Source organism: Grampus griseus, assembly GCF_964374135.1.
Source record: "Grampus griseus genome assembly, chromosome: 18".
NCBI classification, from domain to species: domain Eukaryota; kingdom Metazoa; phylum Chordata; class Mammalia; order Artiodactyla; family Delphinidae; genus Grampus; species Grampus griseus.
In genome coordinates, this window is record NC_139012.1 from 67,445,948 (window position 1) to 67,590,126 (window position 144,179).

Genomic DNA, 144,179 nt, shown 5'->3' on the forward strand with positions numbered 1-144,179 from the left:
TTAAGAAATTCCTAAGGACACAACTAGAACTACACTAGTTCAGCATGATTTGGGCCAGGCCCAGCTGCAGATAATAGTAAAAGGCAGTTGTACAACTATTCAAAGGACCCTTTCTCACAGTAAATCCCAAGATTATATTGGTTATCATCCTTATTTAAAATACATGGATGATATGTACCAAGATGCTGAAGTGTTTGGGGTTTAGATGTCAATTTGTTAATGTCTTTAATTCTTACTCTGATTTCCTTTGGCTCCAAATGCTGTGTTTCTCAACTCTCCTTGTTTCTGGCCAAGATAAAAACCCAAATAGTTCTCAACTAAAATGAAGTAAAGGAAGTAAAATATTTATTTATCTAGAAGAAAATTACTTCCCTGAACACTTGTTATAATATACCACTCTTCCCACCCCGAACTCCACTTCCTTTCTTCACCAGTGGGAGTTTTAATATATAATACTTTATAATGCATAATGTCAATATATGCCAAGCATATATTTTTTAAAAAGACAGAAATAGAGGTAGAGATAGGGATAGAAATGGAGATGCAGCTAGAGGTAGAGGTAGAAGTGATACAGTTAGACATGACAAAGATACAGAAGTAGATTTCAATCTACTCTTCTGAAGTCATGATCTGGTGACATTAAGGTGTGAACAGATTTTTACTGTTTCTAAATTTATGAATTGATGTTTAACTGTAAATTAAGGAGAGATATGTGAGAGCATTTCTTTCTGAACAAAGCTAGGACCTCCTATTGAATTATACTTAATATAAAAGCTCACCTTATCCGGGCTGATTGACAACAGCACTGACAGTAACCTGTTTAGAAGAATTTATCTTAGTGTCTTCAACTGTATAATACCATGACAAAAGTGTTTCTCAAAGCATAAAGAACACCTATGTCAGCATTTCCTCAGATGCTTATACATTTCTTACCGCCACTCTATGTCTACAGAATCAGAAGCTTGGAGTTGAGCCCTAGAATCTGCAATTTAGTGAATTCCTTGGATAATTTGTAGGCATGTTAAAGTATAAGAAACCTGCAATAGCCAATGACTAGCCAATAAATAGTGAAGGTAGAGATTATTAGTAAGGTTTAAGTTTTCTCTACCCTCTTAAAGACTCAGCAGCCAAGGTATCCATAGCAGGGCTCCAAAACATAAATGATATGGCACCAAAACACATGATATCAGTTTGAAAAATCTATTCTCTATCACTTGTGATCAAGATGTGCATGGTGTACTTGGGGCAGGGGGAGCAAGAAGAATCAGTAGTGTTTTGGAATTGATTTTTACAGGTTTGTGAGAAGCTGACTGCTAAATTTTACAAGTCAGATGTTAGATAGCCACTATTAAAAATTAAATTATACAAACTTGAAATTCACTACATTATGTTAAAAACTAAGTTAATAAAATTTAAAACTCGAGACAGCAGCAGAAGAACTACAATCCTGCAGCCCATGGAACAAAAAACACATTCACAGAAAGACAGACAAGAAGAAAAGGCAGAGCGCTACGTACCAGATGAAGGAACAAGATAAAACCCCAGAAAAACAACTAAATGAAGTGGAGATAGGCAACATTCCAGAAAAAGAATTCAGAATGATGAAGTGAAGATGATCCAGGACCTCGGAAAAAGAATGGAGGCAAAGATCAAGAAGATGCAAGAAATGTTTAACAAAGACCTAGAAGAATTAAAGAACAAACAAACAGAGATGACCAATACAATAACTGAAAAGAAAAATACACTAGAAGGAATCAATAGCAGAATAACTAAGGCAGAAGAATGGATAAGTGACCTGGAAGACAGAATGGTGGAATTCACTGCTGCTGAATAGAATAAGGAAAAAAGAGGGCTTCCCTGGTGGCTCAATGGTTGAGAGGCTGCCTGCTGAAGCAGGAGACACGGGTTCGCGTCCTAGTCTGGGAAGATCCCACATGCCGCGGAGCGGCTGGCCTGTGAGCCATGGCCTCTGAGCCTGCGCATCCAGAGCCTGTGCTCTGCAACGGGAGAGGCCACAACAGTGAGAGGCCTGCGTACCACAAAAAAAAAAAAGAAAAAAGAATGAAAAGAAATGAAGACAGCCTAAGAGACCTCTGGGACAACATTAAATGCAACAACATTTGCATTATAGGGGTCCCAGAAGGAGAAGAGAGAGAGAAAGGACCAGAGAAAATATACAAAGAGATTACAGTCGAAAATTTCCCTAACTTGGGAAAGGAAATAGCCACCCAAGTCCAGGAAGCACAGAGAGTTCCAGGCAGGATAAACCCAAGGAGAAACATGCTGAGACACACAGTAATCAAACTGACAAAAATCAAAGGCAAAGAAAAATTATTGAAAGCAGCAAGGGAAAAATGACAAATAACATACAAGGGAACTCCCATAAGGTCAACAGCTGATTTCTCAGCAGAAACTCTACAAGCCAGAAGGGAGTGGCATGATATACTTAAAGTGATGAAAGGGAAGAAACTACAACCAAGATTACTCTACCTGGCAAGGATCTCATTCAGATTCAATGGAGAAATCAAAAGCTTTACAGACAAGCAAAAGCTAAGAGAATCAGCACCACCAAAACCAGCTCTACAACAAATGCTAAAGGAACTTCTCCAAGTAGGAAACACAAGAGAAGAAAACGACCTACAAAAACAAACCCCAAACAATTAAGAAAATGGTCATAGGAATATACATATCGATAATTACCTTAAACATGAATGGATTAAATGCTCCAACCAAAAGACACAGGCTTGCAGAGTGGATACAAAAACAAGACCCATCTATATGCTGTCTACAAGAGACCCACTTCAAACCTAGGGAAACATACAGACTGAAAGTGAGGGGATGGAAAAAGATATTCCATGCCAATGGAAATCAAAAGAAAGCTGGAGTAGCAATACTAATATCAGATAAAATAGACTTTAAAATAAAGAATGTTACAAGACACAAGGAAGGACACTACATAATGATCAAGGGTTCAATCCAAGAAGATATAAGAATTATAAACATATATGCACCAACATAGGACCATCTCAATACATAAGGCAACTGCTAACAGCTATAAAACAGGAAATTGACAGTAAAACAGTAATAGCGGGGGACTTTAACACCTCAGTTACACCAATGGACAGATCATCCAAAATGAAAATAAATAAGGAAACAGAAGTTTTAAATGACACAAAAGACCAGATAGATTTAATTGATATTTATAGGACATTCCATCCAAAAACAGCAGATTACACTTTCTTCTCATGTGTGCACGGAACATTCTCCAGGATAGATCACATCTTGGGTCACAAATCAAGCCTTAGTAAATTTTAGAAAATTGAAATCATATCAAGCATCTTTGCTGACCACAACGCTATGAGATTAGAAATGAATTACAGGGAAAAAATGTAAAAAACACAAACACATGAAGGCTCAACAATACATTACTAAATAACCAAGAGATCACTGAAGAAATCAAAAAGGAAATCAAAAAATACCTAGAGACAAATGACAATGAAAACACGACGATCCAAAACCTATGGGATGCAGCAAAAGCAGTTCTAAGAGGGAAGTTTATAGCTATACAAGCTTACCTCAAGAAACAGAAAAATCTCAAATAAACAATCTAACCTTACACCTAAAGGAACTAGGGAAAGAAGAACAAACAAAACCCAAAGTTAGCAGAAGGAAATAAATCATAGAGATCAGAGCAGAAATAAATGAAATAGAAACAAAGAAAACAATACCAAAGATCAATAAAACTAAAAGCCAGTTATTTGAGAAGATAAACAAAGTTGATAAGCCTTTAGCCAGATTCATCAAGAAAAAGAGAGAGAGGACTGAAATCAATAAAATGAGAAATGAAAAAAGGAGAAGTTACAACAGAAACTGCAGAAATACAAAGCATCCTAAGAAACTACTACAAGCAACTCTATGCCAATAAAATGGACAACCTGGAAGAAATGGACAAATTCTTAGTAAGGTATAACCTTCCAAGACTGAACCAGGAAGAAACAGACAATATGAACAGACCAATCACAAGTAATGAAATTGAAACTGTGATTAAAAATCTTCCAACAAACAAAAGTCCAGGACCAGATGGCTTCACAGATGAATTCTATCAAACATTTAGAGAAGAGCTAACACCCAACCTTCTCAAACTCTTCCAAAAAATTGCAGAGGAAGGAACACTCTCAAACTCATTCTGTGAGGGCACCATCACCCTGATACCAAAACCAGACAAAGACACTACAAAAAAAGAAACTTACAGACCAGTATCACTGATGAATATAGATGCAAAAATACTCAACAAAAAACTAGCAAACAATCCAACAACACATTAAAAGGATCATACACCATGATCAATGGGATTTATCCCATGGATGCAAGGATTCTTCAATATATGCAAATTAATCAATGTGATACACCATATTAACAAATTGAAGAATAAAAACAATATGATCATCTCAATAGATGCAGAAAAAGCTTTTGGCAAAATTCAATACCTATTTTTGATAAAAACTCTCCAGAAAGTGGACATAGTAGGAACCTCTCTCAACATAATAAAGGCCATATACGACAAACCCACAGCAAACATCATTCTCAAAGGTGAAAACTGAAAGCATTTCCTTGAAGATCAGGAACAAGACAAGGATGTCCACTCTCACCACTATAATTCAACATAGTTTTGGAAGTCCTAGCCACGGCAATCAGAGGAGAAAAAGAAATAAAAGAATACAAATTGGAAAAGAAGAAGTAAAACTGTCACTGCAGATGACATGATACTATACATAGAGAATCCTAAAGATGCCACCAGAAAACTACTAGAGCTAATCAATGAATTTTGTAAAGTTGCAGGATACAAAATTAATGCACAGGAATCTCTTGCATTCCTATATACTAATGATGAAAAATCTGAAAGAGAAATTAAAGAAACACTCCCATTTACCATTGCATCAAAAAGAATAAAATACCTAGGAATAAACCTACCTAGGGAGACAAAAGACCTATATGCAGAAAACTATAAGACACTGATGAAAGAAATTAAAGATGATACCAACAGGGCTTCCGTGGTGGCGCAGTGGTTGAGAGTCCGCCTGCTGATGCAGGGGATGCGGGTCCGTGCCCCGGTCCGGGAGGATCCCACGTGCCGCGGAGCGGCTGGGCCCATGAGACATGGCCGCTGACCCTGCGCATCCGGAGCCTGTGCTCCGCAACGGGAGAAGCCACAGCAGTGAGAGGCCTGCGTACCGCCAAAAAAAAAAAAAAAAAAGATGATACCAACAGATGGAGAGATATACCATGTTCTTGGATTGGAAGAATCAATACTGTGAAAATGACTATACTACCCAAAGCAATGTACAGATTCAATGCAATCCCTATCAAATTACCAGTGGCATTTTTTACAGAACTAGAACAAAATGTCTTAAAAAATTTGTATGGAGACACAAAAGACCCCGAATAGCCAAAGCAGTCTTGAGGGAAAAAAGTGGAGCTGGAGGAATCAGACTCCCTGACTTCAGACTATACTACATAGCTACAGTAATCTAGACAATATGGTACTGGCACAAAAACAGAAATACAGATCAATGGAACAAGATAGAAAGCCCAGAGATAAACCCATGCACCTATGGTCAGCTAATCTATGACAAAGGAGGCAAGGATATACAATGGAGAAAAGACAGTCTCTTCAATAAGTGGTGCTGGGAAAACTGGACAGCTACATATAAAAGAATGAAATTAGAAAACTCCCTAACACCACACACAAAAATAAACTCAAAATGGATTAGAGACCTAAATGTAAGACCGGACACTATAAAACTCTTAGAGGAAACCATAGGAAGAACACTCTTTGACATAAATCACAGCTGGATATTTTTTGATCCGCCTCCTAGAGTAATGGAAATAAAAACAGAAATAAACAAATGGGACCTAATGAAACCTCAAAGCTTTTGCACAGCAAGGAGACCATAAACAAGAAGAAAAGACAACCCTCAGAATGGCAGAAAATATTTGCAAACGAATCAATGGACAAAGGATTAATCTCCAAAATATATAAACAGCTCATATCATATCTGATAAAGGAGTAGTATCCAGAATATATAAATTATTCTTACAACTCAACTATAAAAAGAAAAATAACCCAAGTAAAAGATGGGCAAAAGATCTGGATAAACATTTCTCCAAAGTAGATATATAAATGACTGATAAGCACACAACAAGATGCTCAACATCATCAGCCATTAAGGAAATGCAAACTAAAACCACAATGAGATATCACTGCTCATTTACTAGGATGGCTGTAATCAAAAAGACAGACGATAACAAATGTTGGCAAGGACTTGGAGAAATTGGAGCATCCTCATACACTGCTGGTTGGAATGTAAAATTGTATAGCCAGTTTGGAAAATAGTCTGGCACTTCCTTAAAAGGTTAAATACAGAGTTACCATATGACTTAATAATAATTCCATCCCTGGATAAATACCCAAGAGAAAAAATATATATACATGCACACTAAAACTTATACATGAGTATTTATAGCAACATTAATCAAAATAACCAAAAAGAAGCAAACCAAATGACCCTGAATTGATGAATAAATAAATAAAATGTGATATATCCATATTTTGGAATATTCAGCAATAAAAAGAAATGAGGTTGGGGCTGTGCAAAGATCCTGTAAGGGAAACTAAATAGAAGCAATGAATGAGATAAGAAGACCCAACCCTTGCAACCACCCTGGCAGCTCTAGGTCTCACTGGTCCTACTTTACATACAGGTAAACAGAAGCTCAAAGTGGTCATGTTACAAGACGCCATAGTAAAGCAGTGCCAGAATCTAAATCCTGGGTTCTCTGGGTTAGTCCATGTTTTTCCACCCCTATAGGATGATTCTAAAAATGTATATATTATTGTTATTATCATACTCATCTACTGTTTTGGCATGAGGTTTTTGGCCAGTAATTTACCATAACAGTTACATCACTGAGTTAAATTTCTCCCACTTGTGAAGAACACAAACAACACATAGCAGCAATCCCAATCAAAATTCTTAAATGATTAAATTGAAGAACTTCTTTGGACTCATAAGGCTACCCATAGCAAGGCATGTTTCTTACGAAGTTCTGGAGATAGCACTGGGAAAGGGGCCTGAGAACAGCCCCAGAGAGGAAGCAGTTTCAGGTTTCCACTGTAGTCACAGATATGTAAATTTACTTCCTCCTCTCCTTTGCTGCTCAGTGCTTTTTTTTTTTTTTTTTTTTTTTTCGGTATGCGGGCTTCCCACTGTTGTGGCTTCTCCCGTTGCGGAGCACAGGCTCCGGATGCGCAGGCTCAGCGGCTATGGCTCCCGGGCCCAGTCGCTCTGCGGCATGTGGGATCTTCCCGGACCGGGGCACGAACCCGTGTCCCCTGCATCGGCAGGCGGACTCTCAACAACTGCGCCACCAGGGAAGCCCAGCTCAGTGCTTTTTAACTCCATGTTTGGTTTCACCAGTATTCTTCCTTCTGTCCTATCTTCCTGTTTCTCCACTTTAACCAGAGTACTATATACAGTTAAAGCAGCATATAAAATGACTTTAACTTCTGGAGTACAGGAGTATTTAAATCTAGGAAACATAATTTTAGCATAGTGATAATGATTTAAAAATAGAGGATTTCCCTGGTGGCGCAGTGGTTGAGAATCTGCCTGCCAATGCAGGGGATACGGGTTCGAGCCCTGGTCTGGGAAGATCCCACATGCCACGGAGCAACTGGGCCCGTGAGCCACAACTACTGAGCCTGCGCGTCTGGAGCCTGTGCTCCGCAACAAGAGAGGCCGCGACAGTGAGAGGCCTGCGCACCGCAATGAAGAGTGGCCCCCGCTTGCCACAACTAGAGAAAGCCCTCGCACAGAAACGAAGACCCAACACAGCCAAAAATAAATAATAAATTTTAAAATAGAAAGATTATATTGCAAAAAAACATATTTAAACTTTTAAAGCAGCAAACATTTATATTTGAGTCAAAAAATTTTTATCCAGAAATTCCTAAAATTGACACATCATTAATATAGATTTTTTTCACTCTTTTACAAAACTTAAGCCTAGATCCTTCATGAAGTGCTTTTTTTTAAATTAAAAAAAAATTTTTTTATGTGAGCACTGCATTTTTTTTTAATGAAGTGCTTGTTTTTAAAATAAAGTCCTGACCTCTAGTGGCTACAATGAATTAATACCTAAATCTACTGAAGTCTTAACATCACAAAAAGGAGACAGCCAGACATGATAACCTCTCATCAATGTAACACAATAGGCAAAATACAAACTCATCTATGAAATATTTGTGAAAAAAAATCAAACTTGGATCTGTCTAGCCTCCAGGTCTAATCTAATAACCTGGTTAGAGGAAATAAAAAGGAGATAAACATGTTAAACAATATCAATCTAGAATGTCAGACATTCTACCCCACAAAATGTCCAATCTTTTTTTATTTTTTTAACAACAAAGGATGTGAAAAAATGGAGACAGAGCTTCATAGATTAAAAGTATCTTAGGGACTTCCCTGGTGGTCCAGTGGTTAAAACTCCCCACTTCCACTGCAAGGGGCATGAGTTCAATCCCTGGTCAGGGAACTAAAATCCCACATGCCGCAGGGCATGGCCAAAAAAGTAAATAAATAATTTTTTTTTTTTAAGTATCTTAAGAGACATATTAGGCAAATGCAATTGTCGATCCTGTTTGGATCCTGATTTGAACAATTTTTTTTAATTGTGAAAACTAAGAAAATGTAAACACAGTGTATCAGATGATATAATGGAATTATAGTTTACTTTTACAGTGTGATATTGATATTATGATTACTTTTTTTTTTTTTTTTTTTTTTTTTTTTGCGGTACGCGGGCCTCTCACTGTTGTGGCCTCTCCCGTTGCGGAGCACAGGCTCCAGACGCGCAGGCTCAGCGGCCATGGCTCACGGGCCCAGCCGCTCCGCGGCATGCGGGATCCTCCCGGACCGGGGCACGAACCCATGTCTCCTGCATTGGCAGGCGGACTCTCAACCACTGCGCCACCAGGGAAGCCCTATGATTACTTTTTATTTATTTTTAGTTTTTATTATTTTTTTGCGGTACGTGGGCCTCTCACTGTTGTGGCCTCTCCCGTTGCGGAGCACAGGCTCCGGACGCGCAGGCTCAGCAGCCATGGCTCACGGGCCTAGCCACTCCGCGGCATGTGGGATCTTCCCGGACTGGGGCACGAACCCGTGTCCCCTGCATCGGCAGGCGGACTCTCAACCACTGCGCCACCAGGGAAGCCCTATGATTACTTTTTAAATGATCTCTTGGAAATACATAGTATTTACAATTGGAATTTTTTAAGTTTAAAGAAGAGAACTACAAGTAGAAGAAACTATAAATGTGAAGGCCTGGAGGCAGAAATGTGTTAAGATGAGATCAAAAAGGTCATGGAGGTGTGAGAAATAAAGGGTTTTGTAGGCTTTTTAATGACTTTGGCTATGTGAAGTCATCAGAACACTTCTAGCAGAGGAGTGATATAATCACATTTAGATGTTTAAAAAAGGTCATTCTGTATGGAAAGCAGATGTCAACAGGCAACCAGTTAAGAAGCTATTACCATAATATAAAGAAAATGGTGGCTTGGACAGCATGGTAAGAAGTGGTCACATTCTGGTTATATTTCAAAAGCAGAACTGACAGGATTTACTGATGTCTAAATATGAGTGTGAGAAAATGAGAGAAGTTAAAGACAGTTTCCATAGTTTCCTAGCCTGCGCTATTGGAAAGATGGAGTTGCCATTTACTGAGATGGGAAAGGTGGCAGGAGAAGACTTGGTGAATTTGAAGTTCAATTTTTACCATGTTTTTCCCCCAGTTTTATTGAGATATAATTGACATATAATACTGTATTAGTTTCAGGTGTACAACATAATTTGATATATTTTGAAATGATCACAGTAAGTCTAATTAATATCCATCACTTCACACAGTTACATATATATATATACATTTATGGAGGGAAGGGGAGAGAGAAAGTGAAAGGGAGGGAGGGAGGGAGGGAGGGAGAGGGAGAGAGACACCCCCCACAACTTCTTTATCCATTCATCTGTGGATGGATGCTGAGATTGGTTCCATGTCTTGGCTATTGTAAATAATACTGCAGTAAACATGGGGGTGCAGATGTATCTTCAAAATAGTAGTTTTGTTTCCTTCAGATATATACCGAGAGTGGAACTGCTATATCATCCAGAACTATTTTTAATTTTTTCAGGAAACTTCATACTATTTTCCATAGTGGCTGCACCAATTTACATTCCCACCAACAGCACATGACGGTTCTCTTTTCTCCATATCCTCACCAACACTTGTTATCTGTTGTCTTTTTGATGATAGCCATTCGAACAAGTGTGAGGTGATCTCTCATTGTGGTTTTGATTTGCATTTCCCTGATGGTTAGTGATGATAAGCACTTTTGCATGTACCTGTTGGCCATTTGTATGTCTTCTTGGAAAAATGTCTATTCTATTCTTCTGCTGGTTTTTTAATAAGGTTGTTTTTTGCTACTGAGTTATATGAGTTATTTATATATTTTGGATATTAACTCTTTAACAGATATATGACTTTCAAATATTTTTTCCCATTCCATAGGTTGTCTTTTCATTTTGCTGATGGTTTTCTTTGCTATGCAGAAGCTTCATAATTTGATGGAGCCCTACTTGTTTGTTTTTGCTTTTGTTGCCTTTGGTTTTAGTGTCAAATCCAAAAATTCATTGTCAAGCCCACTATAAAGGAGCTCACCTCATGTTTTCTTCTAAGGCTTTTATGGTTTTAGGTCTTACATTCAAGTCTTTAATCCATTTTGAGTTAATTTTTGTGTATGGTGTAAGATAGTGGGCCAGTTTCATTCTTTCACGTGTGGCTGCCCAGTTTTCCCAACACAATTTATTGAAGAGCCTGTTCTTTGCCTATTGTATATTCTTGGCTCCTTTGTTGTAAATTAATTGACCACATATGCATAGGTTTATTTCTGGGATCTCTATTCTGTTCCATTGATCTATGTGTCCTTTTTTATGCCAATACCATACTGTTTTGATTACTGTAGCTTTGTAATATTGATTGAAGTCAGGAAGTGTGATAACTCCAGTTTTGTTCTTCTTTCTCTAGACTGCTTTGGCCATTTGGGGTCTTTTGTGGTTCCAAACATATTTTAGGAGTTTTTTTTATTTCTGTGAAAAATGCCATTGGAATTTTGATAGGGATTGTAATAAATCTGTAGATCACTTTGGGTAGTATAGATACTTTAACAATACTAATTCTTCCAATCCACGAGCACAGAATATCTTTCCATTTATTTATGTCTTCAGTTTACTTCATCAATGTCTTATAGTTTTCAGTGTACAGATTTTCACCTCCTTGGTTAGATTTATTCCTAGGTATTTCATTCTTTTTGATGCAATTCTAAAGGGAGTTATTTTCTCCATTTCTCTTCCTAATAGTCATTAGTGTATACAAATGCATTGATATTTGTATATTGGTTTTGTATCTTGCAAATTTACTGAATTTGATTATTAGTCCTAACAGTTTTTTGGTGACATCTTTAGGTCTTCTATATATGTCATCTGCAAATAGAGACAGTTTTACATCTTCCTTTCCAATTTGGATACCTTTTATTTATTTTCTTGTCTAGTTGCTCTATCTAGGAGGTCCAGTACTATATTGAACACAAGTGTCATGGGCATCTTTGTGTTGTTCCTGATCTTAGAGGAAAAGTTTTCAACTCTTCATCATTGATTATGATGTTAGCTGTGGGCTTGTCATATATGGCCCTTATTACATCAAGGTATGTTCCATCTACACCCAGTCTGTTGAGAGTTTTTATCATGAACGAATGTTGAATTTTGCAACATAATTTTTCTGCATTTATTGAGATGATGACATAGTTTTTATCCTTCATTTTGTCAATATGATTGATTGATTTGCAGATGTTGATCCATCCTGCATCCTAGGAATAAATCCTACTTGATCATGGTGTAAGATCCTTTTAATGTAATGTTGAATTGGTTTGCTAATATTGGGTTGAGGATTTTTGCATCTATGTTTACCAGTGAAAATTGACCTGTAATTTTCTTCTATCGTAGTGTCCTTGTCTGGCTTTGGTATTAGGATAGTGCTGACCTCATAAAATGAGTTTGAAAATGTCCTCTCCTCTTCTGTTTTTTGAAATAATTTGAGAATATTTGCTATTACTTCCTTAATTGGTTAGTGGAATTCTGGGAAGCCATCTAGTCCTGAACTTTCATTTGTTGGGAGAGTTTTGATTTCTAATTCAATAACCTTACTAGCAATTTGTCTGTTCAGATTTTCTGTTTCCTCATAATTTAGTCTTTGTAGGTTGTATGTTTCTAGGAATTTATCCATTTCTTTTAGGTTGTCTAATTTGTTGGTATATAATTGTTCATAGTAATTTCTTATGATCCTTTGTATTTCTATGGTAACAGTTGCAAAGTATCCTCTTTCATTTCTTATTTGAGTCTCTTTTTTTCTTGGTGAGTCTAGAAAGGGTTGTCAACTGTGTTTATCTTTAAAGAAAAAAAGCAGCTCAATCTTTTCTATTCTCTTTTTTTAGTCTCTATTTCTACTCTTTTAAATTTATTTCCTTCCTTCTACTAAATTTGGGCTTAGATTTTTTTCCTAGTCCTTTGAGGTGTACAGTTAGTTTTTTTAATCTGAGATCTTTCTTGCAACTTAATGTAGGTGTTTATTCCTATAAACTTACCTCTTACAACTGCTTGTGCTGTATCCCGTAAGTTTTGGTATGTTGTTTTTCCATTTGTCTCAAAATATTTTTTGATTGCCCTTTTGATTTCTTTGACCCATTGGTTATTCAGAAGCATGTTGTTTAATCTCCACATAAATTCTCCAGTTTTCTTCTTATAATTGATTTCTGATTTCATAAAAGATGCTTGATATGAGTTCAATCTCTTAAATGTATTAAGACTTATTTTGTGGCCAAACGTGATCTATCCTAGAGAATATTCCATGTGTGCCTGAGAAGAATGTGTATTCTGCTGCGTTGGGATGGAATGGTCTGTATATTTCTGTTAAGTTCATATTTCTGTATATGTTTGTTAAGTTCATCTGATATAACATGTAGTTTAGGACCAATGTTTCCATACTGATTTGCTATCTACAAGATCTATCCATTGTTGAAAGTGGGGTATTGAAATCCTCTACTATTACTATATGGCTATCTATTTCTCTCTTCACGTCTGTTAATATTTGCTATATATAATTAGGTGCTCCCATGTTGGGTGTATATTTACAAATGTTATATTGTCTTGGAATGACCCCTTTTTCATTATATAATGACCTTCTTTGCCTATTATTAGACTGTGGCTTAAACTCTATTTTGTCTGTTTGTCTGATATAAATATAACTAAGCCTGTTTTTTTTTTTTGGTGTCCATTTGCATGAAATATCTTTTTTTCATCCCTTCTCTTTCAGTCTGTACACATTCTTAAAGCTAAAGTGAAAGAGCATATACTTTTTAAAAATTCATTTAGCCATTCTATGTCTTTTGATTGAAGCAGTTTTTACCATGTTAAACTTGAAGCTTACTAGACAGATTTTCAAGAGGAGATGTGGATGAGTATGGAGTCCAGGGGAGTAATCTAGGCTGGAGACATAAGTATAGGAGTTGTGAAACTCTACCACTAACTCTCCTTTGCCTTTCTTAACTTCTCCAATTTCCTCACCTTTTAGGTAGGACCAAATGTAACTGCCATTTTTGTACGTTAAAAATGGTAAAATATAGCAATTTCATACGGTTCAACTAAATATAAATGGAAAGATTCCTACCCTATTTCTTAAGGCAGTTAAAATGTTCAATGAGATTAACGTGTGAAAATTTACACAGTAAATGTTTAAAGTATTGTTATGAGAGAGCTTGTCTAGTTACAATTTAGAAGAAGCATTTTCATAACTCAGAATTCATTCTCATGCAACACACATTTTAAGATGATTTCAGGTTTTCTCTATGTGGAATCTGTTTAGGGAGGTCCCATGACTGGAGTTAAAGCATTTAGCAAATGTTTGAATGCTCTGTGCCAGCACAAAGCTCATCACCTGTTTGAGAAACTGCTCTTAGACGATGCTGGAGAGATAAAGTCTGCCTAAACGTGCTTTTTATTTTTATATTTTTTATTTTATTTATTTTAAACCTGCTTTTTAAAATAATCCGGTCTAGACTTATCCAATCCTGGATCAATACCCCTAATTAGCATACCAAAAAGTGGTCCAGTCTTGACCCAGGACCTGCTAAAGTCAGTTTGAACTCCACTCAGTGCTGGATAACCTGGTTAGGCACTCTGTATCTAGCAGCAATACCTTAGTTTGGGTCATTTCTCTTATCTTTGTTAACTAACCATTTAGTCCCATGGTTTCCTTACAGTTCCGGGAATGTGTCAAGGATTTCCTCTCTCCCCTCTATTCATTTCCCCACCTTTCACTTGTGGGTTCACCCTCCTCACCTCCTTCAGATCTTTGCACACATGTTAATTACTCATGGAGTCTTTTGTTGACTATCCTTTTGTAAATCAAAACCACTCCACCTAGCTCCATCCAGAACTCCCTATCTCTTCTCCCTGATTTACTTTTTTTCTTCAGGGCACTTATCATCTGAGAAAGCAAAAATCCCTGAAATCTGGAAATTGGCCTGATATTCACAGCTAGGCCATGGTGTTCTCCTGTTGGCCATAAACAATCTCACAGAATGTCAACAACAGGCAAGGACACAATTATAAAATTGTCCCTGCTTTCTGACAACATGGAATCCAAAGAAAATCTCCACTTATTAGAACCTCCCCAAAGTTATCCAGCCAAGGCCTAAATCCTATAATAGGTTCTTTTTAATACCTTCTTACTGAGCTCCCCCACAGTTCCCTATGGTGATAGTTCTCCCTCACTGCAACAAGTAATAAACCCAAGTTGTTCAACTACAGGTGTGTTCCTGGTGATATTTGCCTGGAGGATACTGATACGTTTAACATATTATCTGTTCTTCTTACTTATTTTTTGGTTGTCTGTCTTTTCCCACTAGGATATATTTCTATGAGAACATGGATTTTTGGCTATTTGGTCAGTATTAACATTGCCAGCAGCTAGAACCATGCCTGGTATATTACAGGCTCTCAATAAATAGTTCTTGAATGAATGAATGAACAGTAAGCACTCACATTTCAGTAGGCATTACAGATGCAAGCACGAAACAGAGCAAGTCCTTGAGATCTTCAGTTTGACTAGTACTGGTTCAGTAAGTTTGCCTGAGGAAAGGAAGAAAGCGGCAGAGAGAGAAAGTCAAATTCTGCACTGGGGCCTGCTGTGTAACTCTGTTTTCCATTCCTGCTTTCTTTTCCTTTGCTTTCTTTCTTTATCAGGATCATCCTTGGAAGAAAGTCAGACACACTCTCCTGAAACCAGTGCTGGCTAAAAGAAACTATGGTTTGACCTGTGCCAATGAGAACTGAAAATGTTATGGAATCTTCATGCCAAATCTATAAAACTTAACTCTTTATGGCCTCACTGAGACAATGCTTCAAGAATTAGAGATTCGTTCACTGTAATTTAGAAACCCCTCTTATGGTTCTCAGATTTCATGGCATGTAAGAATCCACTGAGGAGTTAGAAAAAGAGACTATTTTAGTCAAAACAAAATTGACTAAGTTTATAATAAAATGAATACCTTGAGCTTAAAGGCTTAAAAGATCTAAATTTACACGTCTACAATTTTAATAAATTGAATATTCATTAAAACACTGGCAACTATAAATAGGTTTTTTAAGCACAAAATTTTCCCTCAAGACAATTAGCAATACAAGTGACATTTCTCAGGGTTCTTTGCAAAGCCTTTTGCCTCTACAGCCAACACACATACTTCTCCTTTTCCTTGGTTTCAACTATCATCTTTATACCAATTATTAATAAATTAATCATTATGATTTAGGGAATCTCTTATAAGTGTGGTGACTTTCCCAACCTGGTTGGGGCTATGGAATTGTCCCAGGTAGGCTCCACCCAGGGGACAAAAGCATCCTTTAGCAATAACATTAGCCTGTTACCCTTTGATTGCAACAATGCTTATTTTGGGTAAACTTTTAAAAAGATATATAGGATCTAGATTTTTTTAAAGAGAACAATTTGTTCGAGGAAAATACTAATACAGTACTAGCTATTCCATTTGGTGCCAAAAGATGTTACTTGTACACAGGAAAACTCTCCGTGCATAGTAGAAACAATTTAAATTGTTTTCAGCAAAAATTTTTGAGGCTCTAATTTGTAAGGACACCAGGAAATGCATTCTGGGTGATGATAGTATGAACACAACATGGTTCCCAACCTCAAGGGGCTTAAAATACCACAGAGAAACAGATGTGTGTTCAAATAAGTATATATAATGCATGGTACATACAATGAAAAGCCAGAATTACAAACTGTCAAAGCAAAAATTGCCCCCAACAGAGTTAAAAAGGTAAGGAAGACTTTACTCAAGTCTATCTAAATAGTTAAGAGAGATCAGAACACAGTCTAAACTCAACTCTGCTGAAACAAATAATGGGAGAGTTGTTTTGGTGGTTTTTAAATATTTTTATTATAGGAAAATATACATAAAATTTACTATTGTAACCTATTTTAAATATACAATTCAGTGGCATTAAGTACATTCACAAATGTGCATCAGAATTACCTGTTTCCAGAACTTTTTAATTCCTCCAAAATGGAAACTCAATACACATTAACCAATAATTTCCCATTCTTCCCATCCCACAGTCCCTGATAAACTGTTCTACTTTCTGTCTCTATGAATTTAACTATTCTAGGTATCTCATTAGGTACAATCATACAATTAATTGTCCTTCTGTGTTTAGCTTATTTCATTTAGCATAATGTTTTCAAGGTTCATCCATCTTGTAACGTGTCAGAATTTCATTCCCTTTTAAGGCTGAAAAATACTCTGTTGAATGTATACACCACAGTTTATGAATTTATCTGTTGATGGACATTGGGTTGTTTCCACCTTTTGACTATTGTAAATAATGTTACTATAAACACTGGGGTACAAATATCTGTTCAAGTCTCTGCTTTCAGTTCTTTGGGGAATATATCTAGAAGCGGAATTGCTGGATCACATGGTAATTCTATGTTGAACTTTCTGAGGAACGACCATACTGTTTTCCATAGCATTTGCACCATTTTACATGCTCGTCTGCAGTGTCCAAGGTTTCTGATTTCTCCACATCCTTGCCAATGCTTGTTATTTTGTGGGTTTTTTGGTATAGCCATCCCAAAGGATGTGAGGTAGTATCTTACTGTGGTTTTTATTTGCATTTCCCTAATGACTGGTGATGTTGAGCATCTTTTCATATGCTTATTGTACATCTTTGGATAAATGTCTATTCAAGTCCTTTGCCCATGTATATTTCTGATCCTCTGAGGTACAGGCTAGTAAAACTACTCCCTCTTGGGAGGAAAGTACTTGTCCATATTAGGTAAATTATCCATCTCTCCAAGGGAGCCAAATAATAATGATTTTCAAAGGCCAAGTAATAATTCAGTGATGAGTAAAATTTTTCCACAGCAAGTAAGAGTTTAGAGTATTTATACATTCCCCCAAGCCTTTCAATTAGAAATATAGCAGATGGCCCAATAATTTGTTATTTCTAAACCTAAATGCATTTACCCAACATGTAGCTGATTATTAGCATTCATAACAATATTTATGACATGTGTGTTGGCTCTGTAGATGTACAACACATAGTCTTGATGACATTATTTAAAACTTTAAAATGTAGTATATTAGGATATGAACTTCTCAGTATTATACACACACACACACACACACACACACACACACACACACACACACAGAGTAACAGTTGAATAATTACACATCACACACATCTATTCCCTGTTAAGGATACAGCTAAAAATCAGTCAGAAATGTTGCCACTTTTCATAAAATATTTTCCTTTGTTTTCTATCATGGAACTAGCCACAGTGGATGCTAAGGTAGGTGATAAGAGAAGTATATTTGTTTTCAGTGGTTTCTCCAGCTTCTTCTTAGGAGAACTTATCATTGAATGAATCTCGTTTGCAGGCCTTCCAAACAAATTTACAGATCTCTATAGGGTTGATGGACAATTATGTCCATGGGCAGTGGGTACTTCAAATGGTGGCAAGCAGTGTGTTTTCTCTGCCAAGATATATTTAGTTCCAGTGCAGTCAATAAAAAAGAAAACATGGCTGAGTCTTCAGTAAAACCTAAGAGGCTTCCTTCAATATTACACTGATTGAACTATGAAGATTCAAAGCCAAAACAGCTAAATATATAGGAGAGAAAATAGTCCATGTTCTCAAGTAATGAAAAACATATCAATCTATCACATACTATATTCTTCGTTTGACTTCCAATTTTTATAAAAGCAGAAATAAAGTGCAGATATCTTTCAAGGCAACTTGAGAAACTATTACAAACTCAACTTAGGCACTGGTCCTCCCATCACCTTCATCTTATTCTCTCATTCTCTCCAAACAGCCTTCCCTTGTGTTTCAAAAAAAACCCTTATGTAGCTTATTAGCTCTCATAATTCAAAAAGTCCTTGAAATAATCTCTTTCTTGATAAAATGACACAAATGATGATCCAGAAGAATAAGCTTATAGGAACCACCGAAAAATCGTTTACCAGTTTATTAATAAAGGATATTGTAAAGGATACAGATGAACAACCAGATGAAGAGGTACACAGGATGAAGTACGTAAGAGTCCCAGGAGCAGGAGCTTCTGTCCCCAAGGAACTGGGGTGGCCCCACCCTCCTGGCATGTGGATGCTTTCACCAAACCAGAAGCTCCTCTGCCCATTTTTCAATCGAGTTGGTTTTTTTTGTTGTTGTCAGGTCATAGGAGTTCTTAATATCTTCTAGATATTAACACCTTATCAGATATATGATTTGCAAATATTTTCTCCCAGTCCATGAGTTGCCTTTTCACTCTGTTGATTGTGTCCTTTGAAGCAAAGAATTTTATAGTAGGAGAGGTTTTAAGAGCTGGGGTGAGGACATTGTAGACCACCTGGGTTAACTGGCCTTACCCAAAGGAAAAGTAAACTTGTCTTATCTTCATGACAGGGGGTACTTTTACAACCTGGAGCTAGGCACCCACGGTGGTTAGGCTCCTACTCTCCCAGTAGACAATGAGTGATGGGAGCATATCTTCCTTTATTATTACATTTCAAAGGGGAGAGAGGAGGTTAAAGCCTCTTTTTTTTTTAATTTACATCTCTGGAGGTTCCTTAAAAAACTAAAAATAGAGTTACCATATGATCCAGCAAGCCCACTTCTGAGCATATATTTGGAAAAGATGAAAACTCTAATTTGAAAGATACATGTACCCCAATGTTCATAGCAGCACCATTTATAATAGCCAAGACATGGAAGCAACCTAAATGTCCGTTGACAGATGAATGAATAAAGAAGATATGGTAAATATATACAGTGGAGTATTACTCAGCCATAAAAATAATGAAATAATGCTATTTGTAGCAACATGGATGAACCTAGAGATTATCATACTAAGTGAAGTAAATCAGAGACAGACAAATATCATATGATATCAATTATATGTGGAATAAAAATTGATACACAAATGAACTTATTTACAAAGCAGAAACAGACACACAGACATAGAAAACAAACTTATGGTTACTAAAAGGGAAGGGGAGGGAGGGATAAATTAGGAGTTTGGGATTAATAGATACACACTACTATATATAAAATAGATAAAAAGGACCTACTGTATAACACAGGGAACTATATTCAATATCTTGTAATAACCTATAATGGAATAGAATCTGAAAAAGAATAGATACCTATGTGTGTACCTTATATACATATGTGTGTGTGTGTATATATATATATATCTGAATCACTTTTCTGTACATCTGAAACTAACACAACATTGTAAATCAACTATACTTCAATTTTTTTAAAGCCATTAAAAAAATCAATTCTAAAAAAAAAAATTACATATCAAAGGGGCAGAGAAAGAATTTACAAGTTGTCAGAAGTAAATGCTCTAAGAAAAGGGAAGTCATGAGCCTAGAGGGAAGAAGCCTGTCTAAAGTTTAGTTAAGCTGAGTGAACTGTAAGGCCATGTTGATGAAAATAAAGCATTTGGGGACATCAGAGATCAGAAAAACTAATTCCAACTGAGGAATCCCAGAAAGTGTCAGAAGTGATAACATTATGTAGCCTAGAAAGCAATATAAGATTCAGCAGAAAAGTTATTGAGGAGGAAAATACAAAGTAAAATAACATCCCTAGAGAGAAACAGAGAGAAAGAAATATTTCATGACGAGATAGCTAATAAGACACCAGTGTGTCAAAGGAGTTATTGTGAAAGACTCAGTCTGGAAACATGGGTGGAATCAGACTGCTGAGGGTTACTATCATATTAAGGATGCATAATTTATTTTGTGGACCCTGGGGGCTCAATGAAAAAATTTAACAGCGGAGATATGACATGATCTGTGTTTTGAAAGTATGTAAAGTAGCTAAGCAAGGAGGAGACAGGCAGTAGAGAAAACCCTGCCTGTTGGGCCTTCCTGTTGTCACTGTGTGGCCTGCACAGCTGGTAGGTATTTCCAAAAAATGTACGAAAGTACAAAAAAAGAGTATAATGGCCTCCCATTCATCAGCTTCAACAATGACTAATCCATGGCTAATGTTGATTTACGTAAACCCACACCCATTTCCCCCACTCCTGTCCCCATGAATTATTTGGAAGCAAATCTGAAACATATCATTTCATCTATAGACATTTCAGTATTTATCCTTGCAGGATATATCTTTAAAGAATAAAGATTCTTTTAAAAAAACAAGCCACAGTACCATTATCACACCTAAAAAAATAGCAATAATTCCTCAATATTTTTGGATATGTAATCAGTGTTCAAATTTCTATATTATCTCAAATTTTTATAGTTTGCTTTCAACAATTTCTTCGTTGGGTCTCCCACTCCTCTCTCTTTTCCTTTTGATATATTTGTGAGGAAACACTGTTATGTGTTCTGCAGAGTTTCCTATATTCTGGATCTGGCTGACTGTATCCCTGTAATGTCATTTAACATGTTCCTCTGTCTTCTTTATTTTTTGTAAATAACTATTTAGCTACAAAGAGGTGTGACTGGATTTTTTGCTTTTTTGCAAGAGTCCTTTCTAGCTAGTTTCTCTTTCTGTGATGTTAGCAACCAATCAATGACTAGGTAAATTATTTCATTTGGAGTTTCAAAATGGTGAAAATCTGATCCTATTAATTCTGAATTTATTAGCCTTTATTTTTCTTTAAAAAGAAATTTCCACTCATGAATTAACTGAATCCCTTGAGGTACAGTGATTTATAAAAACAGGATAAATGTTTAATTCTATCTGTTTATTTACCAGTTTCCATTAGTATTAGTAACAGGAGATATAAGTATTTATCTATATCTATTATATTGTATACCATGTTAAAATAGCAGAATAAAGCAAAAACCTAAAATATAATGGTTACCAATTGAGGAAGGGAGAAACAGGATGAAGGAACTGGAATAGAAACTAAAATTTCTGAGTTTAATCTTATTTTATAGATTTTACTTGTAACTATACAATTATTTTAAATACTTATAAAAATAAATTATAAAATAATTCCTAAGAACTAAAAAAAGTTTCAATTCCTAAAAACAGAAGCAAAAACAAATATTTCCCTGTATCAAGTTGTTGACATAGCCAACCAGAAAGAAATTATTTTAAACGACTTAAAAAAACTCATAATTTGTATATGCATTTCCAGTAGTATATAGTCTAAGGACAAAAAAACCCTTCAATAAAAACCTTTAAATGTTCCAGTGATTATACTGTCTATGGTAGCATTAGTGTTGTTATTCTGAGATGGTTGCAAATGTTATGTGGGACAAAACAATCATCATTTTGATGCAGTTGGGGACCAACATTTTCAGTGTGGGAGAAAGGCTATCAGATGTAGGATCAAGAGGTTAAATAAAAATCTTATAGTACTGAATTTTTTTTTGTATGACAAATCTTGTTTTCTTACCTCCCAACCTTATTAAAGTTTTTATTTAATTAAGCCTAAAAGACTAATAAAAAAATTAAGGCACCGTTCTAGATAACCGTTTATCCACTAAAGCTTAAACTTTGAAATACATTTTTTGTACATATTAAACATTTATTACAGGTTTGAAGTTGCCTCCTTTTTTTCAAGGAATATAATATATACAGGTAATTGAGTTTGTGTATAAAATTATACTTGGCATATTAATTTAAATAGGATTTAAAATCCTAACAGAATTTTGTTTCTTATATTTTTTCTTTTTCTTTTATTTACTTATTTACTTGTAAATGCTATATTTTGTATCTCTAATACACAAAGTCCATTTTTCTTATTCTCATAACTAAAAAAATCACTATTCCATCTAGTGTTATTGTATTAGTTTGCCAGGGCTGTCATAACAACATACCGCAGACTAGGGGATTTAAACAACAGAAATTAATTTTCTCTGAGTCTGGAGGCTGAAATCCAAGATCAAAGTGAGAGCAGGGTTGGTTTTCTCTGAGGCCTCTCTCCTTGGCTTGCAAATAGCCCCTTCTCGCTGTACCCTCACAAGGTCTTTTCTCTGTGTGCTGGCATCCCTAGTGTCTCTCTCTCAATCTGTGTCCTAATCTCTTCTTTTAAGGTTACTAGTCGTATTGAATTGGGGCCCACCCTAACAGCCTCATTTAACTTAATCACCTCTTTAAAGGTCCTATCTTCAAATACAATCACATTTTGAGGTACTAGACATTACCGCTTCTACATATTAATTTGGGGCGGCGGGGGGTGGTGGCAGCACAATTCAGCCTGTAACAGTTAATAGTAATTCCTTAATATCACATAGCCAATTCACATTCAGTTTTCTTACGGTTTACTACACTATGTATTGGGCAGATTGTATTATCATGCTGTCACTTTAACAAGTTACTCTGTGCCTCTTTATTCAAGTAAACCGGTAGTTAGACCTAGGGGCTTGATTCAATTCAGATTCAATTTCTGTTTTTATGAACATAATTCATAAATAGTAATAATATGAAATACACTACATCAGGAGGCATAGTTTTAAATTGCCAGTCTGATAATTCCAACATCCATGCCATGTCTGGCTGTGATGCTTGTTCTATCTCTTTAAACTGTATTTTTGGCCTTTTAGTATGCCTTGTAATTTTTTCTTGATAGCTAGACATTATGTACTGGATAAAAGGAACTGCTGTAAATAGACCTTTAGTTATGTGGTGGTAAGGTTTGGGAAAGGGAAGCAGTCTACAGTCCTTGAATTAGGTCTCAGTCTTTTAGTGAGCCTGTGTCCCCAAACTGTGAACTTCACAAGTGTTTCTCAGATTCCCCCACCCACAGGTGAGACACATGGCTACAGTGGGCTGGAATTGGGTATCTCCTTTCCCCCAGGTCAGCTAGGCTCTAATAAAACCAGCAGATTAGGCTCTGGTTTACTAGTTTCCCCTGAGGGCAGGCGTTGTTAAAACTACAAAGTGCTCTGGTGTTTTCATCCTACCAGCCTGCCCTGTGGATCACACCTGCCAGCCTCTACAACTGCATGAGCCAATTCCTTAAAATGAAGGAATGACTCTAGCCAGAGCAATTAGGCAAGGAAAGGAAATAAAAGGCATCCCAACTGTAAGGAATAAGTAAAACTTCCTCAATTTACAGATGACACGATCCTATATAAAGAAACCTTAGGGCTTCCCTGGTGGTGCAGTGGTTGAGAGTCCGCCTGTCAATGCAGAGGACACGGGGTCTGTGCCCCGGTCCGGGAAGATCCCACATGCTGCGGAGCGGCTGGGCCCGTGATCCACGGCCGCTGAGCCTGCGCGTCCGGAGCCTGTGCTCCGCAACAGGAGAGGCCACAACAATGACAGGCCCGCGTGCCACAAAAAAAAAAAAAAAAAAAAAAAAAAAAGAAACCTTAAAGAACACACGCATGCATACCACACACAAGTATTAGCACTAATAAACAAATTTGACAAGTTTTCAGAGTGCAACATCAACACTCAAAAATCAGTTTTTTTAATACATCAACAATGAATAATCCGAAAAGGAAATTAAGTAAAAATTCCATTTATAATTGCATTTACTATGGACTAAATTGTGTTCCCCCAAAATTCATGTTAAAGCCCTATGCCCCAATGTGATTGTTTTTTGGAAAGAGGGCCTAGTATCCTTATAATAAGAGACACCAGAGCTGCCTTTCTCTCCCTCACCACCACATGAGGACACCCGGAGAAGGCAGTTCTCTACAAGCCAGGAAGACAACTCTCACCAGAAACCAAATCTGTCAGCACTGTGATCTTGGACTTCCCAGACTCCAGAACCGTGAGAAAGAAATTTCTGTTGTTTAAGGCACCCAGTCTTCTGTGGGATTTTGTTATAGCATCCCCAAACAGACTAAGATAGCATTCAAAAAAAAAAAAAAGAAGAGAAATAGATAGAAATAAATTAACTAAGGAGAGGAAAGACTTGTACACTGGAAACTACAAATATTGTGAAAAAACATTAAAGAAGACTTAAATAAATGGAAAGACATCATGTTCACGGATTGGAGGACTTAATATTTTAAGATAACAATACTTGTCAAAGAGATCTATTAATTCAATGGAATCCCTATCAAAATCCCAGCTGTCTTTTTTGCAAAAATGAAAAAGCTGATCCTCAAACTCATATAAAATTGCAAGGGATCTGAAGAGCCAAAACAATATTGGAAAAGAACAAAACTGGAGGACTTACACTTCCCAATTTCAAAACTTAGTACAAAGCTACAGTGTGGTGCTGGCATAGGACAGACATAAGATGGACAAAGTAGAAGTAATACTCCAGAAACAAACCCATACATCTATGGCAAATTGATTTCTGACAAGGTTGTCAAGTCCATTCATTGCGGATAAGAATATTCACTTCAACAAATGATTCTGGGACAACATGCAAAAGAATGAAATGGAATGCCTACCACAGAATGTATATAAAAATAAACTCAAAATGGACTAATGACTTAATATAAGAGCTAAAACCATAAAACTCTTAGAAGAATATAGGGGTGAATTCTGTAGAACCAAAACTAAAATGGAGTCACTTATATTGGGGACAAAATGGAGTTGGACAACACAGGTGCATTAAAGAAACACAAAACTTTACCTTACCTAATGTAAGTTGCAGGAATTTACAGCCCTCCTCAGAAATCAGCAGAGGATGCCAGCCAATCCCCAAAGACCAAGTCTGCTCATGCTGTCTTTGGACTTCCTTGGTCCCCTGACACAACTACACTGATCCAAATAAGGATCAGCTGAAAAAGCCAAATTACTTCTACATTTACCCTATACACACTCTTTAGTCTGTGAGCAACTCGGAACTCGTCGCTCCCATAGCCTCAAGTTTCTTGGCTTGCAGGTTGAAATCCTTGTGATAAATTCAATTTCTGCTTTGTGTAAAACGAAGTGCAGAGATGGTTTTCAACAATCCTTATGACCTTGGATTTGGCAATGGATTCTTAAATATGACACCAAAATCACAATCCACAACAGAAAAAAATAAATAAATTAGACTTCATCAAAAATTTAAGTTTGAAAATCAAAAAACATTAGCAAGAAAGTGAAGACAACCTACAGAATGTGAGAAAATATTTGTAAATCATATATCTGATAAGGGTCTAGTATCCAGAATATATAAAGAACTCATAACTTAAACAACAAAAAAACAAACAACCCAATTTAAAAATGGGCAAAGGACTTGAATAGACATTCTCCAAAGAATATATACAAATGGCCAATAAGAACATGAAAAGATTCTCAATTAATATCATTAGCCATCAGGGAACTGCAAATCAAAACCACAATGAGATACCATTTTATACCCGCTAGAATGGCTATGATCAAAAACAAAACAAGACGAAAGTTTTGGTGAGGATGTGGAGAAACTGGAACTGTCATACATTGCTATCAGTATATAAAATGTCTCTGCCACTGTGGAAAACAGTTTATTGACTGCACAAATATTTAAGCACAGAATTACCATATGACCCAGCAGTTCCATTCCTGGGTACTGACAAAGACTCTCTCCTTGACTAAACTTTAGTCAGGCTCCTCTAAGCCCTCTTAGCCTCTACTTTAGTATCGGTCTTGTGGGGTCTGCATCAACCAGTTGTAGTAAGAATCCAGCTAGGTCAGTTTAGAAAGAACCCCTACCCGGGTATCTGATCACCCTCAATATCTGATCGGATTCTTCATGCCCCCACCGTTAATAGCTGATCATCCTGGTCTGCCTTCAGTTAAGAATCCTTTCAAGTCGGTTTGGCCAGAATTTAGCCCTTACACCTGATATTTCCTTTTAGGAAATTTCCATCCACTGTTTCCTCACCCCACCTTGGCTATAAATCCTTACTTGTCTATGCTGTTTTTGTAACTGAACCCAGTTCTATACTAAGGTCTCTTCTCCCTACTGCAATAGTTCCTGAATAAAATCTGTTTTTCTTACCGCTTGAATTACTGTCAGATTCCAGGTTTCTTTAACAGTATATGCCAGAAAGAGTTGAGAACAGGGACTCAAAACAATACTTCGACACAAATATTCATAGCAGCACTATTCACAGTAGCTCAAAGGTGTAAACAACCCAAATGTCCATCGCTGGATGTATGAATTAATTGGGGTATATACACACAAATAAGATGCAATATTAGCCATAAAAAAGAATGAAGTCCTGATACTTGCTATAAGGTGGATGAACCTGGAAAACATTATGTTATGTGAATGCAGACAGATGCAAAGGTCACATATTCCATTTACGTGAAATACCCAGATTAGGTAAATCCTTAAAGTCTAAAAGCAGTTGGGGTCTGCTAGGGTCTGGGAGAGGGAAGAATAATGTGTAATTGCTTAACAGGGGTGAGGAAATTGTTTTGGAACCAGTATGGTTGGTAGTTGCACGGAACTGTGAATGTACTGAAGCCTACTGAATTGTGTACTTAAAAGTGTTTCATTTCACATTCTGTGAGCTTCACTTCAATAATCATTTTTTAAAAGTTTATAACCCAACAACCAAAGTTATTTAAAGGTACAGAATTACAATCAGACATTGCAATGTGCTCTGGTTATTCCGTTCCTGAATCTTTACAACTCTTCAGTGAGGTGTTTTGTTTTACGGCATTAAATTCATTGGCACTTGATTGATAGACTATCATAGGCTGCAAGGCCTGCACTAGTAAATACAGGAATGGTGTCTTTCCCTTTCATGAGGATGGGAGGAGCAAGGAAAGCTTGTTCCAAGTTTCTTTCACTGTATAAATTAAACAGGGCTCCCTACCTCACAAAGAGCCACACGCTACCTCTCGTTTTACGGACCTGGATGCCGGACCAGCGAAAGCGCTCGTGAGCCTCGCCCCAACACCGGGCCTTAGTCACAAAAGGCCTCGCGAGGACCAGTCCCAGGCGAGAGCATCCTGGCGTCGAGCCTCCTGGCCGCGGCCCCGCCTTCCCACCTCTACCGCTTCCGCCCGCGGTCGCCCGCCCAGCGCGCCAATCGGAAGCGCGGGCGCCGTAACAGGCGGTCGGCTGAGCTGTGGCGCCGCGCGGGCAAGGGGGCGTGCGGAGCGAGCGGAGCGAGCGGCGGGCGGGCGCGTAGCCGGCAGCGCGGCGCCGAATTCGGCGCGTCGCGTTCTGGTCGAGCCAACAGCGATATCCTGAGGCTGCGGCCCGCACAGGTGGGCTGCGACGGGTGGCCGTGGCGCGCCTGCGGAGGACAGGGTAGGCGCGCGAGATTCGGGGTGGGGTCAGAGGTGAGCGAGCGGCTTCCCGAGTGGCTTTTCGCCGCTTCCGGGGCCCGGAGCCCGAGGCAGGAAAGCTGTGTCCCCAGAGACGCGGTGGGCCTGGTCGAGCCAGCCGCCCTCCCGGCGGTCCCTCCGTTGCCTCTCGCCGTGCTGCCAAGCCACGCTTTTCATCTTAGGTTTGACCCGTGGGTTCCAGTTACAGGTATTTCCGGAAACTTGCAAGAATTGCGCGTAGCGCTTCTTTGGGGGCGGGGTTCTCGGTGTCCATATTGAATAAAGGTTGTTCGCTGCGCTGTGGAGTTGGGCCGTTTTTCAGGTAAAGTCTGAGTTGTAAACAAATGCTTGAGCAGTTGGAGGAGACTCACGTCGATCGAGGAAATCAGTGGGATTGATGGCGACGTTCAGAATTGATTACTGGTCCTCGCCGTGGTTCTCGGGAGTTCAGAAATAAACTTGGCGAATAGCTGCCGCTGGAAGCCATCTCCGATAACCACCACCAGGGAGGGGCTGCGTACAATGAAGTAGGACTCCCAATAGAAAGTGATTAGCACGATTTTCGGAGTCAGATTGAGTACCGTGTACGATGGGTGATAACCATAATGGTAAAAATAGGTCAAAATTAAGAAAAAAAATTTTATTAGTCTGAGCAGAATCGAGGCCTTTAAATGTTTTGCTTTCAAAAATCTAAAAATGGGGCCTCCCTGGTGGCGCAGTTGTTGAGAGTCCGCCTGCCGATGCAGGGGACACGGGTTCGTGCCCCAGTCCGGGAAGATCCCACATGCCGCGGAGCAGCTGGGCCCGTGAGCCATGGCTGCTGAGCCTGCGCGTCCGGAGGCTGTGCTCCGCAACGGGAGAGGCCACAACAGTGAGAGGCCCGCGTACCGCGGGGAAAAAAAAAAAATCTAAAATTGGGTGTTGGATTGAGTGGTCTGGAAGGTTGTAAGATTTAGGAGAAAGAATCTTAATATTAAAAAGAGAGGTCTGAATTCCGGTCTAGTTGTGTGATCATGGGAAAGTCACTAGTTCTGAGAGCCTTATTCTGTAAAATGAAGACGATGATAATTACAATGGTTTTCTACCAGGGTTCTAGTAAGTTCTGTATACAGTCAGAATGTTTGGTTTGTAAGTGGTTATTGTGTTTTTTAGTACTTAGTTTAAATTCACTAAGCCTTCCTCTCCACCATCCCCCACAATTTAGTGACAAGAGATAGTCATCATCACATTTCGCCTCTACCTAGTGTATCTTCATCTTTAGATTCAACGATCAGAAAATTTTCACCGTAAATTCAGCGTAAATCTTTCATGAGCTCTTCTAGAGTAGGATTACTGTCTTATTCGTTTTTTAAATGATTATTCCTGGAACCTGTATGGTGCTTGTAGTTTTTGGTCGTTTGTGGGGTTTTTCCTGTTTTTTCCACCCCCTCCCCTCCTTTTTTTTTTCAAACCTGAACTGGCAAAACTTAAGCTTTGGGTTCACCCGAAGCGAGCCAAAACAATTTAACACGGAAAATAGTGTTTTCTGTCGCTTAAAGATGTGCTCAGCTGTGTATAGACACAGGGGTGGTTACAAGGAGTTAGGTAAAGAATTAGATTAAAAATAAGCTTTATTTAGCATCACTCTCAGAGCAAACATACTATTTCTGTGGGAAGCAGAGAGGATATAGCAGTCGAGTTAAACTGGCAGCACCTTTGAATCACTTAGGGAGTTCCAAAAATGGTGATCCCTGCACCCTACTCCAGACCAATTAATGAGAATCTCTGGAGGGTGGAGCATGGGTATCCCACGTTTTAAAGGTTCCCAAGGTTACTTTCTTGTGCAGCCACGATGAGAGTTTGTGTTAGAGGAATGAGGTTCTTCAGGAGTGTATCTTGTTTGCTTGAAGAGGGGAAAGGCTGGAAGAATTGGAGCTGCATTGGAAAATGTAGCCTGGGGCATTTGGGGGAATAGCATTAGAGGACTTTTATCAGCAGGTATGATGAAATGTATGATTTGTAAAGTGAACGGTGCAGTGACCACGGCCAGAGGGCAGGCTGTTAAAATAATCCAGAGTAACAATGAAAGCAGCAACTGTGATGATAGAAGAAATTAAAAAACATTCTCTCCTGGGTGTTAAACATTTTTAAGAAACTGAGTGATGATTTTAGCTTGCAAACTGTATTTTGCCCTACCTAGTTACAGCTTTTCAACAATGAGTGTATAGATTGTCATATAATGAATTTTCTTGTTACTAATTATTTTTAAAGGGTCTTAGAAATATATATGCCTCAAATAATTTTCCTTGTTAATTACTAAGTAATCTCATATCTCTTGAGAGCTTTATGTTAATATAAGGGTTGTGTTATTTTTGCTTTTTCAGTACTCTGAGACTGGTTTCTAAAGGTACGGTTTTCACCCCACTTCATCAACGCACATAAGTTTTCTCCTTTTTGGACCTCTATTTTATACCACAATGGTAAGCTACACCTTAGTATGTTAATATTCTTAGAATGTTCTCTTCCTTCATCTCGATAAAGGTATCTGTACGAAACAGAAATATTCTTGTAAGCTGCCCAAGTTACCCTAACAGGGAAATTACTTAGCAATCACATACAAAATTTTCTCTACAAAATAGGGGACTCATCTCTCAGTGTTAAAATCATATCCAGATTACACAGATAATCTATCTGTTCTTATTTTTGTGAAGTATTAAAAAATAATTACTTCTGTCTGCTTTACTATAGTCGAAATCATTGGCAAGAAGGATGGGTATAAATACAAATAGTTTTGGGGGCATAGGTTTCTCATAGTTTAAAGTTCCTCTTAATTTAGATTTTAAAAAAATTTTTAACAACAAATGTAACCTGCTTACTGCAAATAACATTTAAACAGCATTAGTTTTAAACTTCTAATGGCAGATTTCTACTTACCATTTAGAGTCAGTAAACATACTTAGGGCTGGGCATTTAACTCTTGCCTTTAAAGAATTAAAGACAAAGAAAAAAAATCACTTTCTGTTTTAAAAAAACAGCAGCATTTGACAGAGGATAAATGAACATTAACCACCATGTTGGATAAACCTCAGAAAACATATATCTTCTCTTCTTGGGATCTTGCGTGTATACCCTTGCAGTGTTAGAGAAAAGCTATCGCAGTGGGGTTCTGACCTTGCCTTATATTTTGCATTCGTATTAGCCAGTCACTTCCCTCTTAAGTATTTGAACGCAATAGTGAATATAAAGATACTAGTGTTTACATATGCAAGTATATCTCACTGGAGCTTTTAAAGTTTTGATATCAGAAGATTAAATATTTACTTGAGAAGACTGGCTGTTTGAAATTGTCCTAGAGTATACATTTGATTGTGTTTATTATAATTTTTTGATCTAAACTTACTTGAAGGTTTTATGGCCAAAATAATTAAAAGAACCTTGTGTTTTTGTCAAGAGTACATATTCAGAGTTATGTTTTTATGTTGGAAAATAGTTTATTCTCAAGAATCCCATCTTGAATCCTGGGAAACAGTTTCATTGAAATCTGCCCATAAGATATTTTAATAAATTAAATTGGTATAAATTTATTTTAACAAACTTTTGAAATACTGGCATATTTTAGACTTTTTTACTTAACTCCATTTAGATGCTTGATATGTAGGGGTTCTATTGCTGTTTAAAAAGCCCAGCTAGAGACTTCCCTGGTGGTCCAGAGGTTAAGACTTCGCCTTCCAGTGCAGGGGATGCAGGTTCGATCCCTGGTCGGGGAGCTAGGAATCCCACATGCCTCGGGACCAAAAAATCAAAACATAAAACAGAAGCAGTACTGTAACAAATTCAATAAAGACTTTAAAAGTGGTCCACATCAAAAAAAAAAAAAAAAAAAAGAGGTACCACAGTGTTCATTGAAGCACAATTTACAATAGCCAGGACATGGAAACAACCTAATTGTCCATCAACAGATGAATGGATAAAGAACTTGTGGCACATATATAAAATGGAATATTACTCAGCCATAAAAAGAAACGAAATTGAGTCATTTGTAGTGAGGTGGTTGGACCTAGAGTCTGTCATACAGAGTGAAGTAAGTCAGAAAGAAAAAAACAAATACCATATGCTAACACATATCTATGGAATCTAAAAAAAAATGGTACTGATGAGCCTAGTGGCAGGGCAGGAGTAAAGATGCAGATGTAGAGAATGGACATGAGGACACGGGGTGGCGGGGGCGGGGGGGGGAGAGGGAAGCTGGGGCGAAGTGAGAGTAGCATCGACTTATATACACACTGAATGTAAAATAGCTAGTGGGAAGCAGCAGCATAGCACAGGGAGATCAGCTCAGTGCTTTGCGATGACCTAAAGACATGGGATAGGGAGGGTGGAAGGGAGGCTCAAGAGGGAGGGGAAATGGGGACATATGTATGCATATGACTGATTCACTGTGCTGTACAACAGAAACTAACACAGTATTGTGAAGCAATTATACTCCCATAAAGATCTATTAAATAAAAAGAAAAAAGGCCAACTATTTTTATAATCATATGTATTCTCCATCCTTAGGACTAGGAGGACAGGGTCTCTTCAACTTTTTCTTGATTTCCAAAGTCTGGCAATATTTATTCTCCCTACCCTCTTGGGATTTTGGTGGGTGCTAGGAGCTTTTATTCCATGCAACTTAGTAGACTGAAGTATTGGAGTCTGCAAAATAAAACAAAAATATAGGTTCTTGTAAATAAAAATTGAAAGTTCTTTGCCTCTCAGTGAAATTAAAAATGACTGTCATTGTGAATGAAAAATGCTGTAACTCTATGTGATACCCAAACCACAAAACCAGAAAGAAATCAGTGGTGGTGTATTTGCTTAATTTTTTTTTAAATCTAGTACTTTTTTTTCTTGGGTATCATTACAGAAGAATGCTATACAAATGAGGAAGACAGTTAACCACCTTATTTCTCCCTCTTGCCTTATAATAAGGGTCTCTAAGAAATCAATGAAGGATGGGGATCTACTAGTAGATCTCAAATTGTACATGTAATAATAATACTATATTTTCATCATTTCTAAGATGCATTTGCTTTTACGTTTTAATTACTGAAGTGATAATGTGTCTACAGTCAGTGACATCTTACAGTTATAATTGGCAGCACGTTTTTCTTAATGTTAAATAATAATTCAGGCATATAACTGATGGTATCTTAAATTCATTACAACGTGCTAAGGATAGCCTTCATTCTATTTTTGCTAGGCACTGACCTAGAAACATTGTATAATAGTTTCTCTGAATAATATTAGGAATTTCTAAGTTGATATTAGATACCAACATAACAGCCCCCTCGGTTTTCAGGATTCCTAGCAGCTTAAGGGATTTTAATCTTTGCTTCACTTTAATTGCATACCTGATGGCCAGTATATTTTCCTGAATGGTGCTCTTAAAATGTTGATGTTTATAAAATGGTAGTAGTTACCATATCCAACCCTCAGCCCTGTATCAGCTGCACAAACATGGCCAGAGAAAATCATGGTAGCATTTCTTAACTAATTTGTGGTCATAATCAGGTGCCTGAGACTGCATATATTTTCTTTGTGCTATATTTTGAACGTACAATGGAGTGGGTGGAGGAGAGAAATAAAGAAAAATGTTAGACCTGTTTTAGAAAATAAAACACATTTAAACACTTAATTAGAAAATGTTATATGTATATTAAATTATGTTTGTGTGAAAATAACTAATATTACCAAATACACTATTTACTTTTTACAGCAACAAGCTTTAGAACTAGCTTTGGATCGTGCGGAGGTGAGGCGTGACTAAGTTACATATTGAAATAGTGTTGTCTTTAATTGACAGAACTCAGTTTTAAGAGATTTTCTTATGTGACTGTCAAAGGAGTTCGTTAATATTAGGACGAGTATGCAAATTTTTCTATAAATACATAAAAACTACCAGATGATGTTTGGATCGTCTGTTACTTAGAATGCTCAGATAATAATGCTGTGGAATAGAAATTGAATAACACAGTGGAATAAACATTTGAACACGGTCATAGAGTTTCTAAAATTATGTTTCCTGTTTTAACAGATATTCTAACTGCTCAATTAAAGGGGAAAATAGCTCAAATACATAGAGTCCTTGTAATTGGGTATGCTATGCATATTCTAAACAACCATAAAACATTGAAAATATTGCTAACCTGTGAAATCACAGTGGTGAAACTCTTATGATTTTGCTTATAATATAGTAAGTAAATATTGTGCTAAATTTTAGTGCAGTTTAAATTTCACTTGTTTGTAACATATATTTAGAAATTAAGTAGGTTGCCCTAAAAGGTATGATTTAATATGCATCAGAGACTTGAGTGACTGAACAGCCTTTTTAGCCTTACACGATTTATTAATACAGTTCTTCATGCAGTATGCAAAAGACAAGCTGTTTTCTTAAACTTCTCTTTTTTAGTATGTCATTGAAAGTGCCCGACAGAGACCTCCTAAAAGGAAATATCTATCTAGTGGAAGGTATGAATGCTTAATTAATTGATATCTTAGACTCACAGAAATATGATGATAGCCATCATTTATTTCATTCTTCCTAGACACTGAGCTAGAAATGTTCTGGGTACTTTGCATATACAGTTGACCCTTGAACAATGTGGGTTTGAACTGTGCAGGTCCACTTATTTGCAGATGCTTGTCAGTAGTAAACACTACTGTACTTCATGGTCAGTGGTTAGTTGAACCTGTCGATGCAGAGGAACCACGGATACAGAGGGCCGACTCTAAGTGATACGAGGATTAACCCCCGTGTTGTGCAAGGGTCAACTGTATTAGAAATTTCTAGGTTGGTGTTAGCTACCATATCCAACCCCACTTCACCCCTAGTTTTTGGGAAATTGGAGGAAAAATTACAGGAAAATTCAAAATGTTTATTTTATGATTATTATATTAACATTACTTTGTATACTGCCTTTGTTTATTAAATTTTAGAAAATCAATATTTCAAAAACTTTATGATTTATATATTGAAGAATGCGAAAAAGAGCCTGAGGTTAAGGTAAGTATAAATTTTTTATGTTATTACAACTTTTTAAATGTAGTGGAAGAGGGAAATTTGAAGGAATTAGATTTGAATGATTTATATTTTTGTTAGTGAACAAATATCTTTTCTAACCAGACTAGCCAGTTCTGCAGCTAAACCAGAGCTCTGGCTAATCTGGCACATGGCAGAGATCACCTACTTAGGTAGCAGAGGGGAACCATGTTTGCTGAGTAACAGACTATCTCATTGGGAAGTTAGAAGAAGCAAAGCCACCATATATATTATCTTTTGCATCTTTTTCTTCCTGAGAAGTTATTTGTAGACTGAAGACAGGAGAAAATTAACCTATTTCTTCATGGTGAGTTGCACTGGGAAGTTAAAACTATTACAGGATATGTAGGAAATTTAGATGTGATAATAAAATGTGAATTTGGTCAGAAAAATTAGTTTATGCCCAGGTTAACTTAATTCATTTTTATTTAGCATGAAAGTATGGGCAGTAGAAATGTAATAGAAATTGATTTCTTGATATCTTTTGGACCCTCAGGTCGTAAGGGCCTTAAAGGGCTCTACTGAGCTTCTGTTGTCTGTCTTTAAAAATGAATACCTCTTAGGCAAAAAATTAGTGGAATTCCAGTAGTATCTAACCTTTAAAATCTTTAGGAGAAGAATAATTGTGAAACCATGAGTAAATCTTATGGTATGGTTTCCATAAATTCTATTGAGATATAGTTGACATACAACAAGTTGAGTATGTTTGAAGTATACATTTTATAAGTTTTGACGTGTATTAAAAAAAACAAAATTTGAATAAACTTGAAGATCTAATTGGTTTTATTAAACGATTCATGAATTGGGCAGCATCTCATCTGGCAGAGATACTCTGAGGAGTTGAACAACATGGAAGGCTTTTATTGTAAGGAGGGCAGGACAAGGAAAGAAAATCATCAGCAAGGAAAAAATGAGAGTTCATTGGAGGAAAGTAAAAGTGCCAGAAATGATGGCTTTTTGTTGGCTGAGCTACAGGTGTTTTCCATTGGCTGGGCTGCAGTCCTTTCCCATTCACTGAGCTTGTTGCTGGGAGGAAGAAAGTCTCCCTTCCCCTAGTTGGGGAAGTAAAGGAGTTGCATTTCCTGTTTAGGAGTTGAAGTTAGTTCTCTTCCTGGTGGGATCAGTAATGTCTTCCTGTTTGGGGTAATTGATGATGAATGGTGGGGCAGAAGAGCTCCCTCTGCAGTCCTTCCCCACTCCAGTTTTAGTTGAGGTTTCCTTTTATTAATTTTCACAGTATACACCCATGAACTGTCACCACAGTCAGTATAATGAGCATATCCGTTGCCTCAGAGACAGAACTAAGATAGGAGAGATACATAAATGAAGATGCTAAATTGGGGTTGACAGCCATTGTCCACCAGCCAGATCTGGCCCACAACATGTTTCTGTAAATGACCTTTTATTGGAATACAGCAGCACCCCTTGATTTATATCTTGTATGTGGCTGATTTTGAGGTAAATAGAGTTGAGTAGTTGTGATACAAACCATATGACCCACAAGACTAAAGTACTGTCTGGTCCTTTAAGAAAGACATTTTCTGACTTCCCATCAATGTGGTTAAAAGTTGCTTTGCTTTGCTTTTTAAAAATTTATTTTCAAAATGCAGTTTTTTTGATTCTATGGTGACTATAGATCAAGAATTTATAATTTCTTTCTGCATATGACTGTGTGTATATATATATATGCATGTTAAATATGATACTCAAAATGGATTTGTTTTTCAAATCCATTTTCAAATCCATATTCTATTGACATCTTTCACAAATAAGATTTGATGAAAGGATTTATTATAAGTGGGTTTCATTTTAAATCATTTACATTTCTAAAATAATAGATTTTGATGTATGTGTGTTAGGTTCCCTGATAGTTTTTTGTTCTTCTTAGCAAAGTGGTTTCTAAGGAGCTGTTAAATTGAATTTACAGAAAATTACTTACGTCCTTTTAACCAGTTAGATATTTTTGGGTTTAACATTTCAGCTGATTAGAGCTGTTGAACTTGTTCGGATCTAATTTAGGCCATAAAATATTTAAGAAATATACTCTGTAACAGTACAACCAAAGAAAATGCCCCAAATTATTTATGTAGATTTATACTTAATAGAAACTAATTATACATTATAGCATCTTTCTAAAAAATATTTACATTTAATGGTTTTCCTTTTTAAATATTTTTAATATTTGCTACTTGTGTACTCAGGTACATATTTAAGTGTGTTTATTGTTTTATATATAGATCAGTAGTTTTTCTTTGTGATATTAATTCATTTGCCTAAAACATAGTAATAGATCAAAATTAAGTTTACACAGATGTGGAAAGAGTATCAAAGATTAAGTCAGGGGCTTCCCTGGTGGCGCAGTGGTTGAGAGTCCGCCTGCCGATGCAGGGAACACGGGTTCGTGCCCCGGTCCGGGTAGATCCCACATGCCGCGGAGCGGCTGGGCCCGTGAGCCATGGCCACTGAGCCTGCGCGTCCAGAGCCTATGCACTGCAGCGGGAGAGGCCACAACAGTGAGAGGCCCGCGTACCACAAAAAAAAAAAAAAGATTAACTAAGGTCTGATTTTTGTTAAATGATTGCATTCCTTGTTATGCTGGATTATTTTCATGAGCTCTGCCTCTTTTTAAAGCAGAAATTAAGAAGAAATGTGAACTTGTTAGAGAAGCTTGTTATGCAGGAGACATTGTCATGTTTAGTGGTCAACCTATACCCAGGAAATGAGGGATATTCTCTGATGCTCAGGGGAAAAAATGGATCAGGTAAGAACTTCCGGAGGGCAGCAGCCACGAAAATCCCTCTGCTCGGTCGGATGTGCTGTCTTTTAGAAGTAGTTTCTTAACCTGCTAAATGATCTGTCCTTCAGATCAGTGATGACTTGATAAAAGAAGACTTTGATTCCAAATGGTTCTCTTTATGATGTTTTGTTAGAATATTAGAAATTACCTCTAGTGTGATTAGCCTTCTGGAATTTGAGAAGTATTCTGACTGAGGTCTTTGAAGTTAAATTATAAAAGACATAATTTTAAAATACTTGTTGAAGTTTCCTTTCGTTCTGTTGCTATTTATTTATTTAAGATAGCATCAGGTGTTTTAAGGTATGTTTTTCTTCTGTGCTTTGAATATACTTTGAGTCTGAAGCTTTCAAAGTTAAGCAGATTCACTGCCTTTTGAAATGTTTTCAACATTTTATTCCTATTAATGTGAATATGAAAATAGAGTTTTAAAATATAAATACTCTTAGATTTCACTAAAGAGGCATTTAAATTTTGATACAGTGATGAAACTGTGAGTTCTACAAGGAACTTACCTAGTTAAGAATGTTTTCTTGTGTTGGTTGTTAATTGTATAACACCAAGAGAATTTTGGTCTATAAGTAGTCATTTTTCAGAAGTGATACCAGATTACCCCTCTGACTTCCAGATTAGATTAAGCACTCTTCAAGGAACTTTTTAGTTAACAGATGTTGGAATTTTATCATATTCTGATTACTATACTGCTGGCTGTGATTTGTACTGTGATTGTTGTGCCAGACGTTTTTCCATAGTATGTTAGGTGTTTCCTCCTTTCTGCTCTAAAACTGTATACAGTTTATCAAGTTTTTTAGCAATATGTAAGGTGATTTATTTTTAAGACTTAAATAAAGAAGGACTTTAGGAGAGCTTTTGGCCTTATTCTCTTTATTTTTTATCAGAAGTTACTTAAATTATTACCTAGGCTTTTCGGTGAGGCTGATCACTTTCTGAAATTTTATGTTTTAAAATTAAGATTCTGAGACCATTCGACTGCCTTATGAAGAAGGGGAATTACTTGAATACTTGGATGCAGAAGAATTACCTCCTATTTTGGTTGATCTCCTAGAAAAATCTCAGGTACAAAATTTTTCTCTTTAAAATGTCCTTAGATTTGCTAGATATATGTTGTTTTGTGATGAAGGGTATTTAGTTGTATTCTCACTAGTGCATGGAACATGAAATGAGACATTGTACATAGCTATATGAAAATTGGTTTATTGTGGGATATTTATCCTTTAGGCTCTACTGAAATGTTTAGATTTAGTTGATTCTTCTAAAATTGTTATAACAATTAACTCATCCACTGGAAATCTCCCTATAGCTACAATCAAGAAATTATGAAAGAAACTGCTTACTTTCTTGGCTTTCCAGCCATACTATGGTAGTTTACTGAGGAAAAAGAAGCCATCAGATGGGAACTTCCATTTCCTCCCAGCATCCCTACATCTCTGTCCACACTTTCTGCCTGCCTTCCTGTTAAAATGGATGAAATAAGCTGTTCCTAAGGCATCTTCTCCACTTTATGTTCTGGATCCTTCTCCTGGTCTTGCAACTTTAACCCTCCTCTCTTCTATTATCTATTTTCCTCTCTCTAGTAGATAAAGAATATAAGCATACTGTACCATTTCTCAGCTTCTAAGAAAATCCTTTCCTGTTCTCATCTTAATTGGTGTCTTAGCAAAGTTCAGTGTAAATAACTACTTCCTCCTTGAAACACCCTTCTTTTGGCTTCTGAGACATCACCTTCCTGGTTTTTCTCTTCCCTCTAGTCTCAGTCTTTTTTGCTGTCATCTCTGTTCCCCCATAAATATGTTCAGGGTTCAGTCCTAGGGATTCTGTTCTTTAGTAACACCCTCTCCCTGGATGATCTCAAACAGCTTAATGAGTTTAAAAAAATGACAGTTAATCCCTTGCTTATCTCTATCACAATGACTATCCCACCAAGCTCCAAATATACATATTTACTGGGATATAGATTAGGTTCTTCAGACTTACCATGACAAAACAGAGCTTTTTATTTTTACCTCCCAAACCAGTTCTGTTACCAGTCTTTCCAATCTGACAGATAACTATACTCTCAGCTTTCACATTCAGTCCACCAGCAAGTGTCAGCTGTACCTTCAAAATATATGGTCATGACCTTCTATAGTTACCTTCCTGAACTTCCTGTTTTCATTCTAGAACCCTAGAAATCAGTTTTCCACAGACAACCAAATTAAGCTTACAAAACAAAAACAGAAAACAACAACAACACAGTTCCCTGTCTGAAGTTCTCCAGTGTCCCCTCAGTGTACAAAACCCCTGCCTTTCTGTTTGTCTTCACCTCCTGGTTCTCATCCCCACTCACTACACTCCAGCCGTCCGGGACTTCTTTCCATATTAAAACACACCGAGCTTATACCTGTCTTATTCATCTGCTCTTCCCTCTGCTCTTCTCATCTGTCCCAGATGTCTGGCCCTTTATTGTGATTCAGGTCTCAGCAGAAAATTACTCCCTCAGAGAGTTCTGTCTGAGCACACAGTCTAAATTAAGCCCCTCCCTATTTTATTTCCTCTGTAGCTTTCACTGTCTCAAGTTACCTTGTTTATTTGTTTACATGTTTATTGCCTGTCTTACCACACTGAGCAAGTATCTCACCACTTTATCTATGAAGCTTCTTGATAAAAATGACACACAGTTCACATTGTAGTGGCTCAGTAAATGTTGGTTAAAAAGCATGAGCATAATAATGACTGACAACATGGAGGTCACAGTACCCACTAAAAGTTCTGAATGGTGAAAACACACAATACCATAAGCGACTGTGGCAAGTGATAATTAGCAAGACTTGAGTGACAGATTCTTACCTTTGGACTTAGAAAAAGGATTAAAAAACAGTATCTTTAACAGAGATTATTATTTGAATTAATGTTAGCTTTCTTCCTCTTATTAGTAAAGCCTATCTTCTGGAAATTTTAGCAGAGCAAATATAGCAGTTGTATCTATAAGCTGAAACTCTGGCATGGTTATTGACAATTTATAATAATGACAGGGTTAGCAAGAGTACAACAGTGAGCCAGTGAGTGTCAAGAAGAAAAGCAGGGACTTCCCGTCCTGGCGGTCCAGTGGTTGAGACTCCATACTCCCAATGCAGGGGACGCAGGTTCGATCTTTGGTCAGGGAACGAAGATCCCGCAAGCCTCATGGCACGGCCAAAAAAAAAAGAACAGCGATACCAGTTATCTGTAACATTAACAGTATACAAATGCCAGATGTCATTCTATTACTAGCAAACAGTTAAACAGTGTTAAACTGCTTCTTGAGTCATGATGAACATAAACAGTTGCTTTTAAAGGGTTTATATGGTGGTAAATCCACCAAGGAATTCCATTTAAGAGTGTGTGAGTGGTCAGAAACATTACATAAGAATGTAAAGAACCTGAAACATTCAATATAAACCCACTTATTTAGGCTTCTGAAAAATGACATCTACTTATATATTTTCACTCAAAACAGGTTAATATTTTTCACTGTGGATGTGTCATAGCAGAAATACGTGACTACAGGCAGTCCAGTAACATGAAATCTCCTGGTTACCAAAGTAGGCACATTCTCTTACGTCCAACAATGCAGGTAAGGAATGTTTAATTAAGAAGTATTATTTCATTATAAAGCAGAAACTAACACACCATTGTAAAGCAATTATACCCCAATAAAGATGTTAAAATAAATAAATAAAAAAAAAAAAAGAAGTATTTCAGATTTTATTTGGAGTTTTACTTATTAAATGTCTTCATATGTTTGTATGCCTATACATTAATCTGTTTTTTTAACTTTTATTTCTTCTAGACTTTAATCTGTGATGTACATTCAATAACAAGTGATAACCATAAATGGACCCAGGTTAGTTCTGTTTTTTAATCCCAAACAGTAATATATAGGATGAAACAATATTTACTAAGTTAAGCAAAAGATATTTTCTGCTCATAATTCTATTTATGAGTAAAGTTTGGGATTGATTTATGAGCTTTAGAAGTTAAGGGTCTCTACAAAGATGCAGTAATCCTTCAAGGAACTAACAGTTCAGTCCCAGTTGCTTTTAGGGCATAGTATAATAGGGTGAGGCTGACCTCACCCAATTGAAACATAGTTTTGTATCCCCTCTCAAACAGAATGTTTTGTTGTGGATACAAATAGATGCTGATATTCTGTCATCTAGGATTCTAAAGCAGACCTAGCTCGTCTTGTCTTTTTGCCATCCATACTGGTTGTAGCCCTAGGGGACGTCTCTTACCTGGAGACGTCTCTTATCCGGAGAATAGCCAGTTAGTCCTCCAGTGCTGGCTCAGTATATGTGAGGTGCCCACTCACAAGAGTGTTCACTTATTTCTCTGTTACTATAAAGAGGTATAGTTAAAGTAAAGAAAATATCAATAATGAGAATTATTCTAGCTGTGAAATATGATAATAAGATTCAGTTCATCAGTAACTATCAAGTGTTGTATTGTAGTTTGGGCTGTAATCTTTTTGTTTACAAGAAGGTTAAAAGCTATTAAAAGAATATTCAAAAACAAACTCACTGGTCATCATTGGAGGTTCTTAGGGCATTGATTTCTTACTCTGAAGATTGGTAAATAATGGGAGAGACCAAAGCCTTTATTCTGCCTTTTTAAGGAAAATTCCTTAGAAAAATTTCAGCTAACAAGTGTAAAAGAAATGATAAACTTTTTAAAATGTCATCAACTTGGAAGTCTTAATGAATCTAGATGGCTGTATTTCTTAGATATGAAAAACCTATAGTCTGTCTAAACTGTCTGGTGTAAAAGTGGGATAGTCAATCCTTGTGTTCCTCCTTGCGTGGCGGACGAGAAAGTATACGGTAGTACTGTTGAAGAGCTCTTGTTTAAAAAATAGAACCTTAATTTAAATCAAGCCTCTACATTTAACCAACAGTTTAAAAGTAATTTATGGAGTAAGGGAAACCATTAAATGACATGGATGAGGAAGCAACCAGCCAGACCCAGTTAAATGATACGCTGAGGAAGCAGTTGCTCAAATCCCAACAAATCAGTTTCATGAGAAAAGAAAAAAAGATGGGGGAAGAGGTGATCGTTACAGAATTTTTTTTTTTAAATGTTTGAGAGATGAAAACCGAATACAATGTGTAGGCCTTGTTTGAGTTCAAATTCAAACAAACCAACTAAGAATACACTTTTGAGATAATGGGAATTTATCTAGACTGGATATTAGAGGTCCTTAGCAGTTAGCAGTGCGTCCTGAAGGATTTTTCAGATGAAATAATACAACATCGAAAATGTATTTAAAATTACTCCAGGAAAACAAATTAAAAAAAAAAAAAAAAAGAGGGGCGGTTGTTAAATAAAATAGGGTGTTGGTACGTGGGTGTCATTATATTTCTGTTTTGTGTATTTTTGAAAATTTCCATAATAAGTTGAATAGACCTAGTGAAAGAAGCAATGTTTCTTTTTTCTTTTTTTTTTTTTTCTTTTTTCTTTTTTGCGGTACGCGGCCCTCTCCCTGTTGTGGCCTCTCCCATTGTGGAGCACAGGCTCTGGATGCACAGGCTCACGGGCCCAGCCGCTCCGCGGCATGTGGGATCTTCCCGGACCGGGGCACGAACCCGTGTCCCCTGCATCAGCAGGCGGACTCTCAACCACTGCACCAGGAGGGAAGCCCGCAATGTTTCTTTTTTGAAAAAATTTTTATTCAGCAGTAATTAATTGATTCATTTGACTTTTAAAAAATTGAGTTAATAGCCATTAAAATATTTCAGAGTTTAAGCAAAAAAAAAAAGAAAAATAGGATTCAGTAAAGTAAGTTAAATGATACTGGTAAAAAGCCTGTATAAACTTTGGAATTGGTGTATATAGTTTATACAGTATTAGTGGAGTCATTTTTATTCTTGTAATGAAGTTAAGCTGAGTATAGAATGGGACTGTTATCTCAATTAGTGAAAGTGCTGTCATCTATCTTGGTCCTGTAAGCTTTGTGGGGACAGAGGATTTTATCTGTTTTCTTCATGGTTTATCCACCCCCCCCCCCGCCCCCGGTCTAGAACAGTGTCTTACACATTGTAGGTGCTTAGTAAATATTTGTTGGGCTAATGGATAGGCAGTCTTATAATTTGACCACTTTGTACCAATTACTGAATTTCCATTAGTAGTTTCATTATGCTGTCAAGTTTCTAAAGTTTACACATTTAGTTTGGAACTTGAAATACTGTATTTTACTGTACTCCTTAGCAGAAATATTCCAAGGAATATCTCTAGATTAAGTGATATGTATGATTTGAAAATCTTAAATCTGGTATTGATGTATGCTCTTACATATTTCAGGAAGACAAACTTCTGCTTGAGAGCCAACTGATTCTAGCTACAGCTGAACCACTGTGTCTTGATCCTTCTATAGCTGTAACCTGCACTGCAAACAGGCTGCTCTATAACAAGCAAAAGATGAACACGCGCCCAATGAAACGGTAATTACCTTTGTGGAAGGATAAACCAAAAGAGAACTAGAGCGGTAGCTCTAAATTTTGCCATTTATAGTATCTTTTCCCTTTAAAGAATAAATGTGCTCTGATTTTTTTTTTTTTATATTTATTTGTTTATTTATTTGGTTGTGCTGGGTCTTAGTTGCGGCTCACCGGCTCCTTGGTTGCGGCTCACCAGCTGCTTAGTTGCAACACGTGGGCTCCTTAGTTGTGGCATGTGAACTCTTGGTTGCAGGATGCATGTGGGATCTAGTTTCCTGACCAGGGATCATACCTGGGCCCCCTGCATTGGGAGTGTGGAGTCTTAATCACTGTGCCACCAGGGAAGTCCCTGATTTTTTAAAATTGGATTTTTAATTGTCTTTTAATACTTTTATTGTGTAAGAGTTAGGATTTTTTTAATATGTACTCTGCTTTATATTGAAGTGATGCATTTTCTGCATTCTTTTGAAGAACAAACTACCTATAAATTCAGAGTTTGTTCACCAAAAAGATAGAAATTCTGAGAAGAGACAGGTATGAGCAGAAAGAATAATTTATCACTTTCTAATACCAGTTTAATTTTTGTTAATATTACCTTTAAAGACACAATTTATAATTTCTTTTAGAGATCTGGGAAAATGATCACAGTTTGAGAAGTCAGTTTCTAACTAAATGCCTTTTTATAACATGTTAATTTGTCTTAGAATGTTTTAGCTATCTCTTCTAGTTAATGAAGTAAAAGAATGCATATTAATTCAGACTGCAGTTAAGAATGCATATTAATTTGGTCTGCAGTTATAGTAGGCTCATCATTAAGTTATCTTTGCATAATTGTTTGAGTTGCCCACTTTGGATCTTCTTCAAGTTTGAAGGGGCTGAAATAACCTACCCATTTTCTAAATTCCCTGCTTTACTACGGAAATAATATATTCTGGGGAAAAGGTGCAGCTTTGGAAATAGTGAAATAAGTCCATATAGTATCCATTAGCAGTCCTATAAAGTCTCCTAGTATCTCTGTCCACATCTCTCCACGCCCACTGCCAGTGCCTTAAGCCAGGCCACCATCATCTTCATCTTGACTTCTGCAATAATATCCTTCCTAACTGGTCTTCCTACTTCACCTTCGCTTGCTTCTGGTCTGTTCGCCATATAAGCACACCACAGTAATGTTTTGAGAACCTCAAAGCCGACCATGCCACCACTTGCTTAAATTCCTCGAAAACCATCCCATTGTACTTCACATTCAGTCTAAACGCATTATCATTCATCTGCAAGGCCCCTGCCTTGCTCTTTGACCTCATCTCCCATTGTGTGGACCCTGATGCTCTAGTCCTCCCTTCATTTTTCTGTTTTAAAAATAAGCCAACTTTGTTCCTGCCTCAGCACCTTTTAAAATTCTCTCTCTCTGCTTCAACTGTTCCTTCCCTGATCTTTCCACAGCTTGTTCCTTCTTGTCATGTCTCAGCTCACGCATCATTTCTTCAGAGTCCTTCCCTTCCCTAATGTTGCCCTCTCTATCACGTATTCACCACAGTACCCTGGTTTTTCTCCTACTGCTTATTGTTATCTGGAATGATCTGACCTGTTTACTTGTATATGTGTGTCTTCACTTCTGGACTTTCAGCTACGTGGTAGCAGGAATTTTGTTAGTCTTGTCCATTTTTATTTCACCAGTGCCTAGAACATTCCTTGGCAAGTGACAGTGTTCTACAGATATTTGTGATTTAATTACACATTTAACACCTACTAATTTAAACCATGTTTTTTTCTGAGTTTCTTGTATTAGCTTTGTGTATTTCTAATTTCTTAATATTTCAGGTGTTTCAAGAGATATTCCAGGTCCTCTCTGAATCGGCAGCAGGATCTGTCTCATTGTCCACCTCCTCCTCAGCTAAAATTACTTGATTTCTTACAAAAAAGAAAGGAAAGAAAAGCAGGTCAGCATTATGACCTCAAAATTTCTAAAGCAGGAAACGTAAGTATATATTTTTAAATGAAGCTTATTATCATACCAAATGCCTTGCCTTATTTTCAGTGTTCAGTGTATTTATTTATACTCTTTAATTTTTTAGTGTGTGGATATGTGGAAACGGAGTCCCTGTAATTTGGCCATACCTTCTGAAGTGGATGTAAGTCAGTGCATGAATTACACGTCCTTTCATGTAAGGTTCCTAAGTTTGACTAATAGTAGTTTAAACTTTGGGAAAACAAAGACTCTTACTACTTCTTTTTTTATTTTATTGAATGAAAGATTCTTTAAATTCTGTAGTGCTTTACAGTTTTCAGAAGTTTCACACATGTGATTTTATATAATCCCATAATAACCCTTTTTTTCCCCATTACCCCTATATTGCCCCTCCCCCCTTCCTTTTCCCCACTGGTAACCACTAGTTCATCCTCTCTGTTTGTGCTAAGACTCTTCTTAAGTCAGCTGCTCATTTTCAGAAGCTATTCTATTTTCACATTAACTTGTCTAAAAATGTAACTCCTTAATATAGGTCTATGTTTAGAGCAGGAATAATAACCAAAGTATTTCAAAATGTGTAAAAAGATGTACGTATTACATAATATGCATAAAATGACTGATTTTTTTCATAATATTTCATCATAATTTCCTGATAATGCTTTTCTCGCTGGCTAAATTTAAAAATTAATAATATTGGAGCAGTAGCCAAGATTAGGAACCTTGGGTGGTATTCTTTGCTGGCCCATGAAACACATGAACTATAAATGAGCAAAGACAGGAAAGATAATTTTGATGGGAGGTTCCATATTTCTTTTGTTTCCCCATTTCTCCTATTTTTATTATTCACTCAATTCTTTAGAATTGGTCAGTTATTTTAGCAGATGTTTGCTCTGTGCATCCTTCCCAGGCTAGCACATGTATAATTCTTATTACCTTTGATTTTTAAAAAATTGTCAGAAGCATCAGAAGTACACTGTATATACAGCTCAAGAGAGTAAGCCACATTATCTTTCAGTAACTTATGCGCCCCTCAAGGAACATGGCCTGAGAAGAGATATTTAGTGTAAATACCAAAGTGTGGGATTTAGCTTCGGAGGGCAGTCTGGATATCTAAAGCAGGGCTTCCGAAACCTTAACGTACGTAAGAATCACATGGGTTGCTTGTTAAAATGCAGGTTCCAGTTCAACAAGTCTGGGCTAGGACCTGAGATCCTGCAATACTGAAAAGCTCCTAGGTTGGTGGCACTGGAGTCCACAGACCACGCCTTGAGTAGCAAAGCCCTAATAAAAAGTGTCTTAGCCTAACTCGATCAGTTGAAGCATCTAGGATACCAGTTAAACATACACACTTAAACTCTCATTTCAGACCTGCTTACTGAATCAGGTCTCCAGGGGAGGGATATGGGAATCTGAATTTTTACCAGATGCCCAAGTGAATCTGTTACTCTTAGAATCATGGTTACCAGGAAGATGAGAACTTTTGGTTCACACAGACTGGTAGGAGATACATGGAATATATGGTTCAAGTCTGACTAGAAAATGGGAAAGATTTACAAAAATTTTTACCAATTCTAATGTAACTTCCCTAGTCTCTTCCTAGTTTTGTCCACACTGTTACATGACAATTCCTGTTCCATTAGAGACCCAACCAAAGGAAATGATCCAGATCCTGGTCCTAATCACCTCGCTGACATCCCAGTTTTCCTAAAAGTCAAATGTAATATCACCTTACGGAGCATAAAGAAGAGGCACTGTCCAAAACAGCAGCTGTGTTTATTACATTTATTTAATGGCAAAAGAGATTCTAATTTCGTTTTATTTATAAAACCAGTTGGTCTAATTGAATATATATCAGGAGAATTTTAAACTACTTAAGCATAAGTAGTTGGTGTTATTAGCGATTCAAGAATTTTTGTGCTAAAAAGTATAGTAACTGAAAGTGGGGTCTGGCTGCTCACCACTTAAAAGACAGTAAAGAGGCCAGTTTGGTGGAAAGTTAAGTTTGCTTTATTTTAGATGCCAGCAGCTGTGGGGGAGAGCAGACGCCTCTCCAAAGGCCGACTACCGCTCCTGACAATCAGGGAGCAAGAGCTTCTATACACGGAGGGAGGGGGCTACATGCAGAAACAGTACAGTCAGCTCTGACAGTCGTCTTGAAATTGGTCATCAGTGGTCTGACCAGCATCTCGATTGTTTTAGGGACAGTTAATCTTCACTTCTAGGGTCAGTTTGTTCCCATTTCTTTGAGGCTAGTTCTCGGAATCGTGGCAGCTTATGGCATGGCTACAGCCTGGTCATCATGTAGTGGACTCCTTCCACCTGGTGGGGTTACAGTATCTACAAGACAGCTCACAGGATAGGGCTCAGAGTATTATCTATAGCCCTTGAGGAGGAACTAAAGGGCCTTGACTTTGCTCCATTACTAAACTATTATTATTTGGTCTTCTTAACTGTTTTCCTTTGTTTCTGCATTTTCTCACTTCTCTGATTAAACTTATTCTTTGGCTAAAGTTTTTCCACAGACAAAAGCAGGGGGACGGGGCGGGGGTTGGGTTGGGGAAGGGTCCTGCCCCGTTTCAGTGTATTGTATTAAGTTATTTAGGTTTTTCTCTTTGGTCATAATACTGATTTCATTATATCTGATGTCTCTTGATTTGATTGCTTAGGTGGAAAAATATGCCAAAGTGGAAAAATCTATCAAATCTGATGACTCACAACCAACAATCTGGCCAGCCCATGTAAGTAACCATTGCAGTCTCCATTTCTAATGATGCTGTTTCTAATCTGGGATCTGAATTTATTAGACATACAAAGTACAGTAGCCTTTATTTTGGTATCTTCTTTTGTTTGTTTTTTTAAGAACTTTCTGGGAGTTCAGTGAATTAAAAAAAGGAACAACAATTTAGTTTTTTCATAAAATGCGGTTTCCATTCTAAGGACAATTTTAATGCATAACTGCATTTTTACTTTTGTTTTGGTCCCCTGTTGGTAGTTGTGATTTGTTTTCTGTTTCAAATTAATAATTAATAAGTTATTCTAAGGATATTTTTAAAGAGAAATGTTTTGTGTATGTTTCTCTAATTGCAGTGACTTCTTAAAGGCATATTTAATTATGTGGCATAATTAATAGGCATAATTAATTATGAATCTAGGAGTGAAATGAGAGTTGTTTTTTTTTTTAATTTCTTTATGGCTGTGTCGGGTCTTAGTTGGCAACACGCGGGATCTTTGTTGTGGCGTGAAGGATCTCTCGTTGCAGCACACGGGCTCCTCTCTAGTTGCGGCATGCGGGTTTTCTCGCTCTAGTTATGGTGCGTGGGTTCTGTAGTTAGAGCGCGTGGGCTCTGTAGTTTGCAGCATGCAGGCTCAGTAGTTGTGGCGTGCAGGCTTAGTTGCCCCGTGACATGTAGGATCTTAGTTCCCCAACCAGGGATCAAACCCGCATTCCCTGCATTGGAAGGCAGATTCTTTACCACAGGACCACCAGGGAAGTCCCATGAGAGATACTTGGTATGTGCAATAGCAAAAAGACTAATGACAAATGGAAACAGGTTTGCTTTTGAAAGTTTTATCCTTTTAGTATTTAATATTTGCATTCATATGTTCAGTATATGAAATTCTGACATTTCACTAGGGCTTTGTTAACTAAATATCCCGTTGAAACTCTTGTTCCCAGAGTACCATGTTGAAAAAAGAATCCTGAGCTTCTTTCCCTTAGGCTTTTTTCTCTTAAATAGGTCTAAGGACTATGTCCCATGTGTCTTTTTATTGCAAGATGTAAGTTAGTGTGTCATTTACTTCTGATTTGTGTTAATTCTGACTATGTATTTACTGGAGAAGGTATTTATTTGGGATGCTCGGTCTTTTTCAGGATGTAAAAGATGACTATATATTTGAATGTGAAGCTGGTAATCCATATCAGAAAACAAAGCTGACCATTTTGCAGTCACTTGGTGATCCACTTTACTATGGTAAAATACAGCCATGTAAAGAAGACGAAGAGAGTGACAGTCAGATGTCTCCATCCCAGTGAGTTCTGTTAAATACAGGCAGTTGACAAAATAAGCCATCAGAATGTATGTAGCAACTACTGATGAACTATTAATGAATAAAAGTTTCCCTGTTTTGTTAGTTAAATACTCCAGTTAGATTTGGCAGCAGACCTAAGTAAACTTAAATTGTAGTTACCTTGCTGTCCAAGAGTTCTTTAAAATAATAATTTCTTTAAAAAACAAAACCAAAAAAACCTGTGCTGTAAATTCTTCTTATATTTGCTTTGAAAGATATGCCCGTCATATCCCTCTTGGTATATTTATGTGTTGCCACTTATGACTTTTACCTCTCTGTGAGCATGAAGTGCTTCCGGGCAATAATTTGTTTAAATGGGAAGCAAGTTCACTGTAAATTAAATGTAAAAGCTGTTAAAAATGCTTGATATTTCAGCACTGCCTGTAAGGACACAGACTCAGTGCTTAATGTAGTTACTGGCTCTAGAAATACACATATAGTTGTCCCTTGGTATCCACAGGGGATTGGTTCCAGGACCCCCTTGGATACCAAAATCTGCAGATGCCCAAGTCTCATATCAAAATGGTGTAGTATTTTCAACCTCTGTACATCCCTCCCTTGTACTTTTATCTGGGTTACTTACAATACCTAATATAGTGTAAATGCTATGTAAATAAGTAATAAATACAATTTAAATGTTACGTAAATAGTTTAGTTGCCAGCCCGTGGCAAATTCAAGTTTTGCTTTTTGGGACTTTTCTGGAATATTTTCCCCCCAAGTATTTTCATTCCATGGTGATTGAATCTGGGGATGCAGAATCTGCAAATATAGAGGGCCAACTGAAGTTGATATTCCTAAACTTACGGGTTACATGTATTTACTACAAGGTACCAGTATTTAGTTTTGTTTTCCTTGTTAGTTTTATTATTAGTTATGCTTTTTAATCAAGTCGATGCTGTTTTGAAAAGAAGGAAAAATAAAGAGAATCTCAGCAGAAAAAAGTAGGGGCCAGCTCTATGTTAAATCCTTACAAAATACTAATTGAAACTATGGCAGAAAAATGGATTTTAAAGAGTAACTTTACCAATACCTAAGTAAAAGTCAATGGGAGGAAACAGCAGTCAGGGAATCAATCCTCAGCTTATTTTTTCACATTAGCAGTTTTTATTTTTGTATGCTAAGTAGAAAAATCAGATATTTCGATTAGCTGTATTTTGCAGTCTTCCCTTTAAAGATACACGTTGGTCATTTTAAATAGTTACTAACTTTTCTCAAACACAAGGGCATATGTTCTCTCATTAAAAAAAAAAATTGTTCAAAAGACCAACTGATTAGATTTGTTTGACAAGAAGAGAATTGAATTTTTTGCCTTTTACATCAGGACGTTGCTGCAGAAATGCTGCATGGTTTATTACCTTCTAGTCCTTCTCCCATATTCATAAATTACTTGATTTAATAGCTATGAAGTCAAAGTTTGAGCTGCATTAACCAAGTTTTTTCTTTTTTTTTATACTTTATATTTCAGCTTCTCCACAGATGATCATTCAAATTGGTAATTAAAAAATAAACAAACTCACTATTTTAATACGTTAAGAAATCATATAAATGTCAAACTCTTTTAAGACTTGATAAAGGCTTTTTATTTAAATTGGCGATAAACCATCTTCCTTGTCTAAAATATATTCTAAGGGCCTGCTATATAGACATTAATAATGTCTTCCAAAATCAAAGTTTAAAGTGAGAGGAAGGCCAAAGGCCTTGTACATGGTAGTTCAGTGAATATTGCTGTAGGACAGACACTTGTGAGGGTGTATAGCACTTGGTAACTTTCAGCCCAGATTTTGTTTTGAAACATAGGTTTTCTGCCAAAGTAAATCTCCTTTAAATTAAGTCAGCCAACTTATTCACAGAATTATTTTGTAATGCATGCAGAACTTGGTCATTGCTTCCTATTTTTTAATGTATTTTAAAATTTGTGAAAAAAAAAATTTGTGTTTTCATGATATCTTGGTAGATTTTAATTCAGTTTATAAAATTACTGTCACTAAAATATGGAAGTCTTCAAAAGTAATCTCAGGGCTCCTTAAAACAAGTCTATCTAATACTTTTCTTTTTTAAAAAACAATTTAGGTTCATTATTGGATCAAAGACTGATGCTGAGAGGTAAAAATATTTGCATCTTTATTTGTGATCTGGATGGATTCTTGTAGGGTAGAGACTACTCCATTCGAAGTCAAAGCTTTGATTTTAATTATGCCTAGGTATTACTAGGATTTTTAAATAGAATTAGGAAAATAACAACTAAAAGGATAATGTTTAAAATGTAGCTTTATTTTAAATAAGAGAACTTAGATATATCTACAGTAGCTAAGGAAAATGATTTCTAGGTAACAGTTTAATCAGAATATAAGTAAGAGTCAATGGGTAGTTCTTTTGGCTACTTATTGGTGAAATAATCCCTGTATTTCTGTATTGGAGACAAGATACCGCAAGTATCTTTAGATTGTTAATTAGCAAAATGTTTTCAGCATTAGCTTGTCATTGAAAATATTAGAAGAATGTGCTTTTATCGAAGATAAATTGTCTAATTTTAATTTTTGTGTTATTTTTGATAGAACTTGTTTCATTAACAGTTACTATTCATTTCCTATGTAGTAAATTTATGTTTAAAATAGTTAGCTAATCATTACCTGTTTTCTCCCTAATATTTCAGAGTAGTCAGTCAGTACCAGGAACTGGTCCAGAACGAAGCCAGGTGTCCAGTGAAGATGTCGCATAGCTCCAGTGGCTCAGCGAGCTTGAGTCAGCCTTCTCCAGGGAAGGAAACAGAAGTGTGTTTGCTTAGCTTTTTTTGTGCTGTTACTTTTTTCTGCCTAATTGTTCTCAAGGAATCTGAGAAATGTTAAGGACTGTTTTATGAGGGATAGGGGTATTGTTTAGTTTTGTTTTTACTTTTGATTTTCTTTTTATTACTTAACTTTTTATGATGGAAACTTTCAAATGTACACAGAGGTAGAGCAAAAAGTGTGATGAACATCTGTGTATACTGATCACCCACCTGGCGTCAACAGTTACTATTTTTCTGGAGACGATTTAAGGGTGAAGCTTTGCTGTCATCTTACTCTGCTCTTCTCCCTCAAACTTTCTCCCTACCTTATTACTCAGAAATCTTTCCTTCATCCTGTGTATACTGTAAGTTATCTCATGGATCTCCTTATGTGGAATTACATTTTTTTGAAACACCTCTAATACCCAATCTATAAACATTAAACGTACATTGCAGTTTTTTAAACCGTGTTTTCATCCAGGAGTTATAATAGTGTTACTAATTTGTGAATTTCTGATTTGACCTTAATTTTAATGAGTATGCTTAATGTCACTGTCTTAGCAGCCGGAGACCCTGTCAGTTCAGTCTTCAGTATTGGGGAAGGGAGTAAAACATCGACCTCCACCCATCAAACTTCCCTCAAGCTCAGGAAATAGTTCCTCAGGTATTACATTCCTTAGTTTTTTGTAATCTAGAGTAAGAAACAACAGATGATCGTAATCCATTTACTCATATTTTGATTTACTCAGAATTTTAAATTGTAAATCTAGGAAACAGCGTGTATATTTTTCTTCTAGGTAACTATTTTACACCACAGCAGGTCAGCAGCTTTCTTAAATCTCCAACTCCTCCTCCTGCTTCTAAGCCACCAAGTCTTTCTCGGAAGTCATCCATGGATCTCAATCAAGTTAGCATGCTTTCTCCAGCTGCCCTGTCACCTGCCAGTTCATCACAAAGTGAGTCATAACTTAAATTCTTCATTAACTCTTCGTAAGCTTTTGCATTAGTGTTTCTTAAGATGGCTCTTTTTGACCAGTGAAATAGTGAAATCTGAATGTACTGTCTACCCAAAATGTAATTTTTTGAGAAGCTTCATGCCAATCTCTTGTTGACTGTATGTATTACATGTTTATTGTAATTGTATTTGTTTTTCTGTATTTATGTATGCACCTCGTATATACCTTTCTTATAGACTTGTAACCTACACATCTCCTGAAAAAAATAATGTGGTAGTTAAATGTGGCAATGAGTCCAAATTATTTTTTATTCCAGTGTACCCTTGGGCATTTTACATTTTATGTAAACTATGCAGCTGATATGGAAAAAAAGTCATAAGAGTTGTTGCTGCAGTCTTATCTTTGTAAATGTAAGAAGCCAACTAGTTCCAAGGTGGTGATACAGTAAACTGAAAGCCGATTTTTCAATAACACTCTTACACTCTTACAAATTGTTATCAGTTAGTAAAATGTGGGATGATCATAAAGCATCTGAAGATATTAAAATGTAATTTTTACTACTGAATACTTTTTTTTTTTTTAACATCAAGAAGAGTTATTCAAGAATTCTAGCGTTAGTTTGGGAGAATTTCTTCAAATTAGTAAATATCTGAGATATTTAGGTACCAATTTGCAAAAAAGCATTCCAGTTTTTTAGATTTTTTAATAAATAACTAATGTGTGCTGAAAGTTTTAGTACACTGCACAGTGACAGGGTGGTCTTTGCATTAGATGTAAACATCTTCATCTTGATAGCTCAAAAGGTGTAATTTTTCTGCCTTCTTGTTTTGCACAAAGAAAAATTTATAAATTTCCTGAAAGTCTTATTCACACTTCTTATGTTGTGGGTATGGATTATGTTAATCTACTGCACACAGTTGTTACTTTAAGTAAGGGTTGAGTGACAGCTTCTGGACATTCACATTTCTTTCCTTTCTTTCTGCAGGACATGAAAGCTAAAAAAGAAAACACCTCAAGAGCTTTTGGTTTTATTTTTTTGGTTTTTGTTTTTTGTTTTTGTTTTTTTAAAAAAAGTTGATAAACTGTGCATACTTCATTCACAACAGATTTTCTATACATTCTACATTTAAACAGAAGTACACAGTTACTGTTAAAGATGCAGTATTATCTCTCAAATATTTGCTTCATTACTGTGTTTTGTAAAATTTGTGAGGATAAACTTGATGTGTTAGGAATTAAATATGTGTATCTAGGTGCCAAATATGATTGTAAATCATATGTAATTTATTAAATATGTTCAGAGTTTATCTCAGACTGTTAACAGAAAATAAGCAATATTTCTAAGTGAAGTCCTAAATTAGTGAAATCGTAAATAACAAAAATTAATTTGAAGTCCTTTTAAACTTTACAGGCCAAAGGTAGCATGTAGGAAACTAACTTTTAAATGGGTATTGTGGTAGAATACAAACGTATATTTTTACTGTTACTGTAATAGCATCTCTGATGGGATTTGTAGGTGATATACTGCATCCTTAATTGTAATTGAGTGTAGCAACACTCATGTATCATGTGTAGAAATTAACACTTGCAGTTAACTGCTTTAAAAAAAACTGGAACAAATTGTCAGTGCTAAATAAGATTCCATTAACCTTATTTTAAAAAGGACTGGCCATTTATAACAAACTAGCAATTTTTATTTTTCTCAATGAGCAGGATCTGGAACTCCTAAGCCATCTACTCCTACACCAACCCCTTCATCGACCCCACACCCTCCTGATGCTCAGAGCTCAACTCCTATTACCCCTTCAGCTACCCCTACTCCCCAAGATTCAGGCTTCACCCCTCAGCCCACTTTGTTAACTCAGTTTGCTCAGCAGCAAAGGTCTCTGAGCCAGGCAATGCCTGTAACGACCATTCCTCTTTCCACCATGGTAACATCTATAACTACAGGAACCACGGCCACCCAAGTCATGGCAAACTCTGCTGGACTTAACTTCATCAATGTAGTGGGCTCTGTTTGGTAAGTTTGCATTGATGCCCTGATTTTTTTTTTAAGATACTGTAAGCAATCTAAAGAAATTCTTATTTGTGAAATTAAGAACAAATTGCATATTATTGAAATTGAAAGAAAATAGTTTCTATGCGGATAGAAGCTATCTCAACAAGTATGCTTTAATTTTAGGTGATCAATCTATTACATGCACTAATGATACTACTACACATTGACAGTGGCTTAGATTTTCCTGTTTATCCTCCGTTTTACCATCTTTTAATCCATTGATTAGGACATTACTCTTCCAAATTATATTTTAAATATATAGTACTTGATAAATATTCAGTAAATATACAGTACTTGATAAATATATAGTACTTAATTGGTAAATATACAGTACTTAATTTTTGCCAACCTTGCTGTCACTTTCTAGCAAAAAAATGAAACTAAGCCTCCAAATTGACATTTAAGGCAAATATCTGTGTGTGTTTAGTGGTTTGTTTTTTAATCCAAGGAATTATGTGGCTGATTTTCCCTTTTATAGTGCTAGTTTAATGCTCTGTCTTATTCTCCTGCAGTGGAGCTCAAGCTTTGATGAGTGGTTCAAACCCTATGCTGGGCTGTAACACTGGTGCCATAACTCCTGCAGGAATAAACTTGAGTGGCCTTCTACCCTCAGGAGGTCTGCTACCAAATGCATTGCCCAGTGCAATGCAGGCAGCTTCTCAAGCAGGTCAGAATATTAGAAATAATAACCTCTAATAAAATTGAAGTCCATGCTTATGTAAAAATGCCATTTTAATGATATTATTTAACATCCTTATTTTATGAAGTATTATGTCGGAAATATTTCCTTTCAAAAGCTTTAAGAGTTCTGGTATTTGAATTAAAAACCCATCTAGCTATGAACTTCTCTGTGAGGAAACTTGGTAAGCCTGTAAGTCTCTGCAAATTTTATCTTTACCTTCCAAAGATGATTATAAAAGTAACTTTTATAATTGTCAGTGTAGTCCTGTCCCAGGTAAAAGAAATGTATTTTGAAAACATATATGAGCAAGAAAAGCAACACAGCATGGCATTTAAAAGCCTCAGTTCTGGAGCCAGACTGCCTGATGTGAATCCTGCTTGTGCAGCTTACTCTAACTGTGTAATCATGACAGAGTTACCTTTGTGCCTCACTTTCTTCATAAATGTGGATAATAATAATACTTTACCTCAGAGTTGCGAGGATTGAATGAATAAATACAGATGAGATGCTTAAACTATGCTTGAGATGTGATAAACATTCAAAAATATTTGCTGTCATCATCATTAGTAGTAGTTTTCTTGCAGTAGTAGTAATAATTATAATTACATATACTGAAAAAGAGTTTTAACAACTTGTGCTTTTTTTTTTTTAATTTACTAATTATTTGGTTGCATCAGGTCTTAGTTGCAGCAGGCGGGCCCCTTAGTTCTGGCATGCAAACTCTTAGTTGAAGCATGCATGTGGGATCTAGTTCCCGGACCAGGGATTGAACCCAGGCGCGGAGTCTTAACCACTGCGCCACCTGGGAAGTCCTGACTTGCACCATTTTTTAATGCTCTTTAAGAGAATGTATTATATCTCAGAACAGTTCGATTTCTTACTACTGAGAAAAAAATTAACAGGAAAAGTAAACTCAGCATAGTAAGAAAAACTTATCTGAAACTTTCTATGAGTTAAGAGAAAGAGAACCCAAAGAATATAATTTAAACATGTTAATATATTGCTGTGATTTTCTAATTCTAGCTCATATTCTTATTTTAATATGTCTAAATATGCTCTAGTGACAGAAGCCCTGGAAATGGAATCAGTGTTGAATTTAGGATTTTATATTTACATATAATTCTACCAGTTACTTGTGGCTCCAAATGCTAACTGTGGGGTCTGAAAGCAGTCACTTAATTTTTCCACCTTAGCCTGAGTTTCATCTGTTCTAAAATGGGAGTGAAAATTTCTAAATTCATTTGGTACTTATGAGAAATAAATGAAGTGATATGAAAGTGCCTTTAGAAAGCTATAAAGCATTATACAGATGTCATCCACCTTTAAAGGGAGTTATGTCTTCTTTTTTTTTTTTATGAGAATCCTGGAGGGAATATCAGTATTGTCACATTTTTATCTGATTATGCATTTTCCATTTCTTATACAAGACTTTCATACTGTCATCTGTGCATTATTTGCTCTGTATCTTTTTTGGTACAATTATCTGCTTAGAGGACTATATACATTTTTAACTAGTGTTCGAATTGGTATATTTAGTGAGGAAAATATATACAGTACATACTTTGAGACTGGGATCAGCAAACTATAACCCACATCTAAGCTAAGAATAGTTTTACATTTTTTAAAGTTTGTTTTTTTAAAAAAAGACAAGAGAAAGAGTATATGAGAGTCTCTGTGTGGCCCATAACGCCTACTGGAAGAGTTTGCCAACCCCTGTTTTATGATGTGCTCCATGTTGTGTCACAGATTTTGGGGAATAAGTTCAGAATTAACAGAGCATCGTTTCCTGACTTTCAGCTTGATCCTTACACACAAAATTCAACAGCGTTCTTTAGCATTATTAATATTAGCATTTGTACTTTAAAAAATGGCACAGGGCACACTGCTTCTCAGAGATAGGGTTATTATCATATGCTGTTTAGCACTGAGGAATATAAATAGATGCCAGTCCCTGAAATGTATTTGCACAACAGTGATAGTTTTATTATATTTATGGTGTTTGCATACTGCTAGATTACTTTTCCAACCAACAGTCAAAGTAGTTATAAAGAAGTCTCAGTTTCTGAAATACAGATTATAGTGTACATCTGGTGCTCACATCTTTGGTATTGATGAAAATAGGGGGTTTTTTGCTTACAAGAAATTTTTAAAATATAGAAAATAAGCACATCTGTGCAGGAAGTACTTAAAGTATTATATTTTTATATACTAAAGTATAAAATACTTTCAAGTATAATAAAGTTGTAATTCCCTGTTTTAACCATGAGTTTTATTTAATAGGTGTTCCATTTGGTTTAAAAAATACTTCAAGTCTCAGGCCCTTAAACCTACTCCAGGTAAACCTGAAACACTGCTTTTTATTAAAGTTTTTATAGTTTTTGTTTGTTTGTTTGTTTTTAACCATGTAAGTTTGTACATATCAGCATTTGAAGTTTTGAGGTTGTCCAGAATCTTCTAAGGGTGTGGTTACCTTTGCATGTTCAAGTAGATAAGGGGAAAGAATTGGTATCCTATGTACTGCACTTTCATCGGCTCTGGCACCACTGCCAAGTCAAGAACTAGTTCCAGAGGGGAGAGTTGACAACTGCCCAGGAAAATAACTTGCCTACAATAGTAGCAGCAGGTATACTTAGAAATAATTTCTGTCTTAACAGACTTTTTATGTATGCATGTAGGTATTGCTGTTTGCTTATAGTAGATTTTCTGTGTGAATAGAAATTTTTAAAATTAGGTATGTGTGTTCTTTTCCTGAGGAGAATGTGACTTCGTGGCACAGTGCCAGGCACCTAGTAGTCAGTCAATAAATGTTTGTTAGATTACAGTTTGTGTCTAGTAGTGAGGCTTTTCTTAACACATTTTATCAATGTTAACATATAAAGAGAGATTGTAGGTAAAGAATTTAGTACATGTTGTGAACTTACAATATTCTGAGTGTTATGCTAGGTCCTTTAAGGATGGAGTTCAGTATTAAACTAGTAGGTTGGAAAATGGATGGGATTATCTACAGAGAATTTTTAGAAAAGGTAGACATAAATATAAAGACTTGGAGACAAAGAATGGCAGAGCTATGGATTATTGGGAAATAAACAGATCAACCCAACCTGATATTCAGAAGTAATAAATCAGGAAATACATTTAGAACTAAATCTTAAAACTTATTTCCTGTCACAATACGCAAACAGTGTCAGTATTTACAGACTAATTGCAGAATGATCTAATTGTGTTATGGACACATTGGTTTATTTAGCCGACTTTCCTGCATTTTGCTGTAGGAATTTCTACAAGGATCAGTCTCAGTGTTAAGAGGAGTGGGATTCCTTAATAGCACTGATAATAAGGATTAAGGGCAAAGCCACCTTATAAATTATATTTTGCAACATTTATTACTGTCTACCTAATTGAGGAAGGAACATTTGACCTGTGCTTTGTCCAGGTTTACCTAACAGTGAGCTATGCTGGGTATAGAGCTTTTGACCCGAGACACCTTTTCTGACTATAAAGACCTAAGAGTTCTGTATTTGATATTTGCTTGGACTTTCCCACAAAACTTCAAAGTGCTTTTAACTTAGACTCCTGTAGAATAAAATGGAAAAACCATTTGTTTCCTGATGCATTTGGAATGCATAGTTTTAGTTTTTAGTGTGGAGTTTTCTGGATGATGCTTTTTTAAAAGTTTTTTTTTTAATTTATTCAGAATGACAGAGCAAGTAATGTCTCCAAACTAAATATGGACATCTAATGCATTTTCTTTCCAGCTTTGGAATTCCTAGCTATGTTATATAAAAATCCATGCATTTCTGGTTTAGGGCAAAGCTAGACCAAATTTAGGGAGACAAGTTTTCTTAATATATATCTGATTATCACTAGCTTCTTGTTTATACTTCCAAATGCATTTAATGCTGTTTTGTGTTGATGTATAAAAGGAGTTAAATAAAAGCAGTGTGTGTATTTGGATAGCTAACTATTAACTTGAAGCAGAAAGACTTACATTGGAGATTACTAACATATTTGAGAGCCAAAGTAACAGCATTTAAAAATTGTGTTTAAAGCGATTGTTCCTTTTTTTTAAGGGCAGGAATCTTGTTTTGTTTCCATTTTTGTTCACCTGTTTCCTCAGTCCCTGGAAGAATGCCTGACACATAGTGAATGCTCCAGAAATGTTTGTAGAATAAAGAAATTTAATCTGAAATCGGCTAATTAATTCTTGCTTACTTAATAGCTTCCAGGTGGCTCGCTCATTTTTAACACACTGCAGCAGCAGCAGCAGCTTTCTCAGTTTACACCACAGCAACCTCAGCAACCCACAACTTCTGTTCCTCAACAGCCAGGGGAGCAGGTATGTCCTTTCTACCTTCCATATGCTTTGTATCATAGAATTATAACCTTTTTTGGTATATGCCAAGCATATTTCAAGTGTTTTTATTTAGATTGTTTGAACCAACTTTTCATGTGCGGTTTTTCTTCATTAACAGTAGCAGCTATCAGTTATTGGGTGCCTATTTCTAATTCTCACAACCGCCATACTTGAATAGATGATGTCACTTCCATCTTGCATAGTCTGAAATAGATTCAGGTGACTAACTTGCTCACAACCATACATCGAGTGGCAGAGCAGGGATTCAAGTCCAAGTCTTTCTGCCTCTATAGGCCATGTATTTTCTACCCCATCATCATCCTTCTTTTGATAATATTTTGTCTCTATTAGAATACAGATGTTCTTTTTATCTTGAAGCATAAAACAGAGCGAAGATAGACAAAAACAAATACTTTGTACATTGCCAAACAAAATGAAATTGAACAAGAACTACAGTAAATTAAAGTAATAGAAGGAACTTCAGATTTTTCTGAACCTTTGCTGCACTTCGGAATCATCTGGGAAACTAAAAATTACTGATTGCTGAGTCCCACCCTCATCGTTTCTCTTAGTTCATAATTAAATATATGTAATGTTCACTATCAGTCCTTCCACCAAAGATTCCCCAGTCAAATCTTGATTGGATAATGCTCATCCTCTATTAGATTTCTCAGGAAAGGCACATTTAAAACTATTTTTCTTTATTACCACATAAAGGATTACTTGGCTGGATATAAAATTCTTGATTTGCACTTTCTTTACAAAATTGTAAAATACTGTAACATAAAATTTACCATCTTAACCATTTCTAAATATGCAGTTTAGTAGCATTAAGTATATTCATATTGTTGTGCAGCCAATCTCCAGAACTTTTTCATCTTGCGAAAGTGAAACTCTATACCCATGAAACAACTCCTTATTTCCCCCCTCTTCTAGCCAACTTTCTGTTTCTGTGAGTTTGACTACTCCAGGCACCTCATATAAGTGAAATTATACAGTATTTGTCTATTTGTGACTGACCTGTTTAATTTAGCATAATACCCAAAAGGTTCATCCATGTTGTAGCATGTGTCAGAAATTCCTTTTTAAGGCTGAACAGTATTTCATTGTATTTATGTATCACATTTTGTTTATCCATTTATCCATCAATGGACATTTGGATTGCTTCCATCTTTTGATGGAAGTCTGAGTTATCTTTTTTTTTTTTTTTTAATGAATTGTGCTTTAGGTATTAAGTCTGAGAACTCCTCACCTAGCCCTAGGCCCCAAAGTTTTTTTTTCATAGTTTCCATTTAATTCTATGATCCATTTTCAGTTGATTTTTATAAAAGGTATGAGACTTTGGTCCACGTTCATTTTATGGGGGGATATGGATGTCCATTTGCTCCAGCACCATTTGTTAGAAAAGCCATCCTCCTCAACTGAATTACTTTTGCACCTTTGTCAAAGATCAGTTGGCTGTGTTTGTGTGGCTCTATTTCTGTATTCTCTACTCTGTTTCACCCATCTATGTATTAATATCTGTCACTCTGTTAGTACCATACTGTTGTGATCGCTGTAGACTATGTATATATATACACACACACACATATATATACACACATACACATACATATAGTAAGTCTTAAAATCAGACACAGTGATTCTTCCCATGTTATCCTTTTTCAAAATTCTTTAGCTGTTCTAGATCCTTTGCCTTTCCTTATGAATTTTAGAATCATCTTATCTATATCTACAGAAGACTTTGCTGGGATTTTTAAAGGAATTGAGTTAAACCTAAAGGTCATTTTGGGAAAGGCTTAGCATGTTTACTATGTGAGTTTTCTAGTCCATGAACACAGTGTGTCTCTAGGCTAAAATCAGCTAGTTTTCAGCATACAAAACCTATATGTTTCATAGATTTACACCTAAGTTTCTTTCCTTCTTTCTTTCTCTTTCTTTCCCTTCCTTCCTCCCTTTCTCCCTCCCTCCCTCCCTTCCTTCCTTTTTTTTCCCATTCTTGGGAAATTGTTAATGGTATTGTTTTTAATTTCGTTTTCTGCATGTTCATTGCTAGTATACAGAATTGGTTTTTGTATGTTGATCTTGTGTTCTGCAATCTTACTGACCTCACTTATTTGTTCTAGAAGTTTTTTTGTAGATTCATTAGGGTGTTTTTTCCTAAATAATCAATGCCATTTGCAAATAAGGGCAGGTATTTTTTCTTTTTAATCTGTATGCCTTTTTGTTTCCTTTTCTTGAATGTGCTCACTAGAAGTTCTAGTACTATGTTGCAAACAGTGTTTTAAGCTTTAAAAACTTGTTCTGATGAAGCTTTATAGAAGCAATATTGAAAAAAACAAACAGCCCTATCAAAAAATGGGCAGGCCTAAATAGATGAAAAGGGAATCCTCTTGCACTGCTGGTGGAAATGTAAATTGGCACAGCCACTATGGAGAACAGTATGGAGGTTCCTTTAAAAACTAAAACCCAAGCTGCCATATGATCCAGCACTCCCATTCCTGGGTATATATCCAGAAAAGATGAAAACTCTTATTTGAAAAGATACATGCCACCCCCATGTTCATAGCAGCACTGTTTATAATAGCCAAGACGGGAACAACCCAAGTGCCATCAACAGATGATTGGCTTAAGAAGATGTGGTGTATATATACAGTGGAATATTAGCCATAGAAAGAATGAAATATTGCCATTTACAGCAATGTGGATGGACCTAGAGAATATCAAACTAAGCGAACTAAGAGCAAGACTAATGTTATATGATATCACTTATATGTTGAATCTAAAAAATAATACAAACCAATCTATATACCAAACAGAAACAGACCCACAGACACAGACATAGAAAACAGACGTATGGTTACCATGTTGCAGGGGCGCTTAAATTAGGAGTATGGGATTACCAGATACAGACTACTATACAGAAAATCGATAAGCAACAAGGATTTAACATGTAGCACAGGGAACTACCTTCAATATCTTGTAATAACCTATAAGGGAAAATAATTTAAAAATATGTGTGTGTGTATATATATACAACTGAATTACTTTGCTCTATACCTGAAACTAACAATACTGCAAATCAACTATACTTCAATTTAAAAAAAGTTCTGATGAAGTTTTATAGAAGCCTTAGTAATTATTTTTAATACAGAATCAGTTCTGAAAATTAGGTTTTATTTTCTTGCTTTCAAAATACCATAAGCTTATTCTTGCTAATTCTAAATACCTTTGACGTCTTTTCCTTAGGCCATTCTTTTTGCAAGACCTAGACTAATGTTGATTTTTTTTTCATATAGGAGTAAAATACTAATTCCACCAATCCAAAATTGTTTTTATTTTTGTACAAGTCACGTGTTATTTTTTTATTCAGGCTTCTGAACAAAGTTGTACCAGTCAAGAACAGGCCTTATCTGCTCAGCACACGGCAGTTATTAACCTTGCTGGAGTAGGAAGTTATATGCAGTCACAGGCAGCTGGTTGGTATCTTCATAACTAAATATGTTGAATTTATTTAAAGTGTCTAATCTATTTGGGATCTCACCATTTTAACTATTTCTTTTCCTTGTGCAGTTACAAGGAAAAAGTTTAGTTGTATTTAATGTGTGAACTATTAAATGGATTAATTGATGGCACTCAGATTTTTTTCATTATTTTGATAATTGATTAAAGTGCTTTGACCTACATATATTAACAGCAGTTAATGTTTTCCTCATGTTAAATTTTGTTGGGAAAAGTTTACAGTTACCCAGCTTACTAGGAAGCTTCTAAAGCTGTTAGCTCTTCAGTTTTCCTGGGTTATTGAGACTGCATTTTTCCAGATTGCACAATCTTTTGTCTCGTTCCAGTGGCTTGTAGTTGTATGAATTAGGACTTAATAGTCAAGTAGCTTAGCTTCTGTAAGACACTTGTAAAAAAATGATTGTACTAAGTGATTGCTCACCACTTCTAGTAATAAATGGTGCACCAAAGATATGTGTTTAATGAAGATCATTTCATCAATTGAAGATAGCAATTATAACTACATTTAATTAAAATCAAGACGCCACATGTATAAGAAAACTGAGATACTGTTTGAGGATTAATGAGTGAACATGTTAACATTTTGAATTATCATTGGGCTTACTATGATGCCTTTAGAATCTGGTATAATTCTGTGTCCGAATTTGGAATAATTTATGTAAAGTTCTAATTTAGAGGCAGTGAATTTCCAAATGGAAATTTATTAGTATAAACTTTTACCCCACAAGCTATTTTTTCCTAAAATAGCTGTAGTATAATTTAGTGGAAAGAACTCTAGGCTGAAAAATGAGAATGTTCCTAGCTCGACTTGCCGCTAATTACCTTTGAGTCACTCAAACGATCCAGGTCTGAAATGTCCTCAACTAAGCAGTGAAAGAGTTGAACTTGTCCCTGATCTCACTCAGCTCTAAAAGGTTCACCACCTTTGTTGCTAATAGTGTAGTCTAACATTCATCTTTTAGCACTTGTCTACCAGTTTTGTCCTTATGGTAGTTTGGATTTCTCCCACTCCATTTCCTACCTGATTGGTTATATTTTAAAATAACATACTGTATTCAATGTTTTGCTAGAAAGCCTTCTCAACAAAATAGCACTAGTATCAAATTTCATTGAGATGTAAGAAAAGAGAGGGATACAGTGCTTTGGCCCACATGCTTTCCCTTCTCTTCCATGTCCAGGAAGTTCTATCATCAATGGTACCCTCAACTAACAGGAGACTGTACTAAATTTATTCTGAAATGTCTGTGATTTGATACTTAAGATTAATCATACTGATACTTTTCTATTATTTCATTTTCTATGTTGTCCTTTTCTAACCCTGGTAGCCTTCAAACTTTCTGACTGGCCTGCTTTCCCCTTCTCCTCTCTGTAGTGTTGTCTCAGCTTGGCTCTGCCGAGAACAGACCTGAGCAAAGCCTTCCTCAGCAGAGATTCCAGCTCTCCTCTGCCTTTCAACAGCAGCAGCAACAGATCCAAGTAATCCAGCAACTTCACTCTGGTTACATTTTTAAAGATACTCTGCTCCAAAAGTACTTCAAAATACCTTACTTTAGTTTTATGTTACTGTCTTTTAAGACTATACAGTAATTGGTAAATAATTTAGCAAATTTTATTTAAAAGTCTGACAATTTTAGCCAGTGAACTTGGAGCACTGAATATTTTGTACATTTAAGTCATACTCCTTTCCTAATTCAAAATCTTTCCTGAAGTGCTGGTGGCACATTAACATACATTTTTATAGGTTTCAGTACATTTTGAAATAGTTGTAAGTGCCAATGGTTAACTTTTTAATACTGTACTGCAGAAAAAGGCAAGTGTACCAGTGTTCCTATTTGTAAATGTCATACCTGTTTTTGAAGAATGTTGTTCCATTATTCTAGAAGTCAGCATATTATAGTTGACTTTCTTTAATTTGTAGGGTGGTTTTATATTGCTATAAACTATCATACAACAAAATGGTAACTGAAGTTGCTGAGTTACTGCAATATAGACTGGCCAGGCAGAGTAACAGAAATACTTTTGAAGTTTACCAAGAGCCATTTTTAAAGCCCGCAGCAGGCTTCTGTGCCACTGGTGCTGTTTGACTGTGCATTGTCCTGATGTGGTATAGTCCTTTTTTGTTACCTTGGTGCTTTCTCCCTTTCAGTTTTGTTGTTTTCATCACTCTCAGGAAAAGCATCTTCCATACCTGCCTACCTTTAACCTAACTTGATTTTTTTCCCCTCTGCTTTGCAGCAGTTGCGGTTCTTGCAGCATCAAATGGCTATGGCGGCAGCAGCAGCAGCACAGACAGCTCAGCTACATCGTCATCGGCATACAGGCAGCCAGTCAAAAAGTAAAATGAAGAGAGGCACGCCAACCACTCCAAAATTCTGAGGCTTGCATTATTTTTTTTTTAAAAAACGTAAGAGCATTGAATCAAAAGGATTCTGAGTTTCTACTTCGTTTTTGTTTTTTAACGTGTCAGTATTTTACATTGCTAGATATACAAACTTTATACAGAAGCACAACCCTATGATTTTTAAATAAAAACAGGGAAATGGTTTAACGAACCATTAGGGTGAGTTTGCCTAAGTCATTGCTTTTTAAAAATGGTTTCACTGTACATAATACAGAAGTGACCTAAGAAATACTAGAAACATCTTTCAGAAGAATGTAGTTTGATATTTATTTAGTATAAAAGGTTTGTGCACAGTGTAACAAATACAGTTTTTACAAATCTGTTTTGAAAATGTGGTGGTTGTTTATTTGGGTTTCATACTCTTAAATACTTCATCCATCAGTTTTTTTACTTCTTTGTGTCTTGTAACGGCTCGGCTCATACAATCTTGAAGTTTAGCTCCAGTCAGTCCACTTCCACCTGAAAAAGTATTGTGCCAACACTTATTTTTACATGATCTACATCATGTCAAGTTATTGACATAAAACCAAAAAAGTGAATAATATAAACCAGTGGTGTGGTCTCAAGATTTGCAGGTTTATGTTTTAACAAGACCTCCTGAAGTTTAACCACCACTGACATACAATATAAAAATGCAAGGCATCTGAAGTAACAAAGAAACCACATAGTAAATTTACATTACATAAACCAGTAAAACATCCCACATTCCATTTGGCCCTCCCTAACATAAAGAAGCTCATGCTGAGTTTTCATCTACGTGTTTAGTACTGCAATGGAAGGAAAGTGCGTGCCTGGTTTGTGAAGACAACATAGCTTGCCTTCCTCGTCCATTACTACTGTTAAGGTTCCAGTTGCCAGGTTTTCCTCCTCTTCAGTAGGGTCAACTATAAGCAGAGTGCTATTTTAAAAATGAAAAGGTATAAATTATCAACCCATGGGACAAATTTTATTTTAGAAAACCGTACAAATTAAACTCACTACCTGCATTTTAGCTTAAGCAAGGAGCTAGAACTGGTAGAAACCAGAAAAGTTAACAGCAACCTGAAATTCTACTTGTAAGAATCTTTGTCCTCCCTTCAATTAAATATACAACCTTTTAATACATTTGATTAACTTACTCATCAAACACAGCAAAGGAAGTTGCAACTGGATGAGTTCTAATATTCAAATAACTTTTCTTCTTTAAATTAACTTCTGCTAAAGCAGTTTCTTCATTTATAGTAACTTCAGGCAACTGTACTAGAAAAAGGCGAATATGTAAAGTCAGTCTCTCACTCTAGTGAAAGAAACAAAAAGGCATTCTATGCTTCATTAATTCACTTTTCCCTCTATTAAACTTGTCCAGAAGTAGTATTTTTAAAAAAATATATCTTAGAACAATTAAGGCAAATACAGTAGATACAAACACGTTTTTCTTTAATTTAGAAACACATGAATGATAGGTAAGTCTTAACAAAAACCTTTAAAAATTTATTGAGAAATTTTACCAAAACGGAACATTCTGACACATAAGTAGGAGTATTCCCTAAGGTTGCTTACCATTTTTTAAAGCTGCTAACAAAGCAAAGGTGCAAGCATCCAAAATGTTTCCATCATGGTTGAGGCAAATGAGATCACAGTATAGAACCCAAGCAAGCTAAAACAGTTTAAACAAAGTGGAAATTAAAGCCTTCTGATTGCTATAATGTGGTATTTGTTTCTACTTACAAACCACACCCTTGGCTAGACAATCAAGATAACCTTCAAGGCTCAGAAACTTTAAAAAAAAAAAGAAATTAAATTTCCCCCACAAAACATTTCAGAATTAATAAAAGCTCATAGCTTCTTTATTCCTCTTACCTTTCCTGGAGAGATACACAAGTCCTCTTTCTGAATTACCTGTGAACTTGATTTGAAGACATAGAACACAGTAAATGAAAGTTCAAAAACTCTCTAAAATGAATGATAGTCACATTTTATCATAATGATCTTACTTTTCAATGACATCTGCAATGAACTGGCTGGCCACCTGGGCCTCTTCTCCAGGAGGTCCAGACCGAAATCTCCAGGAACACAGAGGTGATAGATCCACATTAGGAACTGAAAGAAACTGCAGCTATGAACCAAACGTCACCTGTCGTTTAGTTTTAAAGATAATATCAATCCATGGCAAAGACAACTGTAGGCATGGATAGGCTTTCCAAGTGGAAAGCACTGTAACACATCAGTTACATTCTTTTTCATCTCTGTGAGAATCTTATGCTTAGATAAAATTTATTTTTTCCCACACAACCGCCCCGCCAAAAAAAAAGCGTGTGTTTAAGAAACAGCCTTAATCCTAAATTATTCACAAAAGTTTCTGGGTTTCTTTCAAAATACCCCAATCTGTAACAGTAAATAGCCCCTCTATTCATACCAACTGTTCTGCATTTTTAAAAGGTTGGTTCCTACCATAAAGAAAAGATGGTCCAAGTTAAGGAAAAAAATCACATACTGGTATAAAGGAAAATTCTTTATGGAGACAGAAAAGTTTGCAATTACAGCCCTTTGCCTAAGAGAATCTATTTTCTTGGTTGATGACATCTGTATAAACCAAAAGTGATCAAACAAGTTTGATAAAAGGTATTTACAAAATTCTGTATCTTGCTATTATGCTATCTTCTAACATAAACATACATAAAACTTTTCAGGGACGTCTGAAGCTTATGAATAATTTTTTCAACTCACCTACTAAGATTTAACTATAATAATAGTGTTAACTGTCTTAAAGTATTTGTATTAAATTTATACAGGCATTTAACTTACCAACATATCCTTTATCAGGGGCATCTGTTGGTGGTGCTCCAAATTCCTACAGAAGCAGACAAATGTTTCCTATGAAAGAAGCTACTAAAAAATTGTGAAGAAGTCAGTCATGGAAGCCTCTACCAAAGACCATCTTAGCTAGTTAACTACATCATGAGCATCTACTGGGAAGATGAGCTTAGGAACGTATGTCAGGGGCTCTAGGAACATTGGACCGCGCCTCACCAGCTCTGCAAGGCAAGAAGGCAGTGTAGTAGCACAGCTGATGGTAGTGCTACTCATCAAAATTACTTGGGGCTCTTTAGATTTCTGTCCCACTCTCTCTTCCTAAGAGAAAGAAAATAGATTCTCTTATTCAGTAGCCAAGAATCTGAATTTTTAAACTCCAGGTGATACTGACAGTCAGATTTAGGAATTGATGGTATAATGGTCAAGAGCAAAAGCCCTAGAATTACCTAATTCAAAAGTGAGACCCACACCTTTTGGCTGAGAGACTTTGGGCCAGTTATTGAATGAACTTAGGTTAAGTAACTCAGAGTTCAGTGTAGTCGAAAAAGCAGAGGCTTTGGAGTCAGTCATGTCTAAGTTCTATTCACGAGCCTTATGTTCCTGGACAAGTTACTGAATGTCATGTAAAATAGGAAATGAAGAAAGAAATACTTCAAATGATTATCCTGAGGATTAAACTGGATAATTCTGTAAAACACCTAACACAAGGTGCCTGGAACATAGCAAATACTCAGTAAATAGTAGCTATTATTCCCTCAAGCTTTTCTTTTGAGCAATTTCTACACATTTGCACAGATTAAATGGCATCACTAGATAAAAATGTCATCAAAAATCTCTCAATTTCTCAAATTACAACCAAATTCTTTAAAAAGTAAAGGTGGTGAGGATTGTTTTAAGTTGTTCCATTTCAGCACATTTGAGAATGTTCATAAATTGTAATTAAGAGCCATTAAACTTGGGTTGTATTATCTAAAACTCAAAGGTGAAAACTTGGGAAATGAAAACAAATACTAAAAAAGACACCTTATTGCCTAATCAACAGCAGAACTACAGGTGTGTATTACAATCTAATAAGTATATAAAGCTAATTTAGTAACTCAAATCTTAGTAATATATACAGTAAACCTACCGCTTTAATTCCACAAATTACTGTAGTGTTTCCCAGCTTCACTAAAGAAGAACCATCTGCAGTACCAATTGAACCTGAAAAGGTAAGTATTTAAACAAAATGAAAAAGTGTTTTCGTCTTCTACGTATGATTCTATCTTGCTACATATCTAAGTTGTTTATGAAAATTTATTCCTTTCTTGAGTCTTTCTAAAATTACAGTTGACTCCTGAGCAACATGGGTTTGAAATGCACCTTTCCACCTATATACAAGGATTATTTCCAATAAATATTACCACAGTACTATACGATCCACCGTTGGTTGAGTCTGAGGATGCACAGCCTCGGTTACGAAGCACCGATCCATAACTGTAAAATTACGCTTGGATTTCTGACTGTGCGAGGGCCGGCACCCCAACACCCTCGTCGTTCAAGGGTCAGCTGCACTGGTCTAAGGATTGTTCATTGTCCCTGAAGTGAGTTAATCCTTTGTTGTTCAATCACAGGGCTGTTACAAAGATTTAAATCTCTTGACACAAAATCCCTTAGACACGGTAGAATTTGTCTGAAATACTGTTTAAATGGCTCAGAGGCTAAAACTTGGGAATGTCATATAGGTAAAATTGGGAAATTCCATGTTTGCAACAGAAGGTTTAATAAATGTAAGATATGTAAGAAAACCATGTCTTAGAAGTTTTGAACAGGGGAAAGCAGGAAAACACTTTACAGTTATTTTAAAATTTAAAATGAGCATAACAACTGAGAGGACAGTGAGTTTAAAAAAACTTTGCAAAGAAAAATTTACTTTAAATAAAAACTATTTTCAGAACTGAAGCAACCTCAACATTCTATTTTAGAACTCAAAATACCCTCACCTATGTTGACAGTTGTGGTCCTGAATTCACCAAGTTCTCTTCCATCAGGACGGCAATTCTCTTTCTAAATAAATATATGAAAGTAGATTACATCTATGTGTATATTTTACACACACCAGTGAAAATACACTAAACCTCGTTAATTCAAATTAATTTGAATTACTTGAAAATTGTCTTTTAAAAACTGAGGTATAATTGTCGTATGACAGTTTAGGTGTGCAATGTAATGATTGATATTTGTATTTATGAAAAAAGCACGATATCATTAACAAAAAGCAAAAAATGTACATAACCACCTTTACTTACCAAAAATCTTCTGTAATACTCCAGAGGTTCCACAGTTCTGAAACACATGTTAAAAATGAGATAAATTAGTAAATCAATATAAATCCAGAAACTGGCAAAAATCTTAATAGTGTGGTGATGGAGCAGAAATCTCCAAAATTTGTAACTAAGTTTCTTTCATGAATTCTAACGTTTATGTTGCCACGTGTTGCTAATTATAAAAATTAGATACCTTTGCAATAATCATACTCAAAGGCTGTCCTTAATTTTGCTTTAAACAAGTATAGGGTTGGAGCCCAAAACCCTCGGGCATCTTTAGAAGAGGATTAATACAGGTGTGAAAATAACATCACTCTCACTCTGAAGCAGGGATTCTTGGTGGGCAGGAAAAAAAAGTTACATATTTTTCGCTATCCCGTGACTGAAATTTAGCATACTCTTCAATTACGACCGTTGGCAATAAACCATTAATGTTAGCCGTACCTGCGACTTTAACAACCACAGAGAGTAAATGTTTTCGTTTTTACTTTAGAGTTGTCAAAGGTACCTGTAAGACTCATCGTTACTTCGAAATTCCAGGAGTTAGTTACTAACCTCCCCAGGAGATCTTAATTAAGAAAGTTAATTCTAAAACAGATGTATATCTCATTATACCATAAACTTGGAATTTATACAAACAGGTAACTGTTTCAGTACAATTGGTTTCCTTTGCAATCTTATTTCTTTTATTTAAAACTGGACTCAGAACGAAAATCTACAAGCTTCTCCAGAGCGGCAGCAAAAACGCTTAAGTAAAACCTTCCGAACGAGGAACAACGCTTTTAGAAATAAATTTCAAGGGAGAGGGAGAGCAGCGTGGCAGGTGCTTCTAACAGAACACTTTTCACGAGGTTACAACTGCTCCCCGGGGTCTGCAGGTCTACTACACACCAAGCCACAGCGCTCGCAGCGGGTAGCGAGCTCAACACAGCCCCTTCCAGCGCTCGCCTCCCCGACGGGAAGAGGCCCCCTTTCCTTTCACTACGACCACCTCCAGTCCTCCCGCTCGCCGCCCGCTTCCGTGGTGGAAAGAAGTGGGAACCAGGTGTGTGTGTGGGGGGGGGGTCTCCTGGGGAGAAAATTACGGGTAACGGTAGCCGCCAACCGGCACGGTACGAACTCGCGCCCGCCAGCCTCCCACACTCACTTGAATCCGGCAGCCATCTTCCGCCCGCGCGTCTGCGTCTGCGCGTCTGCGTCTGCGCGTCTGCGTCTGCGCGTCTGAGCGCCTGCGCCTGCGCGCGCGCCGCCTTCGCCTGGGTAGCACTGCCCCTTCCGCCGGCTTTGAGGCTCCGCTTCGCATTTTCAATACTGATGCCTGCGCCCTTCTCCCGCTGCCGGGTATCTAGAAGGCAGGGTGGAGTGGGTGGAGCGGGCGGCGTGGGGAAGGTTTCCAGCCTGCATTTGCTTAGACTTCCCCTAGTCAGACGCCCCTCGAGGTTTCCTAGACTTTGACACGTTTTGACGAATCGGCTATTACAGAAGTGATGAGTGCCTGTTTAGAGACTGGTGGTTGAAGAGTTTCAGAGAAAACCGACCTTATATAAAGCAAAGAATCAGGTGTTGAGTGTGGAGCATAATTCCAGTGTTTCAGGGTCCTTTTCCCTTCTCCTTCTTATTCTGGGCCCTGGGCTTGCCTTCTCCCAGGTAAAAGCCTCCCTGCTCCAGCACCGAAGAATTACGTAAATTTTCTGTGCGCTCGTTTTCCGCACCAGGTGACATTTACAGGTGCCGGGAGCGGGCTCCAAAGGAGCAGCTTTTGTTGTATCCTGTGTCGTGGCTCAAGACCTCCATCTCCTTCGTATAAAATACAGGGCATCCAATTCAGTTTGAATGTCAGATAAACAAAGAGTACACCCAAAGTAGTTCGTGTTATTGTTACCAGAAGCTGGGGGAGAACTGGGAAAGTTTTAGAAATAGATGGTGGTGATGGTTGCAGGAAATTGTGAATGCAGTTAATGCCACTGTAGTGTACACATAAAGTGGTTAAAATGGGAAATTTTATGTTTTATCACAGTTTTAAAAAATTAATGTAATATACCAAAAACAAATGGGTGGGTTATATGGTCTGTGAGTTTTATTTTAATAATGCTGTTAAAAAACGATTCGTTTCCTATGTGAAATTCAACTTATGTGGACATCCTGAATTTGTACTTGCCAATTCCGGCAACCTTACTACGGTGGAACAGAGAGTCGGCCCCCCGCCCTCCCCAAAACGGACTGAGCGCCTCCTATACAATTACATATTCTTCGCCTTGCCGCGCGGGGGCGCTGTGGGCGGCGCGGGCTCCAGGGTCGTGGCTGGGTCTGGCCGCGGCGACGCTGTGGGCGGCGGGCGCCCGGCTGGCGCTGTCTCTCTGCGGGTGGGAGGCGGGGCTGCGCGGCCGCACTTCCGCATGTGTGTAGGCGCGGGATAGGGCGGGCGGCTTCGCCGGCATGGAGGATGGCTCCGCTCCTGCTGCAACTGGCGGTGATCGGCGCGGCGCTGGCGGCTGTAGCCCTGATTCTGGTGAGGAGAGGGGTTGGAGACCGACGCGGGCCTGGGCTCACTGCTCTCCGGGAGACTCGGGCCCCAGGCATCCTCTCCTCCGCGCTGCCGGCTCTTGGGCGTGTCCCTTGCACCATACTTCCTCTGAGCCTTGACCCCAGAATTTCCTCTGCTAGAATTTCACACCCCCTTTCTTCCGTTCTTTATGTTTACTTTAGAGCTTTATATCCCTGCGTGCCCAGAGCCTAGTACTTGTGTTTACTGGGACATGCCCACCCTGTCTTATGTCACCCCTGGTCCCCGGACTCTGCCCACCCGCCTTCTGAGCCCCGACCTCTCCAAGATTTCCTCCCGGGTCTGCAATCGCTGTAGTTCTGGCCCCATCGGGAAGGTCTTGAGCCCCCAGAAAGTGTGTGCTTTCTAGACACTCCCTTTCCTGGTGTAGTTAAGCAAATAGAAAGTGTTGACAGCACTGACAAGAGCCGCCTGTTACAGATTGGATAAATCAGCGGATCAGGAAGACCCACTAGGGACATAGGAAGACCAAGATAGACAAGGCCTGGTGTTATCATACGCCTGGGGGTCGTTATATCCTAGAATTCAACACCCTAAGCTTGCTGCCTCTAGAAGAGACAGTACAGGGGAATTCAAACTACGATTTTCTTTGCCATTACTGTGGAAACACGGAAACATTGTAACACCTGCTGATCCATAGGTAATAGGAAATTTGTTAAGTGAGCTTTCTCCCATATAATTGGAATGGGCCTGCCTCTAGTTTGTAAATGGAGCGTTTTCCGCTTCCTTGACGTTAAGGTTAGCAGCCTAGATAGCATTGCCAGGAAGGCCACTTTGCCATCTGGCCAGAATGTATGGCTTAAAAGTAGTGTAGATAGAGAAAAAGTGGTGTATCCTGACTTCTTTAGGGTTTATGTCTGGGTGAGAGAGGAGTCCTCTCTTTCCCTTAGTGTATATGGAGATTTGCGGGGGAGGGAGGTTTCAGGTTTTGGGTTGGGCAGAGCTTGACAGAATCCTAGACTGAATCTGCCTTGTGTTGACTGTGTTGCACAGATTTAAATGTGTACGTTATGAGATTGTACTGGAAGTATTTGATCCTATTAGCCAGAACTGGTTATAAAAGCTGTTATTTATTGAGTACTTACAGTATGTTGGGTATTGTATTCAGCATTCAACAGGGATTATCTCGTTTGATCTTTAAAACAGTGCTGACAGAAATGTTATCATTAGCTTCCTTTGACTGGTGAGGAAGCTGATGAGCTGGTATGCAAATGTCACCCAACTAGTGGAACTTTGTTTTTTTTTTCAATGAATATATATGTATATGTGTGTATATATACACACACACACACACACACACACACATACATACATGTATCTCCCCACTGTCTCCTCACCCCACTTCCTTTCTGAATTACTTTTGAAGCAAATTCAAGGCATAACATTTTATCCGTAAATCTTAAGCATTTATCTCCGAAGATAGGACCCCCTTTTTAAAATAAAACCACAATAAGGTTATTGCAGATTTTTTTTAACATTGTTCAGTGATTTCAAATACTGCATCAGTTCAAATGCCTCATGTATGTGTTAGTAAATTGGTTTGTTCCATTCAGTATTCACACACACTTAGCACTCGATTGGTATGTCTCAAGTCTCTTAAATTATAACAATTTCTCCTCCCTTTTTTTCCTTTTCTTTAATAAGCGGTCATTTGTCCTGTAGAATTTCTCACAGTCTGGATTTTACTAATTTTATCCCTTAAGTGACTTTTAACGTCTTACTCTGTCCCCTGAATTTCCTGTAAACTGCTAGTTACATCTAGAGATTTGATGAAATGCATGTTTGTTTTAATCAAAAGAAGTGTGTGAGTGATGCTGATTACTTCCTTTTGTGTCGTGTCAGGAGGTGTGTTAATCTCTGATTTTCTTTGGTATTAAGAGGGATTCTTGGGTTCAGGAGTTGTTAGCTTGACCCACCGATTATGAAGTGTGTCATTAACCTAGTGGTTTAGCAGTCATTGATGATCACTGCCTAAATCCAGTATTTCACTGTGGGTTGCAAAGTGGAATATTCTGACTGTATCATTCCTTCTTCATGTATTACCTGGAATTTTATAATGAAAAAAATTTCATCCTCAGCTATTTGATAACGCTGAAATATCTTTCATATATAAAAGGTAAGATAAAAGGCACGTTTTCAAAATAATGAGATGGTTCCCTGGCATCTTACAAAGGTGACTAATTTTTTATATTTAGTATCATGAATCCGTGATATAAAACTTTTCATGTGTTTTAATACATTGCATTAATTATTCTTTTTGATGCTTAAAATTTCCCCCTCACAGGCCAATGGGAGCCTGTCAAGTTGGCTACTTTGTCATGATTGTTGGTAGCCTCCTTGCTTTCCCATCTCTGACCACCATTGTACATTTCCTGGCCTGGACCTGAATCAGCCATTCCTCTTAGGAACATTGGTTACTTTTAATAGGAAATTGAATTTAGAAACCACAATCTGGACACTAGGGGTGCAGAGCAGGAACTCTTTAGCCACTAGTCTGGGTACTGCCTTCATATTCATACTAATCAGAAGCATATTCAGTTTCAGTATGTACCCAATAGAATATTATAAATGGTCACTGAAGTACAAATGAGTAGCATTCCAAAAGTTGGTAGGTTGATTGTTTTGAAAGCAGAAAGTATACCAATGGAAACAATGTTACAAAGAATGGTTATTTCCAGGGCTAGGTCCCCACTGAATATGGAAGGGGGTTATATAATGTTAGCAGTGGGATGGTGCCTACAGCCTACAAGTTTGATACCTGACTCCAAAAAATAGTGTATTCTGAATTCAAATCTGGGATAAGTATCAAGAATATATTCTTAAGCACTACTGATCCCTACTCTGGGGGTTGGGGGACTCTTCCCTTCCTACGCTGGGTCAACCTGGTCTCAGATGGGAGGTCTGCCCTCACCCAGAAGCTCTACCTGCAGTGTGTCCTCGATCACATAGGCTCCAAGTGGAATGGGGCCTCGCTGTGTGTGTACCAGGGGTCAGGAGTTGAGGGCATCTCAGAGTAGATGGCACTTCTGTAATGACTGTTCCCTTTTATATCTGGGGTGACAGAGGCTGGAGAATGACAAGTGAGAGGAGACAAAGAGCCTCCTAGAGCATTAGGGAAAATGCTTAGTTAGGGAAAAAAAAGGACAATAATAATCAGTTCAAAAATAGGGAACTGACTGGTTTGAATTTTGAAGTCACCTCCAGACCATTGTTAATGGACTAAAACAATAAATATTTCACCTCAGGGTGAAAAAATCATGTAAATGATGTATTCTAATGTAGCAAATGTTTAAAAAGGTCAACATAACACAATTTCTTATTAACATATCTGCCTTTAGATTTCCTTTGTTGCATTTATAACTGCTACAGAGATGCCACACCTGCATCGACATGAAGACGAGAAGTTCTTCTTAAATGCCAGAGTCCAGAGGGAAGCCTTACCCAGCATACGGGACTCGCCTACCAAGCAGCTTTCTGTGGTCGTGCCTTCATACAATGAAGAAAAACGGTGTAAGCCCTACTCGATTTTTTTGGTAAGGGGTAATTTGGGAAGAAAAGGACATTTAAAGTATGGACTTGGCCAGAACGTTGATACCTGTGGGCTATGGAGAGTGCACAGTTGGTAGTTGTAGTTCAGAAGAGAAAGAATGAGTGTTAGCAGCCGCATCAGGTCTAGGGCTGAAGTGTTCTAGAGGAGTGATGAGCAAGAGGTGAACAGAAGACAGACATTCCAGGTGGAAATGGCCACTGGGGGGCAGTCCAGGAGGGACTTGTTGGGTTATTCAGGCATTTTCCATATGCAAACTGTTCTGGGACTGGGAAAGTTATTTTCAAAAGCAATTTTTAATATATATTTTTTTCTTTAAGTGCCTGTAATGATGGATGAAGCTCTGGGCTATCTAGAGGAGAGACAGGTATTGTGTTTTCTCGTCCAGTATGGGGTCTAATTAAAAGTAGAGCAGGTCATCAAGCTGTGGACCCCGGGGCTAGATCCACTGTGAGAGGCAGTGCCATCCGTTCTCGGGCCATCGTGGTCCTGGCCTCTGTGCTCAGCATGTTGCCAGCCGTCAGCCATTTGCAGGCAAGCCCGACAGCACACTCCCTCCAGAGCAAACAGGAAAGCTGATGTTCCTCTTACGGACTCTCCCTCCCCCCTTTGATCCTCTCTTGCCTGATGATATACTTAAAATTGAGTGATAGTGTGTCTGCAGACTTTGTATGACAGCACAATGCTGTTTTTGCTTTTGTGACTTTTTAAGTAAGACGTTTATTTGAAAAAGACCTATAACTAGAGTGAAATCATTTTGTATGTCTTTATTATTCTGAAGAGTCCCCCCTCATTTATTTTCCTCTGCTTTCTCTGCATAAAGAGAAGAAAAGTAGCATGTGCCCCTCTTTTGTATCTGCTGCCATTGGAATCTCTTGGGAGAGTTTAAGAAAATAAGTAAGATTTATGGATGTTTCTTTTTTTTAGAAAACTCCTTGTTTTGATTTACTTTGTTTTAGGTTTTTTTGTGTAAAGGGAAAAGAGAAGATTCATCGAAAGAGGGAAAAAAAGAGGAAGAGGACTGAGCCCTTATTATATTTGAGCTTCTGCCTCTTCTATTATGTGTAATCTGCACACCAGCCACGTGGACTAGGTTGTGTTATTTTTTTTTGCGAGAAAATAGGCCCAAAATGCTAACTTGCCCGAGGTCATAAAGCTAAGAAGTGGCACAGCCACGTGGAACCTGCACCCCTGACTTCAGACCTCATGGCTTTGCCTTGTATACCTCGTAGCCTCTGAGTGGTGCTCAGGAGGGCAGCCAGGGGAGCACAGGAGGCCCATGGAGACTTGGTCCGTGTTCACCTTCAACTCCCTCCCAGTCTCTGGTCTCCTTTCTGTCCTTGGCCTTTTTCCTTTATGTGCTTTGTGCACTTATATTTATGTTCATATTTATACATATCAACACTAAAACAATTGTTTCTTTTTTTAAATTTTTTTTATTGAAGTAGAGTTGATTTACAATGCTGTGCCAATCTCCGCTGTACGGCAAAGTGACTCAGTTATACACATGTATACATTCTTTTTTTAATATTCTTTTTTATTATGGCTTATCACAGGATATTGAATATAGTTCCCTGTGCTGTACATTGGGACCTTGTTGTTTATCCATTCTAAATGTAATAGTTTGCATCTACCAACCCCAAACTCCCAGTCCATCCCACCCCCCCCACCACCACCTTTGGCAACCACAAGTCTGTCCTCTATGTCTATGAGTCTGTTTCCGTTCTGTAGATAGGTTCATCTGTGCCATATTTTAGATTCCACATATAAGTGATATCATATGGTATTTGTCTTTCTCTTTCTGACTTACTTCACTTAGTATAATAATCTCTAGTTGCATTCATGTTGCTGCAAATGGCATTATTTCATTCTTTTTTATGACTAATATTCCATTGTATATATATATACCACATTTTCTTTATCCATTCATCTGTTGATGGACATTTAGGTTGTTTCCATGTTTTGGCTATTGTGAACAGTGATGCTGTGAACATAGGGGTGCATATATCTTTTTGAATTATAGTTTTGTCTGGGTGTATTCCCAGGAGTGGGATTGCTGGATCATATGGTAATTCTGCTTTTAGTTTTCTGAGGAACCTTCATACTGTTTTTCATAGTGGCTGTATCAACTGACATTCCCACCAACAGTGTAGGAAGGTTCCCTCTTCTCCACACCCTCTCCAGCATTTATTTGTAGACTTTATAATGATGGCCATTCTGACTGGTATGAGGTGGTACCTCATTGCAGTTTTGATTTGCATTTCTCTAATAATTAGTGATGTTGAGCATCTTTTCATGTGCCTACTGGCCATCTGTATGTCTGCTTTGGAGAAAGTCTGTTAAGGTCTTCTGCACATTTTTCAATTGGGTTATTTGTAAAACAGTTGTTTCTTAACTTCCTTACAACTTTATTAGAAATCTTGATGGCAGTCATGCCAAATTGTGGTATTTTATCTTTGCTTCTTGCAGAAACAAGATCCTACATTCACTTATGAAGTAATAGTAGTTGATGATGGCAGCAAAGACGAGACTTCAAAGGTAAGTAAACTTGCTTTTAGAATTGCCAACAGATGGAATAATCTGCAAATGTAAAATCATATTTCCGCTCGTCAGAGAACCCTAAAGGTGTGCCAGATGCTCTCCATTTAACATAAGTGGGTAGTAGAAAAAGCAGAGAGATGTCATATATGGGAAGCTGGAAAATATACCCGCCTTTCCACTGCTCCTTGAGACCAGGGAAGCTTGGAAGGTCACCAGATAGGGAGAGAGTACACATAACAACAGTTCACCTTGGCCTCTGGGGAACCCTCTTTGCCCACCAATTTATGGTTCCTTTTATTCTAAGCATAATTCTTTTCTCTATGCTCCACCTTAAATTATGGTTTCTAAAGTAGTCATGCAAATAGGAAGACACCTTCATATCTGCCCCTGGGGATTGGGTATGTCCTTTGGCCTACCCCACAGTCCCTTCTAGATTGACCCATGGAGTGACAGTATCTTAGGGTTTATCCTCTCTCCTTCCTGCATTCCTAGACCTGTAACTACTGGGCCCTGGTGCATTAATCCTGCAGTAGTACATGTATTAAATCTTGTCAGTGATCCTGATAAATTACTCTCCAAACATCTAAGTATTTTTGTTATTATGACTGCTTCACATTTTGGTTTTTGACACTCATGTTTCTATAATAAAAAATTCACTTACGGTGCTATTAATATTCCTGTTAAATGGCAACATAATAGATCTTAAATATACAAGGGAATATCTGTTCACCTGATTATTCATCAGTTATGATTTTGGTCAACTCCAGCTGTGCAGGAAGTGCTGGACACTGGCTGGACCCCACAGGTACACGCGCCTGCCCCCTGGTATAAGGAGCCCCCAGGATAGTCAGGCAGCACGGCTCCAATTTCTGTAATGCAGGTAAAAATGGAGCCAAAGAGAAAGATGCTGAAAAGAATTTGAGAGAAAGAGAACTAAACCTCTAAGGGTGATAATGACTAGGAACATGGAGGATAGTATATTCAAATTGAAAAAAATATATAATGTAAACAAAGGCATAGAGGCCTGAAAGTATTGGTGGATCTGTGTTAGGAAGAGTAGGTGCTGCACTTGGAATAGTATGACTTGAAAGATGAACACAAACTGTCCCACAGTTTATTAGTATATGAAGGGAGTGGTGTAGAAAGTCAGCATCGGGCATCTACTGCTGAGATGACCGAGCAGCCTCAGCCCTGCTGAGAAGAAGCAGCTTTTCCTGAAGAGTATTTCCTTCAAGGCCTTTTGCCATGTGAGTCTCAGGCTGCTCTCTGGAAGGATCCAAGAGGGAGAGGTTCACACTTGTTCCCAAGGTTGGGAGAAACAGAAAACTTGAAATCATAGTTTGTAAAATTTTTTTTTTAAAAAAAGAAAAAAGAACTCTTTTCCCCTAAGTTGAGTATTTATTATCTTCCCGTAACACGTTTCACTCTCTGAGGGGTCTGGGAAAAAATTTAGATATAGTTCTTGTTCTTAAGGAATTTTAAACTAAGGGGTAAAATTTATGCCAAAGTACAGAATAAGAGAGTATTGCATTTGTACAGAGATATTTATTATACCCTCAAATAACATAAGATGCCAGAAAGGTAAGCATTCCATGTGAGCTGAATTCACAAATGGTGAGCAAGTGTCAGCTGCTGCCGTGTTCTGCAGGGCATACTGTGAAGTGTCAGTGTCTGTATAAGCCAAGCAGGTGGGCCTCAGTGGTGTTTGTTTCCTTCAAAGCCAGATCACGTCCCCTTTAGAAAGAGCCCTCATCCTCGCCTGGTCAAGTGCCTTTCAGTGCACTCAGCTGCATGCCCAGTGACTCCATCTTCCTGGTTTGGGTCTTATGATGACTATCATGCTTTCTGCCACCCCAGAATAAACATCAGCAACTCAAATAAATGTTCTCTGAATAGACATTTCTTGAGCCATTAACATGAGTCAAGGAGTAGGACTGGTGCTAAAATACAAAGATGGAGCCCTGCCTCTACCTTCAAGGACTTCACATCCAATACTGGAGACACGCTCCAGAGAAATAGAGCACAATGTGTTCGATATTTTCATCAGTTAGAAAGTGTCTCATGAGGGGAGCTTATGTAACAGAAAGTGTTTGATTATCTCATACGCCAGAAGGTCTGGACATTGTTGTTTCAGCATTTGGACAGTGTCAAGTGGCTGGATCCCTGTCTTTTCAGTTACCACACTCTCCCTCATCATCAAACGGGCACAGCTCCAAATATCACTGATCCTGAGGCAGTTGAGACAGTCAGGACATTAAGAATTCTCTTGTGTGCCTCTCTCCTTTTATAACCAGGAATAAAAATCTTCACAAGAAGCTCCCACCCTCCAGCAGACCTCCCCTAGAGTCCATGAGGCAGAACTTTGGTGATATGGCCACCTTTGCCTGCAAGCGGGGCTGGGAAAGTATAAATACATGGTAAAGAGGATTTGGACCAATAATGATTCATCTCCTAGGACTGCACACACTGTCACTATGCAGACTGGGGCCAAAGGAGCAAGGAAGGAGGTGTTGTTTGTTGGGTAAGCAGCTAACAGTGCCACCACAGTCCTATAATAAGAGTATGTACAAAGGACGGTGGCTACCCTTGTTCACTGATATTAATCAATTCCAGGCTGTGTGTCAGGCACTAAAATATTAATCCTTGGGACTTCCCTGGTGGCACAGTGGTTAAGAATCCACCTGTCAATGCAGGGGACACAGGGATCGCCCTGGTCCAGGAAGATCCCACATGCCGCAGAGCAACTAAGCCCGTGAGCCGCAACTATTGAGCCCACGCGCTCTAGGGCCCGCATGCCACAACTACTGAGCCCACACGCCTAGAGCCTGTGCTCTGCAACAAGAGAAGCCACTGCAGTGAGAAGTCTGCACACCGCAACAAGAGTAGCAACAAGCCTGCGCACAGCAGCCAAGATCCAAAGCAGCCAAAAAAAAAAAATATATACATATATATATATATATATATATACACACACACACATATATACATATATACACATATATATACATGTATATATTAATCATTGGCTTTAAGTAGCTCATAGCCAAGTGGGGAGGGGTACAGTTCATTACTAAATGAGTGGTGCAGAGTGATCTATAGCAAATATAGATCACTGTTCCATGACTTTGATTATTAATAATAATGAAGTCAGGAAAGTTTCAGGCATCCCGGAGTCTTGAGCCTGTTCCTAGTGGGAAGGCTCTACAGATCTACAGATGAGAGATCTATCTGATCTACAGATGAGAGAAGTAACAGTTGAATGGGAAAATGCATTAGGAATACTTATTAGAATTATACTTTTTCCCTGGGGAAGGTGACGATGGGCGTGGAAGCTAGGAAGAAGAAATGGTGTTTGAGCTGAGTCTGAAGACAGGAGTGCAAACATCAGATAAGAATAGCTTCACAGGGGTTTCCCTGGTGACGCAGTGATTAAGAATCCACCTGCCAATGCATGGGACACAGGTTCGAGCCCTGGTCCAGGAAGATCCCACATGCCACGGAACAGCTAAGCCTGTGCGCCACCACTACTGAGCCTGTGCTCTAGAGCCCGCGAGCCACAAGTACTGAGCCCACATGCCACAGCTACTGAAGCCCGCATGCCTAGAACCTGTGCTCCGCAACAAGAGAGGCCACTGCAATGAGAAGCCCGTGCACCGCAACAAAGAGTAGCCCCAGCTCACCACAGCTAGAGAAAGGCCACACGCAGCAATGGAGACCCAATGCAGCCAAAAATAAATAAATAAAAATTAAAAAAAAATAACTTCACAACTGCCTATGGAAATGAGCCTCAGAGGCAAGGGGTGATGAAGAGGTTCTGCAGAGGGTGATGTGGAAAAGCAAAGGGCATGAGCCACACCCCAATGGCTTGAAGTCTAAATGAGGGACAAAGAGATGTTGATAGCAAATACAGATCACCATTTCATGACTTTGATACTAGATCAAAGAGTAATGGCAGTCGCTTAAGATAATAGTGAAGTCAAAGGAAAATGTTTAAGATGCTGGAGTTTTGAGCATATTAGAGGCTGAGGACCCAGAAAAGAGGAAGAGATTGAAGATTCAGAAGAGGACAGATCGTGGATGATTATCTGCTGAGAGCCAGGAATTCGAGTGAGAAGATTTGGGGAAAATGGTCTAGGATACAAACAGCTTCTCTGCGGAATGAGGTCAGTTGCTGACAAGTAAACAGGTCATTAGGCAGTATTGGGAGCCCAATCATAAATGTGTACCAGGGCTTCCCTGGTGGCGCAGTGGTTGAGAGTCCGCCTGCCGATGCAGGGGACACGGGTTCGTGCAGTCCGGGAAGATCCCACATGCCGCGGAGCAGCTAGGCCCGTGAGCCATGGCCGCTGAGCCTGCGTGTCCGGAGCCTGTGCTCTGCAACGGGAGAGGCCGCGACAGTAAGAGGCCCGCGTAACACACACACACAAAAAAAAATGTGTACCAGTCAATTAGAGCATGGGTTTTATTTTTACTTTTTCTAGCAGCTTGGTAGCCTAGGCAAAAAAGTCAAGAGAATAAGAGATGGCCACTGCCTGTTCTGGTGTTTCCTCTGCAGGAAAGTGAATTGTGACTTCGACCTAGTAGGTCAGTGTCGGATCTTGGCACCAGGAATTCAACAACTCCTCTCGGCCACCAAAATGTGCGGTGGGTATAATCTAGTCACAAGGAGAGGGCAATTAGAATAGCAGTGTTTAAGCCAAAATCAGAGACCCAGTTTATATTGCTGTCTTGGAATTCAAATTTATTTTATTCTGACTTTTATATAATTTGACAGGTAGCTTTTAAATATTGCCAGAAATATGGAAGTGACAAAGTTCGAGTGATAACGCTGGTGAAGAATCGTGGGAAAGGCGGAGCTATTAGGATGGTAATACCTAATTTCAGCATTTTTATTTGAAATATAAAGGTATTTTGAATAACCTCTTTTGCAGATTACAGTACATGTATGTCCTACAGCCAGCTAGTTAAATACTAGTCTTTCAAATTAGTGGTAAATTGCTTTTAATAATAACTTCATGCATATATGTACATATAATATCCAATTAAAAAATATCATGCCATATCTATAACATACTGGGTGACTCAGGAAAATGTTTATCTTGTTCAAAGTTGAAAACATTGCCCTCTGTCTCTTATGTGTCTTTGACATAGTTACCAGATAATACGATTACATGATTTTTTGCAGTTTACAAAATGCGTTCATGTATTGAGTTTTACCTATATGAAGGTGCTATGCAAAACATGGTAGTGTGAATTAAGATAAATCTGGGACTTCCCTGGTGGTCCAGTGGTCAGGACTCCATGCTTCCACTGCAGGGGTCTGGGAACTAGGATCCCCAAAAACTGCACAGTGTGACTGAAAAGAAAAAGATAAATCTGATATGGTCATTCCTGATGTAATTTGCAGTCTAATACAAAAAGTGATTGTACTTATGAGAGAGGCACAGATGAGGTACAGTAGAAGTTCCAGCAAAGAAGAGGTTACTTTCAGCAGAGGCATATCAGGTAGGAATCAAGATACACTGAAAAAGATCTAAAAGCAAGATATGTGAAAGAAAATCCAAACAACAGTGCCTTAAATGATGTAGAGGTTAATTTATTTATTTTGTGCCTCCCAAAGAAGTCTAGATGTAGGCAGTGCAGGGCTCATTCAACAACTCCGTGTCCTCAGGAACCCAGCTTCCTGCCTTTTCGCTCCCTCTTCCTCCTGCCCACCTGCATACAAAGTGACTGCGGGAGCATCAGCCATTACCTCCTCATTCCAGACAGGAAGGGTAGAGGGCAAAAGACGCACGCCAGTTAGTTTGTCCCTTCTAAGGAACCTTCCCAGAAGCTCCACCCAGTGACTGGCCAGAACAGGGTCACGGAGCCACCCCTATTTCCAAGGAAGGCTGAGAGATGTTTTTTCTGACATTTTCATTCTCGGCCAAATCAGGGTTTCATTTGTAAGGAAGAAGAAAAGAATAGGTATTAGGTAACTAGCAACCTTGGGCACATGAGTAAAATAGCAAACTTCACAAAAGATATGTCCCTGAAGCCAGGCCTCCAACGATGGTGAACACTGGCTTCCACTTGCTGACTGATTATTTTGAGCTGAACAGCAAAAATTTACCACGTCAACATGATTATCACATTTAAACCTCCTCACATCATCTCAGTGAGTTAGGTCCTATTATTTTGATTATATAGATGAGGAAATTGAGACATAGATAGGTAAAGTGACTTACTCAACGCCACATAGATATTAAGGCAAGATTTGGATTGGGTTGATTTAACCATGAAATCGTGCTCTTCACCTCCCTGATCCCATATGGAGAAAGATTTGAGAGAAGAGCATGCCAGTCAGCAGAGCAAGAAAAGACAGAAGTAGGAACTCTTGGGGTATGTACTAGAAGCAGTGAGTTTTCTCTGACAGGGTCACAGGATATGCAGAAAGGAGAAAAAGAAAATAAGATTGATGCAATATCATCGTGGGCTTTAAATGCACCCATTCATTTATTTATTCAGCCCACATTTGAGTGCTCACTAAGTGCCACGTACTTCATTAGAGATGCCAAGATGAAAGATACCTGTCCTGTCCGTAGGGTATCATAGTTCACTAGTGTTATAAATGCTCCAGTATAAATGCTCTGGGAGGAGCAGCAAAGACTTCCCACAGGAGATAAATTCTGGATGGACTCTTGAAGGAGGATTAGGAATTCTCTAGGCAAAATTCGAGGCAGGGAGCTTGCAGAGGAGAACATGAACAAAGACACAACAAAGGAACTTCTAGTGGTACATGAGGCTTGACTTTAGAGATACGCTGGAGGGTTATGTGGGTGTAGATCACAGACTTCAGGCTAGAGGCTGCTAGACTTTCACCATTGACAGAGTGACAGCAGCCAGCGCAGTGGTGTAGGCAAGGTACCATGAATATTTGGATTATGATGGTGACACAACAGAGGAAGAGGAAGAGACGAATATGAGAGGTATGCAAAGTGAGGTAGAATTGTGTCAGGTGATCGGAGAGAGCAATGAGTTACCAGTAAGTAGCCTTGGGTACCTGAGAGGGGGAGGATGTCGTTAGAGAAGAGGTGAAACACTGGAAGAGGAGCTGGTTTAAGAGACAATATGTTTAGTTGAGTTTGAGCCATACTGAGTTTGAGATGCCAAGTAGTGGTATCCAGAATAGCCTGGTGGAGAGGGTGTGAGAGCCATCCACATGTGTCAGCTGAGAGTTGAAGCCATTCAGTTGGCAAGGAAGAGGGTATAGAAGGAAAAGAGGGCCAAGAACCAAGCCTTGGGGCAAAGAGGCACATGAGGAAGAAGAAAAATCAGAAAGAACAGAGGGGAGAGGGTGTGACTGAATGGACAACTGTGGGAGCAGCTAACTTAGACTCTTTCCAAGAAGTCTGGCAGTGAAGTGGAGGCCATCCAGATAGGATGTGAGAGTAGCAGGCATTCAAAAGCCCCCTTTAAAGAAAACGATGAGGTGGCTGAAACAAGTTTGAGGGCGAAGGCAATTTTCCATTAATATTGTGTAACAACCTACAGTTCAGCCTTATCAGGTATCATTGAAATAGTCCTTTATCGTTTTTTTTATTTCAAACGTGTAGCTACAGATTTTGTGCCTTGTAATGTTTACTCTTTTCCAAAACTTAATAACGTTTATAGATTAAATATAACATTTTTATTTCTGCTTTTTTACCCATATTCTAACAGATATGATAAAGAAAATTACAGATACTAATTAGCCTTATACTATACAATAATTGATCAAATTTGTCTAGATTTGTATACATACATCTTATCTATAGCCACACTGCTGAGTGACATCAAAGCTGTATTCTGTATCAAACCATAAATATATTTACACTTAAGACACACTGTATTCACTCACATGCACCATGAAATTAAGAGTTGATGCGTAAATCACTTTTTGGCCTTTTGGCTAAGATCAAGTGAAGAGTTGATGCATAGTTTATTTCTGAGTGAAATATACACTCGTAGAGCCATATTCTGCCCAAAAGACCAATCAATTCAAAATTGAATGGCGTAATTTTGCTAAGTGTCAGATGCCTCAGATAGCAAAATAACATTTGAATATATCCATACTTTCTAAATTTTAGTGACATTCCACATTTCTTTATTCAACAATTAATTTAAAAACTTTAGATTCCATAATAAAAGATAGTGAAGATCTATCATGTTATGATGCATGTCATAGCAAAGCTATCTATGTTTTGTTCTTCCTATGCTGCTGTAAGGACCCCTGATCCCTTTTATGCAGCATAATACATATACAATACAGATATAATATTTATGATAGATATTTTACATTTTTATTCTTACTGATGCAGCATATCTTTAACTTATCCAAATCTATTTTCTTATCTTGATATTTTCCAAGGTATTAATAGTATGACTTCACAAAGTTTTAAAAATCATGAAATAGACATTAGCTACTTTTGGAAAGATCTTATCAATGTAATTTACGTTCAGTGAACTTCGGCCTTTTTCTGCCATTTCATACCTAATATTTAATTCTTGGATATTTTAAGTACAAACTGATATGTCACCGAATTTAACAAACTGATATGTCACCGAATTTAACCTTGATTTTAAGCAACTTTGTTTTCTTTGAAATTTTTAAATCCAGGGTGTATTCAGTTCTCGAGGAGAAAAGATCCTCATGGCAGATGCTGATGGAGCCACAAAGTTTCCAGATATTGAGAAATTAGAAAAAGGACTGAATGATCTACAGCCTTGGCCTGTGAGTATAAGAATATAGTTTAAACAATATTCATTAAAGAATAGAGGGGGTCTAAAGTAAAGTTAAAATGATATTTACCTGTAAGTTAAACAATTGGGAGATTTTTTTTTTGGTGTGAAATTCCTGTATACAGTCCCACAGAAGAGCTAATATTTTATTATAAACATTTGCTGATTTTCTGAGATTCACTTGACAATTACTTATTTAATATTCTGTCCGTCTCAATTTTAAATTGCTTTACTTCTACCAGAGTTTTAATATTTATCATGCATATTTAGCTAAGTCTTTTATTTAAAAGCATAGACTGAGACTTCTGGGTAAAGATGTGAAATGAAACTGGATCACCAGACTCTTGTTTTTGATGAAACAAACAAAAACAAAACACAAGCAGCAGTCTCTCAAAAAAAGATTATGTGTAAGTTCGTGCCATAACTTCAGAAAGTGGAGGTTGACTTTCACTCAGTATAATACATTCGACTTTCATCCAAATTGCTATGTATATCAGCAATTTGTTCCTTTTAATCACTAAGTAATATTTCATTGTATGGGTGTACCACAGTTTCTTTATCCGTCCAACTGTTGAAGGACATTTGGACTGTTTTCCAGCATTTGGCAATTATGAATAAAGCCAGTATCAACATTTGTTTTAAAAAATAGAGGTTGAGGAAAGAAAGAAAATCTTGGTGCCATTCCCACCTCTTAAAAGCCATTTAGAGAAAGAAGATGAATTTATCAAATTCTGAGCGTTTTTAAAAATATTCCCAATCTAGAAAGAATCAGACTTCAAGAATGAGTTAGCACCCATAGACAACCATATCCCAGGATTCTAGCAGAAGCGGAAATTGCTAGGGCTCACCATTGTCCTGGCCTCAGACTGGGTTTGGGTTGATCACAGATCCACGTGATTGGATCCATTCCTCAGAGGAGTGTACCCTTGTCCTTGTACAGGGTACGACAAAATCTCACAACAGCAAGGAACCCAGATAACCCAGGAAAGCTACATAGAGCTTTAGGGTGCTGCCCGCCACCACCAAGTATAATCCTCAGGCCTTGAGACTCTAGTTCAGAAGGGAAAAATAGGTATCACGAAAGGTAGAAGTTTATCAAGGAGAATTCACCTATACTGTACAAGAGCTACCCATGTTAATCATGACAAAATGAAAAGAAATAAATGGCAGCTACACCAACATATTACTACAGAAAAAGAATTAAAGAAAGTTTCATACAAAAGGAAGATAAACCCCATCTGAAAGCCAGTGTAATCCAAGGAAAAGGCTAAAATTACACAAGAGTATTTTTGCTAAAGAAATAATACTTAATGAAAGTAAGAATTCAGCAACACAGGCAATTTGAAGGTGAGATGACAGTTGCAGAAAGAAATTTTTGCTAAAGAAATAATACTTAATGAAAGTAAGAATTCAGCAACACGGGCAATTTGAAGGTGAGATGACAATTGCAGATTTAAGAAAACAAATTGAGGGCCAAAATAAGATCAATAAATGGAACTATCCATGAATGAAATAGACCAAATTTAAACTTAATTATTATATTTGTTAAAATATTATTATATATTTGTTAAAATAATTCCTGATCATTCAAAAAGTAAACAATTTAAAACACCACACATAGAAAACCTATTAAAGCAAAACATCCAAAACCCAGAAAATTTAATAATAATTATAAAAATCCATCTCATATTTCTTTTCCTAGGAATAAATATCTATTTAATTTCATAGTTTGTGAAATATTGTTTCTTCCTCCACCATCACCCACTCCCATTTGTTTTTTCAAGATACTAAATAAATTAACTAATATCATTCTTAAAAGAATTAGTTTTGCAAATATCCCTTTTACCTGTGCTGTTCAAAGCAGTAGCTACATGTGGCTATTTAAGTCAATTAAAATTAAATAAAATTTTACTTCTTCAGTCTCACCACATTGCAAATACATGTGGTTAGTAGCTACCTTATTGGCTGACACAGATGTAGAGCATGTCCAAAATCAAAGTGATTTTGGACAGTGAAATTATTAAATTATTATTGGATATGTTACATATTCACTCTTACTAAAAAAAGTATGTCTTTTTTCATCTCTTAGTAAATCATGATAAGCTAAAAGAAAAGTCCAACTGGTGAAATTCTTGGGTTTGATATCCTAGTTCTCTCCAGAGAATCTACGGAGACTTGATATATTTCTCCCGCATTATTTCTCTACCTTGGGGACCCAAGAGTGGGAGGGAGAGTGGAAGGTGTCAGATTGTTAGCTGCCTATATGTCATTCTGTGGTGGGGCAAAGAAAAGTTAAATGATTCAGCCAAAGTCAGGGGGTGAACCAAACCATACACTGGAAAAAAAATCTGAACCTTCCTCTTATAAATCCAGGTCCTCTGAAAAGGAAAGGAGTTCTGATGTCATCTTTTTTTCTAATCCTAACCCAATTTACTGCATTGTTACTATAAATGTTGAGTTTTTGTTTTGTTTTGTTTTTTGTTTTTTTGCGGTATGTGGGCCTCTCACTGCTGTGGCCTCTCCCGTTGTGGAGCACAGGCTCCGGACGTGCAGGCTCAGCGGCCGTGGCTCACGGGCCCAGCCGCTTCGCGGCATGTGGGATCTTCCCAGACCGGGGCACGAACCCGTGTCCCCTGCATCGGCAGGTGGACTCTCAACCACTGCGCCACCAGGGAAGCCCTATGATGTATTTTTAAATCCTCTGGAGCTAGTCCTTCATCACTCTTAGAATTTTCTCGGCTCTTCTTCGTTCTTTAACTTCCAAATCAGCTTGTCTAAATCAATGAAAAGTTATTTTTATGTTTTCATTGGTATGGCATTAAATTTAAAGATTAGCTTAATGAGCATTGCCTTTTCAGTGCTGTCAGTGCATCCTCTCATCCATGGTCATGGCATGCCCTCTGTGGCTGGATTTTTTTGTTTCCTTTGGTTGCGTTTATATCTTTCCTTTATTTAGATCTTGCCACATTTCTTGTAAAGTTTATAGATTTTTCTTATTGATGTTATAAATACTGTCTTTTCTTCCATTATATCTTCTGATCACTGTTTGTACATATGAAGGCTAAAATATTATATATATATATTCATTTTGTGCCCACTCATCTTTTTACATTCTCTTATTGTTTGTAGTAGGTTTTCAGTTGATATTCTTGGGTTTCCATAATGTAATGATTATATATAAAATACCATCTACAGATAACCCTTTTCTTTCTAATACTACTACTTTTTCTTATAATTATATTGATACAGTATTTTCAATTAGAAAAATCACTTAAATGTATGACTTTTGAAATAATGCATGCCCCTTATATTTAGCCCTGAATAGTGTCATCTTGGTAAATACAATTAGAGTTGTTTAAGTTGTACATATTCTGAATTCCTCAGTAAACCTTTAAAGATATTTAATGTTACTTTTTTAAAAAATAGTTTCTAAAAAATGAGGTATTCACATTGAAAATAAATATTTTTATTAATGATACTTATTTCACTGCTTTTTTCCTCAGGATCAAATGGCTATTGCATGTGGATCTCGAGCTCATTTGGAAAAACAATCAATTGCTCAGGTGAGGCTTTCATCATGGATCAGTTTTCTCCTTTTTTACATATACATTAGCATGAGATAAGCTTTCATACTTAATCTCATAAAGATGAGGTTCCTTTCAGAAGAAAGGATTAGCATATTCAGGAATTGATTTTTTTTTTTTTTCATGAGTATACAGGGAGGATGTAGACTTCACTTCGATTTTGGATACAAGCAGCTCTTTTTTTAAGACACAAAGAGAGTCCCCATTCAGTTATTATATAAGGCAAATTTCTCCAAATGATCCATTTTTGAACCTATCAACTTGCCTTTAGTTTTTCTCATGTCAGCACACTTAAGTACTATATTTTAAGTTTTATTCAAAGTTTAAATTTGTTTTTAACTGTTCCTCTTAGAAAAGCATTATACCTTCAGATTTGTAAAGTTGTACTGCCCTTTTTAGTATATTCAAAAAAATCACTGAAGACATTAACTTCTTCAGGTTGTAATTTACAGATCAGGCTAAGAAGCTGGAGTAACTTTGAGGAAAAAAATATAATAAGGAACTACTCTATGTAGTATTTTCTATTTTAATTATTTTTTCACTTGAAAACGTAGACCTAATGTATCAAGCTCCGTAACTGTCCATTATATTCTTAACAGTTCATCTACTAGATTGGTCAAGTAGATCAAGAATAAAGCCATATTTTCAGTGCAAGCTCAAAATTATCTGGGGTGTTTTGTTTGTTTGTTTGTTTTTCCTTTAATGCATGTTCTTAGGCCAATCCCAGACACTAAGTCAGACTCTAGCCACGGGACCAGGAATGTGCCTTTTTAACAGTTTCCCAGGTCACCCTATGCATACCAGAGTTTGAGAACCAGCAGAATAAAAGATTGAACCTTTCCCTTAGTGATTCTGAAGTAGGACATGAAAATATTCTCATTTTTTCCCCAAGATATACTGATGGCAGAGTCATAAAATCCCTTAAGGATTTTGCTTCAATGTGGAAACCTGAACTTTCCTTTTTTTGTTTTTGTTTTTTTTCGCGGTACGCGGGCCTCTCACTGTTGTGGCCTCTCCCGTTGCAGAGCACAGGCTCCGGACGCGCAGGCTCCGTGGCATGTGGGATCTTCCCAGACCAGGGCACGAACCCATGTCCCTTGCATCAGCAGGCGGACTCCCAACCACTGCACCACCAGGGAAGCCCCTCCTTTTTTTAAGAAATAAATAATTTTAACATCTTCAGCATCTAGTCCAAATGTAACTTTATAACCCTATGGACTGTTATGGGTGTTTCAAAAAGGTTAATCTGTTAACCATAGAGAATCAAACTCCTAGAAATTTAACACTGAAAGAGTTTAGAGATTAGCTAGTCCAACTTCATCACTTTACTGATACACAAGAGATAAGGAAAGAAAAAGTGCATGTGCGAAATGTTCAGCACATTATTTATCATTGTGAAATACTAGAAACTATAAAATACTAAATCCCAACACTAGAAAGTGTACATATTTCCCCTGGACGAAATTTCGTGCAGTGATAAAATAGATGATAATGGAGACTGTATAATCATGTTGGGAAATACTAAAATATTAGGTTGTATGGAGAAAAAACAGTATGATATTGTAAATACAGTATAATTGTGTAAAAAACACTTAATGAAAATAGACTGATGTTAATTTAAGGGTTTTGTGAGTAAATTTGGTCCTTTTTTAAAATATATATATAGATAGGGGAAAAGAGGATTATCTACTTGGAAAGGAAAAAGGGTTGGAGAAATAGGAGGCAGTAATTAGGAAGCAGTTGAAGTAATCTAGGCAAGAAATAGTTGGGACCTGTATTGTTGGTGGCAGTAGAAAAGAACTGTGGTTTTTGATTTTGTTTTTAACGGTGCAAATTCTCTCACTTAGAACTTCCATTGGTTGAAAACTCTCTTAATTTTTTTCCAGAAGAGTAAGATGAGGCTGTGCTATGGTCTGAACCTTCTTTTACCTAGTGATGCTTTTAACCAGTCACCAAGGGATCTATTCCAGGATCTATGCGTTTATAATTTATCTTTATAATTTATCCATCCATTCCTCCATCTGTAAAACTTAGTTACTGACATAGTGCTTTTGGACCCTACAGAATTGGCTGCTACTCTAGAAAGAAAGGGTAAACTGGTCCACTGACTAGAGATCAGCAGTTGTCCTCTGCAGATGCTACGTATAACTCCTGCTGAGTAGGCTTGTAGTTCAAGTCCAGGTGATTCTCACAGAACTATACCTGTCTTATAGAAGGTCATCTCCAAGGGGCAACACAACCATCTGCCACGTGTCCAAGAAAGTGCGGTGTGGCCTTCCACTTCTCAGCCATTAGGGTGTTCTCTTAATGTGCCATAGGTAATATAGATCCTGCATGGTGATCGATCTGTGGACAGTGAGAAAATTATAAAAGTATTAATTAACCAAGATAGTAAACAACTTCAGTAGCTTAACTGTGTAGTTTTCAGTCTTATCTGTCCTAAATACCTTACACATATTCTCAGTTAATCTTACCGTCTGTTCTGTTGCTCTCTTGGAAGACAAACATGCATGATACAGCACCATGGGAGTCTTTCAGGCATCCTTAAAAGTGTTCATATGCCCATGTGTTCTGTATAACAGTTAAAACAGTCATGTTTATATTGTCTGGGTATTCTCAAACTTATCATTTTTAAATGATTCAAAATAGAATCCATTACTGTTTGTTTGATCTCTTTAGATTTTTTTTTTGAAGAGTCTGCTTAAGTCTTAGGACTTCTTTAACTTCTCTTTTTAAGATAATAAAATTACCAGTCAGCTTTAAATTTCACCTGAATTCTTTGTTTACATTTCATAAACATTAGAGATGATTGTTAATATTAAAGCAGTGAATGTTTTTAAATGTCTACTTCAGAAGTTCATATAATGCTATTCTATGACTTTGTTACCTTCATTTAACTAAATAAGTCTATCCTGTAGTATGTTTTTAGATGTCTTCTAAATTCTAAGATATTTTGCCAAGTTTTAAAAATTAAAGAAAGTTCCAGTTGTTTGTAGATTATATTGTTATGCTTTTCAATATGTTAGAAATCAAATAAGTTAAAGTCCTCATGTGAACTCAACATGTTTCTGTTTTTTAAAAAAATAGCCATTATCCTAAAACAAACAAAAATCTTCTATTAGCATCCAAGCAAAAGCAGTCATGAATATTTTCATTTGGTTACTAGTAAGCTCATCTAAATCATGTTAAAAATCATTCAAGGAGAATAGTTTATAGGTATTATTTTTCTACCTTTTTTTTTTTTTTTTTTGCGGTACGCGGGCCTCTCACTGTTGTGGCCCCTCCCACCGCGGAGCACAGGCTACGGACGCGCAGGCCCAGCGGCCATGGCTCACGGGCCCAGCCGCTCTGCGGCACGTGGAATCCTCCCAGACTGGGGCACGAACTCACGTCCCCTGCATCAGCAGGCGGACTTTCAACCACTGCGCCACCAGGGAAGGCCAATTTTTATTTTTCTGTCTTTCGATTTCTGTTTGTTCCTTTCCTAAGCATAAATGCTCTTTTGGAGGTTTAATCACTCAACCAGTATTTATTGGAAATATTTTAAATGAAAGGCACTGAGCAAGCTGTTGTGAGATTCCCAAAGTATTTTAAGATGAGGTTTCTGCCCTATCTGCTTAGAGAGGTAAGACATACTTACATCAAAACATAACTAACGATTCTAGGTGATCAGTGAGAAGTGCTAGAGCTTTTCAAAGAGTTTGTTTTACGTACCCTATAGATAAGTATTTTATTCTTCCTTCCCTTCTTGCCCTATTTAATACACAAGTGAAACTGTGGTCAGGAGGTTAAAGTGAGCTTTCAAGCCTTCTTCCCTTATTAAAAGCTTTTATTAAGTTTCTGTTACTTCCTGTACCAAACACTTGGTTAAAGGCTTTAATATTATCTCATTTAAACTTTACAGTACCTTTGTGAGGCAGGCATTTCATTCTAGATGAGAAAAGTGGGATTTAGAGAGTGGAAGTAACTTGTTCAAGGTCAGCCTGCTAATCATTTTTTTTAAATAAATTTATTTATTTTTTTTTTTCTGCATTGGGTCTCCGTTGCTGCATACGGGCTTCCTCTAGTTGCGGCAAGCGGGGGCTACTTTTCGTTGTGGTGCATGGGCTTCTCATTGCGGTGGCTTCTCCTGTTGCGGAGCATGGGCTCTAGGCACGTGGGCTTCAGTAGTTGTGTCACGCAGGCTCAGTAGTTGTGGCTCACAGGCTCTAGAGCACAGGCTTAGTAGTTGTGGCACACGGGCTTAGTTGCTCTGCAGTATGTGGGATCTTCCCGGACCAGGGCTCGAACCCATATCCCCTGCATTGGCAGGCAGATTCTCAGCCACTGCACCACCAGGGAAGCCCACAGCCTGCTAATTATTAATGGAGCCAGGATTCAAATATAGGCCTGCTCAGCTCCGTGGCTTTTCTCCCATCATTTTTTCACTGTTGAGTCATGATTTTGTTCCATGGTGATAGAAAAAGACATGTGAATGAAGAACAATACTAAAGATTACAATAATGAAAAAGAAAATCCAAAAGGAGGAAAGGACTTTTATTTAGTAGGATGAGATATTAAATATTCTGCATAGACTCTTACTGGTTTGCTTATGTGCATATGTAAATATCATTCCATGGGTCTATTACCATAATTATAGAAAACTTTAAGAGATCTTATCTTTTTTTAATCCTAAATATGAAAGTCTTGAATTCAGTGATAGTTAATGATTTTTTTTAAAGTTTGCATTGTTTAATGAATAATGGAATATGTGTCATGTTACTACTAATAATAAAATTAATGACTAATAACAATAATGAATTCTCAGATAGGATTAGACTACTTAAGTTTAATATCCAAAGTATTAAAGAACTTTCCTGTTAAAATATATTTAATCAGAAATATCTGTCATAGTTAGAGACACTGGGTTTTTGTTTCAAACTCCTTTCTAGTCTGTGACACTCTGCTGTACCTCTTCTATCGCATTCTCGTTAGCTAGGTATCATACTTCAGGTTGAAATCTTAGTGTTTCATTTTTCCAAGATATTCTGGTAACTCACCTTTTTTTGAAACTGAAATGTGTTTGGGGCACAAAATATAAGGTGAATGAGATGTTCTCCTGGCTCAGAGCAGCCCTCCAACTGCTGTGGTACATTTCTGGCACATTGAAGCCCTGACTCTCACAGGCATTGTGATTCTTCTTGTCTGACTCCACCTCCAGGAAGTGAGTAACTACTTTTCTAGCCTCTGTCCAGCTCCAAGCATTAGGCGTCCTCACAGTTTCTAGAATAGACTTTGCCTGTGCAGCTAATGGAACAATGGCATTCATGTGTGATATCTACCCAGTCAATTAAGTATTAAGTTGCAGTTGTCTACAGCCAGGTGTTTTCAGTGTCTCCTTTATAGATAAATAGAAAAGTCATTTATATTTTGTCTTTGTTTCAGCGTTCTTACTTCCGTACTCTTCTCATGTATGGGTTCCACTTTCTGGTGTGGTTCCTTTGTGTCAAAGGAATCAGGGATACACAGTGTGGGTTCAAATTATTAACTCGAGAAGCAGCGTCACGGACGTTTTCATCTCTCCACATTGAACGATGGTAGGTTCCTAACCGGAATGTGTCTGGTGTATCTCATACAGCAGTTTCTCCAGGTAATGGGCAGCAGCCCTGTAGTCCCATAATGAACATCCAGGTTTAAACAAAATTGACACTTATATATGTAAACTTAATCTGTACCCTTACTAGTTTGGTTCTTATTTACCTCAAACCAAACATAGGGTATAAAGTTATATATTTACTTTAATTGTAGACAGCATAAATTAAGAGGCCTGAAAACATCCTGTTTCCTTAAGCTTCTTTTTTTTCCTTCAAAGAAAAAAGAAAAAGCTCAGACATATCAAAGCAGAAGAGGGTACCCACTTTCTCTCCTTTCCTTTCTTTTGCAGGAGTAAGTTCCCTCTCCTGCCTAAGACCAATCCTTGGACCTCTGCATCCCCTTCCACCTTCTAACAACCCGATCCTGTTCACTTATTTTCTCTCCTGTGTATTTAGCCTTTTCTCTCAACCACATCTTTCCCATCAGTTTTTTCAAGTTTAAATTTCTCTTGCCATTAGAAAAACACCCTCTCCATTGACCCCTGCCCCCAGCACCCCTTCAACTCTAGCCCTCTTTCCTTTCACAGCGAACCTTTTCTTGGAAAAGTGGTCCATATTCAGTGTCCCCATCTTTTCGCTTCCCACTCACTCCTCACCCATCCTCCCATCTAAACATCTAGTTACCCTCCTATGATTAAATCCAGTGGTCATGTTTAAGATGACGACTTACCGTCTCAGTGAACCTGTCAGCAGCATTCGGCCTCTCTTTCTCCCAGACCTCGCCTCAGCTCCCAGCCTGTTTAGGGAATAACAGTCACATAGAAGCCTGAAACCTTGGCGTCATTACAACCTTCCCCACAGCCCCTCCATATATCCAGCCCATGACCGAGGCCTGTTGTTTTGAGCTTTTATGTCCCTTCATTTCTCTTCATCTTCACCACAATCCAAGGCATCAGTTCCTATGCTGCAGTCCAAGGGGACCCTTCAGAAATTAGAAGTGATCAATCAGATGCTCCTTTCGGTGCCTTCCAAGGCCTTGAGAGGGATACCAATAGGCAGTATCAGTATTGATATTACGGTCTGGCCCACCTGAGTCTCCATGTGCAGATTCTTCCTTCTCACCACCCACTGCCCCTCCGTCAAGTTCTCCTTATCCTTCAGATCTTCGTTAGAACAACCTGCCCTCACTCTCTGTACCAGATCAGATGCCCTGATTGTATGCTGCTGCAGTGCCATAAGCCATTCTCGTAGCACCTGTCACATCTGTAGTGTTTTATTTGTGTAATGTTTCTTTTTCTCTATTAAAACCTAAGCTCCACAAGAGCAAGAATCCCATCTGATTTTGCTTATTGTATAGCAAAGAGAGTGCCTGGCACATCATAGGTACTCAGTAAATACTGTTGAAAGAATACTTACTGTTAGTACTGGGTTCTGTGTGAATTCTGTTCATGGTGGGAGTCTGCGTAATTATTCCAGTAGATGTTCATTTTTATAGTCTCTATAACTTTCATGTGTCTATTTGCAAAGATCTGTTATCTCCGTAGAAAGAGATGTCATATAATCTTCCCAAATAACTTTAAAGAAACTGTAGTTTCAGAATTAAAATTATCAAACATGTTTTTGAATCTTTCTTTCCTAGATTAAAATTTTTTAAGTAATGTATATTTGGTTTTAAAATTTAGATGCATGTTTCTATTATGTTAAAGAATAAAATATATTGATAGTTAATGGACTCCAAAATCAGAGGATCTTATTTATTAAGAAGCCACTCTAGAAATAAAGCCCTCCCTCTGCATTAGATATTTTTCAGTCAGTTGTTATGTCTCCATCTATGGTCAAAGAGCTAGGTTCTTTGTAGTTCAAAAGGAAGGATTTAAAAATGGAGAACATTAGGGTTAGGGTTGATGACTTAAAAATTATGAAGTTTCCTTGTCAGGACTGTTATAAGTCAGGATTGTTGTAAGGCAGCATTGTCCAACAGAAATATGATATGAGACACAAATGCAAGCCATATATGTAATTTTACATTTTCTAGTAGCCACATTAAAAAGTAAAAAGAAAGGTGACATTTATTTTAATACTATATTGAACACAATATAAATGTAGTCATTTCAGCATGCACTCAGTATGAAAAAAATACTGAGCTATTTTACATGCTTTTCTTTGTACTATGTCTTCAGAGTACAGTACATCTCAATTCAGACTAGCCACATTTCAGTTGCCCAGTAGCCAGCCACATGTGGGTAGTGTATTGGCCAGCACTGTTCCAAGGTTTTATGGGATTTTTAAGTTAAAAAACATGTTTTTATTTTTTTCTTCTTTAAATTTTATGTTCATGTGCATGCCTTTTTAATTATTTATTTGCAATTTGATTGGCATAATACTGACCTGACTTAAAATTTTAGCCTCTCACATCTCTCTTTAGGGTCCAGTTATGTTTATGTTGTGCCCATAAAGGAGAACACCAAATACACATGTATCAACCTGATTAGCAGTATACCCTTCACCACAGTTATGTTTCATTTCTTTATTTAAACATCTCTGTTCCTTCACTTCAATCAAGAAAGACTGAAGAGCAGATTTGTTTTTTCTTATGCAGCATAAGTTTTAGAAACCAAATTGTGCATCCACTCATTTCCATATGTGTCTCCTTAGACGGTTTTTTTAAGAGGACTTGTTCTAAAGATTCACTGAAATTTTTCTCGTAACTTTCAGGGAATCCAAGTCAAGTAGAGTTTCTAGGTATTACAACACTTCAAGGTATACGCTGTACTGCTGAAGTTAAAAGACTACAGGCATCTCTTTGATTCCGAATTACTTGAGTATGGGTAACGTTAAATGTTAAATATAAACATGTATATAAAATCTCCATCCTCTGAACTCTACCTCACCTAAATTCTTTCCATTTAATGTTAAGGTATAATTTGACTCAATTTATGAATAATTTTTTAAATGGATTCTTTGAAATATACTTCTAGTGAATTTTTTTAAATTTTTAATCAATGTTATTCACGTTTATAATTTAAAGTCATTCCATCAGGCTTATAACAAGAAAACAGTTGTCCTTTGCCCCATCTCCGTCCATCCCCCATTCCTGCTCCCTCACTCTAGTCACTTTCATCTCTTTACTGCTTGTTTGTGGTGTTTGCTTTCACATTGAAAACAATGGGTCTGCATAGCTACGTCTCAGTTTTTCAGTTTTAGATATTAATTTCCACAATAGGAAATCAATGGACAAGTATCTCGTTCTCTTAAACTCCTGTACACCCTCCACAGATATGCTCCTAATACAGTTCTAAAATAATGTTTGCTTAGCTCAGCATTGATCGTTGTAGCTGGGTAAAGAGAATTCAAATTTGAGCCGTAGCATGCAGTGGGATTATACGACCCACATAGTTGTAGTACTTTTTGTTTTTCTAAAGGTAATAACTGGAGTTTTTTGCTGGCATTACTTGACCATGGATCTAACACTTGTCCTCACTCTCTGACAGAAGCATAAGTTCCCAGACACATCAGATTATGCCTCAATTCCATCTTTTTCTTGGAGATGGAAAGCCTTTCTCATTGACTCTTCCTTTCTAGTTGTGTCCTGGCTTGCTGCAGCTCCTGTCCTAGATCTTGTTTTCCTTGGTTTCCATCCTAATTTAGTAGAGCACACCTCTCTTACACCTCCTAAAAAATATGAGAAAGACACTGCGAGACCCCACATGTAGAGGCATGCCTTGATTCTACCCTCACACTTGTTTACCAGTTAGCTGGAGAAAGAGTTATAGGTTGGAAATCCTTTTTCCTCTGGATTTGGAAAGCATTGCTCTGTTGTCTTTGGCATCAGTGTTTCTCTGGAAAAGTCCAATTCTGTCAATAATCTAATCTTGATTCCTTGTGTATGGCATGTTTTTTCCACCCCACTTTGGAAGCCTTTTATTCAGTGTTTTGAAATGTCATGATTCAGCGACTTAACGTGGCTCTTTTTCATGCATTTTGTTGAGTACTCAGGAGGCCCTCTAAGTCTGGAAACCCATGTCCTTTAGTTCTGAGAAATGTCCTTTATTCATTTCTTCGATGATCTCCTCTGTCTTTTCTCTCTTCTGTCTTATAAAACAGATATAGAGCTTCCCTATTGATCCTTTCATTTTATTTTCTCTCCCTCTTCCTATTTTTCTTCTTTTGAGATTTCCTCAATTTTATCATCTAATCCTCCTTTTAAATTTTTATTTCTGCTATCAAAACCTCAATTTCCTGCAATTCTTATATTCTAGTATTCATTTTTTAAAATCTGTTCTTGTTTCATGACTACAGTAGCTTCCACTAACACTTTATTTTCTTCTTTCCTTGCATTGTTTCTGTTGCTCCAGTTTTTTTCTTTATGTTTGTTTTTATCATTAACGTTTATCCTTAGGTATCTTTAGTATGGTGCTAAAAATTTTAGCTCATCAGCAGCTGGGTGCGTGGTCAGCAAACTCTGACTGATAGATTTCACTACAAATTAAACTAGTGGGGCCATTTTGTGTGGGTAACTCCCAGCTGTCACTATGTTTGGGGCTGGTCATTTTCACTAAAGTGGGATCCTTCAATTTGCTGCCTAGGAAATATGATCCTGGCTGCCAGCATTCACAGAACCGGCTGGGAGAAAGGAGAATCTCATACAGATTTTCAGTGAGCCCTCCGGTTTGCAGCCCACCTGCACCTCCACTTACAGAGGTCACTTGGGCCCTTGATGCCTGAGCCTCGGGGGCTCTGTGGTGCCCGTTAACCTGCTCTGGGCTTCTCCCTCTGCCGTTGTCTACTTTCTAGTTACCACTTGTCTAGCTACTTTCCAACGTTCACATTTTTTTTGTTGTTGTTACTCTCATCTTCTCTTTGTTCTCGTATGGTTATCCCATCATTGTCGTTTTAATTTTAGTGGGATTTCAGGAGGGAGCAGTAGGGTGTGTGTGTGTGCCATGTTTAGCAGAGTCTCAACACACTCTTTGTTCTTCAGAAATACATCTGTTCCTGAGGTAACAGCTGTATCAGGAACTGAATAACAAAAGAAAACGTGGTGACTCTGCCCTCCCCACATTTACCAGAACTCAAGAAGTCATTTCAGTAGGAGAATAACCCTTATGCTGCTTCTCTTTATTGGCATAAGGTTCCATCCAGAAGTACTTGGTATTTTAATTATAATATTTCCTTTGGTAACAGATTGGTCTCTTATTTGTAATATGGTGATATGAACTGCAGTTTGTTTTGTTTTGTGGTTTTTTTGTTGTTTTGGGGTTTTTTTTTTTAAATAAACATCTCATGTCTTCTAAAATGTTTAAGGGGAGAAGTGTATAATAAAAACAATAGTTTATAAGATGAATAGCCCTTTCAGTTTTTTTTAATATAAAAAAAATTAATTTGTATTTCAGTTTATCGGTGGTTTTTTTACCCCACTCCTTTTCATTCATCATTTTTATGTTGTTTTGTGTCTTTGATAAGTCACTAATTCTATATGATATCTTTGGAGAAATACTTAATAATCTTGATCTGATTATTAATTAGCATTACTCAGCAGCCCATTAGGTAACTTTTTGGTTTTATGTTAAAGGAAAGTTTTAAGGGTTAATATTCAAATTATTTCCTTCTTTCATGAGTGTCACAATTCTACTTAACGGAAGTTTTACTTAGTCCTTTTAGAAACACAAAGAACACATTTGTAGGTGGTTTTATCATCTTAGGTAAATATTTTATTAGGATAAGGAAAAGCATTAAGTGTTTCTAAAAAAAATAGTTTTCATATTGAATTATCCAAACACTTGGGATTTAAACTAGTTGCATAATGGATGGTGGTGGTATTGTAGCCAAGAAAACAGAACTTCCAAATTCAGATTGTCTGGAATCAGGGAAATCAGATAGAAGTGGATTTTAGGCGTTTTCTTGTTTGTGCTCATATCTTAAAACCAAGCCTGGGAAGTCTGAAGTGTGTTCCATGCAGTCTAGAAAGTGGGGCATTTCATGGCTCAAGAATGAAAGCAAAACAGTGAAAGACTTCAGTGCTTTTTGAGGCAAGTAAAAGCATGAAGTGCAGCACAGGCAGTGGTGCTTCTCTTTTTGAGTTTAATGCCAGTGAAAGGAAGCAACTGGTTGAGAGAATTTTGTAAAAATCCAGGAAAACTTCTACGTCAGGATTCAAAAATGTTAAGGAAAGCAGATTCGACCAAAACCAAAGGGCTGATTGAAGAGGAGCTTTTTAAGAAAGAGTCTTTCCTAGGTAGAAGGAAGGCTGAGCTGGGAATTCAAGCTAGAGATGATTTTAAGTGTATGTTAAAATGAGACAACGTATCTAATTCCTATGTATATATGTAGTTATACCCACGAGGCCTTTCAGGCCAGCCTAAACTGGCTTTTCAGTTCCACCAGCTACCAGTACTGTATTGGCCAGGATGGCATTGGGGAGGGGAAGAGGGAAGGCAGGCCACAGGGACCCCGTACTTAGAAAAGGAACCTTGATTCTTTGGCGGTAGAAGAATGGAATCAAGCAGCTCTGAAGTGACTGAGAACATTCTCTCCTAGGGCTTCTCAAGGTTCTGTTTTACCAGCTCTCTGAATCTGTTGAAAATGCCATCAGTTCTGTCTCTTGAGCTAGTTAAGGTTGGGATTTGAAAACCATCAATCTTGAACATTTCCAGGATTAAATTTTCTCTTGGAGCCCAGGAGGCCGTTTTTACCTCTGAGAGTTTCTGAGTTGTGACAGAGATGCCATATTTCTCATTTATATGTTATGCAGTGACACGCGATGTTATATTATTTGCCTTGAAGCTCCTGAACTACTTTGCTTTTATTTGACCTTATGTTTATCTGGCCTTCACTTTTACAATATAAGCCTTTATATCTGCTGTGTAAGCTGCTTTAAAATATGCCAAGGTAGAGATTTAATTACACTCTGTCTTTTTAAAAATAAATAGCAATGTATTTTCTATTTCAGGGCATTTGATGTAGAACTGCTTTACATAGCACAATTCTTTAAGATCCCAATAGCAGAAATTGCTGTCAACTGGACTGAAATTGAAGGTGAGTATATTGTTTACATTACAGCTGATCTTAAGTGGGGGAAGACGTCAGACCATACAGTTGTCCAGTGAAGTCAGCTGGCTTTACTGTCACCCCAGCTCAGCTGTCCTAACTCAGAGGCAGTTTCATAGACAGTAAGTACTGCCTACTAATCCTTGCCACCCTCCTCCAGCTGGCTTACTGCCTTCTGTAAGCCCATAATTCATTCTGTAAATGCCTTCTTCTCCTAAGAAGAAGAAGTCTCTTCTTAGGGTCTTCATTAGGCCTACTGGCTTGCCTAAGCAATTCAATAAAAACTTGTACAGTAGACAGGATCATGGTGATTTCAGGCTAGAAGCAAGGTGAATAGTCTTCAGATAAACTTTATTGTTTGTAATACCAATTTTTTTTAGTATTATTTCATTACTCAGTGAGTTTTGAGTACCTACAAACCACTGTGCAAAGCTAAATGAGGAATTAGTTGTTTTTACTCCAAATGTCCATAATCCATCCACAGCCGTTTTTTAACTGGCATCTGTACATATATCCAAAAATGTAAAGATTTCTAAGATTTAAAATGTGAAATCTATCATACTTCTGAATAATTTCTATTCAGAAAAGCTTAGACAGCGCTCACTGTTTAGAATTTAAAATATATTCTATTGTTCTCCTTTGCTTACCTTAGAGTGATCCTAAATTAATTCACAGTGTAGGAGCAGTTAACTGGAGACTTTTTCAAAGTCACCTCTCCCCCAGGTAAGCATGGCCTCCTCTTGAAAAGTCACTGTTGAAGTAAGCAACTTCACATGTTTAGGGACAGAAAAAGGGTAGGAACCCGTCTGGAAATCATACAAGCTCTGTAGACCTCTTGGAGTCTTGCTGAAGCATATTGAGTTTACAGCAGTGTGACTAATCTCCATAGTAGCAGCCTAGACCAAAGGGGATGGAAGCAGGTGAAAGGGTGCCTCAGACTCGTTAGGATCAGCGTGGTGGATGTGTCTGTTGACCTGTGCCCAGCACAGACGCTATGGGAAGCTGAAGTGGGGAAAAGTAAAAATATGTTTCATTTTATATCAGTTGCTCACTTGCATTTCTCAGAGAGTTGAGTGTTAAATCTCGATAACCAGCACTTAGCAGTTTTTCTGTTAATCATCCCCAAACCCTCAGCCATATACGATTGGTGCCTCCCCACTAGAGCAGGGCCGTCTGAAATTCTCACGGTTTAGATCCTCCCAAGTTTTATTTCACTTCCAGGTGTTTTGTTTTTGTTGTTTTTAGAGAAACCACTCACTTTGGCTTTGAAGATATTTAAATCTCTTATCCATGATTTAAATTAATTACAGTGGATGTGTTAACTTCATTGTGGTAATCATTTCACAGTGTATACAGCTATCAAATCATCATGTTGTACACTTTAAATACATTTCAGTTTTATTTTCCAATTACACCTCAGTAAAGCTTGTGGTGGTGGGGAGAGGTGGGAAGAAAGGAACAGAGAAAGAAGCTAGAGCATTTGGGCTTCAATCTGGAAATTGTCAGTGATCGTCCTGTGGTCTTTACCACTTCACTCTACCATCCAGCATGCCAGTTACCTGAGATTGGAGGGCAGGGCAGGTCTGCTTCTGACTTACCAAAAAAACAATTCCAAGGGGTAAAATCAAGGAATATAAGCTTTTAAGACATGCTCAAGGAGGCAGATCTCATGCAGTCAACTGCACTTGGCATGTTGTCATTTGACAACCACTGGACAAGAAGATGGCCTATAGCTAAGGTGTATTTATTTTATCTGATTGAGAGCCTTTGGTAGAATTAGAATAAATGTTGGGTTTTTGTCTTGGCTTTCTTATCTCAGATTATTAATCTGTACTTGTATTATGTATAGAGGAGTATCTGATTCTCTGTAGTACATGAGATTGAAAAGCAGTGTGTAAAACATGAAGATTTGCCCCCGAAAATCATTTTTAAATGTACACAGGAATTGTTTAACAGACATACATATATAATATAAATAATGTAAGTTAAATTAAGGTGACTAGAAGCTCACAAAGGTCGTGACTTCTAAAATACAATTTTAAACTGTTATGTTTCCTGAAAATATATTTATTTTTAATTATTTTTAAATTGCAGGTTCTAAATTAGTTCCATTTTGGAGCTGGCTACAGATGGGCAAGGACCTACTTCTTATACGACTTCGATATTTGACTGGTGCCTGGAGGCTTGAACAAACCAGGAAAGTGAATTAGGTGATTTGCCATCTTTGGTTGTATTCTTATCCATCAGTATCACATTATTTCACTTGAAATTAAAATTTTAAATAAAGCTGGAATAAAACTGTTCCATTGTATGCCTTTTGATAATTTTAAAGAATTTACTCCAGCAGTACAAATCTTTATACCTCTTTTGGACACAAAAATTTTTAAGGTGTTTGTAACAAAAGTCAGATTTTCTTTTGCTTTAGCAATTTTATTCGTTTAGATTAATTATCATTATGATTCTGAGAAATACAATTTTTAAACAGAAGACAGAAGCGATTATTCTTACTCTAAAGTGCCTTATTCTCATGAACTTAAATATAAACCACAATCATATAGGTGTTCAGGGATTTAAAAATAAATGTTTAAATATATATAAATTTATCAATATTAAACCCATAAAACTTTTTCATTCTGTAAAAGTCTAGGAAATTATGTTAAAGAAAGAATATAGGCTTGCTCACAAAGGTATCCACTTTCTCATACAGTCTTATTTATCTCCTTCCAAATTTTTCTTACTTCCTGGCAACCCTAACCTCTTGAGTTCATGTTAATAAAAATTGGAAATTCTTTATTAAAAAGAGAAAGTTTTGCGATATTAATAAATGTATTTAATAACATCAGAAGCCTGTGTTTTTGAGAAACTAAAGACTAAAAAATAGCAATTATAAAACAATGAACTCCTAAAAATAAGAATTAGATTGTTTCTGATGTTTTAGAGAAAATAATAATACCTAACATTTACTGAGCGTTGACTGTCTGCCCACCACCGTTCTAAGCACTTAGTATATAATGACTCACCTAACTTTTACAATAGGAGAGGGAACTCAAGGCATAAAGCAGTCACTTGCCCAAGGTCACAGAGGTAGGAAACAGTAGAGTTGTGACCCTAGCCCACATAGTCCGGATCCAGGGCTTACACTCTTGAATGAGTATGCTACTTCAGTTTCTGACAGTATGATAACTGGGGACATGTAAGTAGAAAGTTTCAGAAGCACGTGAAATACAACATTTTAAAGACAAGACTTACATGGAAAAGTAAATAAGCTAAAGATGACTCCTCTCCAGTAGTTTAAACAACAGTGACGCTGTCACATCTGCACTAAACAAGCGCCTTGAAAACAGAAACCATTTCTTACTCAAATTAGTATTCCCAGTACAGTGCTTAGCGTAAACACTCAATATCGATCAAGTAAATAAACAAACTTCATTCACTACCAGGTTTTGAGAGCCTTTAAGTCACTTAAATGAACAGAACAAAACAAGGCTTATGCAAGTAGAAATGAGAGAAAACAAATAGTAAAATGACAGTGAGCATTAACAAGAATTTAAAGTTACAAGCCTTGAGCCAAAAATAAGATCCTTAATGAAACTATAATAAGACAATAAAATAATTTATTGTTCTCTGTAAGCTAGTGATAAAAATGTATGTTTGAAGCATGAGAGGAATTTTCAGAAAAAGGGTCAATAGTTTTTTATGTAGTTCACTCATGAGCCCTATTAAGAAAGGTTTCTGATATCCTTGATGCCAGTTTATCTTCCTAGGCACAGGTTCACCTAAGCTAACAGCGTAGTACAGACTCGGGGGCACTCTGTAAGAGAAAACATAGTTTAACTTGTTGACATTATAGAGCCTGCTAACAAAAAGAGGCAAGCAGCCACAGCAAAAGCAAAAGTATCAGCTACTATCATTTTACCATGTGCAAGGAACTGTGATAAGAATTTCATGTGCATTACTTAGCTTAATCCGATCAAACAACTCTATCATACGGGTATGATTACACACATTTCAGAAACGAAGAAATAGTGTTAGACAAGCGATTTGCCCAAGATCACACAAGTAGCCAGTGTCATGCTTCTACTGAAATAAAAGCAGGAAATAGGATCATGGGCCATGATTAAAACTGAGGGTACAAAATCTCATCACAATCAGACAACATGACCATTTACAGTACTTTCTACCTTCTGACTTGTTCTTATAGAATATGTACACGTGGAGTTTATTTGACTCAAGATTATGTCTGGATGATGACATGTTTCTTGACATCTGTAATTCTATGTCTCTATGTAGTTGTGTATTTCCACGATTCACAGTTGATTCTCCAGTTCTGTTTTCCACTTTTTTTTATTGTTATAATTTCCTCAAGAGCAGAAACCTTGCCTTTTATTTGTGTCTCCATAGCCTCCTAAATTGTGATTGTTCAATAAAGGTTTCCCAAATGGTTAGATAATGCCAGCATTATAATTCATCTGTCCAAGAAAAAAATTACATGAATGAGGTTATCCATTTTATCGACAGCTAACTCTCCTGAAGCAGTCTTATGAGTTGCTTTGTTTTTGTGCAAACTCAAAGGCACCAAATCTACAAACTAATGATTTTATTATGTCCATCCAATATAGGACTCATTTGGAATTCACTGATTTTGAAGTAAAACTCATTAGTATTTTGATGGTCACAAAAAGCAATACCTTCCCAGATTTGATCCTCTAGACAACTACTGCCCTTCTACAACCAAACACTACAGGAAAGAATGGTGACCTCACACCTGCTGACAAGAGCCCAGGCTGAGTGGGGAGCCAAGATGCACACCCTCACAAGGCTGGAATCAGGTACCTGGACATCCTCACCGGGACGATGTCAGAGACACCCAGCAGGGAGCAGGACTTCCCTCCCCCAAAGCCAATCCTGAGTCCGCACCAGGGGAAGCTGGCCTTGCACTCCCCTCTGCAGTAACAGCAGCTCCATCCCCTCCCAGGGATGGAGCCAGAGGAGGCACTTCTTCTGGTGGCCTCGAAGTGATGAGGCCACCCCGCTGCGGTGACAATGAAGACCATGTAGTGAGCCAGAACTCCTACCCCTGCCCAAATATAATAAATAAATAGTCCCCCTTCATTTGGGTGTCAATGGGGGCCAAGGGGAGAACCTGTACTTACACCTCCCCTGGCAATATAACAAGACGGTGCTCCCCCTTCTCAACCAGAGGAGTGTCAGCTAAAACAAGAGTTGTGAGTAAGATCCAGAGTCTCAGAAGATAATAAAAAAAATGTCCAGGTTTCACAAGAAAATCACTCGTTAAAGCAAGAACCAGAAAAACCTCAACTTGAATGAAAAAAGACAATCGAGATGCCAACACTGAGATCCCAGAGATGTTAGGATTATCTGACAAGGATTTTAAAGCAGCCATGACAAAAATGCTTCCATGGAATTACAAACATGCTTGAAATTAATGAAAAAAGTAGAAAGCCTCAGCAAAGAAACAGAAAGTCTCAGCAAAGGACAATATCAAGAAGAACCAAACGGAAATTGTATTTATTTATTATTATCTTTAATTTTTTTATTTTGGCCACGCCATGAAGCATGTAGGATCTTAGTTCCCCGACCAGGGATAGAGCCTGTGCCCCCCAGCAGTGGAAGCATGGAGTCTTAACCATTGGACTACCAGGGAAGTCCCCCAAATGGAAATTTTAGAACTGAAAAATACAATCACTAAATAAAAAGCTTGGTGGATAAGCTCAACAGCAGAATGGGGGTGGCAAAGGAAAGAATCAGTAAACTCAAAGCACAATAGAAATTAATCTGATCAAGAGAGAAAAAAACAGAAGGAAAAAAAAAAAGGCTCAGTGAAACTATAAAAAGATCTAACAGTATCATCAGAGTCCCTGGAAGGGTGGAAAACATCCTTGAAGAAATACTGGCTGAAAACTCCTCAAACTTGGCAAGAGGCATAAATCTACAGAATCAGATTCCGTATAGGATAAACCCAAAGAAACCCATACCAAGACACGTCACAATTAAACTTCTGAGAACTAAAGACAGAAAAAATCTTGAAAGCCACAAAAAAAAACCCTGACACCTTACCTATAGTGGGGAAACAATCAGAATGACTGAATTTACCGTCAGAAACTATGCCAGTCAGAAGGATGTGGCACAATATTTTTTAAATACTAAAAGTAAGAAACTGTCAACACAGAATCTCATACTCAGCAAAAAACAAATCTTCAAGTATGAAGGGGAAATAAAGACAACCTCAGATGAAGGAAAGTTTAGAGAACTGGACACCCACAGACCTACCCTAAAACGATGGCTAAACAAAATTCTCTAAACAGAAAGAAAACATCAAAAGGAAACTTGGAACGTTAGGAAGGAAGAAAATACATGGTAAGCAGAATATTGACAAATACAAAAGACTTTATCTTCAAGAGTTTTATATTATGTTTGATGGTGGAAGCAAATACTAAAGCAGTCTGATGTGGTTCTAAATATATGTAGTGGAATATATAAGACAATTTATCACAAATGAGGGAGGGAAAAGGGGCAAAAACAGAGGTAACAGGCCTTGCATCCCCTAGGCAATCTTCTGACATCGCAGTTGGGGAGCTGTGACCCACAGTTGGAGAATCAATAAGCTAAGTATGCAACTAGTGCCCAATCTGTCTTTTTTAAGATAAAAGAAGTATTAGCAGAATCTGCCAAAAGCAAGCCCTATTCAGAAGGTGACAGATTCTCATACTAAAGTAGGTGGGGTAAGAGTTTGACCCATTAATGTTTCCAACTATGATTACTTTTCTCTTTCCACAGGCCAATTATTTAAAGAGAAATAAATTGAGATTTTAAAATTTTAAATCGTCAGTTTAGTCAAGTCTCATAGTTTTTTGAATTTCTCGAATACCTGTACACTCACCATTTCTGATGATTAATCAGTGCATGACAGCTGAGTTTTAGCTGCAATTTTATCACACTTTTCAAAAATAATCATTTCAGAAAAAAACACTTCCAACAAGAATAGAACCTTATTTATATTTTTCTTTTTTCTTAAATTTTTTTAACATCTTTATTGGAGTATAATTGCGTTACGGTGGTGTGTTAGTTTCTGCTTTACAACAAAGTGAATCAGCTATACGTATACATATACCCCCATATCCCCTCCCTCTTGCGTCTCCCTCCCACCCTCCCTATCCCACCCCTCTAGGTGGTCACAAAGCACCAAGCTGATCTCCCTGTGCTATGCAGCTGCTTCCCACTAGCTATTTTACATTTGGTAATGTATATATATATCCATGCCACTCTCTCACTTCGTCCCAGCTTACCCTTCCCCCTCGCCGTGTCCTCAAATCCATTCTCTACGTCTGCATCTTTATTCCTGTCCTGCCCCTAGGTAGAACCTTATTTATATTTCTTATAGGAAATATATGTTAGAAATTTAAATTTCAGACTTCCCTGGTGGTCCAGTGGTTAAGACTCTGTGCTTCCACTGCAGGGGGCACGGGTTTAATCCCTGGTAGAAGATCCTGCATGCTGTGCGGCGCAGTCAAAAAATAAAATATATATGTATTTTGTGTGTGTGTGTGTGTGTGTGTGTGTGTGTGTGTGTGTGTGGTACACGGGCCTCTTACTGTTGTGGCCTCTCCCGTTGCGGAGCACAGGCTCCGGACGCACAGGCTCAGCGGCCATGGTTCACGGGCCCAGCCGCTCTGCGGCATGTGGGATCTTCCCAGACCGGGGCACGAACATGTGTCCCCTGTATCGACAGGCGGACTCTCAACCACTGTGCCACCAGAAAAGCCCTAAAAAATATTTTTAAAAAAAGAAGTTTAAATTTCATTAAAAATGTGGTTTCTTGGACATCATTCTTCCCTCTGAATAGGCAACTGATGTGGAAGGATACTGTTTGGGTGAGTCAGGAGACTTTTTTCCAGTGATGAAAGCTGCGTGCATCTCAGTTTTCTTATCTATAAAACAGTAATACAGAGATAACACATTAGCTGCTGAATGAAAGGAAATATACAAGCCTAAGCTTTAAAAACAAGAATTTTGTGAAAATGTAAGATAACACATATGCTCATATCAGGGAGAATATTTTATATTTGGTAAATGCAGAATATTATCTTTTATTGGTTTACAACCTACCTTATTCTAAAGGTAACTATTCTAAAAGACTACTTCTCCACCCAAACTTCTCTCTTAAATAGGAGAGCAAAAAGTAATGGATTAAACCAACACACCATTGTGAAGCAATTATACTCCAATAAAGATGTTAAAAAAAAAAGTAATGGATTGGCTTTCTTCTATGCTTAACTCTTTTCAATAGAGGCCTTAAAGCAGATCTAAGGCTCACTAAACAATATGTGATATGATACAAGCACATCATGAAGACTCTTTATGAATCTTAAGATTCTGTATGAACATGAAACATTTTATTTGTACAGAAAATGCTTTTAGAGATGTTCTTTTATTCTCATTTAAAGTGTTCTGAATATTTCTTTAATTTCTCCTAGAATTCATTCTTTCAGAAGTCATCTATAAATTAAGGAGCAATGTGTGGATGAAAGAGTATAAAGTTTATTAAGCCCTTATAAAATAATGCCACAGAGAATGGCAAAAAGTCAACATATTGATCGCTAACAAATACCAGGGAGAAACTTGCATCTTCCTGCGAGGCAGCTAGTAGGCAGGGATCTTGGACTTCCAGCTTCTAGAACTGTGAGAAATAAATTTCTGTTGGTTAAGACACCCAGTCTATGGTATCTTGTTGCAGATACCTGAACTAAGACACCCATTCTTAGTAGTAAAGCTCAACCATAATTCTGTGATACCTTAGGATGTTGCCTTTTATCCCAGAATGTATTGCAAAGTTCCCATATCAAAATTAAACTTATCTTCATCTTAAAAACAAATTTCTGTATTCAAAAGGAATGGGAACCCATTCAGTCCTGTGGGGATCAATACCACAAAGTCAAGTACCCCCTACAACCCACAAAAATTATATTGAAATAAGTGGATAAAATTTAAATTAAAAAGTCATTATAACTGGGTTAGGGTTTGTGTTACATATACCATCAAATAATTAAATCCCACATGAAAATAAGAATAAACCTTAAACTTACACTTACTGTTAAGGTAAGTTTTGTGGACCATACGACTCTCCAGGTCCTTTAACGTGTCTACCGCTTCCCCAAAATGACTATGAATCACCCCGCTTCAAAACACACACACACACACACACACACACACACACGCACACACACTTACTTCTAGTTTTTCAAAAAGAAGAGCAGAGGCAGGCGTGGCTTTCTCCTGCACTGCTAAGCCCTTGGCACACCAAAAGCCTGGTACGAATCCAAGCCCAGGATCCGTTACTCTATTCTCTTCCTCTATTCCTAATACACCTCCATACATTTAACAAGTATTTGATGAGCACTTACTATATGCCAGGCACTTTTTAGGTGTTGGGAATAAACAAGAACAAAATCAGACACACTCCCCATTCTTTTAGATATTACAGATAATTAAAGGAGACAGACGGTAATCAAGTAATTAAATATACGTCAATTTGGAACAATGGTGTTGGTTATGAATGAGAAATACATGGTCCTACAAGATAATAAACCAGGGGGTCTAACCATATCAAAGATGCCCAAGAAGGCTTCTCTAAGATGTGACACTTGAGCTGAGATTTGTAAGTAGGTGTTAATGAGACAAGGAGGGGAAGGAAAAGCCCAATACAATGGAGCCCAAGGGAAATGTGAATTGGGAGTTAACAATGGTTGAATAACTCCTGCCATTTAATTAAGTAGAATGTTTTCTTCTCTTTTCCTTTTATGTGTTGCATTCATTCATTTATATTTATTTATTTATTTTTGACTGTGTTGGGTCTTTGTTGCTGCGCACAGGCTTTCTCTAGTCATGGTGAAGGGGGCCACTCTTCATTGTGGTGTGCGGGCTTCTCACTGCGGTGGCTTCTCTTGTCGTGGAGCACAGGATCTAGGCACGTGGGCTCAGTAGTCATGGCTCGCGGGCTCTAGAGTGCAGGCTCCGTAGTTTTGGCACTCAGGCTTCGTTGCTCCACAGCATGTGGGATCTTCCCAGACCAGGGCTCGAACCCGTGTCCCCTGCCTTCGCAGGCAGATTCTTAACCACTGCGCCACCAGGGAAGTCAATATTCATTCATTTATTCATTTAATTTGTTAAAAAACTTTGTGGGTTTCTTAAAAGTGGTAGAGGCATCAAAGAATGAGGATCAAACATGACAGCAGAAGTATAGGCAACAAATGTAAAAACAGACAAATGGGATTACATCAAACTTTAAAACTTCTGGGCATCAAAGGAAACAATCAACAGAGTATAAAGGCAACATACAGAATGGGAGAAAATACTTGCAAATCACATATCTGATAAGGGATTAATATCCATAATATATAAGGAGCTCCTACAACTCAACAACAAAACCAAATAATCAGATTTTTTAAATGGGCAAAGGACTTGAATAAAAAATTCTCCAAAGAAGATACACAAATGGCCAACAAGCATACGAAAAGATGTTCAACATCACTAATAGTAAGAGCAATGCAAACCAAAACCACAATGAGATGTCAACTCACACCCATTAGGATGGACACTATCAAAAGAACAGAAAGTAACAAGGGTTGGTGAGGATGCAGAGAAATTGGAACCCTTGTGCACTTAACATTCTGGTGAGAATGTAAAATAATGCAGCCATACGGAAAACAATATTGAGGTTCTTTACAAACTTGAGAATAGTACTGCCATGTGATCTATCAGTCCCACTGTTGGGTAGATATCCAAAAGAATTCAAAGCAGGATCTCAAAAAGATAGTTGCACACTCATGTTCACTATAGCATTATTCACAAAAACCAAGAGGTAGAACCAAAGGTCCACTGACTGATGAATGGATTAAAAAAAAAAATGTGGCCTAAACATACAATGGCAAATTATGAAGCCTTAATAAAGAGGGAAATCCTGCCATATGCTACAACATAGACGAACCTAGAGGACGTTATGCTACGTGAAATAAGCCAGTCCCAGAAAGAGAAGCACAGTATGATACCATGCATATGAAGTTTCTAAAAGAGTCAAAATCCGGGGCTTCCCTGGTGGTGCAGTGGTTGAGAATCTGCCTGCTGATGCAGGGGACACGGGTTCAAGCCCTGGTCTGGGAAGATCCCACATGCTGCGGAGCAACTGGGCCGGTGAGCCACAACTACTGAGCCTGCGCGTCCGGAGCCTGTGCTCCGCAACAAGAGAGGCCGTGATAGTGAGAGGCCCGCACACCGTGATGAGGAGTGGCCCCCGCTTGCCACAACTAGAGAAAGCCCTCGCGCAGAAACGAAGACCCAACTCAGCCCAAAAATAAGTAAATAAATAAATTTAAAAGAGTCAAAATCCTAGAAACAGAAAGTAGAAAAGTGGTTGCCAAGAGCTGTGGAGAAGGAGGCGGGGGAATTACTTTTTAATGGATATGGAATTTCAGTTTTCTAAAGTGAAAAAGTTGTAGACATCTGCTGTATAACAATGTAAATATACTTAACACTTCTGAACTGGACACTCTAAAATGATTAAGATGATAAAAAAAAAACATCAGGGACTTCCCTGGTGGCGCAGTGGTTAAGAATCCGCCTGCCAATGCAGGGGACACAGGTTCCATCCCTGGTCCGGGAAGATTGCACATGCCGCGGAGCAACTACGCCCGTGCGCCACAACTACTGAAGCCCGCGCACCTTGAGCCTGTGCTCCGCAACGAGAGAAGCCCCCGCTCACTACAACTAGAGAAAGCCCGAGCGCAGCAACGAAGACCCAACGCAGCCAAAAATAAATACAATTAAAAAAAGAAAGTCAGTCTCACCTAGTCCCTAAATAGCATGCTACCAAGCACCAATTTGAATGAATTCCAATATTAACATAAATTCAATTAAAATAATAAAGCTGTATCTCAAAACTTTTTAAAAATGAGGATCAAGAAAACTCACTGAATTATTGAAATGTCATTGTTGACCTCTAAGAATGTTGGAACAGCACTGAAATCAAATAGTTTGACAATTCTCTAGAAAAACTGAGGTTTTCATACTCAAAACCTCATGGAATTCGGCACATTCTAGGCATTCTCGGCTGTCATTATGATCGTGCAAGTTGTGTCTGCATCCAAGTCTCTGGCCAAGGTGGCTGGATGAAATCCAGGCTGCACTCTGACTCAAAGCCAGCACCCACTGGGCTGCATCCACCGAGGTGGGCGGGTGCACCGTGTGGTTCTTTGGCTATCTGGCTGGTAGGCATTCATACTCATTTCTCGAGGTGTAGCTGAATTTCACCTCTGTGGAGACCTCCCTGACACCTTCCGTGTCCGTGGCCCTAAGCGACACATGAAGTTGTATGACAATCATCGGCATGTGGGTCTCTCTAGTGAGACTGAGTTTACTGAGGGCCTCTGTCCTGTGTCCATATGGTTAGTCCAGGCACCTGGTACTCAGGAAAGTGTTCAATGATGGTTATGGAGTTAAGATGGCTCTTGAAGGAAAATTCAAGGGGGAGGCAGGAAAAGTGGAGAGCTACAGATGAAATGTAGGAAGGAGACTGGAAGTGGGAGAGGTGTACAGGCAGCAACTCCAATGGCTCTGAGTGGAACCATTATAATGCTGGATCAAACATAAGGTACAGCAGATGTACAAAGCAGGATCTTTGCATCGATGGATTACTGTAGACTTTCTCACAACCTTGTCCTATGTTGGGCACATGACAAGTGAAAAGAACCAACCTTCTCATGGGTAAGGAGGCTGCCCTTCCTACCACCTCTTTATGGGCTGCAGGAGCCCATGTTCAGCCAAGTTCTAGTAATTCAGAAAATTCAGCTTCGTTTTGCCATGGTTTTCAGGTCTTAAACCAAAATTTTACTGGTGTTTCTACCAAATCACAACCCGTGACTGAGTCTCAGCTCTCACATAATTCCCATTATGTACTTTTTTGGTGGACGTTCTAACAAGCAATAAAACTGCAGCCCATCAAGAAATCAAGAGGGAAAACTAAAGCAAAGAGTCTGGATTTCCTATTCCAAGGATATTCAGCTTCTGAAAAATGGTGTGTCAGCTCTGAGCCTTCCTTCCCAGAGTGGGTATTTTCTCCTTGGAACTCATATCTTACTGTTCCTGGGTATAAAGGATTAACCTGCTATACTAGGTTTGAGGGATAAGTGATAGGCATTGTATAAGTGACAGGCTAACTTCTCGATGCCAAAATTTCATGGTATGTAAATGAGAAATGCACAGAAAAAGAAGACTACACACAAAGAATCTGCAAATCCAAGTCCTGCCAAGAGCCCAGAGAATTCGGTGAACTTAAAAAGACTGTGGCAGAAGCACAAGCCAGTACTGCAGAGGTTATCATTTCTTGCTCTGCGTTGTGTCCTCTGCATTGTCTAATGCACGTAAGCAAAGGAAACAGATAGTGGCTGGGCCATTTCTTTTCTTAATAACATTAAGAAAAAGAAAAAGTAAGCCACATATTATCAATTGTGTGACCTCATTAGTTTACCTGCAATAAAGTGCCCAGGAAGTGCAACCTGTAGTTCTTAGCAGTCCAAAGGTTTCCTGGAGTTTCACACCCAGAACAATCTCCAACTTAACACCTAGCCTGGAGCAGAGGAAAATGGGCCAGGTGTAGAAAGATGATTTAAATTCTACCACAAATGCTGTTTTACACAAGGTCACTGCTCAACTGACAACACTATGATAATGCAAACATGGCATCTGCTACAGGAAGAAACCTCAGTGCTTTGAGAAGGAGAAAAAGCAGTTAAATTCACGGCTTTGCATTTCAGGGGTATCAGGACCTTCTGGAGGACTCATTTTTCTACACACAAGAGCAAGCTGAATACTGTCCCGTGCGGCTTTCTTCTACTTTCATCTCTACAGTAAATGCCTTTTCTATGACGAGCTGCTGGCTGATGGGGAATCAGAGGCCATCAGTATGTTGGTGGCATTTCCTAAACAAATTCTGAGCTAGTTGGAGGAGTCCACAGTGACCTCCAAAGGCAGGCTCTCCAGGGGGGGAGCCAGGCCATGAGCAAGGAAGGCTGTCCATTAACGTTGTTCACGGCCCGTAAGGTTGTACCTTTATTAGATTAGACAAGAGTATATATTATATATGCTAGGCTGTTAAGCAAATAAATACGGGTAAGGAAATGACAGCCCACAAAATTATATGGCTTGTTTTAACCACCACTCACCACTCAGAGTAGCTTTTCTTCTGCTTATGCCAGGGCAAACCAACTACTCTGGCGCTGTCGGTGGGAGTAATGATCCCCTTTCCTCTGCAAAGCAAGTAAGAAACAAACAGCAAATAACAGCAACCCTCAGGGGCCAGAGACACGTCAGAAAGAGTCACTCGGGGGCGTGGGGGGGAGTCCAAACCGATTTGTTGGTCCCGTATCTCTAGTTCTGGTAACGGCCCTCCGGCCTTGGGCTCCAGGTGGAGGCAGGAAGTCTCAGCGTAGCGGGGAAGAGACGCTAGCTGTCCCGCGCTGGCGGGAGCCTCGCCGCCGAGGGAGCTTGATCGTGGACCGAGTGGAGTCCAGGGTCTCGCGGGAGGACGCAGACGCAGCCCGGGGCTGGGAGCCCCCTCGCGCGGGCCTCCACGAGGCGCCCCCGCTGCGGGTTTTCGCGCACGTGGCTGCGGGCCGCGCCGCACTCCCCCTCCTCGTGGGCTCCCGGAGCGGCCCGGGCGCTCGGCGGCGGCGGCGGCGGGCGGCTAGCGGCGAGAGGCGGGCGGCGGGCGGCGGGCGGCAGGCGGCGGGCGGGGGCGGGCCTGCGAGCAGGGCTTCTGGCGGCTTTCCAGGTCGGCGCACTAATACGGGCGATGAGGCTTCGCGGCTCCAGTCTGACTGACGCCGACTGGGGCCGCCGCTGCCGCCGCCGCTGCAGCCGCTGTCTCGGTCCCCGCCGCCGCCGCCGCCGCCGGGCCCTGCCGGCGCTGGACGCGTTCAGCCGGGCGGTGAGTGCGCGGCTTTCGGAGCGGGCGGCCGGGGCACCCACCGCGGGGGAGGGGACGCGGCCGGACCTGGGTGGGGGTGGGGGGTAGGGATGAGCGGCACCGCGGGGAACAGGTAAGAGCTGCCCTCCCCGGCGCGCGCTGGGCGTGTGCGTGTGTGGACGCGGGTGCGGCGAAGTTTTTCTTCCACAGGGAAGTCTTGGAGGCTCTTTGGTGTGTGGCTTGGCTCTTTGTACTCTCCATCCCTGTATTTCTTGGTGGGGCCTGTTTGGGGTGGGTCGGGGTGGGCGAGAGGCCGGAGGGGGCAGCTCCGGGGAGACGGCCGCGCGCCTTCCTCTCGGCTGCGGCCGCAGGAGCCGCCGGCACCTGGGACCTGTCAGAGGATGCTTGGCCCGCGGCGGGGGGCAGGGATGGGCGCTCGCCGTCAGCCCCCAGGCTGGGTACCGCGAGGGGCCGAGCACCGAGGACAGGCGCCGTGGAGACCCCGATTTGCCGCTGAGTAACTGTTTGCTGTAGCCGGAGGGGGAGGACAGTGGAGAAATCGGGGTGCGGGGTAGTATATGTGACTCCGCTGGCCTCCCAGGCCTTGTATCTCGTAGGGTTTTTTTTACTCTGCTTACCTTTGAGACACGCGAAGTGAGCAAAAAGAAAAAAAGAAAAGTTAGGAATGTTGTTCAAGTGTCTCTGCGCTAGCGCTTGGATTGTGTTGGGAGCTGGGGTGTTTGTCTTTTCCTTCGCCTGCTGTTCGGTGCCAACTCTCCGCGGAGGGGAGGGGGGCGAGGTGGGGAACAGATACAGGAGACTTACTGACGCCAGCATTGTGATCGGAAGGAGCAGCGAGCGTGGGGCGGCGGCGGGGGGACGGGACACATTTTTATGGATGGCTAATCGCTGACAAGTCTTCCCGTTACTATGCCTTCCTCCTCCCACTCTTGACAGTGGAAATTTGAAATGATAGTTTAGAAATACTCCGTTGACTTGTTTCTGGGCTGGAACTGGTACGCGTGAGAAATAACGTACAAATGATGTAAATCGACTTTGGGAATAAAATTGCACGTAAATCCTTTGCCCAGTAATTCACAGTCGGATACACACCCACAGGACACTGTGGATTGCTTTTAATGGATCCAATTTACAAGTACCGTTTCAGTGGCTTGCCAGATTTCTCGGATAATCTTTTGGAAGCGTTGTTGAACAGGAATAATAGAGAATAGCTGTAAAGTCATAAGGCATTTAATAATGCTACCTCCTTGGCCATAATTGAGCCAAGCATTTGGGCATCCTTCTGGGTGAGTGACATGTTAATCCTACAGGCATATCTTCTGCCTTGGGATTCCTGTCGGTGTCAGGGAATGCCATTGGATGTTTACATTTTAGAAATAGTGATCTATATTTAAAAAGGAAGTAAAAATAAAATCCAAACACATTCTCCTAACTCTAAATAGACAGTTCAATAAGTAAGTATCCCTATATTTGTAGGAAACCATGAGCAGGATTTTGGACCGCTCTCAAGTTTGTGGTTATCCAAGAAGGATACTGCAGATAAGAAAATGATGTAATCATTTATAAATAAGGAGCATTTAAAATATATTATGATAGAAGCTTCAAATAATATATCAGAAAAATCACTTTTAGTGGCAATGGTCGCCTTCATTGATGGCAAGACTGCTGTCTTTAGCAGACAGCCTTCAGCTTGTTAATCTATTCTGACACAACCAACTCCCGTTTTTATGCTTCACTGGCTATCTTTGCCAAAGCTGTTTTTTGCTTGAACTCTGTGGTTTCAAGCTATGTTTAAGAGAATGCCAACGTATTCTTGATCTGAGCAAACTCATTTTTATCACTACAGTGTTTGCTAAAAATCAAAGACATAAACAAATCTTAGGTTAAACCTCAAAGTACTTTGCCCTTCTCACATCTTTGTCATCAATCTTATAAAGTCAGCATGAGCTATTTGACTTTTCTCCTTTTAAAATCTTTTTCCTTTTCTTATATATCCCCAGTTAATGAGTAATCAGAAAATATTCACAGACGTCAACTACTATATCTCTGATTGCCCAAGACCATGGAATGAGAATTAGGAGGGGTTTTTGTTGTTAATGAAACATTGCTAAGGATTCTGGAAGTAATAAACAACTGGTAAATTTGTTTATCCTTTCTAATCATGTGGTCAGTTGGAGGAGAAAAAAAAATCTGTCAAGAAATTATTTCATAAAGATTAAAATATTCAATTTCAATTTTACAAATAGTTTAATTCTTTTTAATGAGAGTTCAATTTCCTTTGCCACATTTGGAGAGTTGGTGTTTAATAAGTGGTCACTATAGCACTTAGACAACTAACTAGTTTATATCTGACATTCCCTCTGCAATAAATAAAACAGCAATTTCATCATGTTTGGCTTTAATATGTTGGAAATAATACTTGTCCACAAAATATACTCTGATACAAGGCAAGCTAAAAGTTATGAAAATGAACAAGTTTGTTTTTTTAATTCGCAAAACATACTACCTTGAATTTTAAAGTTCTAATGAAGCTTAGTGCAGATTTTCTGCTCATCACTTCTAACATTTAATGAGGAATTCAGAAACAGGGAATAGTCCAGAATAAAACAGTAAATGTAGCAGTACATTGAAAGCATGAATCTCTTCAAATAGTTGTAATTCTAGGCTGTTGGGTTTATATTTCCTTGGTTACTGTTGCCAGTGAGTTGAAAAGTTATTCTAAAGGGGGAAAAAGAAAAAGCAAACAGTAAATTTGTAAGTAGTTATAACAGTATGAGCACCGTAGAATATTTTCTTTTCTGTTAACCTAGTAAATGTTCATGTCATGAGTAGGGGCATAACAAAAAATAAACAAATATCCCTTGGCCATAAACTAACATTTTCAAATAAATATTCCGATAAATGATGTCTCTTAAGAAACGTGAGCTAACTAAAGTTAAGATTTTAAGATGTTTGTTAGCGTTAGAAGCCATCAGACCTGTGGAAGTTGGATGTTCTTCTTGCCAGTGGACCTCGGCCTGACACTACCTACCCCAAACCATTCTGAACACCACCCACTACTCTCTTTTTGCATCAGCCTTGAGCTGACCCTAGACCACGTTTCCAGGCTTATCTTCCCACCCTTTCCATATTTTATGCTGCAATTAAAATAAAGAATTGTGATTTTCCCTGCATACCCTGGCTTTCCTCTCCTCTGCACGTTTCCTCATGCTAAGGCCTAGAATGCCTTCCCCTGCTTCCCGACCTCTCACCAAATCCACAGACCTATCAGCATCTTCCTCATCTTTAATGACCCTGTCCAGGTGTGTCCTCCTCTGATGCCCCTGGTCTCAGGTGTGTCCTCCTTTGAGCACCTGTGGCTCTTGACATTTTGCACTCTTGCCCATCTTGTCTACTATTGAATTACTCATATACTGATTTGTTTCTTCTCCTCAGACAATCCTTTCAAGATCTGTGAAGGAACGGACTGTGTTTTTATCTATCGTTTTCATTCCCTTCTTGCCCACCACAGTGCCCTGCCTAGTGCTCAGTCAATAAATATTAATTAATTGACACATCTTTCACTGAACCCATGGTCTCGTCTGGAATAAAATCTGCAAAGGAGTTTCCCCTAAACGATAGGTCTTAACGGTCCATCTTTCAAGAAGCCAGCGTTGAACTTGAGCTGAGGACGTGTTAAGAGGCTGAGGAGAATAAGCCCTCACCCCAGCCCAGCCGAGCCTCTTTCTCCTGAATATTGTGGCTGAGCATTACAGTCAGGAAAGCTTATATGATACTCTTATTGCATTAGCAATTTTCCATATCAGATTCACTAAATACACAATGGAAACCATTTAGCAAAAAAAAAAAAAAAAAAAGACCAGATTTTTAATGTGATATGGCTACCACAATGAAACTCTAATTCGATTCCACAGAAAATTGCTAACACGATATGCTGACCCCCTTTCCCCCAGCAATAGCCACAGAAAAATTGATACTGTTTTTAGTGTACATGTTTCAAACTGTGCTCACAAAAGAAAAAGCCGACTGCTGCTGAGATGAGCTTCTGCTCTGGTCAGATTGGATGTATAAAGAATCTTGTTATCAGTCTTGTCAGAGAGCTGAATCTCCCTTCTGTGCCTTGTTCATTACATTACCAAACCATACTAACTCCCATGGTAAGGTGCATCGTATTCTGTTCAGTGGTTCAGAGTGAATAGAGTTAATATAATGTAAAAAATATAATTTGTATATAAATATCATGCCTATATAACATAGTCCATTATACAGTTTTAGTTGGGAAATCTAATCAACTCAAACCAGTTTTTTAAGAACCAGAGAGACTATGACATAAAACTTAAATGCAAAACTTAAACTGAAAATGCATAAATAGAGACAAATTATAAATGTGTGTACAAAGCTGTAGCCCTTCAGAAGTCCTAAACACTGATGAAATGTTGGTTCTCCCCTTTCCTTCCCTACACCGTATTTAATTCAAAGATGAAAATTTAACCCATGAAATCAGTGTAAAGGAGTCCTGCAAAGTTCTGATTTTTCCAAAAGGACAGTTTTGATTTTCTTTTTCGGGGGAAATACTAAATATCAAAGTCCCTCTCTTTCTCTCTCTCTCTGCGTCTCTCCTGATTATCTGATATCACTGGTGGGGATTATTTTTATATATGAATTTTCCCTTAGGGAAATTTAATATTTCATATCTGACCACTTCCTTTCCCCTTTTTCACATTTAACTTTGAGGGACTGTACGTAGGAAACGTGTATTCCTCAATCATGCAATGGGTTTAGGGCTGCGGTAGTGCAAAGCTGTCTTTGTTTACAAACACTGGGATTATCAGGGGTGGCCATCCAGTTTTCTAGCCACTGGACAGATAACCTGCAGAGTTCATATGTTCCCTGAGGGCCACCCAGATGTGTTGATGGCCTTGGGGATTCGTTCTGAAACAACTTAGGGTTTGGAAGTGGTGGAGGTGTGAACATTCTGTGAGGGAGCAGCAGTTTCACCTGGCCGATTCCGGGAGCACATCCCCAGATAGAGGGGGCCACGTGCCCTCACAAACCCTTCTTAACCCATGGGGTATCTTCTTCCATGTGGCCTAATATTTTTCTTTTTTAATCTGTTAAACTGCTTAGAAGCTGATCAAATGTAGATTTGCTTTAGTTAACGTGTGTGTGAGTCAGTTTGTTTTTACAAAATGCGGTTCATTGTGAAATAGGTAGTTGAGGCAATTTATCAAAAGCCTTTGAAGGATTTTGTCCCGAGCACTTAGGGGCTTTGGAAGCAGATGTGCAGATTTTTTTTTTAAGGAGAGTTTGATGGGTGGTAGAGTTCATCTAAAGTGCTGTGAGTTGCTTTCTGAGTACTTGTATGTAATTTAATTGACTTGGTGGTAACACATTTCAGAAAATAATTCAGAAAAAAATGACAGATTCCATCAGGGTTCTCCATCTCTTGGTAGAATATTTGATATCTCCTATTATTCGCACTTGATTATAAATCTGTTCGTTCATCTTGCTTTTCTTCTTTACTAAGAATCACACATGAGAGAATTGGAATTTGGTAGGAGGAGAAAGAAGAAAGAGTAGGTCATTTCAGAGTTGGTGCATTAGGACAGTTGTGAGGATTGGAGGTACCTGAGCTCGGGCAGAGGGTGCGGCAGAAAGCAGGTCGGCAGGTGCCGAAGGTGGACGTCACCTATTTGGGCTGGTTTTAGCAGTATTAGAGGCTACCTATACTAGGAGTGGAGAGGGTCTTGGTGGGCTGGCCAGGGAATTTATCAGCACTTGCAACATTGTTTGTGCGAGGAAATGAATTCCACTTTCCCTATGACCACACTGAAATGCACACTTGTTCATAAAGTGGGACCACCAGGGATTAATGACATGAGTGATTATTATTAATGATATGAGTGATTATTAGAAGCCAATGAATGTGAAAAATGAGAAAATGTTATAAACTAAAAAGATTTTAGGTCCCAAGTGCTTTTCTTTCACTTGTTGATGCCTTTATATCCTTCTTGCCTGATTTCCTAGGGGTAGTAGGATTTCATTTTTAGGAGCAGAAGTTGGATCAGATGTTTGTCAGAGACAAACCCTTGTGTACATAAATGCTTCCCTTAGGATTTATTAGTTATTATGTGTTTACACAAAGCAGTCGTTAGGAGTTGGATGTTTGCAAACAATGGCAAGTTGGTATCTGGGTGTTATTTCAAAGGGTGACACCTTCTTTGTGTCATCATTGATCTAAATTGATTGCAAATGTTCATTTTAAAAAGTTTAAAAAAATACTGTATTGATTATGTTTTGGGGTCATAAAATGTGATTTTGTGGATGTAGTAGTTGCTCTAGAAAGTGGGACTGATACACTTGGTCATTCATTCAACATTATTTACTCTGTGCCTTTTGTACCTACACTGCCTGTGAGGCCCCAAACCAGGCCGTCTGGACCATATAAAAAGGTAACCATGGGCTTCCCTGGTGGCGCAGTGGTTAAGAATCCGCCTGCCAATGCAGGGGACACAGGTTCGAGCCCTGGTCCAGGAAGATCCCACATGCCGTGGAGCAGCTAAGCCCATGTGCCACAGCTACTGAAGCCTGCACTCTAGAGCCCGCGAGCCACAACTACTGAGCCCACGTGCCACAACTACTGAAGCCCGCGCGCCAAGAGCCCATGCTCCGCAACAAGAGAAGCCACTGCAATGAGAAGCCCATGTAATGCAAAACGAAGAGTAGCTCCCGCTCGCCGTAACTAGAGAAAGCCCGGGCACAGCAACAAAGACTCAAAGCAGCCAAAAATAAATAAATAAATAAAATTTATTTAAATAAAAGGTAACCACATAAAGTAGCATAACAAAATAAAATCCCGGTATCCAAGATTTCTCAGCCTAATTAGAGAGAGAGAGAGAGGTCAGGAAAGCAGATACCAAATTGTTTATCCAATAGTTAAGTTTTTTTATACAAAAAATTGACCTATTTGTATTTCTCTAATTTTTCCTGGTTAGAATTCCATTTTAGCTGTGTGTGAATTTTGAGTCACTCTTGACAAGGTTAATTAGGACGGTATTATATGGGGTTCAGGACTCTAACTAGAGGTGAAATAGAAGGCATAATGGGAATAGAGATTCTGGTAGTAAGTCCCTGTGAGAATTTAAGGATGCTGAGGGCATCTCTGGACTTTTACCGCTCTGAATTTCCCAGTTACCCTCTACTGGCTGAGGGAGTTTGCATGGCCCCTCCTACAGGAAACCTTCCCCAGCCCTTTTTGTTTTTTTTTTTTTTTTTTTTTTTTTTTTGCTGTATGCGGGCCTCTCCCGTTGCGGAGCACAGGCTCCGGACGCGCAGGCTCAGCAGCCATGGCTCACGGGTCCAGCTGCTCTACATCATGTGGGATCTTCCCGGACCAGGGCACGAACCCACGTCCCCTCCATTGGCAGGCGGACTCTCAACTACTGCGCCACCAGGGAAGCCCCCCAGCCCTTTTAATAACAGTTACAATAATGCACCTGTCACCTGTCTGGTAATAATGTGTTTAGATTTCTGTTTCCTCCTGTAGACTGTAATATTTTACAGGAAAGGGACTGTATTTTATCTTGAAATACCCAGTGCCTAGCACCATGTCTGGTTCATCATTGCTACTTGATAAATTTAGTTCTTCCTTCAACCATGTCCTTTTCTCTTCCCCTAAGATAGGTTGGTGTTTCATAGGGTAAGGAGGAAGGAAGGAGAAGCCATTTGGATTTTAATCTGTAGGCACAGGAGAGCGATTCCATTTTGACCTGTGGTCAAAAAAGAAACACTAAAGGATTTGAACAGGCAAATCACATAATCAAGGGGTGTTTGAAGGGAGGTGAAGACCAGTTGAAGTGACACAGGGCATCTGAATGCCCACATTCAGATCCAGCGAAGCTGGTGAGATGGTTGATACAGCATGAATGCCTTTGGCCAGTAAAAATCTGCGCTTACCCGAACAGCAATGCATTACACAGCTCATTAGTGATTCTCCTCTATCGGTTTTTAATCTCATCCTTCAGGCAGCCTGTGGCCAGGAAACTCAACCTCCCACAATACATGCACATCAATAAAACGTTTTAAATTGCCCACATCATTTTTAAAAACATTTAAAATTTTCTTCACAGCCATTGAACACTTTGCAGGTATTCAAGTACAGGTTGGTGTTCTCTGTAACATCACCTTCAGTAGATAGACTGTTACATGCACAGGAAGGAGGGAGCACATTATGTAATTCTGCCCTTCAGAAGAATTTATCGTATCACGTCAGCAAAGTAATGGGTTTCAGGTCAGCAGTTAGACTGATTACATAGGGCTTGATAATAAAATAGTTCATGTTACTGATAAAACTGGATTTTACGTTTATTCATGCAACATTTGTTGTAGTCCAGACCTGGTGTTAGGCTGTACAGACCACCCCGTGGCACAGCCTGTGCCCTTTAGAAGGAGCTTGACATCTCTGGGGAAAACAAGTAACAAATACAAGGAGTCAGGAGTGATGGTGCTACCGTGAAGGTCTGTGCCAGGGGCTGGGGAAGCCCAGAGGAGCTGTGGAGGCCGATTCATGCTGCTATCTGGGGCCGCAGGGAAGGTTTCCAGGAAGCCGCCTTCCAGCTTGGTCCTGAAGGAGGGGCAGGAGGTGGCTGCACACAGGCCTCCTGGGCAGAGGGGAGGGAGTCAAGGGCAAAGGGGGCGAGAACTAGTGAGGCTGAGAATGTAGTTGGGGAGGCCAGGTTGTGAAGAGCCTGGTTTGAAATTGAACGCCAAAAGCATCAAATCATACCCCACCCCGCAATGATATTTACTGTTGTTTTTTATATAAAATACGCAAATACATACCCAGAGTAGAAATTTGGATACAAATATTTTAAAGCACAAACAAAGCACGTTTAATCCCCACCCCTGGAAATAGATACTGTCCATTTGGCTGCAGACTCACAGCCAGGTGTCACTCAGGACTCGGAATGACATCACGTGAGGACCCAACAGGGAGGGTGCTTTCTGGGGGGTGGGCTGCTGAGGGGGGAGGCACAGTTGAAGACAGCTGCCTGGAGTGATCCAGACTCACTGAGGACGTCCAGGGTGGGACATGGCTAAGAAGTGTGTGGCAGGGCCCATCGCAGGATTCGGTGACCTGTGGGGTATGGGATGGAGGGAGAGGAAGGAATAGAATTTCCGTGGGATTGTTCTGGGTCAGGCGTAGCTCCTGGTTTCTAGCTTGGACTAGTGGTTAGAGGGTGGTGCTACCAGCACGAGGGGAGCACAGGGAGAAAAAACGGTGCTTTAAGAGGCATAACAGGATCTATTTCTTTCTCTTCTTTTAAATTAGTAAACTTTATTTTTTAGAGTAGTTTTAGGTTCACAGCAAAATTGAGTGAAAAGTACAAGAGATTTCCCGTATACCTTCTGACCCCACACGTGCACAGCCTTCCCTGCTACTGAGAGCCTGCACCAGAGCGTTGGGCTTACACTGTCACCCCAAGACCAAATTTTACAGTAGGGTTCACTCTTAGTGTTGTGCGTCCTGTGGGTTTGGACAAGGTTATAATGACCTGTCTCCACCACTGTATTCTCCTGCTGAATGGTTTCACTGCCCTAAAAATCCTCTGTGTTCTGGGCTTCCCTGGTGGCGCAGTGGTTGAGAGTCCACCTGCCGATGCAGGGGACGCGGGTTTGTGCCCGGTCCGGGAGGATCCCTCGTGCCGCCGAGTGGCTGGGCCCGTGAGCCATGGCCGCTGAGCCTGCGCATCTGGAGCCTGTGCTCCAGAACGGGAGAGGCCACAGCAGTGAGAGGCCCACGTACCTCAAAAAAAAAAAAAAAAGTCCTCTGTGTTCTGCCTCTTCATCACTCCCTCTCCCCAACGCCTGGAATAGATCCCATTTCTACATTTGGATATACTGCTTTGAAGGATTCTGGAGTTAGTAGTAGTCAAATAATTTAAAAATCGTTTTAACCAGCAGACCCTTTCATCGAGGAAGCCTCAGGAAGTAAAGCCGAGTGAAGCAGGGCTGCTCTGGTGGACGGTGGTATCCACAGGGAGACAGAGTCCTGGGCCCCCCTCCCCTGGTGTCCGTCTCCCCCCACCGTCCCTTGTTGCTGTGCCCGAGGCTCCCTCCAGTCTCCAGGATCCTGAGCAGCCCCCTTTGGAAACTGCACATAAGCAGCTCTGGAGCTCAGAGGAGGGCATGGTAGTTACCAGATGCAGTGACCTCAAACTCTTGGGCTTTCGGATTTGGTGACTGATTCTTAATAGATTTTTTTTTTTTTTTTTGATTTCTACTTGTTTGTTTGCTTGTTTGTTTTGGTCCCCTTCCTTGGCATCAGGCTGCCAGTTTTGATTTCACTTTGCTGTCCTACCTGCTAGTAGCACCTCCTCTTCCCTGTCTGTTTGCTGCTCTGATTTGCTGTAAGCTTGGGAATCCTAGAAACATGCTTGTTGTTTAAACTGAGTCGAAAATAGTTGCAAATAGATCCTGTGTGATCTTTTTTGTACAGGCTTGATAACACAATTGTTCTGGCAGGTAGAACTCTTTTTTGTTTGTTGCTTGTTCTCAATTATCAGCAATTGTACAGAGGCAATTGCTGGATAGTCAAATTTTACGCGGTTTTCATTCCATCTCTGTCAAGGTCCATCTATCTTCTCACCTTCCCTCTCTTTCTGATCCTGGAATTCTGGATTTACATAGAAAGTATATTATGGGCTTAGGAATTTCTTTTTTGTAAAATAGGTGTAGCATGGAACTTTATTTATTTATTTATTTGGTCGCACGGTGCAGCACGCAGGATCTTACTTCCCTGACCAGGGATCGAACCTGGGCTCCTCAGTGGGAGCAGGGAGAATTCATCACTGGGCTACAGGGAAGTCCCTGGGCTCAGAAATTTCTATCCATCAGCTCTACTGGGTGAATAGTAGCAGTTGAAGCTGATTAGGAAGAAAAACATGTCATATTTTTAATTCTTAATGAAATGCTGATATGTTGAGATAGTTGAGACACTGTTTTTTTCCTTTGATGTGAACATTTATCCTCCCCTCCCTTTTTTCTCTTTCTTTGCCTCTGATCCATTCTTAGATTGTTTTTCTTTCTTTTTTTCCCCTTTTTTGGGGGGGATACATTTTATTTGCACAGTGAGGTATGCATAAGGAATCAGCAGAAGTATAACTGTTAATAATAAAAAAAGAGTGTCCTTACATAGTTTACAGTTTTCAAATTGTTTTTGTACACATCCTCTCAGTATGAAAGGTAATGATTATTGTTTCAGTTTTACAGAGCAGAAAACAGGATTGAAGTGTTTAATTTGAAGGTCTCAGTTAATTAGCAGTGGAGCTAACATTCAGACTCAAGTCTTCTTCCTCCAGTTCCTGTGTTTTTAATCCATTACATTATGTAGTCTCTTGTTCATGGAATCAGTAGTTAAACTGTGGACCCTTCCAAACTTGAATAATAAAATATCACACTTGTGGGGTGGTATACAGTATTTCCAAGCATTTGCTGACAGTGTAAAGGATATAGATTGGAATGCTAGAAGCTTATGCCGTAATCTTCCCAAGGTAGTGTTGACATTCTCTTATAAGTGTTATGAATTGCTTACTCTTACACAATGTTTAATCTTGCTCTTAATATTCAGAATACTACATGGAAAAAATATGTAGCATTCTAAGTCTACCTTAAAGTGACCCACACGATTAGGTGTGTTCTTTACATTCCCTCTGTCAACCTTTAAAACAAAAACGTGGGGCTTCCCTGGTAGCGCAGTGGTTGAGAGTCCGCCTGCCGATGCAGGGGACACGGGTTCGTGCCCCGGTCCGGGAGGATCCCACATGCCGTGGAGCGGCTGGGCCTGTGAGCCATGGCCACTGAGCCTGCGCGTCCGGAGCCTGTTGCTCCGCAACGGGAGGGGCCACAACAGTGAGAGGCCCGCGTACCGCAAAAAAAAAAAAAAAAAAAAAAAAATGTTTCTTGTCTCTCTATTTTAAGAAATATTTCTAAATCTCCAATAATTCTAATTCCAGAATAATTCTGAATCAGAAATTTAATAAATGATGTCTAACCAACATTGACATTCTAGCTGAAAAATCAAACTATATGAATGCCAAGAGAACTGTGTCTCAGGGATTTAAGTGAACATAGATTAAGACTTCTCACAGGCTTATTAAGAATAAGTTCCAATGATATCAGCTTACTTTAGCACTTCATATTATGAACACAAGGCTGCCTAGTAAGCCATGTCTTGGTTTAGGCATAATATATCACTTGTAGTTAGGGCCTTTATTTTATGTGAAATTCAGTATTAATATAAAAAGAAACCAATCTGCTGTTGGAGGAGTTCTGTTTTAAAGTGAGATTGAGTGTGTGCTTTATGCATTATGAAGGTTTTGACATACCTGTGAGCTTTTTTTTTTTTTTTTTTTTTTTTTGCGGTACGCGGGCCTCTTACTGTTGTGGCCTCCCCCGTTGCGGAGCACAGGCTCCGGACGCACAGGCTCAGCGTCCATGGCTCACGGGCCCAGCCGCTCCGCGGCATGTGGGATCTTCCCAGACCGGGCCACGAACCCTCGTCCCCTGAATTGGCAGGTGTGCTCTCAACCACTGCGCCACCAGGGAAGCCCTGTCTGTAAGCCTTTATCAGATGAGAATCAAGTGATCATATGTCACTTCCTCTGGGCCACAGTATACCCAAATCCAGGAGTGATGATAAAAAATATATTTAAAAATTAACTTTAAATATTCTTGTACGTAGTTGTGTAGTATAAGGTAAGGTTGTTTAACCCAATAATATTCCCATGCAGTAGATTCTATTATAGTCCTATTATAGTCCTATATATAGATTCTGTTATATTCCAGGAAGGATTATAAAGTCAATTTTATGGAAGAATGAATTTCAAATTGTGTGGACCTTCCAATAGATTTGAAGTCCTAGAGATTCTGGAATATTAGTAGGTTTTAACACAACTTTAAATATCGTATGTGATAGTGCGTGGAAAGGAATTTATATTTCCGCTTTCTTTCAGAATGCTCACAGCTGATGAATCTGTGGATGTTTGTTTAATTTAGTTATTTGTTTTGTATGAGAATAAGTGATTCCAAGAAAATAAAGCTCAATAATATCAATTAGTGGTATATAGACTTGCTCTTGGTTGGTTCTGAGATAGAAAGTAGATCTCATTTTTAAAAATAATCTCTCTAGAAATGGACTTGAGGATGTGGGGAAGGGGAAGGGTAAACTGTGACAAAGCGAGAGAGAGGCATGGACATATATACACTACCAAACGTAAGGCAGATAGCTAGTGGAAAGCAGCCGCATAGCACAGGGAGATCAGCTTGGTGCTTTGTGACCGCCTGGAGGGGTGGGATAGGGAGGGTTGGAGGGAGGGAGACGCAAGCGGGAAGAGATATGGGAACATATGTATATATATAACTGATTAATTTTGTTGTGAAGCAGAAACTAACACATCATTGTAAAGCAATTATACTCCAATAAAGATGTTAAAAAAAAATAAAATAAAAATAATCTCTCTAGAGATTGTTCCATATTTTCCCTTTTTCTTCATGTAGAAGGAAATGTTATTTTTAAAACAGTACTCCCCTCTTCCCCAGCCGCCCCAAACTACCACTGTCAGAGAAAATTGATATGTTTATATGATTCGGCATTAAGTGGAAGAAAAGATCTAAAAGGCAGGCAGAATGCCCGGACTGCACAAAACTATGATGGTCCTGCAGTAAGTGTGGGCCATTGAAAGGTGAGTAACCTACATAATTGGGCCTGGGCTGTGTGCGAAGATTTCCCAGCATTTTATGTTATTAGGGATTTTAGTTTCTTTCAAGGCTTCCATGTACCAATGGCACATTATTTTCCATCTCAAAATTAGAGTTTTAAAAAACCCTCTGATTTTGGCAGAAGGAGACTTTATTTGTAAAATCCCTTGAAGGTAGTGATGAAGCAAATTATCATAACATTTGGAATAAGATTTTTCTTGTGGTAAAATATACATAAAAGTTACCATTTTTAAGTGTACAATTCAATGGCATTAAGTATATTCATGTTGCTATGCTTCCGCCACCACTATCCATCTCCAGAACTTTTCCATCCTCTCACTTGTAACTCTGTACCCACTAAACAAAAACGCCCCCTTCCCTTTCCTCTCAGTCCTGGTAGCTTCTATTATACTTTCCGTTGCTATGAATTTGCCTGTTTTATTTACTTCATGTAAGTGGAATCATACATTTGTGTTTAGCTCATTTCATTAGCATAACGTCTTCAAGTTTCATCCGTGTTGTAGTATGTGTCAGAACTCCCTTCTTTTTAAGGTTGAATAATAGTTCATTGTATGTATGACCCATTTTGTTTATCCATTCTTCTGTTGATGGACACGTAGGTTGTTTCCACCTTTTGGGTATTGTGAATAATGCTGCTCTGAGCATTGGTATACACTGATTGAGTACCAATCAGTGTCTGTGTACCTGTTTTCCTTTGTGTATATACCTAGGAGTGCAATTATAGGGTCATGTGGAAATTCTACATTTAATTTTTGAGGAGCTGCCAAACTGTTTTCCACAGCTGCTGAGCCATTTTACCTTCCTACCAACAGTGCACAAAGGTTCTAATTTTTCCACATTCTTGTCAATGCTTGTTAGTTTCTGTTTTGTTGATAACAGCCATTCTAAAGGGTATGAAGTGTTATCCCATTGTGGTTTTGATTTGAATTTCCCCAATGACTAATGATGTTGAGCACCTTATCACAGACTTATTGGCCACTTGTATATCTTCTCTGGAGAAATGTCTATTCAAGTGCTTTGCCCACTTTTCAACTGAGTTGTTTGGGTTTTTTTTATTGTTGAGTTCTTTATACATTCTGGATATGAATCCCTTATCAGATATATGATTTGCGTGGAATGTGATTTTTAATGGAAAGAGTCTAAAAAACTACTATATATATATGTATTTTCCACCTATTTGTGTATATTACTTTTCACATTTAAGAATTCTGTGGAGTTTCATAACATACAGTCATATAAGTAAAAGAAAGCAGATATTTAAAAAGATTCTTTGTTTCTAAAACCCAACCAATCTTAGGTCACATTAATTTTAAACAAATCATGGTTAGATTAGAGGATATCTAGCCAGCAAAAGAGATAAGAGTCCAGTGTGTGATATAACATTCAGTGACACAGCAGTTGTTCTGCAAATGAAATTAGAAGGGCCATTTGGTCTTTGTAGCTCTAGAAAGTTGGATCACTGAAGAAAAATTAGCTGCCGTCCCCTAGAGTCTGTTTTTGGCCCCTCAGTGTCCTCCTCATTTAAAAGCTTTCATTTGAGTTAAGAGAGTTGTAATGCAGGTAGATTAGAAATAAGAATTTTTAAAACTTGGTTCTAGTTCTGCTTTTGACATGTTAATATGGTGATAGTATTATTGAAAATCCAGCAGCAACTCTTAACTGAAAAACAAAGATATTTTAAAAAGTATAAGACCTTTTGAACAGGATAAGGACAATAAATATTTTTAGTCTCATTTATGTGTGGTATCAAAAAAAAAAAAAAAGCCAACCTCATAGATACACAGAACAGATTGGTGGTTGCCAGAGGTGTGTGTGGGGGAGGGAGCAGAATAGTTGAAGGGGGTCAAAAGGTATAATTTATAACATAAATGAGTCATGGGAATGTGATGTACAGCATGGTGACACGTGATCATACTGTATAGTGCTGCATATTTGAAAGTTGCTGAGAGAGTAGATCTTAGAAGTTCTCATCACAAGAAAAAAATTTATGTAACTAGGTATGATGACAGATGGTAACTAGACTTACTGTGTTGATTATTTTGCAATATGGACAAATATCAAATCATTGTCTTGCACACCTGAAACTAATATAATGTTATATATCAATTGTACCTCAATTAGAAGAAAGGATTTTTCAGAAGAATACATTAGAGGAGAGAAAGAGTAGGAATAGAGTAGAATGACCAGGAGTCAATTTCAAGAAATGAAAGCCTAGGTCAGCATTTCTCAGCTTTGACTCTACTGATGTTTGGGGTTGGGTAATTGTGGGGTGCTGTCCTCTGAGTTGTAGGAGGTTTAGCATTATCCCTGGCCTCTACCTGCTAGATGCCAGTGGCACCCACTCCCTCCAGCCCAGTTGTGGCAACCAAAAATGCCTCCAGACTTGCCAAGTGACCCAAGGGGGGTAAAATTACCCCTCCTCCCTCCTTGAAAACCACTGGTCTAGGACGGTAAGAGCCTGAGTTGAGTTCCAACAGCAAGATGTCATAAAAAGGGGAAAACAAGTGCCATTTTGAGTAAAGAAAATTTCCGGTAATTAATACTTATTAAGCAGCTACCATTTCCCAGGCACCAGCACTAGGTGACATAGTGCCGTCACACAAGTAATCATAAATATTTATTAAATGCAGATTTTATGGGAGGGATTGGAGCTACAGAGATGAATAAGACAGTTTCTGTCCTTAAAGACTGTTGTTTAATAGAGGAGAGACAGATGAACAAATAAATTACTATCCAAAGTGAAAATAGTAATGTGTATAAGCTACTGACTGAGAAGAGAATTCATCTGGGAAAGTCACGTGAGCTGGATTTGAGAGATGAACAGCAGTATTGCCTCCCGGAGTGGGTTTTGCAGATGAGGTGGTGAATTCTCCATGGTCTTTTAGTCGCTAAGTTGAAGACCAAGTTGAGGCAAAGCTCTCTCCAGACTGTCACCTCTGTTCAGGGAATAAAACTGCCAGAATATAATTAAACCTGGGATGACTGCCTGGGGAAATTGTACATTTTCCCTGAGGGTTTGAGTGGAGCGATTAGCACCTGGCAAATCCCAGAGCTGTGCCATTTTAGTGACAGCTTATATACTTCACCTATTGTTTTAAATCATTATCAGATGAGGAGATGCATATCTCACTCCCTTAATAAATCAGACTCTCTGCCACACTATATCAACAACACCTTGTTGATTTTGAAAAAGTTAAATAAGAGGCCTATTTGCATCCTCTGGTTAACAGGTTCTTTATTAGCAAGTAGGTGTGCTGTCTTGGAACCTAGAAACAAATGGGGCCATGTGGCTTAATTTGTGGAGTGGCAATAGATTGCTTCATCTCACAGCAGCAGTGTTTGCTGTTATGTAGGAAAAATGCAATTATTCAGTGGCCGTTTACATAATATACATTCAACAGTAGTGGTGCTCTTCATACTTCCTTAATTATTTACATTTTAAAAATTTTACATGGAAAAAGGAAGCAATGAGCATCAAAGAAAATTGCCAAAGCATTTATCTTAAACTGCACCACATATTCTAGCGCTGCTTTTTCTTCACTGGCTTCTGTCCCATTAGTAACAATAGTGTTCAGTCTTGCTGATGTCACTGCTCACTCATTTAATTTAACTAAATGTGATAAATATGTTTAATGAAGATTTCGTTTGGAACTTTTTTAGAAGGTCAGTATGGTACTTTTGCATTGCAGGGTATGTTTTCTGATATGATTGTAAAACTACATAAACTTATCAAAAATAATTATTTATGTATCCTAAAAGCTATGGAGACACTTGAGATAAGATGCAAAAGCTCTTTTCCCTCTCAGTTCAGAGAAGACAATTTATGGTTATTCTGCTTCATCTCATCTGATGGTTTGTTTTTGAAAAATATAAAATGTTCAATGTGATAGTAACGAAATGATTTTTAGCTTTAGTATGTGTGAATTACTAAACACTGACACACACCAGAATGGCTCCAGCTGCTCCTGCCCCACTGACAATATGGCTTTGAAAGGGTCCCTTGGCACCAGAGCCCAAGCCTAAACCACCTGCCTTCCTGCCATTTCAACTCTTCTCTGACAGGAATTGTTCGACCATGGTATTATCTTCCTCTCTTTTCCTTTTCTCCTCTCACCCCCACCATTTTCTCTGAGCTGTGGACAACTCTGTCTTCTCAGTACCTCATTCATTCATTTAGCAAATATAAGCACCTACTATATGCTAAACCCTATTCTAGGAGCCTGGGGTACAGTGGTGAACAAAATGGACAAAAATCCACGTCCTAATTGAGCCTATGTCATGGTGGGAGAAAAGAGACAATAAACCATAAAAATAAATAAAATACAAAACAATCTTGAAAAAGGAGAACAAAGTTGGAAGGCTCACACTTGCTGGTTTCAAACTTACTACAAAGCTACAGAAATCAAAAGAGTGTGGTATTGGCGTAAGGCTAATTAGATCAATGGAATAGAATTGAAAGCCCAGAAATAAAACCAACCATCTATGGATCTGTGGCTGATTGAGTTTTGACAAAGGTGTTAAGAACACTCCATGGGGAAAGAATAATCTCTTCAACAAATGGTGCTGGGATAACTGGGTATCCACATGCAAAAAAATGAAATGAGACTCCTGTCTCACACTATACACAGAATTAACTGAAAATGATCAAAGACCTAAATAAAATCACTAAAACCATAAAACTCTTAGAAAAAGACATAGGGGTAAATTAATTATGACCTTGAATTTGGCAATGAGTTCTTAGATAGGACTCCAGAAGCACAAGTGACAAAAGAAAAAGTAAATAAATTGGACGTCATCAAAATTAAAAACTTCTGTGCATCAAAGAGCATTATCATGAAAGTAAAAATACAACATATAGAAAGGGGAAAATATTTGCAAGTCATGTATCTCAGAATCTCTATATCCAGAATATATAAAGAACTCTTACAGTGCAACACAAAAAGACTAACAATGCAGTTTTAAAATGGGCAGAGGACTTGAGCAGACTTTTCTCCAAAGAAGATATACACATCGCCAAGAAGCATGTGAAAAATGCTCAGCATCATTAATCATTAGGGAAATGCCAATCAAACTACAGTGAGATACCATTTCACATCCTCTCAAGATACCCCACGTTCCTTAAGTTGATGCCAGTTTTCAAGCAGGTAAACATGAATATATTTTATCAGTAGATTTCCCACTCTGGTAGATTCCTTTGAATGGCAGGTTGGGCTTAAGCAGAAAAGGGCTTTGTCATAATATGGAATACTATATGCAGCATTTTAAAAGAATAAAGTAGATTTATATAATACTAACATAGAAAATACCCTCAGGCAAGTTGCAGAATGATTAAATATTTTTAAAAATTCAAACTAATACTATATTTTTTTGGTGAGGACCTATCTATATGTGAATATGAAGAGGAAAATATCTAAAAATAAGCCCAAAGAGGTAGTTACACCAGGAAGGACATGAGGATTTGGGAACTGTGGTTGATGATCAAATGAAATTTAATCTTATCTGTGTTTTAACTTTTGTAAGAATAATAGCTTAATGAGCAACTTATATAATTAGAATTGTAAAATGCCTTGACTGATTTAGATATGACTAGAGGCAAAATGCCTCTGGGTTTATTTTGTTTTTGTTTTAGCAATTACTCTGAAACTGTTGACAACCAACTGTAAAATCTGTACAGGGAGTGCTCAAAATCTGTTTTTTTTTTTTGAATTATGGCACAAGAAAGTATTGTAAGTGAAATAAAAATGCAACTTAGAGTTAAAATTGAAAGCTGAATATTACTCTGACTACCACAAAACTTTAAAAACAAAATACTAACATGAAAATGCTTACAATGTTTCATTCATTGAAATAGGCAGAATATAAGAATATCTGTGAACTAACCCTATTTTACAATATTTTTATTTAGAAGAAAGAGTTCTAAATTCATAAAAATGTTAACAATGGTTAGCACTTCTGTGTGAATGAACAGTCATTTTGGGACTCTCTTTTTAAGAAATTTTCCATATTTTTCTAGGTTTTTTTTTTTTTTCTTTCTTTCATGAACACAAAATTCTTTTAAAATCAAGGCGAGAAAATGCCCTCACTATTTTATTTAAAGAAAAAAGGAAGGGAGAGAGAAAGGAGGAAAGACTGGGCAGGGCAAGGCAGGAAAGATGGGGAATTCTTGTGCTACTCTTCTGCCTCTAGTATTAATAGCTTGAATTGTGTGTTTTCATTGCTTTGATCTTTAAAATATAATTTGATAACATGTATGTATCTCTGTGATATTTAATTTTTGTTTATGTTTTTAAACTGTATAGAAATGATTTCATACTCTGTATAGTCTTCTAGGCTCTACTTTGTTTTTCATTTAACATTTTATCTCTAAGATCAACCCTCAGTATAGTTAGTTATATTTCACTGTGAGATTATTCCATCATTTATCTGTTCATTCTCTAGTTGATGGATGGGTTATTTCCAAATTTGTGCTATTTTGAATAATGCTGCTATATAAGTATTACCGTATATGCAGTAGTGTCATTTAGGGCAGTGCCTTTCACATGGTTTTAACTATAACCCAACAAGACATATATACAAATCTCTCTCTCTCTCTCTCTCTCTCTCTCTCTCTCTCTCTCTCTCTCTCTCTCTATATATATATATATATATATATAACTTCAAAAACTTCAAGATATAATACTTTTCCCTACTCTGAGCAATGATGCTGATAAGACCCAGTCTATTTTTTAAAATACTGACAGAGATCCAATAAGTTGGATTTTATTAACCATTCCTTTTTTTTTTTTTTTTTTTTTTGCGGTACCCGGGCCTCTCACTGCTGTGGCCTCTCCCGTTGCGGAGCACAGGCTCCGGACGCGCAGGCTCAGCAGCCATGGCTCACGGGCCCAGCCGCTCCGCGGCATGCGGGATCTTCCCGGACCAGGGCACGAACCCGTGTCCCCTGCATCGGCAGGCGGACTCTCAACCACTGCGCCACCAGGGAAGCCCCTATTAATCATTTCTACCTGAGGTTTGAAAACTAGTCTAGGACATACATCCGGTTGTGGAGTTGCTAAGTCTAAAGATATGCAAATTTCAACTTCACAAGATAATAGCAAATTGTTTGCAAAGTACTGATCCACCTATTCCTATCAATTTTTGTTAATCACATTCTTATCAACACTTGGTATTTCAGACAAAGTTAGGTTTTCAACAAGAAGTCTATTCACTTAATAAATTAAGTGAGGACATATTAATGATTGTTACTTACATTCTACTCTTACAACTAAAAATTTCTAGCCAAATGAAGTGCCAGGATTTCCAGAAGACTGGAGAACACTGAGTTGTTCTGTATTCTGCTTGAGATCTTGCTTGGCAAATGTCTTCACATATTCTTTGTTTGAAACTATATCTCACTTATTACTCTGTTTGCTTTGCTGCTCAAGTATGCAAATAGTGATCTACCTCAGTTGTGGCTTCATGCTTGATTTTAAAGTTAAGCATCGCTGAGATATTATCTGCTAAGTAACAGTTTAACCAACTGAGAAAACAGGTACGTTGTCCCTGATGTGGTATGACACGGGTCATTCTAAAAAGACTGGAATTTTTATGGGCAGTGGTGATGTCAATTTTAAAGCTCCAAGGATCAGTTAAGTATAAGCAGGCTGTTTGATGAAAAGTTTTGGTTGATTTTGTCGAAATGTGTCCTTTTGTAGAACCAGCCTGACATCTAAGTCTTCATAGTAAGAACTTAGTTTAGCTAGTTCGTGGGTCTTGTCACCGTTTGTGAGGTTGAGAATGTCTTTCCTGCTGTTTTTACACTTGCCGGGGAGGGGAGTGCCTCTGTATGCTGGGGCACTTCCTCTTGCCTCTTGCTGTGTTTCATGACTCCTTAGCACATAAAAATCTACTTGTTAGTCTAGATTCAGTGACTAAATCTACAATGGAAGAATTTTTGCTCTGCACAATGATTGACTTCATTATTCACAGCTATCCTCTTGGTTAATGGGCCATCAACCATAATCTTATAAGACTCCTTCCTTATGTCTGTCTGGCCTGGGTGACTCCAATAGGAGGTGAACTTCCCTCCAGCTTAATCTTTCAAGTCAGTGGTACAATTAAGCCTAGTCACCCAGTAATGCCATGTTGTATTTATTTCAATGATATTATCATCATAATTGACAAAAATTTTCCCAACACTGCCTTGCACCCTTTCATCCTTCTGGGTGTGAGTTTTTCTAGCTTGAAAATGTACAGAGCTCATTACAATGGGTGAGCTCACTTTGACTCCAGCACAGATTCCGTTTTTCGTTTTGTTTTGTTTTTAGTTTCTGGAATTCTTTCTCAAGGGCGAGAATCCTAACCGTAGGTCTAAAGAAGCACTTGCTTGCACGGTGGGACAGTAGCAGTTAACAGATGCCCAATGGAGCGGCAGGAGTAGATAAATTTACAGCACAAAAATGTTAGGACTCTAAATGGTGTCGTTTCCTCAGTTATATCGCATCTATGTTTTTAGAGATTCTACCTGGAAAAAAACCTAACAAGTTGGAGCAGCTCAATTTCATGTCTCACGGTCCATCCACAGGTCTAGGGAACAGGGAAACTGTCCTGCGGGGTGCCAGTTACAGACTGTGGGTCTCACTGGGCCTGGCACAGTGAAGAAAATAGATTGCTTCTGGGCTGGCCCAGAGTTTTAGACTCTCTATGATGAAATCACGTGTTGCCACCTATGTTTAAAATAAAAATAAAATAAAACAAAGCAACACTTCCCCATAAACCATTTGGCAAAGCCAAAAATATCCCCCCAAATATCCCTCATTGCATGTTTAAGACTCTAAATATTTTGAAGCAGTTGAATGGCCTTGTGTCCTGACTTAGATTCTTTTAATTCCTTAGGTAATGAAGACTTTGAATCTGGGAAGCTGTTGTATAGTTTTAGCACACAGCACAGCACCTAACGCATGGTAGAGACTCAAAGATTTGTTGACTGAATCAAAGAATGAATGAAAATGTACAAACTACCAGTCATAAAATAAATCACAGGGATGTAAAGTACAGCACAGGGAATATAGTCAATGATATTATAACAACTTAGTATGGTGTGTAATCTATAAAAAATGTTGAATCGCTGTGTTGCACACCTGGAACTAATAAGTCACTTGTACCTCATAGAAAGAAAGAAGGAAGGGAGGGAGGGAGGAAATGAAAGAAAGAAAGAAAGAAAGGAGGGAGGGAGGGAGGGAGAGGAAGAAGGAAGGAAAAGAAAGAAAGAAAGCAAGAAAGAGAGAAAAAAGGAAAGAAAAGGAAAGAAAATGTGGAGAATTACTTCAGGATGGCTTTGCAGGGTAATTTAGAGGCTGTGTAGAAATAACCCCTACTACTAGGAGTGCACCTAAGCACAAGCGAAGGTAACAAGATGCTTTGGTCATGCCAGGCAAATGGCCATTCACTCTGCTGTAGATCTGCATTTCTCAGAGGAACAAAGTGGAAAGAGGAAAAGTGAAAGATCACTTGTGTTTACCATAATTACAGGCTGGAGTTACAGAAATAAATTAAAAAAATCTTTTTTTGAGTAAGCCCCCTGCGCATTACTTGTGTGTTGATATATGAGAAGTTCTGAATGAAAAATAGGAAGATTTGAAAAAACATGTTTCTGTCCTCTGCGTGGTGTGGCTGTCATGCACTGTTCTGCTGTGTCACCACAGCACATACCCCATATTTGGGC

The 144,179-nt window shown here is 38.2% G+C and overlaps 3 protein-coding genes across 17 annotated transcripts; 2 read left to right on the forward strand and 1 right to left on the reverse strand.

The window, feature by feature from the left end:
- Nucleotides 1–27,703: 27,703 nt before the first annotated feature.
- SUPT20H (SPT20 homolog, SAGA complex component) lies at nt 27,704–67,085 on the forward strand (the record flags this gene model as incomplete). Of its 15 annotated transcripts, none has more annotated exons than XM_082675445.1 (26): nt 27,704–27,822; nt 30,246–30,341; nt 33,620–33,655; nt 34,313–34,371; nt 34,840–34,906; nt 37,574–37,703; nt 38,710–38,813; nt 41,233–41,349; nt 41,566–41,619; nt 44,073–44,212; nt 46,028–46,184; nt 46,282–46,338; nt 48,842–48,913; nt 50,047–50,204; nt 51,710–51,736; nt 52,315–52,347; nt 52,898–53,015; nt 53,573–53,675; nt 53,809–53,967; nt 55,918–55,987; nt 56,539–56,693; nt 58,989–59,044; nt 60,928–61,044; nt 64,436–64,541; nt 65,957–66,060; nt 66,820–67,085. In XM_082675445.1, the coding sequence occupies exons 2-26, from the start codon at nt 30,339–30,341 to the stop codon at nt 66,958–66,960; spliced, it is 2,343 nt and encodes a 780-aa protein (XP_082531571.1). In that variant the 5' UTR covers nt 27,704–27,822; nt 30,246–30,338. The 15 variants fall into 15 exon arrangements, with proteins under 15 accessions (XP_082531571.1, XP_082531570.1, XP_082531564.1 ...); XM_082675444.1 differs by lacking the exon at nt 27,704–27,822 and adding an exon at nt 27,949–28,090 and having other exon boundaries at nt 55,681–55,987; XM_082675438.1 differs by lacking the exon at nt 27,704–27,822 and adding an exon at nt 27,949–28,090.
- A 142-nt stretch (nt 67,086–67,227) lies between these two features.
- EXOSC8 (exosome component 8) lies at nt 67,228–73,284 on the reverse strand. The gene is made up of 11 exons (XM_082675453.1): nt 73,232–73,284; nt 72,067–72,103; nt 71,761–71,824; nt 70,908–70,981; nt 69,770–69,815; nt 68,959–69,064; nt 68,825–68,870; nt 68,525–68,621; nt 68,104–68,224; nt 67,777–67,883; nt 67,228–67,444 (listed from the first exon to the last, which is right to left on the reverse strand). Exons 1-11 carry the CDS (start codon nt 73,246–73,248, stop codon nt 67,329–67,331), a joined length of 831 nt encoding a protein of 276 aa, XP_082531579.1. The 5' UTR covers nt 73,249–73,284; the 3' UTR covers nt 67,228–67,328.
- A 1,177-nt stretch (nt 73,285–74,461) lies between these two features.
- ALG5 (ALG5 dolichyl-phosphate beta-glucosyltransferase) lies at nt 74,462–108,000 on the forward strand. Its single transcript, XM_082675530.1, has 10 exons — nt 74,462–74,593; nt 77,986–78,157; nt 78,515–78,561; nt 80,664–80,732; nt 85,510–85,602; nt 89,374–89,487; nt 92,999–93,058; nt 98,504–98,655; nt 105,602–105,687; nt 107,794–108,000. Exons 1-10 carry the CDS (start codon nt 74,528–74,530, stop codon nt 107,907–107,909), a joined length of 975 nt encoding a protein of 324 aa, XP_082531656.1. The 5' UTR covers nt 74,462–74,527; the 3' UTR covers nt 107,910–108,000.
- The last annotated feature ends 36,179 nt before the right edge of the window (nt 108,001–144,179 follow it).

Excerpts from the sequence above, each read along its gene's own strand:
- EXOSC8 (XM_082675453.1), bottom strand. Across the intron at positions 71,825-72,066 it reads AGTATTACAGAAGATTTTTG|AAAGAGAATTGCCGTCCTGA; the intron begins GTAAGTAAAGGT and ends ATATTTATTTAG. Across the intron at positions 68,622-68,824 it reads TGTGTATCTCTCCAGGAAAG|CTTGCTTGGGTTCTATACTG; the intron begins GTAAGAGGAATA and ends AAACTGTTTTAG.
- ALG5 (XM_082675530.1), top strand. The coding sequence starts at position 74,528 with ATGGCTCCGCTCCTGCTGCAACTGGCGGTGATCGGCGCGGCGCTGGCG. Across the intron at positions 85,603-89,373 it reads AAGGCGGAGCTATTAGGATG|GGTGTATTCAGTTCTCGAGG; the intron begins GTAATACCTAAT and ends TTTTAAATCCAG. Across the intron at positions 98,656-105,601 it reads TCTCTCCACATTGAACGATG|GGCATTTGATGTAGAACTGC; the intron begins GTAGGTTCCTAA and ends TTTCTATTTCAG.